Below are 139,991 nucleotides of genomic sequence, written 5' to 3' on the forward strand. Positions count from 1 at the left end.
GAGCTGGCATTCATAGAGTATTCGAATATGTAGTACATTGTACAGTATCCGAACACTGATGAGAAACTGTTGGAAAGAAAAAAACAATGGGGCAAAATGTAACCTTAAAATAAACCTTATCGAGGTTGCACAAATTCTGCCTTCACAGCACATCCATTGATGGTTCGATGGCTTTCATTCCAAATCTTAGTAAATTGGTCATCCTGTGACGTAACTGATAGATGCGTATGGATAAAGATGTTCTATAATGGTTCAGAAATTAGACATTCTAATAAACAAGTTATTTTTTGAATGACACAAGACAAAATTTTAGCAAATGTTGGCTACATGGGTGTCATTTTGGATTATTTGTTGTTCGTCTTGATGAACTAACCTTTGTGATGAACTTTTTCCTCCATTCCGTTTTACTAAAAGTGCCTTCAAAACCTTATGAAAGACAACATTGGACATTACAATTTGATGTTTCTATGTTTTTATTAACAAAATTTATGTGAAGGAATCAAACTGTGACAATTTGCGTGGTTTTATCGAATGGAGTGCGAGAAATTAATTTCTGTTGCTTTAGGCATTTTGGCTCATCTTACCCTAACCCTTTGGTTTGGTGCGGCACCCCTTTTGCGCGAGTTGTTGGTGCATGCGAACCAGGAACAGCTTCATCTTGGTTAGTGCCTCTATCTTCCTGTTATCTGCCATGTGTGTGCCGTTATCTGTTACAGCGCACTCTCCGGAGGCTTGCTAATTGCCGGAGTGTGGTGAATGATTTTTAATTAAAATGCTCACTGCCGCGTTGGTCGTAAGTTTGGTTTTGGCTCTGGTGTTGAACGAAAACCCGAAGCACGCTCGACCGTTTTCGCCGGGCCGTTTGGCGTGTTTAGGAAAGGCACGCTAAACAACACGCTCTCCGGTCTGTTGTCACACGACGACGACGGTGAACCCCGGACCCGGCGAACAATTGTATGAATGCGTCGCGTTTTTGTTTTATATATATGGCGATAATCATCATCATGATGGCGATGTCAGGGACCGTCTCGGAGGCGACTCTCGGCACCGGAGGCGGTCAGAGGGTTGACGGGGGCTAATAAAACCGCGAATCCAAAATAGATTTCGACGGAAATGGCGGATGGCGGCGGTTCCGGCGTCACCGGCGGTGGGAACAGTGGCGCACACAATAACCGCAGCCGCCGGTGTCGCCCAAACCGGTTCGGAATGAAGTGTCAAGGGGCGGGGGATGTTGCGGGACGTGTGCTCAAGACGATTTTCTAGGGTGTCATAAGAACGGCGTAAGTCATCGCCTTACGCAGTCCGTCAAGCGAACATAAAACTATTCTCACTTGTGTTTTCGTTGCGCTTCGATGTGTGTATGTGTGTAAGAGGATTTTTCTTCTCGCCCAAAATTACCTTGCACTTAGTTTTTCCTAGGAGGCGTCAGGAATATTTATTGTACCATGTCTTGGATTTGTTCGAACACAACCTCGGACTGTCATCGTCAGTCAGTTTTTTAAAAACATTTGGAAAACAAAAAAAAAAACAAACCAGGTGACAGCTCTTTGTTGCCCTTTTACACATTTTTTTTTGTTGTAATTTCTTAGAGAGGGGGCGGTGGGACTGATTTTAGAACGATCGTCTCATGCAGTCACCGTCTGGGGCTTGGAGTTCCATTTCCCAGTCAGCCGGTTTTCCGAAGGTGAACCGTTTTGGTGGTTGTTGCAGCTTGTTGTAACACGAGCCCCGCGCAGGATCGATCGTGTTCAGGGCGAACAAACGAGGTTTGAAACAAGCGGAGCTCTCAAATCGCGTCCATTAGGCATTGGCACAATTCCCCGATTTGTGTATGCATGTGTTTGTGGGTAGTTGTGGGAAACATTGGAGTGCAACATCTCGGAGATCGCGGTTGGAAAATGCGTCCCTTTCCCCCTCGGTTGATGCTGACGCCTCCCCCGAACAATAAACACCATCGTACGCTCTTCATGTCAAGCATTCCGATCACGGTTGGAGCGGAGGAAAATTCTTTCCCAGCGCCGAACGAATCGTTTTTCCATTCGTTCCGGCGTCGGTGTAAATGGTAGAATCGAGTAGCAGAAGAAGAATCGCGGGTTCGGTTTTTGGGGAGGGGAGGGGAAGGAAGGAAAGCGAAAAAGCGAAAAACATCCGGGGCGCCGGAAAAGTCGGTGACGGTGGACGACGGTGGAAACCCGATTGTGCCTGTGTGTTTGTGTGTGGGACCGTGGGGGTGTGTGTGGTTTATGTGGCAGGTTTTTCTTTTCGCGGGCGAGGGTGAAAATCGATTTTTCCTTTCCCTTTTCGCAGCCGGTTTCGCCGTGAACCGTTTTCGGGTGGTTTTCCCTCGAACCCAACCCCCTCCCCGTTGCGTGTGTGTGTCTGTGCGTGCGTGTTTCCTCTCCCCCTCCCCTTCCTGTTGTTTGTTTTCGTAACTTTTCCACCGTCGATTTGCGTGCAGCGGCGTGTTGTTACCACTCCCAGAGGAGCGTCGTGTATTTCCTTTTTGTCCATCAAAATAAAAAGTATAACCAACAAGAGCCTTTTTTTTACGGACTGCCAAATGTGTGTGGCGTCTGTGTTTGGAATAATCGTGTCCAGGAACACGGGGTAGGTACGGGGCGAACAGACACAGCTCGAAAAAGGTCCTTTCGACGGAGACGGAGAGAAAGTGCGCACAACAAAACCACGAAGTGAGCACTAGAAAAGAGAGAGTGGAAAATGGCGAGCGAGAGAAAGAAATAAACCGGGGGGAAAAAAAGTGTGTTGTAGTGGCCGAAAAGGAACAGTTTTACCTTGTGCCCTTGAACAGGCATCGAACAGGAATCACCACCGCCACTGGGGCCTGTGTGTGTGTGTGTGTGTGTGTGCGTGTGTTTGGATGGAAATGGATGGAAAAACTGAACTTCCCCTTCCCTAATTTTCTCCCTGTCACCGTGTCATCGTCGTCATCGCTCCCGCGTTCCGCGAGGACAAATTGTGATGCGCAATAAACACTCTGCCTTTTGCGGGAGCGTGTTTGTGTGTGTGTGTGTGTGTGTGTGTGGTCGCGCTCCTAAAGGTATGCAACGCACGGTTTCCCGGCGCGCGCTAATGTGATTAGAATTAATTACTTCGATCGGTTGTGCTGTGTGACGCCAGCAGGGCACCACCAAGGTTATACGACTCTAATACAGCTAATGATGTGGTTTTCCACCTCTCTTTTCCTTCCCTATTCGCAGACAACTCCGGCCAACACTGGAGGGGCTTCCCGTGGCGTCGTGTGGAGGAAGTGCGTATTCCAAACGTCACTCTCGGTGGACGTTGTCCGTCAAAGGAAGGCTCGGCAAAACCGGCGTGTGCCCACAACGCCTGTCAAACTCGGCTGCGTGAGGCCGCACTAAACACCACATTTCGTTTCGAATATATTTTCAGGCATTTCCCGTTCAGCGTCTCGAAAGTTAGCTCCAGCAAAGTGTTGATGATGTCGAGAATGTGTGCGAGATTGCTGTTAAAACCCCGGTTCGGGGGAAGGGAATAGGAAGTAGAAAAGTACAAAGGGGTGGTGCCGCGACGTTGTTGCGGATAGTTTTTTAGCGAGGTGAGGAAACGCGAGTGGCCACTTCCGGGAAGGAAGAAGGGACCCATCACCACCACCCTGCACGTGCACGACGTAAACACAAACCGTGTGTCAACCGTGTTGTTGACGTGCCGTACGATCAGGTGCAGTGTTGTCGCCTTTGTTTACATCGCATCGTAGGCTGCCTCTCGACCGAACAAACACGAAACAAAACAAAAACGGAAGGAAATTTTAGGTCAACCACACACACACACACCCACCCACACTAACTCATAGTCGACGTGCGTGTGTGTGTGTGGAGTGGAGTGGAGTAGTGTTTTTGGCGCGCGCGCGCGCGCACACCCGTGTTGTGCATCCTTTTCCCCCACCCACCCCCGTCCTTCCTGATTGCTCGTGTGTATCGCGTACGGAAACTCGCAGTTAAACCCAATCTAAACAATTTGCGCGTTTACGTTCTCAGGCGGTCGCAAGGCAAGGAAAGCAGAAAACAACAACATCAACATTGATGATGTGTCGTTACGTTTAGCTCGTCTGTTTGGTGCATCTACAGTTGTGGTTTTTGGTAGGGGAGGAAAGACGGGCGGGGGGGCCGAGTGTCTCTGAGCTCGAAAGCTCCGAGCCCCCGTGGGAGGTGTGTGTGTGTGTGTGTGTGAGAACGCAGCCTGCTAAATACTCACCGAACGTTCGATAAACGACGTCGTCGTCGCTTGAAGAATACACCCCCCCTCCCTCCCCGGTTGCCACCGTTCCACCCTCGTGCCGCTTCCGCTTCCGGACGGTGTGTTTTTCGGCTGCTCGGCGGGAGCAGGAACGCCCGAGCGCAGTTGCAGCTGCAACCGAGCGCGCGCGCTCGCGCTCACTGCACTCTGCCATCATGCTCTCCTACATGCTGCCAGTCGAGGAAAAGCCGCCATCCGCAACGGCTGCTGCAGCGCGGAATCTCAGCCTCAATCTGACCACAACAACAACCACCGGCAGCGGCGGCGCTGGTGCTGGTGGTGTCGGCACTGGTACTCAGCCCAAGTCGTCCTCGGCGGAGGGTGGTACCCCGGCGGTAGGCTCCACATCCGGAGCGGGTGGAGGAGGAGGAGGAGTGTCGGGTAACGCGCCCGTGGTAACGAGGTCGATAATCAAGCCAACTATCAAACACAACGCCAGCCATCGGTATCAGCTGATTTCGGGGACCGGCGAGGTCGGCGGCCCGTCCAGGAAGCAGCATCAGCCGTCGCATCAGGTGTTGTTGCTGGCGGGCTCAGCTGACAGCCGCAGCCGCAGGAAGCCGGAGGCGGCCGTGGAGGGCCTGTGGGATGAGAGCACGAACCTGTTGGTCGGCGATCCTGGCGAGGCTGAAGACGACGACGAAGACGACGACGACGACGATGACGACGACGGCGGCGGGGGCGGCAGTGCGGTCGATGGAGTCGTCAACCAGCGCCGGAGTCGCAACGTGGTGAAAAGTGATAAAAACTTCAACAATCTCATCCTAGTGAATAACGGTAACGTCGCCAAGGGGGGCAGTGCGGGTGCGGCGAACGGCGGACCATGTCGTAAGACGCACGGCATCTGTAACCATGCCACCTCGGTGAAGCTCGCGAGCGTTCTCAAGCATACGAACAGTGGTAGTGGTTCTCGAACTGCCGGTGTTGCTAGTAACGGCACCAGCGCCAGCACCAGCAGCAGTAGCAGCAACGGCTGTGGCAGGAACGGTGGCCACACGGGTGCCACCGGTGGCTTCTACAATGGCTACATCGCGCTGAGCGGCGAGAACGACGACGAGCAGCACCGGCTGCTGGTGAGTGCGAACAATCTGCGAAACAGCGGCAGCGGCGGCACCCTCGACCAGCAGAAGCAGCAGCCGTGGGGCCGCAACGGTAAGCAACCGGCGACCATCGGTGACTACGACGTCGACGACCTGGTGCTTGGTGCCGAGCCCGGCACCGCCACCGAGCTGCTGGCGAGCCACTCCACCAACAGCAGCAGCAGCAGCAGCAGCAACAGCAACAGCAGCACCAGCAGAGCGATGAACAGTCTGAACGGTAACCTGACATCCACCGGACGGGGTGACAGTGCCGAAGTGATGGACCTTAGTGAAAGTGCCCGAGTGTCCGGTGGGGACGCATCCATCGGCAGTGACTCGGATTCGGTAACGGGTGGTGGTGGTGGTGGTGGAGGGGGCACTGAGCCAGGTGCGGCAGGTGCGAACACCGGTGGCAAGAAGGTGAAGCTGAACAAACTCGGCGGCAACAAGAACGTCACACTGAAAAGGTAGGTTTAGCCAATGTTCACCTCAAACAATCTCCTCGGAAGTAAGCGCAGCGCTCCGTTACCTACTATAATTGGGTCATTTTGAGTGGGATTCATCATTCTGAGTAACTCTTTGTATAGATTTGAATGACCCCGATTCTTTACATCGGAGATTCATGAACCTTGGAAGGTTCCTGAAGACTCCTGCATCCTGGAGATTTAGGGTTCTTGGACGAATCATCAAGATTTCCTAAAGCTTAGCGATTCATGAATGTCTAGACATTTGAAGCCTCGAACGATTCATGTGGAACCAACTCTCTAATGATTCTCGTCGAAAGATTCACATGACAGAAATGCTTCTAGTCCCAGATTGACCCACGATTGGGTAATCGGGTGGGTCTCAGGAGACTTAGGAGAGAGAGAGAGAGAGATGTCGACGTTAGCCGCAATGCTGGCAGTAGTCCAAATCACATGCCTCTCAACAGACCGAGATGATACTTCCCGACTTGCATACAGCTAGATGGTGCAGCCTTCACCGATCCAAGGATACTCGTTACTGTTTACTGCCCCTTAGTCTCTTTCCCTGCATGGCTGATTAGGATCTCATGGTGTACTCCTTATCTTGATGTCGCATCGGTGGTTCGCCAGCCAGGACGAACTTCTTTTTTTTTTCTCGGACGAAGGCGTGGACCGACCGAGATGCTCAAGGATTCAAGGTCGGCGCTGACTCACGACGATGCCACAAGCTGCATCGTGCGCGCTGCTGCATCGCTCGTGTCGTGTGGCGCACACACCAAACACACACACACACACACACGCGAAGGGTGCGATGCAATCAGCATCTCTTCAGTCTCCCTCCTTGCCCTCGTGGATGCGCGCGTCGCGGCGTCAGGACGCGACACTATTCGGTAGTAAAATTTCAAGGACACGACACACACTCACACACCGTAGTGCAGTTGCCATTTTGTGTGCAATTTAAAAGATATACTTTTTTCTCACTCTAGTGTGCAAATGGGGGGAGGGTGAAGAGAAGGGGGGCGTGGTTGGGTGTATAATAAACAAATGGCGTGGAATTGGCAGCGAGCTGACGCGATTTACGACGGAGGCGATAGTTAGTGATGTCAGGCAATAGAAAATTAAATCGGGCGGTGTGATCAAGGCTTGCGAGATTGCACTGGTGTAGGTGGTATAAGGTCAACGTCAAAGCCGGAACGTCATTTAGACGTTCTAGAAGCGAACGGGAGCGATTCCATCACCTCGCCCTATTGCCAGTCGCATTTGCAATGTGCGCCACGGAGAACGTTCTGTGTACTTAGTTTCCCATTTCAAAGTTCACCGCCTGGGAAGGGAAAATCAACAGGATGTTTTCTTAACGAACACTTCCAGGCTCCGCTTTGGTGTCGCCTTACTCGGTTTGATTTACTGGAACAGTGCGGTGGTTCACAGCCCTCGGACGCACGGTCTTCCGGAGGTTTCCACCGCGCGCGCGGGATCAAAGATTTATCGAGTACCTTTAAAGGCAACCTCACCGGGGCACATAAATCAACCCCCAGGCGTTTGTTTACTTTTGCTGTTTAATGTTTTTCCTTCGCCCCGCAGGGTGGTGTTTGTGACGTTACGGCGGAGGGGGGAACACATTTATTACATAACCGGCGCGCCTCTCGCGGCCCCCTTTTCCGTAGAGGTAAGCCACCACCCAGGTACCGGTACGGCATGTGCGCAAATTTTAGAAAACAATATCATCCGACGGCAGGGGATAGGAGTCGGGAGTCGATAGCGAGCGGAAACGATAGATGCCTTTACCATCGAGCCGATGATGCTCTAATTGGCTCTAATTTTCCGACTTGTTTTTCCATTAAGGTGCGCTTATGCAAGCCCACGTTGTATATCTGTCAGTGACGGGTGACAAGCCCGTTAGAGCACGGTGACACAACGTGCACCGCGGATGCTTCGAACGAGTCCCGTTTAGCGTCGACCATAATCATCAATACCACCGTCCACACAGCGGATTTGTTTCTAGAGTTGAGAGGGGTGGCTTATCGGTTTTACTACTTCTTTCTGAACTGTCAATCTACCGTATGCGTGATAATGTTAGCACCATTTAGCAATAACCAAGTAGTTTGTTTTCTGTTCTGAAGCGAAGTATTTGTCAATGTGTTTAAGCAAGTAAGCCTTCGATTGAGTTGCCATTTGTGGCCATTATCGTCCACTGCAGTTCCTCAACGTGTATCTTAGATCCAAATGTTCTCTACAAAAATTGATCAATGTTTTACGGAGACTTGTCATACTTGGTTGACGTTTAGAGTACGCCTTGGCCTGGTATTCAGGATGGACTCACATCTTTCGACTAGTACATAAGATGTTCCTGCAACCAGCTTAGTGCGATGGTGCAAACATTATCACGCATACGGTATACAGCTAGTGCTGTTGTCTCTAAGGCACCAAGTTTTGAAATAGCTCATCAGCTTCTGTCTCTAGCGCACCCGAGTTTGTCTCTAACTCCTCAGCTTTTGTCCCTTGCGATAAAAACCAAAATAAAAAGAACAATTAAGGTTTTCCTTGATAATGACAACTATAAAAATTAATTACCATCGACTGTTACCATCGACTTTTCACTGGTTTTCCGAGTATAATTTTTGATTACGCATTTCGAAATCCGCACAGAAGAGGTGAATTTGGAGATATAAACTTATTTTCATAGCTGCTAAACGTCAGTTGGTTTTGTTTGTTTACAAATCGCTGCAGTATATTTATAATTTTTTGATCAGTACCACACTTTTCATTTGTTAACAATTTTGTCTCATTTGGAACGCAGCTTCCTAAAATCATGTGTAGTACAAACAATAATGTTCATATTTACATTCATTCCAAACAATCACATTTTTGGATAGGGACAAAATTGCAATCAAGAGACAAACCCACATGCACACGAGCCAAAAGCGGATGAGTTAGGGACAAACTCAGATGCGTGATTTCATCCACTGGTGGGTTAGAGGCAAAGATAGGTGGCAACAACTTTGCGTGGAGTTAAATTGGAACTAAATTACACATTTTTGTGTTGCATCTATTGCCTCCACAGCCTTTCGATATTGATTTCCAGCAAACTCGTCCCGGTACACAGTTCTAAGTTTAGCGTGAAAGCGAAGCTAGAATGAAGCGTTGCCAAACGCGCACGGAATGCTACTGCATCAGTTCGGTAAACATTTTCGTTTCGCCTTATAACAAATAAACAAATCGAGCTTTTGTAATGTTTGCACGCCCCGCTTGCAGTCTGCTCGGTGGAGCTTCTCCCGTACACCGGTGCGTGTGTTTACGGTGTGTTTTGGATTGAGAAAACCGGGCTCTAAAAAAAAAAACAGACGGATCATTACCGTTGGAAAACACGTTGCTGCTGCTGCTGCGCGAGCTCCGATTGCAATATAACGGTCTCGAGTTCTCGCCATGGTACAAAGCGGACCGACCCGAAGGTCGCCGGAACGATGCGACCGGCGCTGCTGGAGCCATGTTGCTTCACATGGCCGACCTGGCTGCCACCTCGCTTTCTCTCTGTTGCTTTAGTTTAATTTTTTTTTGTAGTAAACTTCAACACCCTCTCTCACACTCAATGGATGAGGATTGGTTTTTTGTTTTGTTTTGAGAATTTGGCAAATGTCTCATCTGAAGGTCTACTTATGGTAGATACTCTCACAGAAACTTGTGCAATAAACCATCCGGCTGACATTGCAAGCGTTAAGTATTGTGTGTCACATATGAGTTGCTGAGCTTACGGTGACATGCATATAAAACCATATCTTTTATACGACAGAACACAACAGCATCGTTACAAGGTCTCCACATTCGAGCACAAACATTCGAGGAGTAACGCTAGTCAAAGTAGCTCAGTTTCAACGAAACATAAATTAGCTCGATTACGTGTTTAATGCACCCTAAGTAGATTTGATTCCTGTCTATTTGAAATCCACAGAGAAAACAAGCTACAAAAGATAACGACAAAGTATGTGTTTGACATGCGGAAGGTATATATTGCCCCAACATCAGCTACCTGTCACTGTACATTTTGTTTTGCTTTGCTAGTAGTTCATTTACGTCATCTAGCAGGTAGTAAGATAGTGAAATTATCGATGAAAATGATGTTAAACAACTAACCAACATGTCTGAACAGGAAAAATGAGAAGTGAAACGAAATAAGTGATAGTTTGCGATGAATATTTGAGGTTATCATGAGATAACGACACGATCTGTCAGCTTTCACGACGCTTATCCCACGTAGTTTTGTATCCGCCTAAACTCTCGTTCTAATTGTACTAGAAGACGAATGGAATCTACCACTTCAACGGAATAAAAGACAGTCATTACAATATGTCTATGCGTATTTCATGCATTGTTTGGCAATGGCAAATTCTAGCTGGGCATTTTTCGCATTTCTCATTTGTTGGCTACTGTTTGTATGTGAGTTTGACGTGTCACGTCGAGAAAGCTGACAGACGTGTCGTAACCTCATGATAACCTCAATTATTTGTTCTGTTTACGTTCCAGTTACGGCTACTACACCCATCTTTAGTCGAATTCGCGCTTTCTATTGAATGTTCGCACTCGAGAACGGTGTAATAGACAGATTTGACATCAGTCCCGATGATGCACCGCTGCTGGAAGGTAGCATGATGATGGTAAGGACATTGTACGGCGCTTACCATGAAGCTATTGACCTTCTGCTTGCAATGTCTTCGCCCATTTGCGATCGCTGCCGAGGCGCATCATCGCGTCAATGAAAATCGTTGCCAAGCGTCACGGAAACCTGCGCACCATGGCTGAGGGGAAATAATTTCCACACCGGCGTAGCGGAACGGGGGCAGGGCTCGGAAGGGATGGAAAACATACATTGCTTTCGCCAAGTGAGTGGAACGTTTTTCCGCTCCACTCGCGCCCCAAAACACACACACCTTCTATGACCCTCCAGCTCGATGCACTCGCTTTTTCTTCCTAGACTCGAGCCGTACTCCTGGTACAATGTCCTACCGCCTCAAGGGATAGGCAGGGATAGGCAGCAAGACTTTGAGGGGGAATTGTTTCTCGGGCCGGAGACGACTTTGTGAAAGGCTTCGGTGCAATCTCCTCCGCCGCTCGCTGGAGGTATCACGGTGATGAATCTATTTTTCCCTTGTGCAAATTATAGCAACCTTTCCCGCCTGATCCCAGCAGAAGTAGTAGTACCTCCTTGGACGGGAAGGGCGCGCTCAACAGCCGGCAATCATCTCCTCAGCAGCGGCGCCGGAAGAAAGCCTCCTCGGCCGACTGGGACTGGTTTTTCTGGTGCCGGAGAGAGGTGCGCAAACACTCGCACACACGATCCAGCTGCAGTGACAGAGAGGAGGCCGCGGTGCCGGGCGGTGAACGCTGATGGACGTCGTCTATCTCGATTTAATTGTGGATAGTACGTGCACGTTGTGTCTGCCCAGTTCCTCTGCTGGAAACCATCCCGCGTGCGACTTTCGCCTATTGGCATGACTCGGGCAAACCATTGAACTACTCTTAGCGGCTGATGTTTGTCACAGCTGTGCATCAGCATCCGGAGTGCATCCCAGGCCGGGTCATAGGCAGCTACTGCGTCGCGCTCGCCGGCAATCTCATCATCGTCATCAATAATGGGTATAATGGGAGCCCCCTCGCCTGCCTTGGTGCAGTTGCGACCGATTAGTTTCAATTACCATTCTCTTAACTCGCTGAAACCGTCGCCACCGTCCGTCGATCGTGTTACGTTGCGGGGTTGTGCTCCATTTCTAGCCCGTTGGGAGAAACCGATGCCAATCGAAAGCCACGGTGTCAGCGTGCCGTGCGGCACAGGCTGGCTACCGGGGATGAATGGTATTAAACCGTTCAGAGGTCGCCAGGGCTTACAACTCCCACGCTAGCGGCCGATGCGCTAACTGCTGGAACTCAATGATCCGGTGCGAAATTGTGTTACGCCCTCGTGGTCTCTAAACGGATCGAACTAGAGACTTTACATCCATTGCCGCTAATGTACACCTCTAACCCACCCTTGTTGAAGATATGACGCATCAAATTTGATACAAGAATCGACTGTCACAAAAGCATCCAGTTTTGTCTCTAAGTAAGAGGAGGATAGATAGATAGGTAGGAGGATATCTCTAAGTAAGACAGAGGATATACAACAAAAGTTCAGTACTGGATCAACAATCAATAAATTAGCCGCCAAAATGTCACCTGAAGTCAAGTGACGTTTAAAATATGTTTATATCCCCGATTTCACCGCCACTCGGCGTGAATCAAAAGCAGATGAATATGAGGCAAAAGTAGATGCGTTAGAGCCAACCATGTCAAAATGATATGCCTGGGTGACAAATGTTGATGCACCTTTTGAGAAATAGGTACGCTAGAGACGAAAACATCAGCTATCGAGACAAAATTTACCCGTACAACGGCTGTTGGTGGTCACGACCATTGGTCACGCTGATTGCAGCTAAGTCTTCGGTGATCTGCATCTTGACTCTTTATCCAAACTATTTGTGTTTGGGGTTTGTGAAATCGTCCCAATCATTTGTTGTGCGATCGTGTTCGCCTAACCATCTTGAAGTTTCCGCTCACCGATTTAATCGATGATCGATTATCCGTTTGAGCTTGAGCTTGTGCCTTTCGGTACATCGGAATATGGTGTGTGTGTATGTGTGCTCGAAGGCGATCAAATTTCGCTCTTGAGCCGGGTAAACGTGCTCCTGCACTCGCGCTTCGCGTTAGCTCAGTGAAAGAAAGATGGACGTGCCGCTTCTCGTGAACGTACATGTTTCAAACGGGGAAAAACGGCAGATTGTGAAAGACCAGCAACGAGCAGGGAAAGAATAAATGGGAAAATGCAGGAAGAAAGAAAAACATTGTGAGATCGAACACTTTATGCAGCATGGATTGTACTGTCTAATTTTCTTCTCGCTCCACACCCCCCCCCCCCCCGCCACCCTGCCTTTGCGCTTTCTTCACGAGCCATCCAGTGGTCCGCCGGTCCCGGCCACCGTTTATAAACCTCGTTGGAGCGGAGGTAGTCGAAACGAATCGATTTGTTGGTTTTTTGGTGGCTGTTCCGTTCCGCCGGCGCGCGCGGGGGAGTCATTGTCGTCGCCGGCGAGAGAAAGTTCTCCGCGCGCCGAGGAAAACGGGGTTGTTAATGGTCACGGTGGTAGGCACACGATTGGGGACCCGTCTCCCGCCGGTTTCGAAGCATCGTGGGATAATTTACCCCAAACGGACTAAAAAGGGGTTATGGTACGCTCATTATAGTGAAAGACGCAGTCTAGGAGTTGACCGACTTTCTGGTACGGCAGCTCGAGGAGCCATTGCATGGTGCTAGTAGACAAACGGTGCCAAAGCAATCAAAACATTGAGTCAATCTGGTATAACGCTCTGACTCCAGTATGGACTGAGCACTGTACAAGGTGGAGTGCGCCAAAATGGTCTGATGTGTCCTGGAAGCTATACTTGCTAGCTAGAATTCTGGAATTCTGTATCCTAATTCTAGAGTTGGGTAATTCGGATTCAGATTCAATGCTAGGAACCAATACCTAGTACCAGTAGAAAAACTGTACTTAATCTGATATACACTGTTTTCAGGGCCAATTCGTCGGCATCAAGCTGCTCTTTGTTGGTAGTAGGCAGTGAATTGCACGCGCAAGGTTTTTGTTTGGCATCGTTAGGAACCAGTTTGGGCTTATTAAGTTTAATTTTGCCATTATCGGTAGCAACATTGACGCGACGAGAAAATGTCGCGTTGTTGTCGCGCCAATGTTGCTACCGACAATGGCAAAGTTAAACTTAACAAACCCAAAGTGCTCCCTAACGAAACCAAACAAAAACCGTGCGCGTGGAATTGACTGCATACTACCAACAAAGAGCAGCTTGATGCCGACGAATTGGCCCTGAAAACAGTGTAACGCTCCGAGTTCAGGTTGGTCTGAGTATTGTACTGCCTGTATTGTGCTCATCCCATTCTGAGCCGTCTGATTAAACTACGGATTATGATAGGGCAAGCTTCCTATGATTCGGAAACGTAGGTTGGATGTCTTGTAGTGTAGATCCATAGAGGGATCAAATGGGGATAACTATAGAACTATTGAACAATGCTAGTATTAAATATCTGCTCTTTGGATCTAGATGTTTGGAGTACTATCCTGTTATCTCTAATAACAGTGAATAAAGCACTGTGAGCATCCACCGGCACTTCAGAGTTAACTTGCACCTCATAATTTCCTACTTTCGCTACTTGGCATACTGGCACACATCACACACACGTGATGTAGGTACCCGACGCATTAACCATCATGCTCGGTGCGCAAACGGTTTGAAATTCGATGCGGCGTCTTCGCACCGGGTCAGATATAGCTCGTTCATTACACTATTTTCAGGGCCAATTCGTCGGCATCAAGCTGCTCTTTGTTGGTAGTAGGCAGTGAATTGCACGCGCAAGGTTTTTGTTTGGCATCGTTAGGAACCAGTTTGGGCTTATTAAGTTTAACTTTGCCATTATCGGTAGCAACATTGGCGCGACGATAAAATGTCGCGTTGTTGTCGCGCCAATGTTGTTACCGATAATGGCAAAGTTTAACTTAACAAACCCAAAGTGCTTTCTAACGAAACCAAACAAAAACCGTGCACGTGCAATTGACTGCCTACTACCAACAAAGAGCAGCTTGATGCCGACGAATTGGCCCTGAAAACAGTGTAATTCCGTACGTGGATGCAACGTGTCTCGATCGCGTCGCTGCGGAAGCTGCTGATGGGGATCGATGATGGACCGATCCGATCGCCATTTATGCATTTGTGTGTGTGTGTGTTTTTTTTATACGTGTGTCGAACCTTTTTAAAATAGAAAACAAAAATATCCGCTTCCACAATCGAGGCGAGGGAGGCTGCCAGCTGTGTTGTTGTTCATATTTCGCATAGAAGATTGCACTTTGGTGGGAGAGAAAAGTTTGGGTAGCGCTTTAACCACCCCCCTGACACCCTTTCCTTTCTCTTCATGCCTCCAACGGCCTCCCCGGATGACCCGGTTGAACTGCATTTGAACTGCTTCTCATACTTCTTGCAACGACGCACCCGACGCTGCGATGGTATGGGCAAGCTTTGGGGAATCGAATTCGGATAAAGATAAATTTAGAATAAACCTGCCAAACCGGACCTGACCGGGGGTTGCAACGAAGCATCGAGCCGCTGTCTCTTTCCTGCCGTATGTGCGTCAGCAAAATTCGAACGGCTTCAATGTTTTGCGGCGCAGTTTGCAATTTTCTTGGCGGCGTTGAGGGGACGCCTTGCGATGGAAAGGGGGCGTAAGGCAGGCGGAGCTGGGTGGAAAATCGGGAAATCAATGGCTGTGCGTTTGGGTAATATATTTTTTATATTATTTCCCTTTACCGGAGCAATCAAATTTCTGTCCCGAATTTGTGGCAAATTTTGAAAGTCAGAAACGTCGCGCGAGATATGATACCCCGAATGGTGACAGGTGCGCGTGCGGAGGTTTACATACTAGTGATGGGAATAATAACTAGAGACTTGAATCATATTGAGCAATTACCAAGTTGACTCGAATCTTTTAGTTACTCCTTTAAGATTTGAAACGTGCAAAATAAGTTATAGCCTCAAAGATTTGTATTCTATACAGAGATTCAAATCATAAAAGAGTTAACTAGTAAATAAAAGAGTCACTATTCACACAATTCCAGTAGTAGAGTAGGTACTCGAATCCCAAAGAGTGAGCAAAACAGTTACTAGTCGCCACACAAATTCTAATCTGTAACAAGGAATCGAACCCGAACGGGGATTCGAATCTCAAACAGGAAGGCCGAATAAGTGAATTTGGATTTGGGATTTTGCCAAAAACACCATTAACACATTTTCCCTCCTTTTCTTATTCTTGTATTTACTCTTGAGGACTTCAAATTCCTGTTTGAGATTCGGACCCCTGATTAAGGATTGAGATTCATTTTCTTGTACGGATTCAAATCTTATGTTGGGTTTCAAATATCTGTGACTACTAGTGGCTCTTTTAATTACTCATTTACTCTTTTGGGGTTCGAATCGTTGTTAGACAGTCAATCAATAAAAAAGAGGAGTTAGAAAAGCTGTCCGTGAGGATTCAAATCTGCCAAATCAAATCTACATACACTAACATGAAAACCTTTACCTTCTCTACTCTTTCTGCAGAGTGTCGTTCGGTTCGTCCAAGGGTTCGATGGTGGAAACACTAGTGTTCGAGACACCGACCCCGCTGCCGGAGCATGCCGAGCGGGAGTTCTTCCAATCGCCGGCCGTACTAGCCGGCGCCGGACATACGACCCTGTACAGTGCCGGTGGCGGCAGCAGTGGCTCAAGTGCCGCACCCCACCATCACTATCCAACAGCGCATGCGTATCATCATCCCCATCACCATCAATATCATGTGGTCCAGCAGCAGCAGCAGCATCAGCAGCACCTTCCCGGCGGTTATCACCCGCTGGACGGCGGTACAGGCATAGGACATCACGATGACAGTGGCATCGAGCTCCAGGAAGAGTAAGTAGGAACTCCTGGCACCTAATAATGTGCTCATTGGCGTAAGCAAGTATAAGAACTTGTGAAATAAGACATCATTTATTGAAGTCTCAACAGAGATTCACCAAGATTTTGAGTTATACCAGAAATAACCACTAGGATAGCATTACATAGAGTGATTCTTTATCAATCGACCTTTATAAACGTTCGGAGATATAGGCGTAGATTCCAGGTGTAAAAACTCATCATTAAACGATCGACGGAGTTTGTGTTGAACATATCCATGAGGTATAACGCTGTAGAGTTTTGAAACGGACGTTGGGTGTATTACACAATATTCGAGCTTATGAGCGCCTTCATGAACTCTTTCGAATATCTCAGTCCGGCAGGACAGGTCTTATGGAGAGATTCACACGCTCTTCGGACATTTGGCCCACGGAGTCCGGTTCTGGGCTGACTTCGGGGCCTTTGCATTGTTTTCCCATGCGTATGAAGTTTCAGCATCGTGCATTTAATACTTTGCGCTGTTAGGAATCCTGAGCCGGCCGAGCTTTGGGCTGGTAATAAATAACATGACGAGCGACGACAGCAGCGCTAGCGCATAGACTCGGGGTACTTGAATGGGTTGGTATGTGTCTGTGTGTGTGTTTTTTTTGTTATGCTCCGCGGTTCACTGATCTTGTGGCAGCTTCCCATACGAGAAAATCGCCCGCCACCCTCCTCCTCCCCCTTTCCTGCTTCCCCGGTGCTTCTTTTACCGGATGAGAAGAATTGCGAACAACAATTGCTGCACTCCTCGCTGCTGACATAACTCCGGCCTATTGGACCGGAACTGTGTAATTATGTTGCCTCCAACGAAGCGGGAGCACCGGCAACCGGTGGAGCGGCTGGCGGAGGGGCAGAGAAAGAGAGAAGGAAAGGCAGGGAGATGATTTGCTCTATGTGTGTGGTCGGCTGAGATTCGTTACTGTAGCCGTAACAAATATGTCTCGTTGAAACCTCCCAGCCCAAGACGATACGAATCTCTGTGCCAAACGATGTAGATCAAGTGAAACGTCAAAAATAATATAATTAGCTCGAACAACCAATTCTCCCTTTTTGTCATGCGGTTGTCTTGCTGGACGGATCTGATATCCGACCTCGCCTGGGTGGGTTTCAAAATTACACGGACGCTTCCAGCGAGCTTATCTTAAAATGAATATCTCACAAACATCGATAACGCTATTAGGTTACGGATCAGCGATCATGTGGGCGGCGATGGGCGAAAACAAAAGTCCTAAAGTGGATGAATGGATCGTTTGTGGCTTCGTGCCGCCGGTCGTTTAATTAAGTAATTGATATTTTATTTCAGCCCTTAATCTTTATTTACACAACTTCGGGAAATAGGACGTCTCGCAGAACACTATCGGTCTTTCATTCTAATTCTAACATCAACATCTCTCACACACTGGATCCATTTTCACTCCCGTGGGTTACAAACAGTGAGGAGGGCAGAGAGTTTTCCTTCTCACGGTTTGGAAAAAGTTAGCAGAGTTTACAATCTCTCTTGCATTGATACAAATATTTTTACTTGGAGCGAATGGAATGCGAATTTACCTTGTTTTGATTTGGTTCTGATCTCATAAAAGTATTTTTTTTCTTCTTTTCTTGAGATGGTATTTGATAAAACCTTAAATTACAGTGTTTTTGCTTTATGCGAAAACGAATAAGGTATATGTGAAAAAGGATCCCAGAGCTAGATAGAGATAGATACAGTGAGAGTGTACGATAGAGACGTCAGATGGGAAAGAGAAGGTGTGCATATTTTTGAAAGACATCGCTCACTGGCGCATGCGCATCCGAGTGTTAATCCTTTCCAGTGAGTCACTTGTGCCTCGTGAGTGATGCCGAAAGAGATAACAAATATGCCTTAAAACGCTTAACGTAAGCATAGGGGAAGAAGATAGAAAGTGATTGCAACGAAAAATAAGAGTAAGGAAATTGTGATGTAGTTAATTAAAAAATATTTGTTACCATATTCAATCGATAAAGTTTGGAATTAAACTGCGCTTCTTTGTGAAAAGTTGTTAACGTCCTCAATCGTTTTATATATCATAAATAATGTAACACTGTCTTCCATAATTGTGGTCAAATTAAAGGGTCGAAGAGGGGGGGAACGCTAACGGTACGAATGACATAATCAGTGGTACGTACAGTGCCTGCGTTGCCCATGGAAACTGTTACTGGGGCAGTAAACAAAGCGCAGTTATAAACACATTGATACGATCAAAGGGATCTCAAACTTCCAGTGGCCCCACACTTGACCGGCAGCGTGCGGCCAGATCCTGCCACTGGAACTCAGCTGGCAATTTTGCGTCGTATACTGTGTTTGTCTTTTGCGCACTTCTAGGGTCTCTTTCACATCTCTTGTATGCTGTGAGACTGACAGCATCGAAAGTGTGGAGCTGATGTGTCACTTGAACATTTGTAGCTGTCAGATTTTGTGGCATGCAGCTCGTTGGAAGTCTTTCTGGGCAAACCCTGTAACTTTTTTGTGTACGCAGTAGTTTGTACAACTACTCCACAATAATTGGATAATTCATTGGTTTCTTACAGTAATAAAGCATTTCAGATTCAACATAATTTCGACATTGGATGTACCATGTTATTTTTTAAATAATTTAAAGAGGATGAGAGGGTGTCTTATTACTTTTGGATAACAGGGATCTCATTGGAAGTGCAGGAGAGTGCCTACACTATAATAGAGAGAGAAAGATAGAGTGACAGAAAAAGTAATGGCAAGCAAATGAGAGTGAAACAGACTCTTATTGAAGATGAGGTAAACATTGACTACTGGATCGAGTTAATGCGGAGCTGAAAGAGAGGGTTAATAGAGATAAAATGAGAACGCGATATTCCAATAGAGAGCGGGACAGCCAGATTGAGGAAAAGAAGGACTGGAAAGCAGATTGTTCCGCAAGAAGCTGTGTGTATTGAAAGTAACAATATTTTTACGCGAGATCTGCGGACGGGACGCAGAACGCATCTGCAACAGTCCGGCCTGCTCTAGGGCTGTGTGCATGTATTTCGCGGAAGAAAGGGTGTGTGTGTGTGTGTGATTAAGAGCAGGACCCACTGAATGGTGCTGGTTTGCTGGCTTGCTTCCTCAATTGGCTTCGTGAACCCTGGTTTGTTGGTTGGAAGGGTCTAGCAGCTGGATGTGCTGAGCTGCTTTAGCTGGCCCCGCTTGGTCGTTCACGGCACCGAAAGCACTGCCAAGCCGAACAGAACATCGTGGCGACGTGCATGTTGCGCACTTACTTGCCTGTTGTGTGTCTTCTGGTGCGAACGCGAACGCGAACCGCTGTGAAACGTTAAAATCGGTACGTACGAATTAAAAAAGGCTCGTCGTGAGCTCTGTGGCCTGCTCGAGGAAAAGAAGGTGATTTTGCTTTCCAGTGGTGCTGCTGAATAGAACTCTCCTTCCCCAGAGGCAGAGTCACGCCAGTGGTGGCGAATCGGCCAATGTTGCGGCAACGAACGCAAAGTAACGGTGCCCGCGCGGCCGGAACGGGACGGGAAGTATCAAACCGATTGTTTGTCATCGTCCCGTTCCCGCTCGCTTGTGCGGGATGTAGTTTAGGGTGGTTCTTCCATCCATCGTTCATTTCGCTAGTTGCCAAACCCGCGGCTTTCGGCAATTTTGTTTTCCATTTTCCGTATTTCCCACTAATTGGCCAGAAGGAATATTGTCCCGTTTGCTCACCTCGCCCATTCCTTCCCATGCTGTGCGACCATCAAGCCCTTTTTTGATAGAGTACGTGTGTGTGTGTGTGAATACATGTGTTTGTGAGAATGTGTTTCTATGTGGTGCATAAGGGCAGCACAGATAGATGAAGAGAGCAGGACAGGAAGAGCGAGAAACAAGGCATGGAAAAAGAGATGGCACCGGGTTTTGTATAGCTACCCAACGTTGATTTGGTGAAATGAAACAAAATAAATAAAAAATGTGCGCGATCGAAGGCAAAGTTTTAAAAATGCAAAAGCGAAAAACTGTACCAAGCTAACCAAATAGCCACGAGCGTCGGTATTTCACCATCCACACGCCGGGTAGAAATTCGCCCGGCGAAACAATGCCAATACAAACCAATTTCAACCATCTTCAATCAGCCTCTCAGCGGTTCCAGCTTTTCTGAAGCGGCCACTTTTCTAACACCTTCTAGGGACGGCAAGCGCGCGGGTTAACGGTGCAGTCGGGCGTAAGGCTGCGCCTGTGTGAGTCTCGAAAAGGTTTACACAGCCTACCTTTTTGCCGCCTTGCCCATTCCCTTCCGCCGAGTCAAAACGACAGGCCGCGACAGACACTCCAAAATAGGCGAAACATTTCGTTATCGGCCCGCCATGCAAGAGGCGAAAATAAATCGTACAAACAAAGTATATCACGTAGGGGTGAAGAGGCGATTCAACAGTAAAGCAACACCAAAACAGCGTGTACCATCGATTGCCCTTCCGGAAGGGGCAGGGACACCTACACACGCAGGCGACAGGCTCATACGGGAAGCTTCCCGCGATTTAAGTGTTTTCGAAGCGGTGACACATAGTTGCGTGCAGGGATGCCGAACCCTGTCAAACAGTGTAGGGGGTACTCAGACCGCTTGCCGACTCGCACCTGTGTGGCCCCAACTTCGTAACGTGAATGCGTTACTTGTTCGGAGATTCGAACTAACCCCGGCGTATCGGGTATGTCACTTTGGACTCCGAATTTTAAAGCCTAACGCAGCTAACTATTCTCCGGGGTCTTACTCTGCATACGTAACCAGGCGATTAAAAGACCTGATCCTAGCTACTAGAGCTATGAAGCTGGGTTGCCAACTACCCGGCACTTGTAATGATGAACACATCCCACGGCTGGACTGTTGCTGTTGGTTTAGATAAAGCGATTAAAATCCACTCTATCCGACAGTGTATGCTTGCCCCGTGTTTGCGGGTGTCCGATTGTAAAAACCATGCAGTCAACGAGATCCTCAGCTTCAAGGTCAAACAATGCAAAACCAATTTGCGAAAAACGGGCGAACTGCAACGAACACTACCCCGTGTGCGGTGGTCCTACGCACACAGTCGAACCAGCATCGCAGGCATCCTGATGGCGTGCAGTTTTATCCAACGGTCAACATATTGTCCGCTCTTTTCCTAACCCACTGCCTTGCGTCACTATAGGCACACGTACACACACACACACACGTCCGTGCGGAGTTTGCTCTCTATTATTTAATATTTTCGTCAACACTGTGGGAGCACCGGAGGCTGCAGGCTTTTCTTTTGTATTTCCCGAATGCTGAAACTCAAACAGTGCCAATTAAATGAACATATAGGGCTTAGACCAGGGGTCGGCATACATTTCCTAAAAAGGGCCAGATGATAGAGAACCCGAAAGCGTGGACCGGATACTTTAAACGATAATTTAACGTTTTGAAAGTAGTATTAAACTCCTTTGAATGTAGTATCAACTTTCTAAAAGTTACATCAAAATGTGGAATATAAAATAAAATTACCAATTTTATCATTCATCTTTTTTTAAACATTTTCGCTGAATTTTGGACTTTTTCAACTTGGTTTGGTTTGTTGTACTTTTAGTTAATTTCTTTAATTGGACTTCAAATTAATCCTCGACTCAAATTATATTACAATATCTTGGTTTCCTGGCATACTCTTAGTACTTGAAATAACGCAGCAAGGTTGCAAGGTTTTATTTCGTAATGAGATCAAACATTGAATTTTAGATGCAAATGAAACAAGACTAGGAATAAAAAGTATACTAGGAGTCACCTGGTATTGAACACCTCCTTGGCGAGCTGACGTTGCCGACCCCTGGTTTAGACCTTCCGCTCAATCGGTAGCTATCCTGCTCAGCCAGCACTCCCCAGCTTAAAATCACAATCTAATCGATAGTGTTGATATGGGTTTATTTAAAAATAAACTTGAAATGATTTAAGGTTTTTTTTCACAGAGACAGGAATTTCTGGAGAGTAACCCTTCCATGAGAGTGGTTGCAATCTTATCGGCGAGGATAAAAAAGCATTTAGAACTCAACGATATATCAACGCACATAACCCAACGGGGTTTGGTTAATTCCGTCCCAATTAACCATAATTGTCCAGTTGCGATAATCTACTGGGACGCACGATGAGCCACCCATCTGGCGTGCGTCGCCGCTATCTGGGCGGCATCTGGTGTTATATTGCGGCAACTAATTTGAAGGCAGCTTCAAAAGAGCGCCCTGATGCGATGATGAGGCAATACATTTTTACTGCCAGCCAACACTTCGCCCCATCCCCGCTCCGCCCCGCCCCGCGAAAAGAAAATAGATCTGTCGAAACAAATGCAAAGGAAAATAAACGCGGCAAGCACGGACGCACTCGGGAAAACAGAATCGGCTTGAGGTGGCGCCCTATGTTCTAGCAGTGTCTGCACTTAACCATTGAATGCCGGGATGCGCGCTAGAGGCAGCCCTGGATGGAAAATGATATCGTAGAAAAAAAATCCTCCATCACTTTCTCGCTTCCCCGGCCCCCTCCCCCCCCCCACCCCCTCCAGGCCACGGGAAAGGAAAGGGCTGTCGATCGGGAGCAAAGGCAGTAATCGCGATCAACCTAGACCACCGCGTCCAAGCCTGGAGATGAGAGTCTCATACGGGCAGGGAATCGCGGCTACTCGACTGTCGAAAATGGCCGGGTGAAGGTGAAAGGGGAAGGTGAGGGGCGAGCGTAAGGGTAAAGGTAGTAATGGGGAAAAGCCGAAGGAATGAGATTAAACTATTTTTAAACCTGCTTCCAAACGCTTAGAGACCCAGGCGATCCCGCGATCGAAGCGAGCGCGCACACGATGATGTTAACAGAATGCACAAACTCTGTTCATCTTAGCACCTCCGCCCTCCCTCCCTCCTGCCTTCGTCCCAGCGGGCCATACCAGCTTCTCTCCCTCTCCCCGTTTGCCCTCCGAATGGCCGTAAAATGAGAAAAAGGCACGTGCGTCTAATGAATTCCCAAGCTGCTTGTGTGTTTATACATCCATATGCACAAGCATATGGAAATGGCGCATTTTGTTTGTCCACTGCGCAATATATTCTGGATATCTTGCTGGTTTCCTCATACTCATTCCTTTTTTTTCTGTGGATCCCCCTTCTAACGGGTTCTATTTTCTTTATCCTTTTGCTTGTTATCTCATCTGAGTTGATCCTCGCAGTAAATGCTAAATCTTGTGCAATACACCGGTTCGGGGGGGGATGCTGTTCTTAGGCAGAAAACATTTGTCTTGCAAACGTTGGCCTGTTTCTTTGGAGCGACGCAAGACAGATAGCGCCCGCAAACTAACCGAGCATTTTAATTGCCGCATAATAATGGCTGTTTTAAATCCCAGATTAGGTTAACAATTGACCCGGCCGGGATTGGTGTATAGCAGGCGTCATTTTTTGTTTGGCGTCGCTGGTGCGTAATCTTCACACCGCCGAATCGCGTTGGATCAAGCATTGCCAGATGCATGCGCGATAATGACCGTCGACTCGTGAAAGGTTTGCCGGTTGGGCCACGACGAAACCAAAATAAAACACACCCCAGAGAGTGGCGCTCCGCTTGTTGTCCGCAAGTGGAATGGGGCGGGGAGGGGAGGATGGCTTTTAGGATAAAATTCAATATGCTAATGAAGTTATTATTCGTCCATTCGCGCGCGATTCGGTTTAGCCGAAACACAAATCAGCAACAAAAAACAGATGGTCGTGTGATGGGTGGCGAAAAAAAAAAGAAGGAAAACATTTTATGACATCAACTTTTACGGTCCTTCCCAACCACCGGACTCTTCTCCGCCGGAGCGCATAAACCAAAGCCTCTCCGGTGTGTGCCACGGTGTGCCGGCGCATCGAAGCGTATTTTTTCGTTGGGGAATTTTGTGTGCCTTTTTTCCAAAAAGTCGAAAAGTGACGTTTACGCTTATAAAAAGTCCCCCCCCCCCCCCCTCACCCCACGGCCGGCCCAATACTGGTTACCATAACCAAAGCGCCGAAACCGAACCGATCCGATCCAGTGGGTGAGTGAAATTTGTAGTTCAAGATCGGGTCGAAGACCGAAGCGTTTCGGCTCTCTAGACGGGTTTGCTCTAAGAAGTTCCAATTCCCCGGCTAGGCAACGGAGAGGCACGAGATTATTTCGCGTCTCTTGGTTGTTGTTGTTTTACCGTTGAAAATATGTTCGGCGGCATCAGGGACGGTCCGAATCGAGAATCGGTTGTTTCCAGCGTCAGCTACCACGACCACGACTCGCCAATGATAAGCAACGCAAGCCTCATCCGTAAACAAGCCAACCGAATTGACAAACGAGCCGAGCCGGCTATACTACAGTTTTGCGGCGCAGATCCGCATGCCCGATAGTCCGAATCGTGTCCGTGATCCGCTTGGGAAGTGCCACCGCTACTCGATTCAAATGGTAATCGAACCAACGAGCTCCGTCCGGCACCGTACAAGAAACAAACCCCCGCTGCCGCTCCATGTTTTTGACGGATGTCGCTTGCTTCGTGACGCTGGATTGTAAACGATTTTAATTCGCCTGTTTATTTTGTATTGATTCGTCCCGTTATCGGGCGACATTCCGGTGTGTTCTATACGGTGCCTTCACCGCTTGTTAGAGCTTGTTGTCACTCGAGGCGCATCTTTATAGCCCGAACGAGCTATGAAACTCGAGGCCACCGACAGAATTGTGCATGGAATAAGGGAGGATACGGCGGGGGGATTTGCGTTTTAATGTCTCGCACTGGCCAGATTTGGCCACGGGGCCACGGGCAGCCGAGCGACAACCCGATCCGGAAGCAGCCATGATTATTTGACGTCTGCTGTAGTACATCACGCCGATCGGATGTATACGCCGATTGTTGACATTGCGTAATGGTCTGATAGAACAAAAGTCGCACGGGAAAGGGTAGGTGTTGCGCCGAGGTTTGTGGAGGGTTGGGTTTAGCTAGGACTGTTGATAATTTTTAAGGTGCCTCTTTTGACGTCAGCTTCGTGCGGCAAGGGGGGGAATGTATCTCCCCTCTCTGTCCGGAAGAATGTAATCAAGGGAAGGTTAAATGGGGTGCGGTGGTCGAGTAAGCGGGTCGGGTGTGCGTGTTTATTGGAGTGTTCAGCGCGTTCGATGAGATCATCGTCGGAAACGATAAAAAATAACAGTTTCGGCGATCAACCGCCCAGTTGAATACCTGTTTTTAGCTGTTTTTTGTTAAAGCCTCTGTTACCTATCCTCTGATAAGTATTGTGTTATTGTAGAACATCAAAGTCCTATCCACTTTTCTTGTTTATAACCCCGTTAAATTATATTTTGGCTTCAGAACGATTGACATTTGATGTTACGATAATGTTTTTGAAACGGCAGTTTGAAAGTCGGTTGTATTTACTGTTTCTTTTAATACCTTGCTAGCTCGTGGTAAACAAATTGTAAGAACTGTAAAAGTTGTTGCTGTACAAAACAACATCACCTACTAGGCGTGCCACCAATTATAAAACCTCATAAATCCTTATCAGTACAACATTCTTGCAATCGATAAATTGCGCATACAGACGGCACACTTGAAGGTTTAATTCGGCCGCATTCACTTTCGAGCAGTTAAGGCGAGTGAATCGTGTCGTTTTGAAGCTCGGTTTTTGCACCGCTATATGACCCTGCACCCACGAGGATGACCGAAACAAAACCTGCACTCAACAGATGATGACCGAATCGATACACGGACAGCAGCCGGTTGTCGAGAAAGGACACTGTGTGTTGGCTGTGCTCGAGCGGGGCCGAATACTGTGTCAGTTTAGGCACCACGATATGCAGGAATGTTTTTTTGTTGTTGTAGCAAAAAAAAAACGCAAACAAATAAATTGACAAAATTGCCTCACCCGTGTTGAGAAACGCAGTGACATGTAGATGGTGGTGGTGGCGGTGGTGGTGGTTACTAAACTCGCTGGTGTTCAGCTTGCGTACCCCGTTGACGGCGGTTCGGTGCGGATGACATCATCGTACCACTGTTTTTGCAAACCGCAAAAGTCTAACACAACCTGGATGCATGCATCCACGGTTATTATGGCAGCGCACGAACAGATTTCATGAGCTTCTCTTTGTATTTAATTTTACTATCGTCGTAACAATCCGCCAGCCCATCGAGAGTGCATTTGAACACAAGTGATTCGCACAGGTGGGTGTACTACTGGTCATTGCTGTCAACGAACGGCATGAATGACTGTTGAAGTTTAATTAACCTTCGACACTGGCGAACGTCATTAACCCCCGCGTTGGTTTGCACCTTTCCACCGAAAGGGAAAGAAGTGACGAATAACTGCGGGGCTAACCATGGCACACCGAACGCAACAACCTTTGCACACCCGATAGTTATGGTTTTAAAATTGTAACATCCACCATGTGGAGCTAGCAAACAAACAAGTCAATGGCGCCCTCCGCCATTGCGGCGACAAACAATCTAGTGTGCGTGTCCAGTGACAATTTTGTGTAGCCCACTTAGTAAATATGACGCCAACCATGCCTCCACCACAACCCGCTCGAGCTCACGCCCAGATTGTGTTAGTGGGTCAAGCGGGCCAACGCTTAGGGGGGCAGCCCGTTGCAAAACAGTGAATCGATGGTGAACTTTCACTCCGGCGAACAGGTCCTTCGTGATGGGATAAAAAGGAAGACGCTAGACAGAGAGCAGCATATACTATATACTGAAAACGAGAGCAGGCCAGACAGAGAGAGCGCGAGTGCATAGAGTGTGAGGAAAGGGATCGATAGAATGGAGCTCTATATAGGAAAGGAGGATGGAAAGGAAACCCAGCTCTGGTGCGGTTTCGAACCACAGAGTATGGGGTTTTGGATGGCGAATCATTATATTGGACGATGACGTAATTTACCCTGACCTTAACACTAGCTAGCGATTGATTGCGAGTGAGCTCGGATGTTCCCTGCTTCTTCCAATTCGTGTTTCGTACGTGTCCTTCCTCTGTCTTTTGTTTATTCATCTTGTTTCCTTTCTGTTTTCTTTAAAGCACCATCCTTCGATGGCGTTCCCTGAGAACGGGACAATGTTTGCCTGTGTACTTAACAGCAGTTAAAAGTTATTTACACCCCCCCTCCCCGCGCGTATATGTAGAGTTGTAACAGTAACGGTAGTACAAACATATGCGTGTGGCGTGATGTAGGTTAAATTGACTTAACGCCCGTTTTGGTCATCATAATCTCTTCCAGCCGCTGGGGACTTCGGAAATGTTCCCATGTGTCAATGTAAAGGGTTGGCGAACGCAACAGTGACGCCATCGAATTCCATGTAGTTGATCTCATTGGCCTCTCCAATGTGTACCAGACTCGAGTCCCCGACCGTTCCCTATCATTCCCTGGCTAGCTCTGGTTGCTTCCGCTGATGCGCTACCAAATTCAAACCTTCACTTCACTCGCGCGGTCCGTGTTTGAAGTGGACGGCATCGATTTTTAGTACCGAGTGCCAGGTTTAGCCCCAACGAATATTAACTCCCTGACCTCTCAAAGAGGGGAGGCTGAGGAAGCAGCTCTTGGGAAATTATTTTGCAAGAAGCAAATCATATACCAGTGAGTCCTTGCAGTCGGCATCGGGAGGAATCGGGAGGGATTAACTGGGTTGAAATTTGTTTTTGCTTGAGCGCTAGAGCTGGAACCCCAAGCGAGGGGGAACTGTCGGGTATTCGCAATCCGGTACCGGTCCCGGGCAGGCAACGGGACGGTTATACGGCTGATTGCATCATCTCCCGGTCATCGGCGTTGTTGCGCTCTCTCTCGCGGACCGCGACTTTGTATTACCATACACAGCAACACGAAACCCTCCAAACAGGCTGCGGCGTCGATGTTGGGCAGTAACGAAGTTGTACTGAAATAGTATGGTGCTGCACTAACGTTCGGGTGGAGCTTGCTAGACGATTTCGCGCATCGTTACGGTTGGTGGCTTTCGGGTGCGTTTCGTATATGTTTTTGTGTGTTACCAGCTAGTTGGCCATAGTTCTTTACAACAATTAACGTCAATAAGCTTGAGCCATGGAATGTAAAATTCAGCCGATTTGAACTTAGTCGTATAGTGACTATAGTACTATAGTAGTTCAGTGGATTAGCGACAGTTTGATTTGATGCTTATCGTTGCGGCTAAAGCTTGGGGTACCCTGTTGTAATGTTGACATTTCAAGGTACACCGGATCCCCGCCTCCCTGTCTGGTCCGTGATCCGTAGATGTAGAGATAGGCACAATGTGTTGCTGGAGTACCTCGTCCACGGCTACCGTGTGCTATGGATTATGTTGAAGTGGATCTATAAGAGGGAAAACGAAAGAAGTAGTACTACAAGGTGAACGCGTCCATGGGGACGTAGGTATAGTAACCGACGGCAATGTAGTCGCCATTTAGGCGCCATATCAACATGCACGCCGCATTACCAGAGGGCCATTCGGGCACTAGGGTGGTGCGGTTACGTTCTACACAGCGGCACGCAGGTGGTGTTCAGTGGATAGTAACGCGAAAAGATGGACCTTATCGAATCCGCCAGCGGACGTTGAATTCGCGGCTTCCTTTAACGATGGTAGTTTAGTCAATAAATTAAAACTCGGCCCGCCATTTCTATGCACATTTAATGGAGCTATAAACACATCCACAAGCGCGTACACACACACACATATATTTGGAACCCTCTTAGTAGTGCTTTTATTTTTCCCTCTCGTTCTCTCTCTATTTCTTTTTCGTTCGCCCGCCGTTGTCCATCCCTCCCGCTCGCCGCCGCCGCCGAACTTTGTGAACATTGTAAACCGCAGAGTAGAGCGCTCGAAAGTGCGTGTAACGTTCTTCCAGAGCAGCAAACCACAGTCGATCAGTCCGCCGGAGTCGCTGCACCTGTACGGGGCGCAAAATTTGATCCAGTTCGGCGGCACGGGCCTAGGCGGTGGCTATGATAACAATAATTCCCCGCTAGACAGCTACATCACCTCCGCAGCACTCAACCAGCAGTACGACGCGCTGCCCGGCCATCAACAGCAGCTCCAGCAGTACGAGGACTTTCATCCGGACCATCGGGATCCAGCGATGGCTGCCGTCTACGGAGCGACCGCCGTACCCCCGGCAGGCTACAACCGGCAAATGAGGTGAGTGTAAAGCGTAGTCTCCCGTCAGCTCGTAAATGTCCCCCCGGTATCCCTTCCACCCTGTCCCATGCAATAAGCGTAGCCTCTAGATAAGGGCTAAAGAAAAATAGTGAACTCTGATACACACGGTTACACCGAACTGTTTACGTACGCTACTGCATTGGCAAAAGCGACGCTGCTGGGACGTTGTAGACGCAAGCGTTCAAAGAAAAACAGATGCCTTAAGGAGTATACTGTTACCCGTTGATATGCGCGGGGGTTGCAGAGAAAACCCCACCCCGGTATTTGAAGTGCAAAGTCTACTCAAAGTTCTCAAAGGAATGTGAATAGGTGGATGTGTGTCGAAGAAGGTGGGGCAGCTGAGGTGGTGACGCTTGGCAAACAAGAGTGTAAAGAAATATGAACTTCTTGTTGACCTGGGTCACGTCGGGGCGTTTTTATTCCGGCTTGTCTGGCCTCCTCATCTCAGCATCAATGGATATTCATCTGCCTAACAAAACATGACTGAACATAGAATGAGGCAATTTTATGCAGTCTTTTCAGACTTTAAGTAGCATAAGAAGGTCGAGAACCTTTTAACATCTATTGGCATAGTTCAACGACTTCTTAGGAATTTATTTTGTATTTTTCGGACTATCATTCATTACTATCTAAGTCTGCTGTCGCGCGAGGAGTTTAATCGGGATGCCCTTGTCGGGACGTAACACCAGGTCCGTCTTCAGCCGTACCTCATGCATCGTGTCTCCGGGTAGTATTTGGTAGTGGGAAATCATTCGCACAATCGTTACCTTCATCTCCATCAACGCATACCGCTGGCCAATGCAGTTCCGCGAGCCAATGCTGAACGGAATGTAGTCGTACGGTCCCCGGCGCTGGGTGCTCTGCTCCGAGAATCGCTCCGGATCAAATCGCTCCGGCTCCGGATAGACGTCCGGGTTGCGATGAATCACATAGATAGGAATGGTAATATCTGTGCCGGCCGGAACCGTGATTCCATTGATCTCAACATCGTCGACCAGCCGACGACCGATGAACGAAACAGGTGGAAGCAGTCTCAGCGATTCCTTCACGACCATATCCAGGTAGGGGAAGTTCTGGAGTGTGCTATAAGTTAGTGGGACCGTACGGTGGTCCGCGCCTAGGATGTCCACTATTTCCTGGTAGAGCTTCTCTTGAATGTCGGGATGCTTGGCCAGTTGATAGAAGGTAAAGGCGATACCGGACGTGGTGGTGTCGTGACCCTCGAACATGAAGGTGTCGACCTCCTCGCGAATATCCAAATCACTAAGAGATTCACCATCGACGGTAACGTTCAGCAGCAGGTCTAGAAACGTATCCCTCCGTTTCGAGTAGAGATTACTCTCCTCATCGTCATCGGCTGCAGTGTTGTCACTGTCGCTGTTCATTTTGGCACTCATCAACTGCTGTCTACGACGCTGTATGACGGAATCGGTGAACGCATGGAGCCTTCTTATCAGCTTCCTCTGCTCCCAAGCATTCGGCATCAAGTACCAGTAGACGCGGGGAAACGAGGCGAGTACGTGGAATATACGCAACAGGATCAACTCGCTCATGCGCTTCACGTCGCGCACGTACTGATTGGTAGGATCGTTTTGCGCATTGATGTCCACACCCATGGATGTAATGCAGATGCTATCGAGAGCATACAGCGAGATCGGCTCGTAGATGTCAAACTCCTGGCCGCTTCCTGCATGCGGACGCAGCTTCTCGATCAGTATGCCAGCCTCCCGGTTAAACACACTGGCAAAGCCCTCGAGGATCTTGAAGTGGAACGTCGGTGTGATGATCTTGCGCCGATGGAACCACTTCTCACCCTTCGATATAAGCAGTCCCTGGCCGAGCCACAGCTCGATGAACTCGTACACGGTGGACTTCTGCGTCTGCTTCGCCATCACCACCTTCTCCACGTTCTCCGGGCTGCTTACGGTAATCATGTGATCGTTCAGCAGGCCCCAGTTGAAAAAGTCCTTTCCGTAGCGCTCGTGGAAGAGCACCATCGTCTCGAAGATTCCTGGTATGTCGTGCGCCGGGTACTCCAGCACATTGCCAACCAACCAGTGTGGCTTTGGACCGCCGATATGTGTAGCAATTCGTTTCAGCTGCTGGCGCTTGCGATAGACCAAGAGCAGGCCGTAGCCAATCAGGACGATCAGCAGCAGTACACTAGCCATCACGTAGCTCTGGTCTCGCGTGTGTGTCTCACCAAACCCAAACACCTACTGCATCGACTGTAGAAGCGCTTCTGACCAATAATATGCCGACGATGTAGAATGGCAAGCTTGTTCGGGACCTCTCTGGAAATAATTTTGTAGAGCAGAGCAAATACGAAACAGATTAACTGTGAAGAGTGGCTATAAAACTTTCCGGGCTTATCTCTCGCTCTCGCGAATGTGACTGCCGAGTACTTCGTCGCGTTTCGAGCGTTATTTCCTGCACGCTTGTGGCCAGATGTAATGACTGCTGTCGATGAACCGGCGTGAATGTTCTTCGCATTCCATCATCCTGGGAAAGTACTCCCCTTTTTTCATTTCTATTCAAGTGCATCAGGCACGTGGTGGTAGATAGATTGCCGATATGCTATAGGCAATACCACTCTATGAGAGGCATACGAAAATACGATTCAATGTAGAGCTAAGATATGAACATTGAGTGCTATAAAACGATGAATCAGATGACAATCAAGCCTCTGTACAGCATCATAACCTTGCGTTATCGGTAATGTTTATTCACACATACTCACCTTTGTGCAGGCCTGCTGCTGCCACACGGTTATCATCTAAGTCGGGAGTAAGCTACACTCTCACACGCTGTGTTGGATTGTAATTGTTAATAACAGATTCGATTACGAAAAAGATTCGAGGCCTTCACTTGGAACTAGTACGACTGCGTTTATTTGGGATTACTGCCTTTGCACGATCTTAATCGGTATACCCTTGTCGGGACGTAGGACCAGGTCCGTCTTCAGGCGTACCTGTGGCATTGCCTTGCCCGGCAGAATGCGGTAGTGTGCGAGCATTCGCACGATGGTGATTTTCATCTCCATCAGCGCATACCGCTGGCCGATGCAGTTCCGCGAGCCGATGCTGAACGGAATGTAGTCGTACGGTCCCCGGCGCTGTGTGTTCTCCTCCGAGAATCGCTCCGGATCGAATCGCTCCGGCTCGGGATAGACGTCCGGGTTGCGGTGGATCACATAGATGGGGATGTTGATGTCCGTGCCGGCCGGTACCGTGATTCCATTCATCTCCAGGTCTTCGACCAGCCGCCGTCCAATGTTGGACACGGGTGGAAGAAGTCTCAGCGATTCCTTGACGACCATATCCAGGTAGGGGAAGTTCTGGAGCGTGCTGTAGGTTAGTTCGGTGGTTCGGTGGTCCGCACCTAGGACGTCCACTATCTCCTGGTAGAGTTTCTCTTGGATGTCGAGGTGCTTGGCCAGCTGGTAGAACGTAAAAGCGATACCGGACGTGGTGGTGTCGTGACCTTCGAACATGAAGGTGTCGACCTCCTCGCGGATGTCCGCATCGGACAGGGGGCGCCCATCGACGGTCACGTTCAACAGGAGATCGAGGAACGTGTGGCGCTGCTTCGCGTTCATACTATCGTCGTCCGCTGGAACATCGCCCTGGGACTGCGGTTGTTGCTGCTGCTTCGCCAACAGCTGCTGCCGCCGGCTGTGGATGACGGAGTCGGTAAACTCGTGCAGCCGCTGAATAAGCTTCCTCTGCTCCCAAGCGTTCGGCATCAGCGTCCAAAAGGTGCGCGGGAATGAACCGAGGATGTGGAAGATGCGCAACAGGATCAGCTCGCTCATGCGCTTCACGTCACGCACGTACTGATTGGAGGGATTGTGTTGAGCGTTGATAGAGACTCCCATCGATGTTTCGCAAATGCTGTCGAGCGCGTACAGCGAGATCGGCTCGTAGATATCGAACTCCTTACCGCTGGTGGCGTACGGTCGCAGCGTGTCCACCAGCACATCTACCTCCCGGTTGAACACGCTGGCGAAACCCTCGAGGATCTTGAAGTGGAACGTCGGCGTGATGATCTTGCGCCGGTGGAACCACTTCTCGCCGCTGGAGATCAGCAGACCGCGTCCCAGCCAGGGCTCGATGAACTCATAGATCATCGACTTCTGCGTCTGCTTCGCCATCACCACCTTCTCCACGTTCTCCGGGCTGCTGACGATGACCATATGGTCATTCAGTAGGCCCCAGTTGAACAGGTCCTGGCCGTACTGCTGGTGCAGCCTTACCATCGTCTCGAAGATTCCCGGTATGTCGTTGACCGGAAACTGGGGCAGATGGCCCAGCAGCCAGTGCGGCTTCGGACCGCCGAATCGGGCCGCTATCTGCAACAGGCGCTGGCGCTGCCGATAGTGCTGTAGGACGCCCCACAGCACCACCGTCACCAGAAAGATAACCACAAGCATGGCCTACCGTAATTACGCGCGTGTGCACCGGAACCGAACGAACTTTCAACACTGCGGTGTGGATAGCCAGGGTTCACTTCTGGCGGGTCTGTCGCCAGCGGCCACCCAAATATAGGCGACCCGTTGCGGAATGATAACGTTTTAATCTTGACCGTTATCGCGCCGTAACCACCACACCTGCGCGGACATAATGCCCTTATCCAGATAACAAACCGCGATCTAAATCTGCGCCAGCGGACTCATTTCGGTTCGGAACCACACGCCCAAATGACTAGACGTTCTTGAAGGTCCGTGCCTCTACAGGTAGTTTGGGGAGTCGACAACCATGCAGCCGTACTATACTTATTCTAATTTGCGTCACGCTGAGGAAAGTGTCAAGTTTCGTCCTGTTTAACCCTAAATTAACTTGATTTCACGGAAGTTAGTATTCTTCTGCGCTAGCCGTCTTCTCATAGGCCTTTGGTATCTACCACCAACTGGACCTAGATGCATTCAGCTGGCAAGTTTCGTCAGCATATTTCACTCGCGTACAATCAAAAGCGAAAGTCATCATCAGTCATCCTGCCAGCCTGGGTTCAAAGGGTGTACGAATTACGACTCAGACGTTGCGGTCTATATGTGTGTGTGCTACACCTAGTACAAAGGTGCATGTCATTCTAGGCTGATCTCGGAATGAGTTGAGAATTTCCAGCTGACTACGAAGCTAACCTTATTTGAGTCTCAAGTCATCCATTCCACGCAGTGCTGCAGAAGTCCAGGGTTTAGTTTACTTAAGCTTCACTTTGGTGATGATGAGTAATGCCCACAACATTATCGAGATGCAGGGGTAGGTCTCATCTAAGGAGTTCGGCGAGACCTGAACCTCAATGCAGGCCATCGAGTCTTGGGAGCGGGCTTTAATTGATGTTTAAATGATGATCAACCCCGAATCATGTTAACGATCGATGGGTGTGTGTGTGTTTTAATAGTGGTTTAAACCATCCCACATCAGAACATCCCGTGCAGAGCGCAAGTAACTCCCGAGTTCGGGGTGTGGCGATAAAAGATAAACGTTTGAAAATGATCTGATCGTTTGCACGTTCGACACGTTCCGCCGTCCGTTTGTCTCTCCCCCACCCTCCCCCCAAGGCTTCCCTTCGTGCGTCCAATCGTCAGAATGGCCCAATAAAGTATCAACAATGTTTGCTTGGAAAAATGTAGAACGGTGGACGATTACACGGTTCGTTCTGTTGCATTGTTGCTAGTTTAACGGACGCGAATGGTGGTGGTGGTGGTGGTGGTGACGTGAAGCATCAAATGCCAACGTTCGATTGCATAAGAGCTCCAACCGCTCTAACCTAACCTCCTTCCCCTCGCTGCCAAGAGCTGAGTTCGAGCAATAACTTTAAAAGCGATCGTTTTAATGCCCCAAAAGGGTGGGGAAAGTGGAAAACACGTGGAAAACGCCGCGATGAAAACGGTCTCTAGGAGCACCAAGAAGAAGAAAAGCATACATGCACAAAAGAAATTAGAAATCGGGGTCACATACTGACGTGTGCCACAATGTGGCTTTGTATTGTTTTAAGTTTTTTTTCCGAACCCTCCCCTTGGACAGCGACATTCATTTACTCTGGTCCTCCGGCCCGGCGTCTGGCCCTTCTCCAGGTTCCTCTCTCTCTCTTTTGGACAGTTTTCCGTATAATACACACATAAAAACACCGATCGGTTAGCGAAAGTTGGGGCAATATATGCTTCTCTTTCCAAGGAACGACACTCCATTTTCCCACAATTAACGCTTTTGACTTCTTGTATGTTTAGAACAAAGAGTACTACATTGTAAACAGCAGATTGTAGTAGTTTGCCCCAAACCGGTTCATGGTGCTCCACTTTCCCCTACTGCCAGGACGTCGCTGGAGCTGGAAAAGCTACTGAAGAGTGAAACGAGTGAGAATAGGGAAGAAAGAGAGAAAGAAAAGATTAGAGTAAAAAAGAGAGAGAAAGAGAAAAAGAAAATTATAGAGAATATAAAAGGGAGAGAGAGAGAGACAGCTAGTGATTGGGATGATTTAATTTTCTCACCAGGACGCTGTTCCTTTACTCAGCATTTCACTCGACACCCTCTAGGTAGTTTCTTGAAGGTTAGTGTTGTGATTATTACTGCGCCCTGAGAGCGAGAAAGCGAGCGAGGGAAAGTGTTTGAGAGAGTAAAAAGGGTGGTTCAAATTCATGCCCCTGCTGTTATGAGGGAAAGAGAAAGGAATTAAGGAAATCAGTTCTTCACTCTGCCCGCTTTACTTCGACTTTGTTTTTCATATCTCATTCACACACACACACACACACACTCTCCTCGTATCCTTCCTTCATTTTTTCCCGAAAGGGAGAATTGGTAATATGCGACGCGATTTTTGTGGAATTTTGTTTTCCCACTCATTCTCGTTGTAGGGAGTGCGCGCGCACTGCATGCGCGTGTGTTTGTGAGTGTTTAGATTCCTGTTGCCAATGGGGAATTCCCCCCCCCCCCCCCCGCCCCCACCCCCACGTTCTGCTTTTCCCAGAAGCGGGCAGCAGAAAAGCTAACATACTGTTGAGTTGAGAAGTTTTCCCGACCGGCAGCGAGAAAGCGAGCGAGAGAGACGGCAGTTAACCAAACGGAAAATAACGCCTAGATATGGTGCTTGGAAAATGTGTGAAAGGGAAAGCTGAACCCGTTGGGGGAAAACCGCGCGCATGAGCGAACAACGTGCGAGCGGGGCATCGGTGTTGTGTGCGGAGAAGAATAGATGTTTTTTTTGTCTTCTGTTCTGTGCTAGTAGGTCGACTACTACCAACTCTGCCTCTCTTTCTGTTTCTTCTTCTCCCTCACTCTCTCTCCTACAAACACACACACGCGCACACAATTACTCCGTGTTGCGCGAGAGGGCAAACGAATCGCGCCAGTTTTTCGCACTATTAGTCGCGCTCCGTACGGCGAACGCATGACGGTTATATAGTGTAGCAGTAGGTAGCACCTGCATACGATCCCTTAGTAGCGCCAGTCACCACTGTGTTCGGCCCGGTTTGCCAAGCAAGCATTTTTCCCCTGTTTTATTTTCCGACCCGCGAAGGAAGAGTATTCCAAGCTTCGTCTTCGGATTCGGGTTACTATCGTTTGTGTGTTTGAGTGTGTGTGTGTGTGTGTGCCGTAAAGGACACTCCAGTGTTACTGGCAAACTATCAACCGCCCTACCCTAAACATAACTTTTCGCTGATTCGAGCGTGTAAAGTAAATTAACGAAACTGGAAGGACGAGTTTCTCGTCCTCTTGTGTCAAAGTGTGAATAAGTGAAGACGAACAAAAAAATAAATAAATAACACACCCATCCGCATACACTTCTTCTACCGCACATACGGACATACGAGGCGGGGGGAACAGTGACACAAACACAGGTTGAAGGAAAAACAAAAAGGGAAACAAAACAAAGCGCAAGCGGAAAATGTCACCCTCAAATGTGACAGGTTATACCGGACTTGCGTGGGAGACATGTGGAATGTGGAGGGGAGGGTTGGTTTCGAAATGCCCACAAGGAAGGGAAAAGTGCTTGCAACAAAACACACCAACAGTACACACACACGCAAATACCGAGAACGTTAAAAAAAAAACCGGAAAAGTGCAGCGCGATTGCGAGCAGGGAAAATTAGTGCGCGCCAGTTTTGCGCCGCAAGGAACCACTGTCTGGCAAGGAGCAAGAAGGTGTGTTGGTGTGTGTGTGTGTGTGTGAGGAGGCTTTCTAAGTAACAACACACACGCACACACACGCACACACACGCACACACACGCGAGGAACCCAACCCAGATAAAATGTGTGCTCAAAAGACACAAATCAGTGTTGTAGAAAAACGGTGGAGGAAAAGAAAAAGCTAAAAACAAAACAACACCGAACCGTCCCCAAAGGTCACGGGTGTGTGTGTGTACGGGTGTATGTGTGTGGGTGTTGGTAGGGTGGTGCAAATACGTTCGCAACAACGCGACTCGGCAGTCGCGACATTTTTTACGCTTCGAATGTGCAATAAGTTGTCGGAAAGAGTAGAAAAAATATTTATTCCTCAACGCGCCCCTCACCACGCCCCTTCGCCCACCAAGTGGTCATCCCTTTGAACTTCAATCAGCTCAATAAATTCCATCGCAAAGCACTCACACAAACACACACACACCCAGTGGATGATGTTATTCGAATAATCTCAAACAACCACTGCTAAAAGAATTAAAAAAATAGAAGAATGGGGGAAAAATGTACCGACAATAGCTAGCCGCAATCAACCTTTTTCAACCCCCTCCTGCACCTCCAACACACCCGTCGCCCGTTGTTCGGGTTAACGGGTCGGAAGTGGAGCTATCAACAAATTCAATGCAAACGAATATCGGCGGGAAATGAACCGAACCCCGGAGGTGTGGATCATTTTCTGACCTGATGATGACCATGATGACGGACGATGGTGCTGGCTGACGTGTCCCACCTCTGATGGGTGTAAAGCCCATACACACTCACACCCTAACACACATGTCATACAATGGCACAATGGTCGAAGGCCGTTCCAGAAGCGAGGAAAAGCGTTCTAATTTCCTTCCCTAGGATCGCTGTGTCACCGCTGTCTGATTCCTACTCTTACGCTCCTTTCCCCCCCTGCACCCCACTGGCCTCATGCACCCCACCGGTGTCAAATGCAAGTGATCTTTCCGTGCTAGATGAATGTGCGAAACTCAGACGACTCACTTCTTCCCCATTTCCGAATGCCATTTTCCTGTTCTTTTATTCACTCCCCTCCCTTCTTCCCCAATCCACTTTGCCTTGCCATTCTGGGAATGTCAAATTCCGTTACTCATTTTCATCTCTTGAGCGATGCTAGACCGGTGTGTTTACACACGCACACACCCGAACGAGGCAACCATGCGGTTTTTCTAACCCGCCTGGTGTATGCAAGTCACTCGTTTCTAAGTTGACACTTAGCAAGGAAATGTGATAGTGGGGAAAATTTTATTCATAAGGAAACACCGACCATTCGTTAACCATAAACGACGCACTCCGATGCTCGTGTCCGTCGTGTGCGTTCCCTTTTCTTTTTTTGTTTGCTTTTTTTTGCCGTCGTGGTTTGCGTTTTTGCGTTTGCCCCTGCCTTCTGACCTACTGGCGAGAAAAGAGGGTGCGTGTGCTAAAAATATGACGGAAAAATTGTGCGTCTACTGCGTTCACTTTCCACCCTCCTTCCTACTCCGTTCGCTGACTGGGGGTCGCCCCATTAGGAGACGGAGCCCGATTTAACATTACGTTTCGCTACACGCTCGACTGCGTGCGTGTGTGTGTGATTTTGGATCGCAGGAACGACCTGCATGGAGGCGCCTGGTTGGTGGTGGCAGATGGAGGCGCCTGGTCGTTCGTGCGAAAAAGTAGTTGACCACAGTTTGATAGGGTGTTTGTACCCTGTACCCTGTTTGTACGTGTATTAACACAATCATATATTAACACAGTTTTCGGGTGCGTGGAAAAGCGGTGAAAATGAATCACACTTCCCGAACCGGGTGGCCATTGCATTGAAAGCGCTAATCAACAAGTGAAAAACGAACGCGTGTGACAGTGGACAGTATTTGTTCCTTTCCGAGTGCGAGTGCGTGAGTGTGTGTGTGTGAAGGTGGGTGGATCGTTCCGTTTTCCCCGAAGAAAGGACACGATCCGGGCGGAGGGAGAAGAATGGTAAACTCGACGGCGACGACCCCGTCGCAGTCGCACGGTGGCGCCCTCTACTACGTGGTGGAGGTACCGCGAGAGGAGTACCTGAAGGAATGCGCCGCCCAGGCGAGTGCGATCGCGAGTGCCGGCGGCTACCCGAACCCTTCCTATCAGGCGCAGTATGCGGCCCACCACCAGCAATTCCAGCATGTGCCGAACACCACCATCCTAGCGCGGCTGAACAGGTTCGATCGTGGCGGCAAAACCCATGTTTTGTCTCTAAGGCAACTGGCTTTATCTATGGCGCATCCATTTTTGCCGCGTGGCCGTCTTGAATTTCAAATTGCGTCCTTATCTAAAAATTGTTGTCTATTTAATCAAGTTGTTTTTCACATCAAAACTATTGTTTGCATTAAGATTTGTTTAATGAGTAGCTCTACAAAAAGAAAATTAAACAACAATATAATCCGAATAAAAATTTAGAACGATCTAAAACATTAAAAATATAAGGCTTTCGAAATATATTTATAAACGTATTCAAAAAAGTTAAGTGATGTTGAGCGGCTATGAAAATACGTTTATATGCCCAAGTAAAGTAATATCCAAACAAAAATATAGTCAGAAAATACCTAGTAATAGACACAATTTAGTGGCGAAGCATAAATTAGCGATAATACTTGATGCAATATTTCTACAATGTTGCCTTAAGGTGGCGTTATGCACTTCGACGCATGCGATTTTTTCAATCGTTTTCTATAGTATCTGACAGTAGAAATGCGATTTCATCACACGATCTATATAATATCTTATTTCTCACCCAAAATTATATAAACATGTGAACAGAGCAGAACTATGTTTATTAGTAATATTCTATCTTATTTGTTAAGTTCAAAGTGAACGCATTCGATTCCTAACGTAAAATGCAATGCCATCAAATGACTAAACAGATAAAATACGAAAAGCAAATTAAACGCTGTTCCTTGCTAGATATACTCTCTTGAAACGTATTACATATTTTCCACTTGGTTTTTATTTTAATTGTAATTTTATAATCTTCTAAAATTGGGTGTGAATTAAAAGTTCATCAAGAGATAGGAATAAAAAGCAAACATTCTTTGTTAAATTTCTAAATAGCTATACTTTCCGAAAAACCGCTGGAACCGAACCTTTGCACACACAGTTACAATGAATTTAGTATTTTTTAGTTTTCCGGAAAACCTTTCTGCGACCTCTCACACTCCACCCTTTCACAAACTCCCAAGAACATCGCTCTATCCTTGAAAACCAACACTAACGGTATACTTTGTGCTCTCTCGCCTTCTCTGTTTATGTTCTCCGTACTATGCAGCACTGAATCCGGCTGGGATAATCCCTTCAGACCCGGTGGAGACCTCTCCCGGGAAGCGGATGAAATAGTCAATCTGATCAAAGGTACGTCCCGAGCGGTCCGAGAGGTCGACGGGTATTGGACTAACGTCAACTAAATCTCTCTCTTTTCCTCTCTCTCGCCAATGGCAGGTGGCAAACCAATCACACCGACCGGTGACCAAAGTTTAGTGAACGGTAGCACTCCCAAGGACAGTCACAGCACCGATGACCCGGGCGCTACGGTAGTAGATGGCGCTGCGACAAAACTCGAGGTAGCTAGAGGCTCGACTCCGAACCAAAATGCCGGTGCCTAATCGCTTCACCCCCTGTGTTTTTTTCCAGTCCTCGCAACTGCAGGCGGCCCAACAGAACGGTACGAAATCGCCCCACAAAACGGCGAGTGGCGGCGCGACGGAATCGACGGTGGTGGCCAAGAACGGCACCAACACCACCGCCGCCGCCGGAGCCCCCGGCACCGACGGCAGTGCGGCGGCAAACAATACCAGCAGCACGACACCCATCAGCAACCAGGTGATACCGGGCCCGCAGTCCGCCTCGCACGTGGTCATCGACGAGAAGAAGAAAAAGAAATGCACCTGTTGCGTTATACAGTAAACGTACCCCCAACACCAACCCCCCCGAAGCCACACTCACCGCAACAGAGACACAGGCACACCCCACACACACAGAAACACACACTTCAGCCTAAGCGGAGAGGATATGATGAGATGAAAAGGATCACGGTTGGAATGCGAGCCAAAGTGTACGGCGCATTGAGCGCTTGAGAGCTCATCGGTGCAAAAAGGAAACCGCTTCCGCTTCTTTCGCTACAACCCAAACACACACACACACACACACACAAACACAAGAAACATGGACCCAACCAACGGGAGAAAGGGATAACATAGCCCACTAAAACCCAGCTACACACACGTGTGTTCACATTCGAACGGCTGCTATTTAATTGTTAGGCAGAGGGTGCCCGAACGGCGGAAGAGGAACGGTGGGCTTATCGGGACGAAAAGGGAAGCATAGGGATAGGTTTGCGCGGGCAAGAACGGTAGCTTAGGGTGCGTGTGTCCTTATCTCCGGCTCGGCACGTACGTGCAACGACGAACGGCACAGCGAAGAAGGAATCGCAGGAGTTTGTTATTTGTTTCGAAAGTCAAACCACAACATCGTCAAGGCTTTTTCCTCCTACTCTCTCACTCTATCCCTCTTTTTCTCACTGTTCCTCGCACTGTCTTCGCATATGTCTTTAGAACTTAAATACTAGACATACTTAAATGTTTTCTTCCTGTATCTTCCTTATTTTCTATGGCATTAGGAAAAAGAGGAGGTTCTAAACTTTAAATGATTGCATAATATTTTACCATTTATTGACACATTTCTTTTGGTTTTTATCACTATAGAGAAAAGCTATACTTAGCATGCATCTGTATAATGTTACTTTTAAAAGGAAGCTTTCTTTTTATCGTTTACTTTGTAACCAAACAAATATGTGTTTTAAGTGGGGACGCGCGCTGCAGGTGGAGGTTAGCGGTAAATCAGGCACTCTTTCTCAGAAAGCATCGGCGTCTCCATCGTCTGCTCGTTCGTTACTAGCTGTCGACTATTCGAATGTTAAACGTTTGTGGATGTACGTGCAACCATAAGCCAGTACACATACCATACGCTAAATTAAGTGTTCGAAAAAACGGATAAAAAGGATATTAGCTTACTTATATAAGAGGCGAAAAGCAGAACGAGACCAAGAGCGAGAAAGAGAGAGAGGGAGAAAGAAGGAGAGACATATTAGCGGAGATGGCGAGTGCTTTGGTGGTTCAATCCTTTTGTGTTTAGTCGGTTTTCCTTGCGATCAGTTAGCCTTGCAAGCGAATTTTTAAAAAAATCCAGCGTGCTAAAACTGCACACACAAAGAGAAAAAAAAGCACACACAAACATATAACACATATAGAGTCAGTCACAAAACTCCCACGAACAGAACAGAGCTAACTAGTGACATATAATCTATGCATAACATGTACCGTTAGTGATTTAGCGTTAAGCGACCGACGGACGAAGGCAAATCTACGCGCGAAAAGAACAAGAAAATAAAGCAAGGAATAACAAACAAACTGCAGAGAGCTAACTAACTAAACGGGCGCCTCTCCTCACCAACGAGCACTAGATGCATGGCGAACCAAATCAAAGTGTGACTAAAGGAAAAGTTTACATCGCGTGTAAAGCATCGATTCCATCCTGCATATGCAATACTGCAGCACAGGATAAAACAATCGATGGAGGGAAAAAGGAAACGAACCTAAACGTTGCGATGTGCTAACGTTTTTCGGATTCTCGTCGGAATTGAGAACTTTGACACTCAACACACAGAACAGAAACGCTTTAGCTCGCTTCATGATAGTATACGTGTACTGCAGTTATTCAGTTTCCCTCTACCCGGTATTTGTAAGCCTTGTACGCTAGTTGTACGTTGTATGCTAATGCCGAATGTACCTTTCCTCCTCGATAGAGCGTAACAAGCAGGGAGCTGAAAGCTGAATGTTATCTGTACCGATATCCTTCTCCCCGTGGTGCTGTGCAGAAACAGAAACACTACTATACACTGGACAGGGGCACATTTAAAAGGCGTGGAGAATGGTTTGCTTGGTTAGGATCCTTTTTCTTGCAGCCGCAGATGGGCCTTCAGAAAGAATGATATCGCAAAATACTCGCAGCGAATGCGCACCCTTTCGAGGGGCTTTCACCGACATACAACTCACAACTCTAACGGACTAGTTTGAAAGTAAGTGCCCAGCGTACGGAGGAGAAACAAACAATCAAGAAACTGTAGATAATATTAATTTATTTGGTTTCGTGTTGAATTTCAAATAACACGTACGCCGGAACCGCAAAAATCACCCCTTCTTTGTGTTACTACGAAAGAACAGATTGTACAAGGTGCAAGGAGCAATCACACACAACACATACACACACACATACACGCTTTACAGCACTCTGAACTGTCATCACAACTAGTTGCGGCTGGCAAACCGGTTTCCTTCGTTCGATTCTGTCGACTCTGCGTCCCCATCTGTTGCTGTTGCCACCAATCTGAGTCCCGCGGGAATGACCATTTTTATTAAATTGAAGCAAAGCGAAAAACTAGTAACGATTAACCGGCGAAACCGTGTCGTTCACTGAACTAGACCGTGTGAGGGGAGGTGAGAAATTGGAAAACAATGGGAGGTTATACTAGAGCAGCGAGATGAGAAGTGTTTAGCGCGTAGTTGTAATAAACGTAAATACTAAAAGAAAGCTGTAGAACAAATGCCGGTAAGAAGCAAAAAGGGTGACGAAGGTCGGAAAAGGGAGATGAGTACGGTATATGAAAGTACAGTACAATATGTAAGTAAAACCTATTTTCAACCAAGCGGAACAAATCGCAACAGAGATACGGAATCGGGCGATGTAGATGATGATGATATTAGTATCGGGCAGAACGGCTAAGTGCAAAGTTGCGGAAACCAACGGAAAGGCAGATTGTTGGTTGTGAGGCGGGCGTCTGCCTACAACACTCTCACCCCCGGGCGGGCATTTGTTTCCAAACATATATTTTACTCTCTGTTTGAGCGATTCATAAAGTGCGGTAAGGGAGGTGTGGTGAATGAGAGAGAGAGAGAGAGAGAGAGAGCGAGCGAGCGAGCGAGCGAAAGAGAAGAATGGAAAACAGAACATACTACAAAAAGAAAATAACAAAAAAATGAACGAGAAAACCAGAACCTATTTATTATATTGTAACGAAATCTAAAAAAAAGGATAATAAATAAGAAAAAACAGTAGTTTGAACGCTACCGCAAAAAAAATAAACAAACAAAAACCATTGCATTGGTGTCGTGCTAGAAGAGCTGCATATGTGGGTGTGGGTGGATAGAAACGGTAGCTGATAGCATAAACTGCATGCAAGCAGGAAGTCGAAGCCGGAAGCACCTGCTGATGAGTTTCCAAAGCGGACTCACTAAATCGCCGCTTGTATTCAAACCCAAACTCCGGATGCCGGCTGGCGGCTTACACTTTTCCCTGGAATTGTGCGTCCTGCCAAAGCCATTGTGCATGTGAAATCCAATACGCTGCTTTCGGAGCAAAATGTCGAAACCTGCTGGACGTTTGGAAGCTGGCTATGTGTTGAGCTGGAAGAGACTTTCAACGGAGGAAGGGGGGCTAAAAGGCACTGCTTCCTTCCGGTATTGAAAAGGAAGGGGAAGGAAGGAAGTTCAGCGGTGGCCCCCGGTACTCTGACGGATGGTGCATTCGCATAAATATATAAATTTATATTTTTTCTAATACCTGGCCAGAACAACGCAGTCCTTTATCGGTGTCAAGCGAAACCAATTGACACACGTACGGGGAGAGATATAGAGAGAGGGGGAGAGTGGGAGAGATGGAGATGAAGAAAGAGAGATAGAAACAGACAACTAAACGGTGAAACGCAATCGAACAGATCAGATGAGAAGATGATGTTAACTATTTGATGGTAAAACAAAACAAACAAAAAAAAGAAGAAACAAATAAAACACTATAAACGGTATTTAAATAAAATAAAACGTGCGCAACTCTGCAACAAAAACTTACCTGCAGCTACTGGTGTTGTCGTTTGGTTGCAATTACAGCAAACTAGATGCAAATTACAGCAACATCTCATCCTCAAAACTTGGGACGGAATTTTACAAAAGGGAAAGGCCTCTCTCATTCTCGAATTTTCATTCTGTTGCTTCAGCTTAAGAGGCTAAGGAGTTTTATCCGCCAGGTATAATGTCTTTTCGTTGCTACTAAACGAGTTGTTTGCTTTGCAATTTGTTATTACCTTTACCTTTAGGTTTTTTCATTGCTACTAAACGAGTTGTTCGCTTTGCAATTTGTTATTAGCTTTAGCTTTAATCGAACACTGAAGAAAACTGTTCGACTGTGAGGTTTATCATAGAGTTTATTAATTCTATCAGTAGCAGTTCTTCAGCATGGCGGATCATTTAGTATAAACTTTTAAAGTTTGTTTTAGACTACAGATAGAGCCTATTATTGATGCTGCATATGTGTCGGTGCAGGGTGTCGCGAAATTTTATTTTTGAAGTCTTAATTCAATTTTATATTTTAATGAACTGTAAAGCTAGTTCGTGCAGAATTTTGTTGTATTTTCAGTGTGCAAGTTATCAAGGGCCGAATCAGAGTTTATTGATTGACTTTTAATGTTGCCCTGTAAACTTTCTGAAAAATGATTTATTGTGATCCACTTTTAGTTTTCCTTTTCCACAGTAATGAGGATAAGATTTCAGCCCAGTAAAAGTGACTTAAGTCGATCGGGAATTTCATCTTAATTTTCTTTTCATAGAGCTTGGTAGATTTTATGCTGGTTCTATTTGTTTTGACATTCCAGGCTGGAAGCCATACTGGACATCAGGAATCTGTTGACTATGATTTATCCGCTCCACAAAGAGACGACCTTGAGAGGGACGCCGCTCGTGGGAAAACATATTTTCACCAAACGACGAAAAGCGGTTTTCCGTGTTATCGGATACCGTGCCGTACCGTCGCGTCTCGGAAGATGACAACCGGTTTTTTTTTAGTGGCGCGTGCGTGGCTCTCATGCTCGGCACGCATAATCAAAACAAATGGTTGACATTTTAGGCATCACTTTCGGGTGGGACATGAGCTTGATTTACGTTAATGGTACGCGTCTGCTCGTGTCCGGCTGCTAATTGTTGCTAGACGGGGTGACACAGCTCCTTACTTCAGGCCCATCATACTATCAATCCATCAGCGCCGGACGCTTTTAGGCTTCCTTTGAACTGCTTATCTACAAATCATCCCGCGTTCAATTTCCTCGTCCTGGCCGCCTTCCATGGCAAAGGGCGCCTACTTGCCGCCGAAGCGAAGAAATATATCAACCTCCGGGGCCCCGTTTGCCAACGATAACAGCTAACAGCGTCGCCCGCTGCAGACATATCAGCTGAATCACATTGAACCGTGAAGGTGGCGCAGCAAAAATCGCCGCGCCTCGAAATGCCAAGGCCACCGAAAAACCAATCACCAAACTAACGCTCCTCTTCCTCGGTGTGGCCGCTTTCACACGTATGAGATCGCCACACACATCGCCACATCGCCGATCGCGCCGAACGAAGCTGCTGCAGCTGCGACTTTGATTGACGTACTGCACAGCGGTGTGTCGGTGCTTATGGTGTTGCTCCTCCACAAAGATGACACCTCGATCGAACGCTGATTTGATTTCATTTAAATATCGATCCCCGGCGTGCACCCGTGCCGAGCACTAGCGGGACCGTCGCTGCACGAGGACCTCATTACCAATAGTTTTTAATCATGGTTAGAAATTTCCGAAAGGGGGAAACCTAAGGGTAAAGTCACAAGGAACACAAAAGTGGGAAGGCAGAATCTGACTGGTGTAAATATACCTGCATGTTTTCTGTTCCTTAACCCCTTCAGAGTCCTGTCAAATTGAGTTGATTCCATCCGCTTGCCCGAGCCTAGCCCGAGCATAACTGTGAAGGGGTTGAATTTTAAAAGCAATACGTCCACATTTTACAGAAAAAAACAGGATAAAACAAATTAAGTATGAAATCATGTAGCATTCCATTACCATGTTTTAGGGTTGACAATTCCTGCATTTTTGTTTCGAAGTCGAAAACATACAAATGTTCATAGGGGTTCAAGGGGATAATAGGCACCGGCTTACGTGAGCTAAAATTGGTTCACTTTTGGAACTGTCCCAACTAAATTCCTTCTTATAACAGATCGGTATCCGTAACTCACAAATGTTTTTTTTCCAACATTTTATTGTGCAATTTATAGTGAGAAATTCGGTGATAAATGTATTTAAGGGAGCAGATGTTTGAAATGATAATTTGATGTTTCATTGTTAATTTCCTTGTTGTGTTGGTTGAGTAGTTTTGAATGTACCGTGATGGTTGGTTAGGTGCGTCCACGGTGCGGCTAGTGTCAAACCGTAAAAGTTCTTCATCGAGACATCAAATCAATCTATCGATCCGTGACATTTAACTGGACTTATTTCTAATCTCTTCCCCCGCGCTCCAGTCCAGCCGGTGGCGTTTCAAAACTTCGGCCGCGCAGGTCAAGTTTCACGGTACAGGTCGCGTCGGTATCAGGGGCATCCCGGAGGCCAACAACCAGCCCACCGGCCCACACGACCGGGACATGAAGGCCCACCCATCCCTCCCGTCCTCGTACGCGCATCCGTATGTGTCCTTCTTTTTAAATCTAATTTTTAAAATGGAAACCCCGATTGAATCGACTGTCGTCAATCTTCGAGCGACGGGTAATAATCGTAACAAATAGCTCGCAGCGCCGCAACAGCGTCGGTAGTCGCTGGAAGCAGACGGCGGTGCTTATTTAGGAATCGGTGTCATCGAGTGGATGAGTTATGGAATGTGGAAATTTTGGACGATCATCGCGCAGATGATCGCTGCTTAGCATAGCTGCCATGGTCCGGACGTGCCGCTGACGACAACACCGGCGACTGCGGATAGAGAATCCGCTTTCCGAACCGACATATGGTGCAATGTGCTCAACCAGTGGAATGTTGGAGTCGGAAGTGCGACGATCACCATGGCCCGCTCGTCAATAGGAGGAAGCGCTTCGCTGCACGTCACTCTACCAGCAGACGACAGCTGACAACTCTCTCAAACCAGCGTGCACCAGCGTGTGGCAGGTTCATGGTCCGAGTTGGCCCAGCTCCCCAGCACCTGTCAAACGCGTTCGACATGCCCATTGTTTCGATGACTGTGGCGCTCGCTGCATGCGGCCCCGAGAGCACCCCAACCTTCGGGGCTGTTGGCCTCCTGCAGGTCACCTGACGACCGTGAAGATGAGCCGGCTGGTTGCGTGGCACGAACCCACACGGCAAGTGCAACACACTCGAGCAGCTATCGGAAAGGAACGGATCAGGCTCACGGCCGGCGCGAATGCGGTGACATTCAGTGTCCCGTTGATGTCTAGCTTAACCCCAGGTGCCCTTATCAAACGTATCTGTCGCCATGTCCATACCGAGGATCCTAGTATCCTGTCCAGCAAGAGCGGACATTGAGTTCCGTCGCACTCGTGTTTTGGTTTCTTCCACTGTATAAATGGTTTTAGAGAGTGGTTTAAATACTCCTACCCGGTGTAGAAATACTTAACCATTCCACTCGACAGAGCCAAGCCATATAGAAATGAATTGGCGTGATCTTCATAACATCTGCTAACTGATAATACAAGTCTAAACTAGGTTCAAACTATATTTAGCAGCTTTCCACGATGCCAGAATAGAGAATCTACCTGCCAGTCTATGTCAGAATAGCCACTACTTGGTAGAGTCTTGGACTTTGTCTGCATCGCTTATCACGCTCTGTGATATCTGACCACACAAAGGCAGACTTTTATCGCTGCGCTTCAGAATACTATTAAGTTGTTTGCGTTCGACTGGCTGTCACCAAAACTAGATGGCCGCCATCGCGATCCAAGCAAAATCCTTTCTTCAACAGGCATTTCCGGAATGGCGGCGCGTGCACCGCTGGTCAGTCACGACTGAGTTTGAACTCGCCGACCTGTCGCGACTTATCGGGCCGTACATATCGCCATGGTGGAGTTTTATTGGACCTCCTGTGCGCAGACGACTTGCGAGTAGATGCTCCAGCCTCTTTTCCGGTTTTTGCTCATTTTATTTTCGTTCGTCGTGAACGTTGATTTCCAGATTGTCTCATGGCTATCAAAAGACGCGCGCCCACCAAACGCGGAAAGGGTCATCAAATTTATCCGAATGTGTTCGGGCTTCTTTTTACTATCCGAATTCATTCGCGGTCTGAAACTTCCACCATTTCTTTCCAGATTTATGCCTTTCTATGTTTTGTTTTCTATTTCAATTTTCTTTCTTTTATCCTGATGTTTTCAAACTCTATTTTATCTTCTCCCTGTTAGAAGGATTAGGCATAATGGCGAACTGTGGCCAATTCATTTCGAATGAATTTCACACCATTCAATACAGGTGCTTAGCTCTAATTGGCATCATAAGCGAGTCCAATAATCGGCCGAAGATGAATAGGACGATAATACTATTTCAATACGCAGCACGCAAACCAGGCGCACATCAATACGTTCAATCTCGCACGGTGTGAAGCGGAATAGCGAATGAAAATGATAAGTGACTAATCACTCGCGCGGCTTAAGGGGTGGAAGGATTGATGAATATTTAAGCGAAAATACCAATTTGCATTCGGCGCTGCTCTCGGCGCTGTTCTAAGCTTGGCCCGTTATGCAAATCTTTTATGGGCCTGCGTTCGTTGGGAAATTTGATCCTTTGAACCGGATCACTTAGGACTCGGCATTGGGCAACTGCTGTGTGTGAGTCGATAAGAGGTCGTGCGTGTGAGGGGGGTGTGATCAGTAGGCGGGGGGAGGGGAAGTATACTCACGCAAGAGGAAAGGAAAGAAAAATACTAATCGTGAATACAGTTCATTAGCTGAATGTTGTTATTTTGTTCGATTATGCTTAGCCTTTGGCTTGATAGTCGATATTAGCGAGGTTTTAGACCATCGCCAGCCATTAGTTTTAAGAGCCGAGCTCCAGCGCTGTTGCTTCACCCGGAGTGGGTGAAAACGAGCTGATGAACCTGTTGGAAATGAGAGACATAAATTTTCGAAGTTGCATAAAATGTATAAGTAAGGTTGCACCGAAAGTCCACTCAGTCGCCGACCAGGTGGAAGAACGTTTTCGGTAACGCTGATGCGGTATAAAATCCACATCCCAAAAGCCAGAAGATATCGGAGAAGAATACTCGGGATGAGCATGGCTGGTAATAAATTATTCTGACCGCTGCCCAGACTGGTTTGTGGCCGGTTTCGCGAAAAAATCCCACACAGCTTCGGTGAACAACGGGGTATTGCTGGCAGAAAAAAACGCTACTTAATAAGAGCGAATAGCTTGATTATCGCACAGTCGTTTTATCTTATTCTGTTCGTTCTGATTTATCTCGCAGGCACTGTTTGCAAACATTTATTGGTATTATGGAACAATTATACCGATGAGCGTCGAGTGGTACTAAAAGCTTATATCAATTCGACTATAAACCAACGATCGACAGCTATCTTTTATGGTCACTGCCTGCAAATCAATCCCCGATTCACTGTGATCCGGATGAACCTATGCAGATGAGAAAGTCCTCTCTACAAGCGGTCACGCATGGGAAGACTCCGCTGAATATTAAACAACGAGTTCTACCGACCTTTGATGACGAATGTAAACCCTCTTCAAATTCATTAGATGAAGAAGGTTGACGACACGGGTACCATGCTCACATCTGCGCAAGACATCTGGTGACCGATAACATCCCTGCATTGGCAAGGAGTCCCCAGAATCGTGGAAAAGTTATCTCAACCGTAATCAGAAGCAGAAAGGCGACGTCGCCGACCCGCGCGGGCGTCTCCAGCGTATCGCTTTTCCCACACAAAAATCTGCTGCGGGTTTGGGAACGGATCGCGAGCAAAAGTCAAAGAACCTTCTCACGAGATGATGAGAAAAAGCAAAGAAAAACAGAAATCAAGAATGAACGACGACAAAAAAAAAGGGAAAAGAACGTCACCCGCAAAGTGAGTCAACAAGAACAGAACAAGCCCATGTCAGGTGTTCAAGCACAGTCGAAAACTGGGACCGGTTTCCATCTTTGCTTTGATCTTTTTTTGTTTTTGCAATTCGTCGTTTTATTTTGTTTGGCTTTCAGTCACTCGAGGTTTTTGTATAAATACATCTATATTCATAAGGTTCACTTTCGACGGGAGCGATGCTCCGCTCTACTCCAGTTCGCCTATTGCACTTGTACGCCCATAGTCCTCGGCGTGAGTCGTGGTCACATCCCGAATCCGTATTTATCCGCGTGTATCTCTGTCCATCTGACATTTTCGGCGAACTGCTTCGGCCCGCGGCTTCGGGCTCCCGAATATGATCCGGCCGAACGAGAATCCATTGTTGGAACAGCAAACATAGGCACACGGTAAGGTAAATAACGTTAATCTCGCGCGGCTCGGTTCGGGATGCTGCGTCCAGAAGCTCGTGAAGCTACCGCGACTTTTTGGCTTACGTGGTGTCGTACGCAAATCATGTAGATTGAGTCGGATCGATTTCGCAAAGCTGTCTATGCATACTATTTTATTGTTCAATGTAATGTGTTATGTCATCAGAAGTTCATAATGTTCCAGATTCGAGGCTCGACGCAGAAACACTGCCATGTGGTGGATTCAGAACTCGGTAACATCCTGAGAATGTGTGTCTCCATCATTTATCTAAGAGTGCACTCTGAACCCTGCTTTTCTTTACATCAGTCAACTCTGACTTCAATACTTTCGCTTCTCTGCTTTGTTTGGCAGCCACAAGAACGGGTCTATTTCTTCATTTCCCAAAAGTAACCGCTAAACCGAACACAACATTTGGAGAACTCTTAGTTGCGGCTTGTTTGTATCACAAACGCGAGTGACTTACCACATATTTCTTAGGACTTTTAGTAATCAGAAACTGGCGGTGGTGTTAATAGACAGACTACACTGATGCCTTGTTTGGAGCACGTACCATGCTTGGAGGGAACCCGTACCGTTTTGGAGTCTACTTTACAAGGTCACATATTAATAGATTAAGAATTGGGTGTCTTCTCCAGCTTCGCAACGGAAGTGCCTCCCTTCGTTAATTTATCCAGCTAGCCAGCTTCAAAATCTGTCGCATATACTGAGACCCTTTAGGGACCGCTTGACCGAAGGTGCATCTCCCGCTGGTGAGGTCAAATCTCTCGATTTGAATTTAGTTCGGGCAAGGGATGTGCCGAAGCCCATGTAAAGCCGGTGAGCAGCGCACCAGATGGCATATTGGGGCCCGAAATTAGCGGAACTCTGCTCAGAACAAGTGTTTGCGCGCGCGTGAACCCGCCCCGGCATCCGTTCGAATACAGCCGGCGACACTATGGGCTCGATAAAGTCTCAAAGTCTGGCGACATGACCACTCAAAGGGTAGGTAAAAACCCTACAAATGTTTCACTCTTTTGACAAAACGCGGGGAGGTTAAATTTCAATTCACAAGTGATTACAATTTTGATAAAATAATATGTTGCGATTCGTACCGTTCCCCTTCGCATTACGACTGAATGTTATCTACTTAGTTGGCCTAACAACGCCTCAAACGCAGATACGCACCTAGTTTATCCCATTTTATGTTCTGACATATTTTTAGTTTTGTTTTTAAATCGAAGGGCCTTGTTCTCTTTCTTTATCCTCAAAATCTTTTGTGCACCAGAGTTTGCTCACCGTTACAAAAAAAAACAAAAACGTTAAAAAACCTGTTGCGGTGTGACTGTTCTTGGATGTTGTTGATACCTTTATTCTGTACGCTTTTGTATCTACTTTATGTATTTACAAAAATACACAAAAAATCATCTCTTTAAATTCTTTTAAACAGCTCAAGTATCATCGCACAAGGACGAATCTACATACATTTGTTTGTACAATTGTACGAAAATTTAAGCAGTATTATTAAACATTTAAAAATAATAATGCTACGTTTCTTTCCAACTTTTGAAGTCCGCAGCCCCATAGTGTGCTGGTTGCGGGCCCGATGACGACACAAACGCCGCCGAATCGGTGACTTTTGTGTGGTGAGACTCTAGATCTCTGTAGCCTCTCTCTTTCGCTTCGCTGCTGCGTCCCCACAATTTAGCGTTTTCGGGGCGCGCCACGCGGTTGATTCCGGTATAAAGTGCTTATCCGTCCGCGCGGTCTGGTTTAGTTTGTTGCCGAAACCGATCCTTTCCACATCGACGGTTTTGCGCGTGTGTGCAGGAGCGTGTGTTTTGGACGTTTGGTGTGCTGCGGTCTTGTTGGTGGTGCCTTCCTGTGTCGATCCTGCGCCTGGATCTGTGTCGATTTGCTTTGTCCCTAGTGCCTGGTATAGGGAGTTCCGATTTTCCAAATAAAAAAACTCGCAGAGTGAACTCAGTTACAGCCAAACGCAGCAATGAAGCATGTAAGTGAAGGATCCTTGGAGTACGCCTCTGCTGGCATCGGTTTCACACAATCAACAACCAACCTGCTGCGTCCTGGCAAAGCAAGATTTCCGATTTAGACGAACTGAATAGGAACTGTAACGGTTAACGGAGGTGATTGACGAATTTATGGAGCATCGGAATATTTCGTCAAAATTATACCTCCAAGAGTGTTGCAACTACCGGAACCGTGATCAGCTCCCAGATATGCGGAAGTTGGTTCAATACATCGTCTCCGGTGTCGATTTCGAGGGACCAAAAGTGTCACCAGGGTCTAGAATAGCAAACCCCAACGCGACCGTTAATATTCAGATTCCGATCGGTCGCGTTCTGAAGCTCTGAAACCTGTTCCACCCTTAATGAGTCGAGTAAGTGGCCTCTCCAAAGGCGCACCCAATGAACACGTGTTTGTATAAAAATCCGCGCAAACAGTTCCCGAATGCGGCTTCGGGGAGGAACTATTGCCTTGGCGTGAGTTCCCAAACCGTGACGCTTTAGACCGCCCTTGCTCTAGAACTTCCAGGCAAGTGCCTCAGAGGATGCCCAACCTCTCGGAGGGGGGGGGGGGGGACACTGATTGCAGCTCCTTTGTGTCCTTGGGTGATTAGAGTCGATCAATTAGTTTCCCATCGTGCCCCAACAACGCGTGGGACTGACGCAAAAATCGGAAAAATGCGATACACAACCCTCAGATAAACCGGATCACGCCTTGGGTACAGCGCCGATGAAGGAGGGTTGTGTGGGCACGGGTGGGCAGAGAATTATTATAATAATCATAAAAACCGATCGTCCACTTAAACGAGCTTGGACGGTCCGGCACATCATTAAAATACGAGCCGCCTGTTTTTGGGGTTCGTTGGTAAATAAAAATTAGCATAATGAGGAACTAAAAGTAACAGAGGACGCCCGAGTCGGGTTGTCGCCAGCCGTGCAGATGCGCCCAGCTCGTGTTCTGAGCCGTACCCAACCGGTGCTGTATGGAGTTCGCCACGACTCAAGACCCACCGCGCGCTCGGAGGGCTCGGACCCAGACTGTTGATTAAGATGTCGCCCAGCCTGTATCAAACTCGTCGGCCGTGTTATCAGAGCAGAATCTTCCGCCAGCTTCACTTCCTGGTGATTGGACGCGCGGCGATAGGAATCATTTGTTTTGCAAATGGATGCTATTCCACCTGCGCGAAGCAATGATTGATTGAGAACCGGTAAAACTGCGGAGATGAGCTTCCACCGGGCGATACTTGTTCTCAAATTTGTAAGAATAACTAAACCTACCCGATTAACTCCTCCAAACAGATGAAGTGAGCGATAAGGATTGAGACTCAACTAACGAGTTGAGGGAAGGATTGGTTTAGGAGGTTAGGTTTGCGTGGCTCTAAGGAGGTGTACAAGGATCGTAGAGTGTGTGCAGCAGTGCCTCCCAGGAGCAACACTTCATTTGACATTGGCTTATCTGCATTCAGTATCGGCTCGTAACCACCTTCCCTTTTCGCTTTGCCTACCTACCGTCTAGCTACTCGCCGGCTTTGGCGCTATGTGCGTGGTACTGGTAGCTCTGGACGCGGCCCGCATCAAGATTCCGGCCAAGAGTAGAAACGATGACCTATTCTCGGAGGATGAGTTCACGTTCCCGGTGGAGGACAAGAAGGATCCGACCAACTTTACCGGCAACGTCATGCGGGCGTCGATCGTGATGGCTGAGGTGCGCAACCAGGGCAAGGGCAAGTTCAAATACGCGTAAGTACAGCAACCGTGGTCTCACATCTGGTCGCATATGTTCATCCTCCCTTTGTTTTTTTGATAGCGTGGAAACGGAGAACGGGATTGAAATCGAGCAGATCGGTAAGCTGAAGAACGACTCCAAGACGTTCGTCGTGATGGGATCGTACACCTACACTGGAGCCAACGGTAAACGTTACCGCGTCAGATACACTGCCGACGAGTTCGGCTACCATCCGATCACCGAGCTGGATCTGGACATTCCCGAGTAAGTCTGGGCCATCCCGTCGGTATCAGCAGCGGTATGCTCCTATGCTCTATGTTTTGCAGCCTAAACCAAACGCAACGAACGTTGCCACCGATCAAGTTCACTACGACGCCCCGAACGACCACCACGAGGCGGACGACGACCACTACCACCACCACCACCACCGAGGAACCGACCACGGAATTCCAGGGCTACCACTACGAGCGGCCGGACAATGGCTACCTGCCGCCGAACAACGACTACCTGCCACCGCAGGAACCGGAGGTCGACTACCTGCCGCCGCGGGAAGATCCGGTGAAGGCGGGCAATCGCAGGCGCTACCAGGAACCGGTCGATCAGTTCCAGCCTCCACGGGTGGACCTGCGTCTCGGTTAGCTCTGACTAGCGTGCGTGTAGAGGTACTGTCCAGAAAGCCCAAACCGTTTTAACGAATAAATTAAAATAAAAAAAACCAACTCCCGAAAGTACAAACCCCGCTCGATGTGCGGGATTCAGTAAAAGTATGGCCGAGTAAGTGTTTCAACAATTTCCGATGATTTCCGAATTAATGGATTACTGTTCCGCCACGAATTAGAGGTGGCCTAACCACAATATTTACTAAAATACTTAATTTTACTACACTGGCTTTCGTGGCTGTGAACAAAAATATTGGTAAATTAGATCGCTTTCGATAATCTTTCGATAAAAACTTGCTTGAAATTTGCTTAAACAACTTCAGAAATTGATGAAATGTTATAGCCTGCCAAAACTCTTATGATAAAACATTGAAAATCAATTGCAAAAATTGTCTGCTTGCTATAAGACCAGTAATGGACTTTTGTAACATAAACTTTCACATGTAAAGTTGAAAATAATTTGTTTTGCTACTTAATCTAACGAAATCTGAGGAAGAACGAAAATTAATTTACAACTTCAAATGACCTTCGTGCATGACGCATGCTGCTGTTATATTATTTTTATTCTCGAGCTGGCCTTTATATTATTTGAGCTGGCTATCAGAGTTCATATTGATATGCTAAACAGGCGTTTGCTATCAGTAATTAATACATTTTGAAAATTTATGTTCCAACCACTAGTTTATGCATAGCAGCACACAAACCATTCAATAGTTGAAGAGAAAAGATTAAATTCTTCAATTGGAAAGGCCTAAGTTTGGTCGCAATTCTTTGAGGATATTAAGTCAAATCAACAAAAATCAACTAAAACAATATAGCCGTTTTAAAACCATGAGCCCATCATTGTAAATCGAAGTACAGCCCGGTATTATTTCATACTTTTACAGAAATAGTTAACATATTTTTTTATCGTCATCTAATGATTACTTGGAAACAAGGCCAATATTAAACAAAAGATTTATAGATATCAGATGCGCTACAAGAGCATATGGAAAACAAATCAACTGTAGAAGAATTTACATAATTTTGGTCAAAAAAGTTGTTGTACAAAAGCATTCTTCGAAGAGCGAACGGTATCGAATCTATGGAAAATAATGGAAGGAAAAATAATGAAAGGATGGGGTTGTAATTTACCGATTGCTGCAAAAATTTTGTTCATATTATAACAACAAAAGGAACAAAAGAAGGGGCGAGGATAATATGACCCTTCATTTCGGATACCTGCGGCGATGACCAACGGAAACACGGTACAAGTGAAAACGAAACAACTGGACGTGTCTGGGAAACATTCAATACAGCATCTTTAATCACAGGTTTTTTTTAAATCTTTTTCAACCGAATACTACGCCATACGCGAGTAATAACTTTGATCGTTCAACTACAATTGTGCGTATTAAGTTGTTGTTGTTGTTGCTCTTTGTTACCTACTCCCTACTTTGCGAAATTGAAGTACAAACACCAGGGAACGATAATATTCTTTATATACTTTCATTTATTTAGTTCTTTTGCTTGTTTTTCAATTTGCTTTTTTTTTTAAATATTTTAATATTCATCATCCACCCAACACGTGCTCGCCAACATCCTGTAAGTTACATCCTTACATTGCGTCCACTCGCCTCCTTTCTCCTTCACCATCTCCTTATCACCCTTGCATCTCTTTTGCCAAACGGATTCTTTTTGCTATATTTGTTTTCTATTTCATAACATTTCCATATCCTCACATGTTCCATCCTTACGTTTCCATTCCAATCGCCCTCGGCGTGTCCCTCTCTCTCTCTCTGCTCGACCTGCCTGTGCGTGTGTACGTTCGTTATTTCCACGTGTTGTCTTCCATGGCTTGCTTTCCAAATCAAAAGGAAAAGGACCTACTCAGAAACGGGTGCCGGCTAGAGTTGTATCTTAGACTAACTTAACGATACGGTTAATAATAGTAATGGTGTGCGGTGGCGTGTTGGTGGTGATTGATTATGGTTATCATATCCACGTGTCGTGTCGTGTGTAAAGTTCACGCGTTCAGCGAGGGTAGCAAACGCCCGAACCCGGAATTGCGACCGCTTGCCGAGTGCGTTTGCGCCCTTTTCGCACGCCTGAGAGTTCCCATTGCCATCCAGATTTCCATGTCTTTTTGTTTTTCGTTTTTTTCTTTTTCCGTTTCCAATTTCCGTACGCACCGTTGGCTTCGGTGCATCGAGCTCGTTCCCTGTCTCGCCAACGAAAAGAACAGAAGAGCGTCGTAACCTATTCGTGCCCTGTATGTCCTGGTGAGTAGTTCTCTGAGAGGATGATTAACCGTTGATTGTAAATTAAAATCGTTGCAATCGATAAGGATTACGCATTACGCGTTCGACGTAATAAATGCGACATTGTATTGCTACGAACCCCTACGTGCACTTTGAGGGCGATATTAAGAAGCACGCTAGCACATTCTCACATACACATGGCTCGGAGAAAGTCTTACGGATATACTATACTTCGTCGTACCTTATGCATTAACCGTGTAAAGCTATTACGACGATTGAGTTGAAAGCTTGATAGTTTCGTTTCGTTTCGTTTCGTTCTGTTCTTCATATCAATCGTATGGTCGTTGGATGCAATATGGCCAAGTGGAGCAAGACGCACCAAGCTGAATCTTGCAAAGCTGGTGAAACTATGAGAAAGATATTAGTTCATCGAACATGTCACAACTTTTGCGTTCACTTGCATTTCCTCTACTCCTCCCTATGTAAGATAAGTTGTTCGTGCTGATTCATCTGAAAGATCGATCAAACTTTGCTCCACTGGTTCATATTACTTCTTGCAGCACAATGTGTAAGGATGAGCGAATCATTACTTGATATTCCGTACATAAACTCATACAAAATAAAAGTAAAAAGGGAAAGGGTAGTTTTGCATGTTTGTGAGAGTGCCTGCTTGTGTGAAGCTGGGGCAGAGAGCGGTTAATGTTGTACGAATATGCACGTTTTGGCGCACCGTTCGACCATCTTTTGCGGGTCCGTACTACGTGTTGGTTGGTCACTGCCGGATAGTGTACACCGTACACTTTTAGTGTACACCGCACAACGCACAACCAAATCGACCGGAACGAGGATTGAGGAGCATCGGTGTTTTGCTTCCGGGCATTTTGACGCAACTAAATGTCTACAGCATTCGGAACGATGCAGGATGCTTGTGATTTACGGGGTACTTCCATTTGCTAACTTATCTCGAAACTATATCCAGCCATTAGCGCTCGGCAACGAGTGTGTTCTATTGAAATGATAAAATACTCCTAGGGCAATAAATATCACCGTGCCACGCGATACACGATCGACGCTAATGTTTTGCATTGGAGCATTCTAGAGTAGAGCAAGCAGAGCTTGAGAGTTACCAGGGTTGTGTGCCGATATTTGTATAAGCTAATACGTAAGCGTGACGTCTTGCCGAACTGAAGACACTCGGTCGGGTACGACGTACAACGGAATGAACACGATAAACTGAGGTTTCTGAGAGGGAGGACATACCGAACAGTTCGGTGCTGAAGGTATCTAGGAGTTCGACAGTTCCTTTCTAATCAGTTCTGTATTTTTTTCAAGCGGTTTCGCTTCTTTGCTTTCGTCACTTTCTTTCGTAAATGTGTCTTTACCATCGCCCCTGTCTCTCTTGTCTTTTACTCAACCGTTTCCCACCGTTCGTACCTCCTCGTATGATTTACCTTGCACGCGCTACACATGCTGTCAATGATTCATATGTTTTCTCCGTTCGTCGTGTTTGCGCTGCTTGACGGTTGTGCGTTAATATAGTGTTTTTTTCTGTTCATTTTATGTTTGCTTGCGGTTTGTGATTAGTTTCTATCTATATCTTCTTTTTCGCAAATGAGTGGCTGCGCTATCACACACAGAGTCATACATCATACATACACCCAGTCATGCACACACACATGCACACACACACACACGTACCCAATCAGTCACACACGTGCATATCTCGTATGTGGTTCGGTGTAGATCGACGTCGGTAGTGCGTCACAGCGGCTTACATGCGCGAACCCTTCTGCTGCAGTACCTTGGCGCGGTCGTTCGACTCCACCTCGCGCCCGATCAGCGTGTTGGCGCACTCCTTCGATACCACGCACAGAAACTCGGCGTTCTCCTCCGTGCCGTAGTTGTACTGGGTGCCGATGTTGATCAGCTGCTCGAACCGCCAGCCGTCCGACATGGTCGACACCATCTGCGTCAGCTCGTTCTCCTGGCACTGCAGCACCCGGTACACGCGCTTCTTGTCCGTCGCCGGGCGCTGCTCGCGTTGCTCTATGCTGTCCTTCAGCAGCTTGATCAGAGACGTCACGTTGTAGAACTCGGCCTCCTCCAGTACGCCCTCCTCCGAGAGTCCATCGTCCAGCACGAGCTTACCGTGGCGCAGATAGTTGAGGACCGGCGCAAAGTAACGCGGATCGCGGTCGATCAAGTATGCGCCGGTTTCGTCCTACGGGAGAGAATGCATAAATTGAGATTCATGGAATAAATAGACGGCCCGACTGGCGAAGAGCTGGCCATACCCGATCTGAGATGAGATCGCTGTCCTCCTGGATGAGCCGAGAAAGGAAAGAGTTCGTATCGCGGGAAAGCGTGGTCTTGGTCGTGAGGAAGCAGGTGCCACCCACGTTCAGCTTGACCCACGCGTCCTTCCCTTGCTCCGGGTGGCGCCGCGGGTTCAGGTTCACCGTTGCCATCGTTGTGGATCACTTCGTCTAGAGCGGTTGTTTGCAGCGTACGATTGTTGAACCACGGCGTGCTGATGGAAGCAATATTGACTCACTACTGCACAACGAACGATACGACGTGTCTAGTGCCAGCAAAATGCGTTTTGACTGGTTGTGCGGCCTGTTGTGACTCTTACTGCACAACGATAACAACGCTGGCGCGATAGTGCTTGCTACTGAACCGAGCAGGCAGTAAGCAGAACGATAGCGATAGCGTTCCACTCCTTCACGGCGTGTCGCTGGACAACAGAGAACGCAGAACGACTACTACACGTAATCCTCCTTTCGCACAACGCTTTTCATTGATGCTTTCGCCCGCGATCCTGGTGCCAGATCCGTTCGTCCAGCAGGGTGGGCAAACGTGGGCCTTCGGTAGGTTCCTTCTCCGGGGAACGTACTGCGTACGCCAATTAGCATGGGTAAACGCGCATACCCACCGTCATGCATACCCTGCCTCAACGACACGATGGAATTGTTATTTTTCTACACGCACAGAACCACGAGAAACACGACACTGCCAAACACTAGCGTTCTAGTTACAGCGAAGCGAAACGGCGAGCAAACCAATTCGGTACACAATCGATGCAACTTATCATCGATCCTGTATCCTGTGTGTTTTCCTCGACAACCCAAGGACCGCGTTCGATTTTCCCGTTCTTTCCGCGAGCACTCCCCAAGCCACTGGGTATTGTACGAGTACGAAGAATACAAATAGTGTTCGACCACCTGCACATGCACATGTCAAGATTATTTTCGTTGATGTTACACCAAGGTTACTGAAACGAAGCAGTACCTCCTGCTTGACGGTTCTAGTGTTGAGTAATAGGTTTCGGGATTGAGTCCCAAGTCCGATCTCACGTCTGAGATCCGGAATGGGATTGTGAACTGGGATTGAGATTTTGATTGGTATTGAAGGTACACGACAGTTGGGCGGTTAAGCCTATTAGAAAATTGGCCCAAGAGGCACTGGGGCCCACCACCTCGACAGCGTGAGTTCGAGTCCTACCCGAAACCACACCACCCTCTGTACGAGAGGGCTGATAATTCACGTAGACAAAGGGAACAAGTCTTGTAGGCATATCATGGGTAACGCTTTACGATCCATGCAGATTTGAGTTTGATTTGGTGGGTCGATCCCAAGCCGGATCCGGATTGGCTGGAGCGAGTCCCAAATGAACGCTTATTTCTCTTCATTACCCGAAAGCAATCCTTTTTCTCAATCTTTTGCGCACAATTTAACATGATTATCGAACACATAAACAATGGAGGGAATTATTAGCGGAGTCGTAGAAAAAAATGACCCAAAATTTGCCCAACAGTTGACTGGCTCTGTTATATAGTAACCTTGGTTCACTATAGTGCGTATACGCTGTCAAAGTCATACGGCGCTACAGCTGCATACCCTGCAGCAGTTGAGGGCAATTATTCGGCCATAACAATACGGGCCCGAAAGAAGTAAAAGCTTTCTTGGGCTTGCAAACTGTGATTACAATTGGTACAAATCGGTAGTGAAACATTCTTTCCTGGGGCTGAAGCACATGCTGGAAAAGACGACGCAGAGTGGCGCTCAACCAGCCGTCGTAAACGCAGTAGCCGAACCAGGAAGCAACATTTTTTCGCCTTTCAAAATCTCAGGTCGTACAAAAACAACCACGGACGTACCGTAGAAAACGGACCTGGGGACCTGCACGGACCGTTTGACATTTGGCCACCTTCGCACCGAGCGCTGTGTGTGCTTCGCAAGGAACAAAAATAGTACAATCACTCGCACTTCGCGTGAGGACTGAGAAGAATCGAGTACGACGCAGTGCGCTCAGGGAGCAGGATACGGCTTCGCTGCCACAGTTGAGTCATTCTGGTGGTGCTGTGTGATTCTGGCGTTTTGCACCCCGAGACGCAACAGAAACGAATCGAGCGCATCGGGGCTGGGTGCGTTCGGGGGAAGCTTTTTAGAGCAGTTATAATTTGCAGTCCGTGCGGTGAGTCAGTGATATCCTTCGCCAGTGCGTTCATTGGGCCGTTTTCAAAGTGTTATCCTTTCGCATCCCTACATCACCCGCCTTACGTGTGTGCACACATATGCGCCGTTAGGAGTCGCATCCCTAGAGCACTTGTGTGCACGTGCGTTTGCCTGTGTCTGCGCTTCGCGTGTATGGACTGTTGCACACTCTGTTCAACAACAAATCAAGCGGGCAGCATCGAAACGCATATCGAGTGGCCGTCCCGGATCATCCCGGTCGTCGGAAGGAGGGTCGAATTGTAGCGTTCGAGCTTACCACAACATCGCTGGTAAGGCTCAGCCTTGCACGAGGTCACAATAAAGCCTACCATCGCGCGGGAACCGCCGGAGAAGACGGATAGGGAAAGTTTCTCGTGCTCCTCGATATCAACGACGTCCTCCTGTTTCTCCTCGGAGCCATCGTGCCCATCGGTGCCTCCACGTCCGGCCATCCACACATCGCAGCTATCAACCTCATCAACATTATCAACCACCAGCCGGTTCAGCGACTATCAGTCCGCTGCCGTGGATGTAGCCGTGCCGTATCAGGCGCCAGACCAGCACCGGACCGCAGGAGACGGCCGTATCAGCATCGCGAGCAACGCGGTTTCACCAATCTGCGGCGAGGCTAAAGGGCAGCAAGTCGAAGCGCGAGCGGCAGCCACGCAAAGCCACACAACGATTGACGACGGTGGCGGTGGCTGCTGGGGCGGCGGCGGAGGCGGAGGAGGAGGCGGCAGCGGCGGCGGTAGTGGTGGAGACGGTGAAGGTGAAGGCGAAGGTTGCAGTCGCATCATCATCGGTGGTGCAACGACCGCGAGCTGCGAGCAAACCGTTATCGACGTGGGTGATAGCAGCCAAGAACCATCTGCTACTCCCACGCTTCCGGTTGCCGTGTCGCGCAAGGTCAGACGCAGCCGTAGCAAACGCACACCGGACACGGATTCGCCGGGTGACGCTAGCGCACGGTCGGCGGAGCGCACGGTAAGCGCGGCTACGAACCAGTCAACAGCTGCTGCCGGTGATCCCGGACCGGAGCTCGAGAGCACGGGCACGCCGGCGGACACTGCCCAGCGTGTAGCGGAGTTGCCAACACACGGTTCTACACTGAAGGGGAGCGAGGAAGGCGAAACGGTGCCACCATCGTCGGCCTCCTCCTCCTCTTCTTCCGCTTCGTCGAACATCGGCGAAGACGGAACGGAGCTTGCTGGAGCTAAGGGGGTGGCGACAACGAACGCCGACAACGACGAACACGACGCTGACACCAGCGACGGCCTAACCAGTGAGGCCAAGGACAAAGTCAACCGACCGGACACCGGGAGTGCCTCTGCGGACGATAAAACGCCCTGCGGCGAGGAATCGGTCACCGAGCGGTCACATCAGCGAGCCGAGCAAACGAACGACGGGGAGGAGCGCGAGGGCACGCAACGGGACGATACACCGCCAGTGCCGGAAAACACCGACACAATGCCCGTACGCGTGGACATCGTTCCCCCGCCACCAAACAACTCCAAACAGCTCGGCGTCACCAAGTCGCTGCTCTACAATGGCTCCAAGTTTCGTGGCTTCCAAAAGTCCAAGGGCAACGCGTACGAGGTGGAGGTTGTCCTACAGGTAACCGCTAGGGAATATTACGTATTTCAGAATATATTAAACTTTTCCCCCCACCCCATCTCTTTTGGCCCTCCCACTGCAGCACGTCGACGAAGTCAACTCGTACCTCTGCGGATACCTGAAGATAACCGGCCTGACATTCGAGTTTCCGACCCTCACCACCTTCTTCGATGGGGAAATCATCTCGAAAAAGTATCCCTTTCTGACGCGCAAATGGGACGCGGACGAGGATGTAGATAGGAAGCATTTTGTAAGTTTCTCCACCCCCGCACCCTAGACGGTTTTCTACAGTTCTTGCACTTCACTCGCATTACGTACTCACCCTTCTGTTCTGGGTGTTGACCTTTAATTTTGATTGTGCAACGTTTCACGGACGGACGGATGCTGCCCTTTACGGAAACTTCGGAACACTTACCTTATCGCTCTCTTTTGTTTTTTTTTTTGTTTGGATTCCTTTTGGATTTCCAGGGAAAGTTTGCTGCCTTCAGCGAGTACCAGAAAACGTTCAACTCGGACGATTTCGACTATGACGCGTTAGCGAAGAGTGATTTTGTGTTTATGCGCTGGAAGGAACACTTTTTGGTGAGCATATTGTTTCGTTTCGTACGGCTTCTAGGTCACCGCCAACTGTTGTGTGAACTTATTTTTTTTAAATTTTACTCCATGCCCTTTTCATCAGGTACCTGATCATAAGATAAAAGACATCAATGGAGCGTCGTTCGCAGGGTTCTACTACATCTGCTTCCAGAAGTCGCAGGCCGTTATGGAAGGATACTACTACCATCGATCGTCGGAATGGTATGGCTCGCGCGTTGCGCTTTTAGTGCGGTTACCCATTTTTTCAATCCGTGTTTCTCTTTTCCCCCGAACATCAGGTACCAATCTTTAACGCTGCAACACGTGGCCGAGTCGTGTATTCAGATTTACGAATTTAGATAATTTCAACACGGCAGAATCTAAGCAACCTTAGTCCCGGCTTCACTCCCAGCCTCCGAGCGTCGCCGCGTCTCGCGTCCCAAGCGGATGTTCACTATCAGCACCAGATGCGGTTCTTTAGCAAAACCTCGTTAAGGCTGGGAATGTTGTTTACTTAAATGGATAATTTTGCCCCACTCACTGGAACCACGTTCCATTTTTTTCTTTCTCTCTCTCCTTCTTATTTGACCACTAACGAACTTCTTAACGACGAGCACAACGAATCGAGCCCAGTGCCCGACAATATTCAACATCTTCTTCTAACCTCTCTCTGATGCTTCAACTGACACACAAACAGTTGAAATGCCCCACAACTGACCTTCAAAGTGTGAACACTTTTGATTATTATTATTATTAATTATTTTACTTATTTTTGTTGAACTTTTGAAATAGCGTTAGGCTCCACCGGAATTTGGGCCGCAGAGATTCAATCTAACATTTATTTACGGGGAATAGTACTGTACGTGCGGTGGATAGTAGTGAATTTTTTTTTTTTATAAAGTACCCTAAAGCAAAAACACGTTCTAGTTTCGGTTTTGTTTTACAAACGAAAACATTTTTTCTGAAAAATGAAACTGATCTCCGATTACTGAACCATCTCTCTCCGCTTGCCTCTTGCCAGCAAATCGAGTTGCGTCGGTTAAGCTTAACAACAGGGCGTTCACAAACAGCTGCATTGGTTTTTTGGGTTGCTGCACCAAATAGTAGAAAAGGCAAAAAATGCCAAGGAAGGTTTCTTCGGTTTCGCTTTGATGATGGACGCTGGCAGTTCACGAACGGTGTTGATGCTCTTGTGAGGAATCGTCGAGTGTTATGTCGATTGCGAAGGATGCGATCAATTGTAGGATTTGGATCAGGGTCGTGTGCTGCTGGTCGGGATCGAGCAAGCTAGTTCTTAACATTTGTCGAAAGCGGCAATAAGTCTTAGAAAATTTCTTACACGGTTTGATTTATTGCCACACAAATCACAAAGCTGAACTGTTGCCAACCTTGCCCAACATATGTGTTTAGTTTCGACTGAGATTTAAGCTTTCCTTTCCCTTAAGAGGCGGCTGGACACCTGTGGCCTTGGTAACCTTGAGCCAGACGACCGGACAAACCCCCCCGGATCTTTCTCGACGCTAGTAAAAGATAAGGAACGCTGCCATCGACGCTAACGACGGGAGGTGGGCGTGCATGAGTAGAACGACTATTTTTAAATCAGTAATTTTGTGCCCCGTATTGTTGAAAGAAATGGTCAACACTCATAAATCTGATTTTTGCACTCTTCACTTTGTGCATCGCAGATGCAAATGATACGTTCGGGTAAAGAGAAAGAATTGTGTATCTTGCAGGCACAATAGAACGGAGCGAATGCAGGCAAACGGAACTGATGAGATGTAGCAAAGAAGGAAGCTATAGAGTATGGGGGATGCAAGCGGGCGAGGGGGAAACACCCCTACATAGAGGCAAACAAAATAATATTGAAGGAAGCTAAAACTGGCGATAAACCAACAAATTGTGCACAATCGCTCGATTTGTGTGCCGGACGCTGATATTGTGCGGGTACACTTGGGGATAGGGAACATATATTATCGTAAAAATTCAACAAAAAACAACACAAAAAAAACAAAAAGAAAGAAAATAAACCTCTAAATACACCCTATAGTCTAATAGAGTTAAAGGGATAGTAAGATTATGGAATAAATTCTAAAAAACAAACGAAACTCAAACCCCTGTTTGCTGCAGTTTGGTTCGTTTGACTCACACTTTCACCCAGCGATTGATGACATTCTGCACTAGATTGCGAAATGTAGTAATTAAACCCATAGTACGATGCACATTTGGAGGGTAAAATTAAAGACCCTAATAGTTATGTATCAAATATATATATATCTTTATTTAAAGCATTTTGGAAGATTTTCGTCGAACGGTCTTTTACAGTTATAGTATGTTAACAGTTTTATTATGCATTTTGCCAAGAAACATTATGTATGCCTACCTTTACTTTTGGTATAAAATTTTGTCATATCAATTTAAAAAATATTAAGTATAAAATTAACCCTTTCACAGCTTCAACATTGGCAGAAAATGAAACAAAACTTTCCATTATAAAATACTATGTAGTTTAAGGCCTATATTGCGTAGGAAGAAGTTAAACTTTAAAAAAGAAATATTAAAATATGTTTTCAAATTGGTCATTATAATCCACAGCACGGACTTCGATGGAATCGTGCTATCAATGTTCATATATATATTTCGCCAAAGGTTCGGTTCTTTTGACGTGATATGCATGAAAATAGACAGCTCGATTCAATCGAAGTCGGTACTGAGGCAGTATATCACTTTAAAAAAATATGTGTGTGAGGTCTCGGACATAATTGTGAAAGGGTTAAAATCTTAACACTATATTCCAGTCCGCATTTCGCTTGACCGTTGACGCCAGTCATAACGGGTTTTCCGTGATGATGAATGGAGAATGATCTTCGTCTTGCCACGCCAGCTCCGATCATTAGCATTGCTTAGATACTCTTTGTCATGTTACTTAAAAACATTAGCGATTTTCATCGCGCACCTTCGGGATAACCTTAGTTTCAAAGCGATATCGTTGTATCTTGTACGATGTTGCGATAGCTAGAATGATCGTGATGTTGCTTATATACTGTTTGTCATATTACTTTAAAACATTAGCGATTTTCTTCCATCTTCGCTTACACACGTGGCGCTGCGCCATCGAGATAAGCTTAGTTTCAAGGCGATATTGCTGTGGCTTGTACGATGTTCAGATAACTCGGATGATCGTGACGTTATATAGCCAACTAGTAGATTATATTAATTAAAAACATTGGCGATTTTCTTCCTTCTTCGCTTATACACGCAGAAGTGCGTCTTCTGGATAACTTTAGTTTTAAGGCGATATTGCTGTGGGTTGTATGATGGCAAGCTAGCTCGTTGCTCATTTTACTCTAAAACATTAGCGATTTCCTACTTTCATCGCTTACACACGCAGAGGCACGTCCTCTGGATAACCTTAGTTTCAAGGAAATGTTGCTATAACTTGTACGATGTTACGATAGCTCGGATGATCTAGATGTTGTTTAAATACTCTTTGTCATATCACTTTAAAACACCAGCGATTTTCTTCCTTCTTCGCTTATACTTGCAGAGGCGCGTCTTCTGGATAACCTTTGTTTCATGGCGATTTTGTTGTAGCTTGTACGATGATGTTGCGCTGGCTCGGATGATCATGACGTCATTTCTTCAACGATTGCGTCGTGGTTGTTTAGACAGCTCGTTGCTCATTTTACTTAAAAACGCTAGCGATTTTCTTCCTTCTTCGCTTACACTTGCAGATGCGCGTCTTGTGGATAACCTTAGTTTCATGGCGATTTTGTTGTACCTTGTACGATGTTGCGATAGGTCGGATGATCATGACGCCATTTCTTCGCCAATTGCGTCGTAGAGCTAGAAAAAGAAGTTTGGAAATTGTCCTACTTCTTCTTCCGGGACGAGCCCGCTTGTGGCTCCTTCGTAGGTGATGCCATGGCTTCCTTCTTCGCAAGCTCATCATGGCGCATCGACTCCGCCTGGTAGAATGCCCGTTTCTCCGATTTCGTCATCAGTCGTGCCTTCTGGATAATCTTGTTCTCACGGCAATATTTCTGCGGGTCGTACGGTTTCTCGTCCATGTCGTCCCAGTTTTCCTCGCCCCAGGCGGCGGCCACTTCCTCAGGAGTGTAGTGCTCTTCAACGACTGGCTGAACCGGTGGTGGTTTGGAAGCTTCTCCAGCGGTTACGTACCGGGAACTTTCCACCAAAATGCGGTCCTTGCATTCGCGGAGGTGCTCTTGGTATTCCTCCGGCTTGATATGGTGTGTGTAGTTGAAAAGACATTTTTGCAGCTTTATGTGCGGATGCTGCTTTTCACACTTGATCAAGTGCACTTGCATTCTTTCCGGGCGGATCAAATGCGATCGTTCGTACGGACACTGGAGAAGCTCTCCATACAAAGGAACCCTGATCGACATTGCTAGACACACAATAATTGGAATGCTCCTGGATGATTTTGGACACTGGTGTATAATCACGGCCAAGCCTTAAAAAGAGTTTGTATTAGCGAACGAACGCGTTTTGCTGAAGCGAGTTACCAACTGAAGCGATAAACTCCACTGATCGAACGTTTTTGCGTGCTCCCGGTGAACGATCGTTTGTGTACAACGGAGTTCACCTGTTGTTTCGATTGCATCATGCTGTCAAACTCTTTTCGAAATTGGCAAATCGGAGAACGTTGGCCGTTCTCTAAAGCGCGTTCACATCTGGTGGATTCAATTATTTTTTTAGTTACATGTCAATCAACAACTCTTTAAGATTATTCTTTGAATTTTCGTTCGACTTTCATGTGCTGAAAATAAATTTATTCTTTGAACGGTTTCGCGGTTTTGTTTACAACTTCAAAGGTCATTTTGACATTCATCCGCCCGGCGTGAGCCACAGTGCGGAGCATGCAGATGTGGACGCGTTTTCAAACCGCTTTCATCTGTCAAAGAATTTTTAAAATGTCCGCTTTGTATTCTACTCTGAAAGTTGAACGCTTCAAAAACAGCTCCTGAAAATCGGTGCTAATAAAACCATTGAACCATTGTCAGTCCAAGCCAATTTATAAATTTCAAATAAACTCACCAAAGCCACAATGCCAAAAGCTGGCAACAATTAAAACGAAATATGTGCCTTCGGGTGTGCCAATGGCGTGACGGTAGTGCGAGGAAACCCTTCTGGCTTTACGTACGGCTAACCACTGATCTCTAATATTCTGTTTTTGAGCCACAGTAACTCTCTTTAGAGAGACGGCTAGTTTCACTACGGAATAGTATTTAAGAAAATAAAAATTGTGCCTTCAGTGAAAACTGTTTATTGAACAAATACATAAAAGAAACATTAAATAAAACAGTAACTCCATTCTTTATTATAACAACAGGTGTATTCCCCTTCTAGTCGTAAAGAAAGCTGTTAAAATCAACAATTAATCAACATTTTCTTTTATTCAGCTTAAATTAGCAGGAGACAGCAATTCAACAACGCGAAGCTGAATGTATTATTGATTTATTTATTTAGAAATAGTTTTTTTTCGTTTATTAATTGTTACTAAGCTATGTGTTGGCAAGAAAAAAGGAAATGTACACCGTATCATACACAAACATCTTCTAACGAGCAGCCTTGACCGATAAAGGCAAACTTCGTGAAAACTAAAACAACATAGCTGCAACTGGTTTCGGAGTAATGTGACGCTTGAATCTGATTAAAATATTGTTTGTTTAAAACCTCCTTAGAACTGTGCTTATTTTTAAAACAAATAAGTGATCGTAAATCCGTTCCCGGGCACTCCTGCACCATCAGACTGCGGAGCGGTACACACACACACTTCCGGTGGGCAGGCGTGCCGGACACTTCCGTGTGCCCGCTTAGCTTAGCTGGACTTGATGAGTGGCGACGTGTCGTGCTTACGGCAGGTGATCGGGCTCGGCTGCAGCAGGCCGCCGGTGGCGAGCGGATGCGTGACGCGCATCGGTACGACAACCGTCTCCCCCATTCCGGTCGACGCCGTATTCAATGTAGCGCTCAGCTGTTGCTGCTGCTGCTGCTGCTCGAGATAGGTGAGACATTCGCGGAAAGCGAGCAGGAATTCGTCCGCGTTCGTCATGCTGAACACCATTGGCGGCTTCAGCTTGACCACGTTGTCGTCCGGCCCGTCGCTGCTCACCAGCGTCCGGTGCACAGTCTTCATGCGCTCGACGACGGCTTTAGCGGCACGGGTGGCCGGCAGCCGGCGTGCCCGGTCCACCACCAGCTCGATGCCGACGAAAAGGCCCGTACCGCGGACATCACCCACGAGCTCGTACTCGTACTTGAGGGCGCGGGCCTGCTCCAGCAGGTACCGCCCGACGCGCAGCGCATTCTCCTGCAGGCCCTCCTCGTCGATCACGCGCATGACCGCGTTGGCGATGGCACACGACACCGGGTTGCCCCCGTACTGCCAAATAAAGAAAAACACGTCAACGTCAACGTCAACCTTCGCACCACGATTATCTTACCGTGTTGAAGTAGCAAACGCCAGTGGAGGCGAAACTCTCGGCTATTTCCGGGGTCGTCACGACCGCCCCGACCGGATGCCCGTTGCCCATCGGCTTGGCCACGGTAACGATGTCCGGGATGACGCCGTGCGGCTCGAACGCCCAGTAGTGCGTGCCGATGCGCCCAAACCCGACCTGCACCTCATCAGCGATCGTTACACCACCCGCCTTCCGCACCGCGCTGTCGGATGGAGTAGGAAAACAAATTGGTAATGAAAACTGAGGTCAGCAAACGAGCGTTTCCGGACACCACTTACTCGTACACGCGCCGGAAGTAGTCCGGCGGTGGGATGATCTGGCCGCCGCAGCTCTGCAAACTCTCGGCAATGAAGGCGGCCACGCCGGTGGGGCTGCGGTCGAGGATGCGCTGCACCTCCTGCGCGTACAGCTGCCCCAGGTCGGTGCCGTCGGGATAGTCGCAGTCCCGGTACTTGCCCCGGTACACGTCCGGGCACGGTGCCTACGGAGGGAAGAGACAAAGCACAGCGGTTCCTCACCACCTGCGACTTTCCTACACCACGCTTGCGTTGCTACCTACCACGTGGACAAAGTCGGGCTTCGGATCACCGCCCGGTTGGTTGAATTTGTACGGCGAGATGTCCATCACGGCCGATACGTGCCCGTGGTAGGCGCTAAAAAAAAAAAGGGGAAAAGGCTCAAATTAGACCCGGTTTGCACGGCAATCGGCCCCGGTTGACCCGGGTGACTTACTGATCCAGGGTGATGACCTCGTGGCGTCCGGTGTGCTGGCGCGCGAGCCGCAGCGCCAGATCGTTCGCCTCTGAGCCCGAGTTGACGAAGTAGCACACGGACAGGTTGCCGGGCATCTTGTTGGCCAGCGTCTGGGCGCACTTGACCAGCTCATCGTGCAGGAACCGATTGTTGGTGGACAGCGTTGCCAGCTGGCGGGCGCCCGCCTCGACCACCTTCGGATGGCAGTGGCCAACTGTTGGAGATAAAAACAAAGACTTTTGATCCATTTATCTACTTGGTTGGTGTTAGTTCACTATTGTTCAGTCGCTTTCTTAATTTAATTAATTTATTGCAAAGTTTGCTCGTTCTCATGCATTCTTTGATGAAAAAAGCATGAAATGATTGATGTTCCGACACGTTTCGAGAATTATTTACTACCCGTGAATTTTGACCATAGAGTAAAAGTAAATGAAATCCAGAACCAGAAAAGAAAAAAGAGAACCACCTGACTGAAGCAAAAGGCTGAATCTCTCTGATTCTTTGGCCATTCCTAGTTCCTATTTATTAAAATTAAAACAACTGAACTTGTTTTAATGTAGTTTTAATAAATTAAGCAAACGTTTGACGATGTTTCCAAGATAACGGATAAGGCAAGGTTATTATTAACAAACTCTAAAAACAAAAATTAAACCAATAGGTAAGAAGTCGTATCCCAATATCCCCAACCATACTATATTTAACTGGACTTAAAGAAACTGGACAGTAGTTTTATTTTTAATCAACATAATCAAGCAGAAAATTGTACATTTTAAATAAAATGTGGTATTATAGCAATGGGAAGCAGTATAGCTTCCGTTTGTCTCGCTAAGGGAGTAGGCACTTCAGCAGCATCACTGCTGGTCCACGAACCACGAACTCGTATCATTCGTAATCTAATCTACCCTCACGGCCGACCCAAAACCCTCCATGCTTGCAGACAACCGACAATTGTACGATTGCGAAATACTTGCTGGATTACATGACAGACTATTGCCCGAAGTCGGAAATTACGACACGGAAATTGAAAGCATACATCAAATGCGTCAACCCTTGATACGCGTGATGGTAATTAATTGTAACAAACTCGCCAAATATACTAAAAAGTAACAGTTTACTGCTTTTGAAGCTTGCTACAATATATTTAAAATATTGTGGGGTCCTTTAACTCCCATAGAACGCCATATCGTGGCTGAAAACCAGCGAGAAGGATTTGCACAAAGTCGCTGTTCAGACTTCTGGCGTATGGAGAAGTGTGTAGTGTGCAGTGCCTTCCGGAATTAAGCAACTTTATCAGAAAACATCATAAAGAGTACGATTCAGTGGTTTGGACATACCTGGCCACAGTAAATCATGCGCAAAGAGCATCGGAGGAGTTGAGCCGGTCAAATATAACTGAAATACCCCACACTGCTAACCCTCCTTATGCATTTCAACTACAACCAATCGAAAACACGTTTACAACAGTTAAAGGTAGGACCTATTCCAACATTTTAAAGTCCAAATGGAGCAGCATTTGGTCATGAATGCCTCACAACAACTGAAAAACATCCTTATGCGACTGGTTTTGTCGGCTAGGGCTAAAGTTTCGGCCAAGGACCGTAAGGCCAGCTTACTGGCGATCGGAATATTTTTTGAAAGTACTTAAAAGATGTAACTATAAAATGAAATTTACTAAATTAAATTAGCTTGGATAACTTTTTCCTTATCACCGATGAACATTTGTCATTTTTTTAAATGCAAACGTTATTTGGATACTGGTGTTAACAAATATTATTTCAATTACTTTCTTTGTACCAGATTTGTTTGCATTCTCCAACGTTGGAAATGAAGCAAAACAGTTGCTTACGCTTCAAAGTTCACATTCGCAAAAGTTTTAGTCCATGAAAAGGATGTTGTTTGGTTTGGAGAAGTGTTTCCAACCCTTGCAGCCATGTTTAACTGCGCTGGCCGCAAACAATCGTCTCGGAAACTGCCCGGCTCGGGAAGGAGGTTATCGGTACGTAACTATCGGTAAGCACGTGCTTACCCAGCCGGCAACTATCGGCCGGGAGCACACTGTTTGTTTATTTTTCCTATCAGACATCTGGGGCAGCGGTAAGAAGGGCCGATTTGGGTTTCGGAGGTGCGATAGCCTTTGCTAGGGCGGCCAAGCGATAAGCAGCCGAGACGGCGGCCACAGGGCACCCCGGTTGTGGTCGGTTTGACGTCAACGGCAACGGGAATGGGCCACGGAAAATATGCACTCTCATCGCCGTAGCCGATGCGGCGATATGTTTGCGCCGGCCATGGAGCATCGATTCACCGGTTTCCAGCGCTTCAGGGAGGGTCCCGTCCTTCGATCGGTCACGCGAGCCTTAGCGGGCCGCCCGATGCGCAGCACGTGAACCGCTCGTGTGCCCCCTTTGGCTCTTAGTGCTCGACTTACCATGCGCGACGTTGTTGATGCAATCGAGGTAGCGCGTCCCCTGCTCGTCGTACATGTACTGGCCCTGGCCGCGCACTATCTTCAGCGGGTCGGTGCGGTAGAACAGCTGGCACGATTTGCTGCCGGAGGGGTGGGAGAGAGAGAGAGAGAGAAGGATGCGGAAGGAAAATCAGTAAACCATCGGTGTAGCCGGAGGTACCCCCCACCCCGCTACCGCTGCACGTGCGCACGCGCGGGATGGATGGACACCCGCCTTTACCCCATCAATGACATCCACTTGACCGACTTGAGCCGAGCGCCGGGCGCAGCCAGCGCTTCCCCTGGCAACGAGCCAACCTCCCTCCCCCGGTACGAAGCTACAAAGACCACCCCCGTCTTTTATTGCAACCCTCCCGGTTGCCCCCAAACCACCCAAAAATCGGTCGCTTTATCGCGCGACGGGAAAGTGGTTTGTTTTTCCCTTTTGGCTTTGGCGCTTGACCCCAGGAGCAGGATTAGCGATTGTTTGTGCCGCCGGCCCCATTTGCCAACACACAGTGTGCAAGTCGGCGGCGCAAAACAATCGCGATAGATGTTTTTAAATGCAATTCTGATTGCATCGCTGAGGGGAACCATCGGTAGATTTCTTTTTACACTTTGACTCTCCCAAATTATCACCCAGTGGTTGTTTGATTGTTAATTGGCACACTCGCATACATACATTGTCGACAATCTGACGTTGAAACTCTACCATGCAAATAGTGGTCATTTTGTTCTCAACCCAACTTTCGATTTCAATCTCCTAAAACAGCTGAATATTTTTTCAACACAAAAACTTTTCCTAAAATCCAAAGCACTTTTGATGCACATCTCAACAATATGAAATAATGGTTTAAAGGTGGCTTAATAAATTTGCTTACATGTAGGTTTTACACGAAGAATTTTCACTTTTTTTTTTAAATTGGTAAAAAATAAAAGTTGAAAAGAATTTCGAGCCGATCTTTTGGACTCATAGGAAGCTTGTGGAATGATGGAGAGAGGTATCGAAAAACCAAAAAAAAAGCCCAAAGGTACCGCAATCTTTTCAAATGACGATGCTATAAAATTAGTTAAACCGTTTAAAAGCTTTCGGGAAATTTGTGCAGTTTAAAATAGGAACTGAGGGGTTCGCTTAAACTTGGTTCCAAAATACTCCTACAAACTATCACAAATAGTATGATGCAACGTTTAAATAAGTCTTCTTCTTTTTCTTTGGTGTAATGACTGTCGTTGGCCATGTATACCTATTGGGGGTTTACTAGACTATTCCCTTTTACCGCACGTCCCAAAGTTGATGAGCTTGGAAAATTCATTTGTTGGTCGGCGTTGGCCACCCGGGGGCCCACCGTGAGGCGGCACGACATGCTGATGGCGCGTGCCCCGCCGGAACCTGTATCCCTGACTCACGGACGCTTCACCAGTGCACCCACACTCCCCCCCTACCAACCCCTCACACCATCCCAGGTCGACGGCGAGGCGTGTGGACGGTGAGCAAGCAAAATGAATGCAAAACAATTTAATCTACACCTATCATCATCGTCAACGCGAGCGTCAGCTTCCCTGGGGGCGATGGCAGTGTAATGCGCGCGTAATTTATAGGGCAGAATAATGGCACCGTGCACCCGGTTCGCCACCGGCAATAAAAACAGCCTTGCACCCGCAGCCCGCCATGCGCCGCTTATCGTAGTGTCCCACGTGGTACGGCGCATGGAGCACAGCGAGCAAGTGGCCGCAATGAGCAGGAATAAATAAATGTGTACATAATTCAGGGAGAGCAGCACAGCGCACGGTACGGTAAAAGGAGGAAATTTGTACCACACCTCATCAGCTCCCTTGATGTATATATGGCGGTCACCTCGCTTCCTACGGCTGGCAGCAAGCGTGGCGGGGTTTAAAAATAGGTTCCTACCCGGTCGCGCGCGCGCACTCCCGCGGCTTCGATCTCGCCGTCGTCCCTTTTGGCGGCTGGGCAACATGTTTCTACATGGTTGGTAGGGCGCTAGGGGATGCCGATCCACGGGTGAGGGGAAGGGGTTTCGGAATCGACCACCTTCTGTCCCCCGCTTGTTGTGGCGCGGGGGCCGCGACGTCGTGTTTTGGTTCAGCTAAAGAATGCCGCCGACCGTGGCTTTGACCGTGATTTGCCAACCTGCAAACGATTGGGCTTGCGGCCAACATACGCCTCTCCGAGGCATGGCGAACGAAGGCGAAGTCCCTTTTCGGACGCGTGGTAGAACACTAACAGCCGGCCTTGTAAGCCACCGCAGACCGAAGCTGGATATTTCCGGATCCATCCAGAGGCAACCCGCAAAACCTGCCCGTGGACACCAGCCCGCCACCACGGACATTTTTCTTGCTTGGGCAAATGACCATGTTAGTGCTTCTGGCTCGCGCACTACTGTACACCTGTTCACATATGTTCAAATGGGGCAAAATTGATAACGCAAATAGCATCATTTTCATAATTTCATCTAGACGTCTGGTTCTTTGTGTGCCGGTCATTCACCGCTTGCTATTTGCTTGTAACTGAAAATAAAACACAAGCAAAGGTAAAATGTATTCCAACTCAAGGGCCACAAAACTACACGCCAACTTAGGGCATGAAATTCTCGTCTGTTCCCCCCCAAGTTCCGATCTGGTACATCACTGTGCTTGACCTTTCTTGAAGGTGTGTCTGCAAGGCATCGATTGCTCGCGCCGGCGAAAACAGTTTCCGTGCACAAACAAACAAACGAATCCTGTGACCTTCCGGTTCGGAAAGGATACCTACGGCTACAAGGGGGTTTATCGGCTGTGAGTATTTTTGAACGACATGGTGTTTGCTAACTAAATACGGTACAACCTGTTTGCCCAACGTTATGTACGAGTACTACAATTCGGCCAGGACATTGCTCGGAAGCATCATCCGCTGTCGTGGCAAGCCAAAATTAAAGTGGATACAGGAGAGATCCTTCACCTTTGCTCGGCGCTTACCCGATGTGTTTGTTGCGCAATTTGATTGTGTCGGATTTCGGCATCTCTTCGCGGGCCTCCATGGTTGCCTAGCTGCTGTTATTGTTATTCAGGATGCAGGACACGTACACACACACACACACGCACACGAGGACGACACGGCGCGGGAAGACTAGAGACGCACACGACAGTGGGGGTTTGCAGGGTTTTGGCCCTTTCGACAGACAGAGTAGTGAGTAGACGCACGGCGACGGACTCCCTACGGCGGGGGAGGGAAGGGGGAGCGCGTGACGGGGCAGCGAATGCGAGAGCGACAGCCTCCCGACAACCCAGCGTCGGTTGATAACGTCAAACTGAGGAACCGTCGATACGCCACGCCGCTATTTGTACTCGCCAATTTCTAGTACGTAAGGCTCGCGCTCGGTCACAATTCCGTGCACTCTCTCACTCTCTCTCTTTCTCTCTGTGTCCCTCTCTTACTCGCTCAAGCCTGTGTGGACACTTTCGAAAGGAACGTTTTTGTCGACCGCGGATCCGTCGACGCCGTCGTCGCCGTGGCCTAGAGCAGGGGTCGGCAAAGTACGGCCCGTCAGCTGATTTTATCCGGCCCGTAAAAAAAACTAAAATCATCTCATTTCCGGTTGAATATGTTCACGATATCACACACTTATTTTTGCTGAAAATGTACTTTTATGTCTTTACTCTGCATCCAGAATAAAAACAATTGAGGAATACAGTCTTCGATGCTATTAGAAAACAGATGTGCTTAAAAATATTGTAAACGTCTTGTATCTATGTTGTTTTATTTACAGGAAGTATGCCGGGAGAGTAACCCTGCTGGAACAAAATAATTTGAGTAGATCATTCTTACGTTTAAGTTGTTTCAAAATTGATACTCCATTCAAAAGGAGTTCAACATCGCATTCAAAACATAATTTAAGATATTTTTGTGGACTCTTTTTCATCGTTCACTTTCAGGAACCGTGTGCCGACCCCTGCCATCGAGCCGGACAACAGTCTATTGCAGTGTCCGCACGAGAGAAGGAGGAAGGGCGGGACCAAAACGAGAGTGGCGGCGAGTGGATTATATTTGCCCGGTTATCACTTGGCGTTTTTTTTAACTGTGTTGTGTTGTCAATAGCAATAGCACAGCACCCACCCCGCCCCGCAGCAGCCACTGTCATGCCCTTTTCCGCCGTCATAGGAAAACAACGTCCCCCTCCCTTGCCAACCCCTCCGCCACGGTTAGCTTACCATAGTTCGTGGCTGTCCCGCTGCACTGTGGGAACACCAGCGGCCATACGTGCTCGAGCTGTCCAGGCGTTGGTAGTTTATGCAAATCATTGTGCAGAATTTATGTGTGTGCTTCGAGATTTAGTTTTCCAACGCGAGCTACTCCATCAACAACTGGAAATTAGAACGGCACACGCCCGCACACGACAAGGGAAAACAAGTTTTGTCCCACTTTCCGAGCTACTCCCGCTGCCATGGTAACGGCGACCCAATGGTTGGCAACCACGGTTTCCTTCGGTTTAAAAATATTAAAATTATGACCCCGGATTGTGTTAGAAGCCCGCCCGTGCACAATGTACTCGCGATGGCAAAAACAATCCCACAACAATTACCAGTTGGGGTGTGCGAAGCCACGTGGAATCTATTTCGGAACGCCCCAAAATGCCCGAAACGTCAGTGTTTTGTGTTTTCAAAGCTGTTTGCTTTTTGTTCGTGCACATCTGTCTAGCACCCGAGTCCCTGGGACTGATAATATTCTCTTCGAAAGGGCATCTCTTGGCGGTCGGTGCGCGATAAGTGCGCCACACGGAGTGCCCGGTTTGGATCAATAAAAGTAAAATGCTGTAACAAAGAGGCACAAAAACGAGGACGTCTAGCCCAATCTCACCAAAAACCCAAATATCTCTGGAGATAAGCAAACTGTCAGACGGTTCACAGGGCTGACCCTCGCCAGCCCCAAATGGAAAGGCTCGTCGCTGGTTACCGTCACAACGTCGCTAGCCAGCAGCGAACAATTACACTATCTTCTCGGGCAGGGTTCGTTGGCATTCCCTGCATCCACTATCAAGCGGTCAAGCGGCCATCTGGCGAGGATCTGCAAGAGTCGCCGGGCAAGACGCAGGAACAAGATTGTGTTGTCTTCGATCGATTTTGGACGGTCCGATCGCTCTGAACCTTGGGTCAGCTGCGTCACACAGCACTGTACTTCTTCCTCTTCAGAGTCGGTCCTCTCGTACAGAGGAAGGTCCAGCCTCGGTCAGGATTCGAACCCACGCCGACAAGCTGGTGCGCCGTGCACGCAGCGCTGTACTATCGCTCGCCATTCCCCGGAAGAATGGCGCAGTGTCGGTGCAGAATCGGACCTATAATCATTCAATTTTCTAATCTACAACACGAACACAGTGTAGCGCATAAAATGGGACGCCCCCAATTATCAATTATTTGCAATGCAATACTCTCATAGCTGCGCAGGCAACCTTATGCAGGCGCAATAGCAACATGGAGATTGCTGAAACACATCCTAAGTAAGGAGATGCTCAATTCTACTACTTTTTTTGGGGTATAAGTATATAATCAGACTTCTCGCCTCTCTGAAGTTGAAGATTCGTTGCCAGATAAGATGTACAGCAGTTGGATGCAAAACATAAATTATTCATAGTCCTATAAAAAAAGGTACCCCACCATTTTCACAGCTCGATTCTCTAACTCTCATTTAAAGACCATCAATATTAAAACCATAACGAAATGTTTAAACTTAACATGAAGTTAGTTAGTTATCGGACTTCTCAGACTTGTATAATTCATCAAAAAAGTTTCCGGTGCATTTTACCTCACCAAGGCTACTATTTCATGCTACAATAGCTTCGCCATATGAGATCTCGAATCATCTTAAAATTAAACGTGTCGTGTGAGAAAATTAAAGTCATGGAGGTGGAAATCTGGAGTCTCTTATATTACGCACTGCTCACTTAATGCCAGATAAGGTTGAACAATGGAACCAAACACAGCTGAGCTGAGGACTATTATCCGGTGAGCTCGGTGCATGCAGGAAGTATGTCCAGCACCCTCGCCCACGCAAATATTTTCGTGCCCCGGTTCAGAGCTGCACATTACGACCCACGGCGCTTCAACAACAACCTGTTTATCCCAATTGGATTCCAGTTTCTTAAAGCACTCTCACTAAATCACGACGGAAGTATTACCTACCTTCGTTGTCAGCTGATGCGCCAGCATCGTTAGTGGATCCTTTCGTTGGCTGGCGATTGGAACAGCGTCGGTACAGTTTGGTCTCCCGTTTGGATCAGATCCAGTCCCTTACAGCTCCCAAAACAGTGCCTGAAAAAAACGAGACGACACAACTAAAGCGATGTTGAAATCAAGGACATGGTTACGCGGAATGTGCATTCGATTTCCTATTCGATAATTTTTATTTCTTCATTTGCTTTACTAATAGTGTTGTTCACGTAAGACACGTCTCAAATCCACCTTTCTGCGGCGGTAAATATTCTGTATTGCGCAACGTTTTACCTGAAGCAACGTTCCTATGTCTGGGCGGGGTAATAAACAGTGGGAAAATTAGTTTAATTAAATAAATAATGATCCGGGGAGAGCAACACACGGGAGGTATCTTTGTCACAACTTTCTTCTGTGTTGGTTTGACTAATTAGAATAAACCCTGTTAAAGATAAAATTTGTAGAAAACCATATCCATCTGCTTTCTGCCGACACGACACACACGAATTTCGATACGACTATCATTCTTTACTTCTTTCACTCGTTGTGCGCATTAAAATACTCACGTTTGTTTTTTGTAACCTTCTACCAAAAGGAAAGAGAGCTCGCCACGTTTATTGATACTCTGATGATCGGGTCGTTCAAAAATTGCACAACTCAACGCCACCTTCACCTCTGTCTGGTGCTCTTCTCGTCGTACACCCGGTGTGGACCGGTGGAAAGAATTGCAAGATTCGCCGAGAAAAAGAAAGTGCCTGCCCTCTAAAAGGCGATAACGCTGCGCGCAAAACCGGCGAAATGGCCACTTCAGGCTGTCGAATCTGAAAACCAGCCGGCTTTTCTTCTGTGCGCGCGCGGGGTGCTCTCCGGGCTCGTGGTTTCGTGTCTATTTTGTTTTTGTTTTTGTGTTTTTCTTCTTTTATTTAAATATCGCGCGGAAATAATGATAATGAACTGCTCTTTCTTTCCTTTCGCCCACGTTCACTCGCGACATGATGCATCATATTCTTGCTTCTGCTTTTGCGGTTGTTTTCGTGTTTAAATCTTATTTCTTCTCTGTGTTTTATGTTTTGTTCGTTTCGCATTCCTGTTAAAAAGACACTTTTATTTTATGTTCTCTTATTTCTATCTTAACCTCAAACGCTTACTACTTTCACCACCTCGCCATTCCCTTTTTTTCCACTCCCCGTTTATTTCTGCTCACGATCGGAACGATCATTTCCCCTTTTTTGAATACTTCAATGCATCTCTGCAAGACTAAATGTAATATATTTCCACCCGCCAAGGAAGGATGATGGCTCCTTCGACTTTCTTCAAATGATACCCCCTCCCTCCCGCTTCCCCCCACTTCTTCCGCCGCTACTCCACTTATATTCTGCCCGGTTAGCCTAGTTCTACGATCGCTAAGAAAATACAGAGCTTCTTATTTTAGGATATTAAATTAATGCTTTACTTGTTACTGTACTACTATATTACTTTCCGATGAATTCTCTCGGTGTGTGTTCACTGTGGCTTGCAGTGCCTGTGTTCGAGAAAGATCCTGCCGTCTTGCTACGTCATGCCAAGGTGGTGCCATTACAACACTCTAACCACCCCTCTACCATTAGCTCGTCGGCGCGTGCGTGTCGTACCCTTCTTCGTTCTTGCTTTCATGTTAATCAAAATGAGATCTATACAAGGATCGAGTGTTACTGCCGCACGGCGGACGCGTTCGGCCCACCAACAAAATAGTACTACTAGATTTCCCCTGGCCAGGATTCGCTTCGCGCGAACGTTATTGAACAGACGAGAGCGAGAGAACACGGAACAGAAACGCGTTAAAATACCTTTCCCACTGGAAAGGCTTCTATGCTATTGTTGAGTTTCGGAGGTTATTTAGCTTCGCTCGTGTTTCATCTTTTTTCCTGCACCGGCTAGTGCGACACATCTATTGCTACATTGCTCGTCGGTATGTTTTTGTTCGTGTATGTGTGTGTATGTGTGCGCGTGTTGTGTGTTGTGTATCTGTTTGCATGTGGACGTAGAGTTTCCCATAAATTTCTCCCAACCCCGTCAGGGAGAGTTAACGATAATCTATGTGGTATCATCGAGAGCTTTCTTCTTTTCCATACATATGTATATATATATATATTTATAATCGTCTTTATCAGCTTGATTTGATTTCTTTTTAACGATAACGGGCCTGTCTTTTCGCTCTGATAACGATTTAATCAATCGTGTAAGCAAGGACGACACCCAAATGTACACAACAGCGCACTTGGTTGCTCGTCGCCGTGTGAGAAGGATAACTGTGTTTCCGTTCGATCAGCCGATCGAAAGTTGAAAGGACAAAACGAACACAACAGAGAGTCGAAAAATATATTGAAAAACAGTCTGCGGCTAGTAAAATCGGACGCTCGTAAAATCAGACGGTCTGCGGTCTTTTCGCAAGGCTACCAAATATTGACCTTTAATGAATACAGTTCTTTTCAATAACTCTTCCACTATACTATGTAAGTAAATTGAAAACGAATTTGTCCGATTTTACTTGCCTGTCCGCTTTTCGGGTCTGTGCGCACATTTTTGGCCGTATCTCAGTAAAACAAACGATTTTGATTCCGTCCTCCACTTACTTACATGGTGGAAGAGTTATTGTAAAGAAATCTATACGTTGAAGGTCAATATATGGTTCCGGGAATGCTGTGGGCTTGCGAAAAGACAGCAAACCGTTTCATTTTACGAGCGTCCGATTTTACTTGCTGCAGACTGTACATGCTTTATACATACACCTAGTCACCTAGAGCGTCGAGCACCTCAACCATCCCCTGTACGAGAGGACTGACTATCCACGTACGCAAAGGGAAAAAGTCTGGTAGGCCCGTAAACGGGCTGACATGACCAGAAGACGATCGTTGCGTCAACAACAAGAAGAAGACATACACCTAGTCACCAGAGCCATGTCATGATGATGATCCAACACGGACCGAATGTTCAAAACGCAAACGCTAACCTGTGCATAGGAGCTAAAAAGAAAAACCTAAGCGAATTGTGTCTATTAAGCTCATCGAAAGTTGTGTGTATCAACTAAACAAAACGGAATCAAATATATCTTCTTATAAAATTGGGTGGCGCGTGTTTGTAATTTCTTACGCCTTCTTTTTGTTTTATATACAATATCCAGCATCGGAGCGTTACGAGTTTGGCATATGAGAAATCGATTTAGGCCACGGGAGAAAAATTAACTAAAAATATAATACACCCGTTACCGATGCGGAGCGTCAACACCACGGAATGGACGACGATACTCATTGGTAACTGGCGTAAAAGAACACATTGGATCGAGCTGGGAACCATGGTACGCAGGATGGCATGGTGTATAGCATGGAGGCGCCAATAAAGACCATGCCGTGTGTACGCAATGGAAATCCGCCAGCTTCGCTAGCCACGAAGGAGGTGCAAATGTCGGTCATGGTAGGGAAAAGCAATGTCTGTCAAGCAGTAGCTCCCAAGCGGATGCCGGATGTGTGTTTAGCAGCGAATAATTTCTGCTCCCCCTCACTTGGCACCAGGTCGACCGATGGTGGACGGTACCGAGGCGGCAGCGGCGGCAGCCGCCCCATACCCGGCTGCCATCGCCGCCGCAGCCGCCGCAATCGGATTGGGATGATGCTGCGGCTCCTGCAGCTGCACACAGTTGACGGTCATGTTGGAGAAGTCGACAACGATCGGGGTCGAGATGACGTGATGGTTGACGTTCAGGTTGATGCTCTGCTGCTGCTGGTGGGCGGCGGAAGCGGATGCGTTAACCGCGACCGTTGCAACCGGTGCCGCCGCTACCGGCTGTTGTTGCTGCTGCTGATGCTGCTGATGCTGATGCGAGGCAGCTGGCGGAGCGTGTTGTCCTTGATGCGCCAGGTGATGATGGTATTGCGACTGTTGCGGTGGTTGCTGCGACGGCGGTGGCGCCTGTGGAGGATGCTGTTGCTGTTGCTGGTGCTGCTGCTGGTGCTGCTGCAGCAGATGATGATGGTGGTGTTGATGATGATGCTGATGCTGATGCTGGTGTAGATGCTGGTGCTGATGCTGGTGCTGGTGGTGCTGCTGCTGCAGCTGATGGAACTGATAAATCTGTTGTTGCTGGTGCTGATGCGACTGTGGTTGCTGTTGCGCTAGTTGTGGATGCGGTTGGCACGGTTGTTGCTGCTGATGCTGCTTATGATGGTGCATATGAGGAAGATGCTGTTGCGGTGGCTGCTGCTGCGGGTGTTGCTGTCCCGGGTGGTGCAGAGCGGACAGCATCGAAGCTAATGGAGCCGCCGCCGGCGCTTGTAAGGCTGGCGGACCAACACTAGCCGGATTGGCAGCAAGCGGCAGCTGATGGTGGTGCTGACGCTGCTGGAGATACTGCTGCTGGTGTTGCTGATGATGCTGCTGCTGCTGCTGCTGTTGCTGTTGCTGCTGGCGGTGCTGCTGTTGAAGCTGACCGGCAGTCATGCCAAACCCATTTCCACCCATCGGTACGATGGAAGAATGCTGCTGATGCTGCGGCGGTGGTTGCTGCTGCTGCTGCGTCTGATGCGGATGTGCATGATGGTGCAGATGGAGGTGATGGTTGGCGGATAGTGGTGTCGGCCCTGGTGGTAGACTAGGCGGCGGAGAGGTTAGCTGAGCAAGCGCCTGCGACGCTGCGGCAACCGCCGGCGATGGATGGTAGTGCTGTTGCGCTAGCATTGCGACGGTGGTTGCTGCCGCAGCTGCTGCCGCTGCCGCCGCCGCTGTCGCTGTCTTCTGCTGCTGCGGCTGCTGATGGCTACTGACTACGGGCTGATGAGGCTGATACGGTTGCGATTGCTTCTGTTGCTGCGTTTGCTTTTGCTGTGTTTTTTGCTGCAGCTTTGACGGATGCTGATGCACCTGCTGCTGTTGCTGCTGTTGCTGCTGCTGCTTCTGCTGCTTTGCTAGCGTCGGTTGCTTGTGCTGCGCCTGCTGTTGGTGCAGTTTCGACGAACGCTCGAGATGTGACTGTTGCTTTTCGCCAACCACCGGCTCCGGTGGCTGTGACGGTTTAACTGAGTTTGGATCATCCTGAGACTGATGCGATTGGTCGGACGAAAGCTGTTTTTGCAGGCGTGCTTGCTGCTGCTGCTGTATATGATGATGAGGTTGACTATATCCACCTTCGTGGATTTTGCCCACGACGTTGTTGGCTGGCATCGACACGGTTCGCTGCGACGGATTGCTCGGCGGCTGATGGTACATGCCAGCTGCACCGTCTGCCTTGGCACCGGTTAAAGTCGAACGGGTCTGTAGCCCCACAGGAACGCTACTGCCACCAGCATTAGACGTCAGTGGTTGCTGCTGCTGCTGCTGCTGTTGTGCGTGAGGAATCGACTTGCGTACCGAAGACGTACTGGCAATGGAAACTTCCCTTCCAACGACGTGCTGCATGGCAGCTGGTTTCGTACCACCACCCGAAGGTGCCATTTTCCCGTGAACAGTGGACTGGGACGCGGCCGTTGGAGAAACGTTCATCTTCATCGGCCTTGGCGTAACGCTAGCCGGTGGCTGTTGATGGCCGCTGGATGCCGCTTGCTTTGGTGTGGCAGAGGATGGAACAGTCATTTGCTTCAACACACCATCGATGGGTGCTGAAGAGGAGCAGCTGTTGCTTGCGGTGGCTGAACTAGTGCTGGTGGTGATGGTGGAGGCACCACTGCTGGAGGCTGTTGTATTGCTCAAGCTTGTGGAGCTTATCTGCCCGCTCGTACCGCTAGCGGCAACAGCATGTTCATGCTTCGACGGCTGCTGCTGCTCTTCCAGTAGCAACATTGTGGCGGACGAGGGAGCGCAGGGAGACCCGGCAGGCGCGGACAGGGTCTGCGCGCCAAACTCTACCGCATAGGGGCTGGGATGACCGTGATTACTACCGCCACTCAACTTTGCGCTATTACTGATGGTGCTAGTGTTGTTGCCACCTGCGGCGGAGCATTCGTTACTGGTGCCTGTGTTGTTGTTGGTGACCGCCGACGCAGCCGCCGCAGCCAGCATCATGTTCAGCTCCGAACCAATCGCATCTAGTCTTTGTCATTTGGAATTGAGAGCAGCGTTTATTTGTGACCATAGCTCCTTCTTGCACGATTTCGAGCTGGTGTCATTGGAAAGAGGGTGGTAAAGTAATTAATAATCGCATCAATCGCACCAATTGCCTCAACTGATCCCTACTCCAGCACGATTCCTCTTATCATATTGCAATGGTTTACCTACTGCCAACTCGCGCTGGCCTATTCCAAGCTATTATCAGCTGCACACTCTATTAAACGCGTTTAATAAACAATATACTAAAACTGAATCGAGTAACAAACAAAAAACCCGTGCTTTTGCTAACAATTATTTCTGACCTTAATCCAAACAACATCCCACTGATGATAAGGTGGTGGAATTTGTTGGATGGATGTTTGTAAAGTGAATAAATTATGTACAACAAGCATTGCCACTTTAAGTATATGATTCAAACAGTTAAAGTTGTTCACATTGCATACGATTGGAATGTCAGCTTAGCTTCGTCACCCTACTTTGTTTCTACAAGCACTGATTTGTATTAAAAATAAAAATATATAAATTGTGCAAGCAAAGTTGTTAATTGTACCGTTTGATTGACTGCAGCCAGTCCTTAAACTGTGCGTTTCCTTCCGGTGTGATCTGGAACGCGTTCCGCGCCGAAAGGATGGTGCTGGTGAAGTCCTCGTAGTCCGGCACGGTGAGGTGGTACAGCTTCTGATGAATGCATTGGAAATACCTGCGAAGGGCAAGGAAAGCGGATGAGTATAATGGTTTCGCCTGGAGGTGGTGGTGGACACTTACATGCTCTGGCACTTGTTCATGAGTGGCGTAAGCGCGGAGCGGAGATGCTGCATCACCAGGGCCGGGTTGTTGCGGGCCAGATAGTGGGCGGACTCGATGGCAACCTCGTGCAGCACGAATGGGCTGACGATCGAGTTGACGACGCAGATGCAGAACTGGTGCAGGTACTGCGTGCCCAGCTTCTTCGAGATGCGTAGCAGCCACTTGACGTCCTCGCCGTACGGCGGGTTGCGTGCGTACTTTGCCTGCGGTCGGTCGTCGTGGACGCGGCGCGCTAGTGTCTCGAGTGCCAGCATGCCGGCGTTGTACGTGGCCAGCAGATAGCGTAGCTGCGTCGGGCTGAACTGATGCGGATGGCGGGGCCTCCCTACGGGGCCACCGCTACCACCGCCGCTCGAGCTAGCCGATGAAGAGCCCACCGACGAGGGAGGCAGTCCACCACCGGCACCGCCGGGTAGGCCGCCACCTGCCGCCCCGGGTCCGTACGCGCCATATGGTGGTCCGGCGGGACACGACGACTGCGGGCGCATACTGTTGGCGCCGGGCATCGGGCCACCGGGTTGCGATGGTGAGGCTCCCGGAGGAGGAGCTCCGGGTCCGCCCACCCCCGGAACGACCTGCTGCTGCTGTTGAGCGGCTGAGTGAGCGGCTGCGGCTGCTGCGGCCGCTGCCGCCGCCACGGCTGCTGGCAGTTGCGCCATCTGGGGTGGCATCTGGGGGCCACCGACGGGCACGGATTGCTGCTGCTGTTGCTGCTGTTGTTGCTGCTGTTGCTGCTGCATGGCGACGGCGACCGCTGCCTGTGGGTTGCCGTAGTACTGCTGCAAGTTGGCCGGCATCGGACCGGCGCTCGTAGGTGGACCGCCGGGTGGTTGCACGGGAACGCCCTGGAATTGCGGTGGCGTACCGTAGCCCGGCGGGGGTGCTGGAACCCCGTGCGGTTGCATCGACTGGTAGGCCACGGCTGCCGCGGCGGCTGCGGCCGCTGCTGCGGCCTGTGGGTTCAGCGGGCCGGTCGGCTGTGCGTAGCCACTGGCACCCGGTTGGTGCGGTTGCTGCTGCTGTGGCGGTGGCGGTGGCGGAGGATACTGATACTGCGGCGGCGACGTCATGTACGCCATGGCCACTTGGTTGGCCGAGTACGGCATGTTATGCTGGTGGTGGTAGATGGGACCCTGGAATCCGTAGCCACCGTACGAGAGGCCAAGGGAGGCGAGCGCCGGATGTTGGTACGTTTGCTGCGGTCCACCGGCCACTCCGACCGGTGCCGTGCCGGGTAAACCGGCCGTGCCAGGGGGTTGTGCCGCGGGGCCACCCACATTGGCCGGACCGCCGAGCATACCGCCGGCGCCGGAACCGTCCGCACCGCCCGAGTCCATCAGCGACATGAGGTTCACGTTGAAGTAGTCGTGCTGCTCCTCGGGTTCCATCTCACCGCCGGGCGTGTTGCGCAGGTACAGCTCGTACCAGTAGCGCGACACCTGGAACAGCACCTCCGGATAGACGCCACCGCCCTTGGCCGCGTTCTCCACCGTGATGCAGGCGCGCTCGAGCATCCGGTCGCTCTGCTCCTTGCACTGCAGTATCGCGCGCTGGATCTCGTTCGGGTTGAGGGCGGCGGCGTGCGGCAACACCGACAGCGCCAGCTCGGCCGCCGGGTTCACCATGTTGCTGTCCCAGCCGCGGGACGACGCCCGGTCGGCCATGCCGGCCGCTTCCGGCGGCGTCAGGTGGCCCTCCCACGTGTCGATGAGGAAGGAGATGGCGGGCGCACCGATGTCCATCGCCTGCCCGATAATCCACGACACGTGCGACGAGTAGGTGCGCGACAGCCAGTTCGGGCTGACGCAGTTGTGCAGCCCGAGCGCGTACAACCCCAGCTGGAAGGCGCACATATGCAGGCCCCGGTGCGGACCCTGGTGGTTGGTGTTGGTCGACGCCTGCGTGAACAGCGACGTCGACGAGGTGCCGCCCGCCTTCGTGAGCACATTTTTCGCGAGCTCGAACATGAAGTGGGCGCTCGCCTCCGACGGCTGGTTGGGGATGGACGGGTACGCCCGCTTGCCCTTGTAGCGCGAGTCCTTCGAGCGTGTCGACGTCACCGACGACGTGGTAGTGGTGGTGGTCGTAGTGGTCGTTGTGCTTGTACCATTGCCTGTCGTGGTAGGGGCGCTCGTTGCCGCCGCGCTTGTCGTTGCTGTCGAAGCCGGTGTCGCAGCTGCTGCAGCCGCCGGTGTGGGTGGCGTCCCTCCGCTGGCCGAGTTACCGCTGCCTACCGCCGGCCCTCCGAGATTCAGGGCACCGATGGCCATCTCGATTTCGGCGCTGGTGCTGCTCTGCGGCCGACTACCGCTGGCGAGACAAAACTCCGCCCCTTGCACGAGATGCGGTGCTGCAGCGCTGGCGGCGGCGGCAGCGGCAGCGGCTGCGGCCGGTAGGTCCGCAGGGCTACTTCCACTGCGCGCGCCACCATTCCCACCCGCGAACGCCTGCAGATGCTGCTGTTGGTGATGATGATGACCACCAGCGCCGCCGCCGCCATTGCCGGCAGCCTCGTACTCGTCCATCCGCAGCTGCGACGTTTGGCTGCGCGTCGGCGGATTGTTCGAGTAGTAGGACGGCAGCAGCGGGGTCTTGATCAGCACGTGAATCTCGCGGTCGAGCAGCTTCTCCATGATGCGGCAAATCTTGCGCGGTTCGTCCTTGTAGTAGGAGAGCAGCGTGAGCGCGAGATCGCCCCGCTGGCGTCGGGTACCCTCGCACAGCAGCGGATGCTCAGCCTCGGACACGTTCGCTTTCAGGCCGAGCGCGGCGACGGCCGCCTCGAACCCGAGGTTTTCGTCCGTCGGGTAGCAGCACGAGTTGCTCATGACGCGCATCCGATTCTCACGCCCAATCACCGACGGCATGACGAGCGCATCGAAGATGAAGCTCGCCAGCATGATCGGCAGCAGGGCTTCGCCGCGCGACTTCAGCATACCGTCGCGCAGCTGCTCCGCCCGCTCGCGGATAATCTTCAGCTCGGGCTGACCGAGCGGGATGCGCTTGAGCAGCGCGAGCAGATCCGACTCCTGGTTCGCCAGCTTCACCTCGAGCGGCTTGGTGCTGGCGGGCGGGCGGGACAGCTCCAGCCCGAACAGGCACACGCGGAACGCGAGATGATAGTGCTCGGAGTTCTCCGCCAGCACCGTGCAGAGGAAGGCGCACTTGGACAGCGTGGCGGACGCGAGCACGCTCAGCTGGTGCGAGATCGGGTTGATGTTGTGCTTTTTGCCCTTCTTCTTGGGCGGCGGTGGCAGATCGATCATGAGGTTCGGTGGGTTGGCCAGCATCTCCTCCGCCAGCCGGACGCCCAGTGTGCACGCCTCCCGCCCGTGCCCGTGCGCGTGCAGCCCTTCGGCGCGGGCAAACAGAATATCCCACGCGTCCTCCGATGGTTTGATGTTGGAGAACACCTGCTGCTGCTTCGCATCGGACGATTGCTGCTGTTTGATTGATTTCGAATGCGCGCCGGCCGCACCGCCTCCCGGCTGTGGTGGCTTCTCAGCTGTAACGTCGGACGTCCCGCTGGTGCTGGCGGCGCACGGTTCCCCACTGGCGACACCCTCAGCCGGCGCACCATCCTTCGGTTGCCCTTTGGCACTGCTGTTCGGCTTTCCGTTGCCCCCGCTGCCGGTGGCCATGGTGGTGCTGGTCGTCCCGTCCACCGCCGATTGCTCGACCATGTTCAGCACCTCGTACAGCTTGATGTTGCCCGAGATTTCGTAGTTGTTCATGTCGTTCAGGATGCTGTTTTCGTTGCTCGACTCGCTGCTCGACAGCGAACCGGTGCTCTCGACCGCCACCGCCACCGCCGCCGCCGCCGCCACCACTGCCGCTTCCTCCTTCTTCTTTTGCAACAGATCGGCCGTGTTGGCCGAGCTGGACGACAGCGAGGTGGACGACGACGACGAGCTGGAGGATGAATTGCTTACGCTCAGCATCAGTGCGGTCGCGGACTCGGTGGCCGCAACCGCAGCAGCAGTCCCATCACCACCACCACCACCACTACTACTGTTAGCGTTACTATTACTGTTGGTGGAGGATTTTTCCTCGCCCGCTGGCGGCAGGTCGTCCTCGTTTTCGCAGAAACCTTCGCTACTGACGCTGGACCGGTTGCCTCCGCCGCTTGGCACATCACCGCTCCCGCCCGCCATCGCTGGCTGTTGATTGTTGGCGGCGTTGCTAACGCCCGCCAGATCTTCCGGGTCATTCGAGACGCTTGTGTTCGATGCCGGTGCCGCAGCAGCACCTTGATTCATCAACCGGTCCGGTACGCTGTCGCTGCTACTGTTGTTGCTGGTGCTCGAACCGGTCGAGCCGTACGGTCGGTCGCGGATGCCCCGCCGGCTGGCACCGGTGGTCGCTCCGGGCGCCAAGTTGATGCCGCGGCTACTACTGGGCGTTTCGGTCGTACCGACGGACGTCACCCGGCCACCCGCGGCCAACTCCGAAACCGGTGCGGCGACGCTCATGGCACTCGGTTTTGTCAGCCCGTTTAGTCCACCGCGCGTTACACCGGGCGCGACGACGGACGATGACGCACCTCGGCTGACCCCAATCGGACCGATCACGCTTCGGTAGCGGTCGGTGGCACTGCTGCCCAAAGTATGCTGTTGCTGCTGCTGCTGCTGCTGGTGATGGTGGCTGTGGTGATGGTGATAGTGATCACCATGGTAACTGTGGTGATGATGGTGGTGGTGATGGTGCGGCGTGAGCTGAAACTGCTTCACGTTGCTCTGCAGCACGGCCTGGCTCGAGTTGACCTGGCCCGGGCCGCTCGAGTCGCCGCGCGTCTCGCTGTTCTGCTTGAAGCAGGTGAACGGGCAGTGGTACATCGGGTTGGTGTCCTGTGTGTGCGTGACGCCCTCGATCGGGTAGTCCTCCCAGTCGAGGTAGCACGCCTCGATGGCCGGCTTGAAGCCGGCGAACAGCTCCGCATCGTTGCGCAGGTTCTGCTGCTGCTTGCTGCTGTGCGACGAGGACGCCACCAGGTTCTTCGCCACCCGGTCCAGTATCTTCAGGTGCCAGGTGGTGAACTGCGCGTGCAGCATGTCCCGCTCGTCCGGCGCCAGGCCCGGGTTGAGGGCGGCCAACCGCCACAGCACGACGATCTCGTCGCACAGCGAGGCGCACGCGTGCTGCGTCGCGTTCGAGTTGCTGTGCGTGTTGCCATGCTTACCGCCGCCGCCGCCCCCGCCGCCCCCACCGTGCCCGTTCGAGCCAACCAGCAGGGCGAGCTTGATGTTGAACCACCACACCAGTATCTGATCGCACGCCATCACCTCCTCGGTGAGGATCTCGAGTAGGCGGACCGCGTTCCGGTCGCACCGGCGGTACATCTCGCGCACAATCGACAGCAGGTTCCACATGCCCTCCGGCTCCCGACCCCGCAGCGGCCGCAGCAGCGAGCTCCACTCGGCGGCAGCCGGCGGTGCCGAGTTGGTCAGATAGTTTACGTCACTGAACACCATCGGTGTCGGCAGGCAGAACTTGATCAGGATCTTCTTGATGTTGTCGTGCAGCGTCTTCTCGTCCAGGTACCAGTTCGTCTGGTCGTTGACGGAGGCACCGGCGGTCGGATCGGGCGCCCCGAACACCGTGTTGATCGTCGTCGGCTGCGAGCTCAGCAGCTCGTCGAGCAGGCGCTGCGCGAGCGGCAGTATCGACTGCGACTGCTCCGCTATCAGATATTGAGCAAACTTCTGCAGCTGTTCGCGGTGCAACCGCGACAGCGACTCCGACACCGGCGCCCGGAGGCTCACTTTGGTAGGCTGCGGAAGGAAGGAAGGAAGGATAGCAAAAGCGGGTCAGATGGCTTGCCAAGGGGTCAAATCATCACCGTTCGCGCACGACTTACACAATGGATCCGGTAGAGACAGACGGCGACGACGTGCGAGCACCAGTAGGCGGTCGGCTGGCAGGTGCAGTTGCACGACGATATCCGCCGCCGGTCGAACGTGACCGCGACGTTGAACTGGTTGCGCGGCTGCGTCACGACGACGGTCGCCGACAGGTGGAAGCCGATCTGCAGCGGGTCCTTGACGGCCCGGCTCTTGAACAGCTGCTCGCCGCGATGAAACTCGTCGGCGGAGCTGTTCGCTAGGCACGAGTACAGCCGGATGTCCTCCTCGTTGTCCGGGAAGCTCCAGAAGGCGATCCGCAGCTGCATCTGCTCGGGCACGGGCGGGTACAGGTTCTCGCACAGCTCGAACGGAATGTACGAGGCGACGCAGCGCGCGGCCAGCTCCGTTAGCGACGTCGGTTCTGCAATGGACCACATAGCGCCAACCAATTAGTATAGCGTTAAGGACGTTCCGTCACGACGCGCACAGATCTTCCTCACGACTTTGTGTATCTCGAAAAGACAAGTGTGAACCACCCACACACATTGTGCCAAATTGCACGGGCGTGTGAGAAACTCATTATGTAAGGCATTACAGCCGATGCCTCCAGACTTTAAGGCATCTCTTAGCTCTTCAACATTTGTCTTTAAGTCATCTAACGCATGGCTTTGACACGCAATCATCTACTTTCATCTTTAGTCGCAAATAGACAATAAATCAGAGTATTGTGGTTGTCCTAGATAAAAAAAATTCTAACTACAATAAACACAAACAAATCAATGCTTCCAAACTTTACGAGTAAACTTATTGCACATTTAACAATTACGTTATGGTTGTTAGGGATGTAAACGTTATGTTTGTTTCCATTCGTTGGCGTACTTACTTTTCCAATTTTGGACATTTACCAAGTTAATAGTTTTGCATAACTTTCTTTTATTATAGAATTTTCCGTATGATTCTAGAGTTTTTTTTATTACCAACAATAATGTTCATCTTTACATACATGTCAAATACTATTTTTTACATACGGCTCATCAGACAGAATCTGACAAGTCAGAGACAAACTCGGACGCGTTCATGCCCCCTTTCAATCATGGATGGGGTAGGCAACAACAACTGCCAACAACAACATAGTTTCCTCGTTTTCGCCGACTTCATTATTCCGGCCAACCGGAACTAGGTTCTTGGATGCCTCGGAGGCATCATGCGTTTGATTGATACATTGATTGGTTGGTCATTGGTTGATCGTTGGTTACAGCTGTGAAGTTGATTCCTAAAAGGTTGGTTCCTAAAAACAAGATCGCAATTTCTCTCCGGTTCACGAGGAAGATATGAACCTACTCTTTTTCTAGCCCGTATCCAAATGAGTTATATCCGTATCCAAATGAGTGCAAAACCCCAATGCCTCATGAAGATATCGGGGGAGTAATAGACAGATATTGGGAGCAAAACAGACTAGGACTGGGACTTGGATCAACAACACACCCTTACCTCCGTCAGCCGTGCGGCGGCTAAAGCTGCCCCCGAACGAGTTCGTCATGCCGGCCGTCGGTTTCTTCCAGCCCCGCCAGTTGTTGCACACACTCTCCGGCTCCGAGCTCCAGCTGCACAGTGAGTCCTCCTCGAAGCGGTCCGAGTCCTCGAAGCTGAACCGATCGCACTCCTCCGCGTTCGGGTTGTTGTTGCTGTTGTTACCGTTGTTGTTCTGCTGCTGCTGCTGTTGGTTGCTCTGGTTCGCGCCATTGTTGGCGTTATTCGCCGCATTTCCAGCGCCGCCACCACTACCACCACCAGCCGGTCCATTATCTCGTCCACCGGAGGGTTCGATGCGGTTCCATTCGCCGATACCGCCGTCCGGCTCGTTGTTATTGCTGTGATTGTGCTGATGATGGTGGTGGTGCTGCTGGTTCTGCTCCTGCTGCTGGTGATGGTTGTTGGAGGAGGACGAGCCGGACGGGGGGTTCGGCCCACCAGCCGACCCACTGTTAGCCGGTGCAACCATTCCGTATTTCTGTTTCTTGCAGTCCTCCCCGTTAGTTTTGCAGCATCACCTTGCGGGCGAGTTCTCCACTTGCCACTTGCGACCGTGCTGCTGCTCCTGCTGGAAGTTCCAGCACTTCGGATCAATTGGTGAGATCTACCTGAACGATATAAGCAAGCTGTGCGACTCTGCCGGAGGTCAGATCGGTCCAAGTCGACTCCTAATCACACAGGATCACTTTCACACACTAGGTCTTTGTTATAGGTTGTCTTTTGTTACTTCACATACACTCTCTTGCTTCAGTCTCTTGCTCTCTCTCTCTCTCTTTTTGTTATCTGCTCTCCCAACACACTGCACACACTTCACTAGCATTCGCAAAATCGTCCTTTTCGTTGGGCGTCCTTCCCTGGCCCGGGGAGGAGTAGGCCTTAAACACCACTAACCGAATGACGCCGAGTGCTTCCTTCCCCGGAATCGAGGGCTCCAGCTGCTCCTGGGAGTCGTTCACAACCACCAATCACAACCAGCAGCTAGCGATGAAGTGAGACGGTTCTGCCCGCTGACTCCAATCTGTTCCTTCCGGTGGAGTTGGACGAGCGCCACACACCGAGGGCGGGAGAGCTGGGTTTACAGTAGCTTTCTGCTGGCCAGAGCTGCCTGCCTGCCTGCCTGCTTGCGGATGGGTGGGAGGGTGTACTGTCGCATGTGCACATCCACAAACACGCTGGAATGCTGCAAAGAAATGGGGAAAACACAAGACACAGGGAACGGAGTTAGAACCATGATGATGGGAGTGGAAAACGATTCCATAAATCTGTTTATAATAGCACCGAGTATTGCTGGAGCATAGGCACTCCGCTCCATCTCTCTCGGATTCCAAACCGGGAGCCCCGAGTCGATTGGCGCCAGAGTGTGGCCCAACTTCCGGCGCGACTAATATTCAGGGAAGCTGCAGCTGCGGGTAGTTTTCCTACCCATCGGAGAACAATCGCGCACACACTGTTGATGGTCTAAAAATTCGCTTGCCACGCAGATCCGGGACCAAGAATAAACCTCTAAACAACGCACGCACTGTTCAAGTATCGGCGTAAAGGCATCATTCGTTTTGTGGTTGGATTTCATGGCAAACTTAATTGCTGTTTCTCCTGCATCGTGTCACGCTCCGTGCGTGGTAAAATATTTCGCTAGAGCATAGGCACAGCACACAGCACAGCCAGTGATTTCGATCTTGCTGACGAGTGTTCTCCAGTATCGATGGATGTTGACATCAGTTTTGTATACAAAACGGGATAATCGGACAATCCGCTGCCATTGTAACCCAACCCGTCGTGTTTTTTGGACTGGTTCTTCCGTGCTCGCCATACACATTCACTAGAAATCAGAGCTAGCCATGATGGTGCGAACGCATCTTGGGAAAAGTTGCTTCTAGAACATTCGAACGCAACTTCCAGTGTCCCATTTGTGTACTCGATACTATCGAACCTTCTTCTCAAGCGTGTGTGTGTGTATGTGTGTTGTGCATTCAGGGATATATTTGCCCGGAGTAATGATATGTGTTGTGTTTAGAAATAGTTTAAGGTTGCGCTGTGTTGCCAACCTTCAAGTAACCTGCAACTGCCGGGCTTGGCAGGTAAACCTGGACGAACTCCCACATGCATTCATCAAGAACCACATTTTGTCCTTTTTTCAACAAACACACACACACACACAGACGCTGCTTCCTACTAGATTACTGCACGCAATGGCCAACCTCCTGCGAGGGAGAAAGATCTGCTCACACTTGCTATGTTCGGGTGTCCCATGGGATGTGTCCCAAACGAAGCTCGAGTGTTTCGAGAGTGAGAGAGAATCCCATCAGATGATCGCAGAGACGTACACAGAGCAAAACTGGTAACCTAAAATAGTTGATACAAAGCAACACACCACAGACAAAAAAGAACAATCAAAAGGATGATGCAGATGATGAAAAGCCGTTTCTGCTCGGGAATGGCGCTCGGATCCAGAACACCAGATCCAGATCACGCACTCGGCAAGAAAGTTTGACAACATTGATTGGATGGATGCTTCGGCCCGAAGGGTCTGGCTCGTCCTTTCCGACATCAACAACAAACACATCCATACGCATCGAGAAGGACGCCTGAGAGTATGTGTGTGTATGTGCTAGGGGAAAGTGAACAAGAGAAATGGGCCTAATAATTTTCGATGGTAAAAACTGATACCAATGCGTACAACGAATAAGAAAACTTTACCCAAAAGGTCGTAGTACCTGACATATTTTACCCAACATTTTCAATGACAGCTCAAAAATGTACCGAAAAATAAAACAAATCTGAGGTGGGTGCTTCGACCGTCTCCTCTTTCTTTCTCACCTTCATACGGATTTTCGCTTTGTGTGGTGCAGTTTCGAAGGAGAGCATTCTTTGTAACAAAACACCAGGTTGTTTTCCAGTGTGGAAAACGTCAAAGAAAAGCGTTCCGCTTCCCGAATCTGTATCTGTGACCTTTGCTTGCACCCATTCGTCCTTCATAGGCCAACTTTGCAGAACTTCTCTTAACCCTTAAAGCCCTCCTGGTAGGTAAAGGTGAGGAAATGTGCTGCGGTGTTGGAGTATTGGTGTATGATAGTTCTAACCAGTATAAACAAAACCTATAACGACAAGAAAAGGACTGGATAGTATTTTATATTTCTTATTGAACGGCAAAAACTGATTGTCCAATGTTATTAGCTAGTTCTGAGTTTGCTAACATATGTTCTACTTTGATGTTGAGCATCAGCGAAATGTTGTGCGCAAGTTGCAACTTACATTGAAATACCAAATCAAAATAAACATGCTAAATACTGAGGTTTGGCCGGAGAAGCATCGTCGTTAAGACAGTTGTGGTTGGGTTTTATGATACATTTAGTTTATTTTTCTCCCTCATGCGTCAGATCTCAAATCAAATTTTTCTCTTCTTGTGCAACGGCACGCACGCATCTTGCTGACGAGAAGTTCCACGGATGTTGACATCATTTTTGTATACAAACCGAGAAAATCAAACAATCCACTGCCATTGAAGTCGGACACCCGGTTTCAAAAGTGTTAGCAACATATTCCCTGGAACTCAAAGTTTGCCTTGATGCTGCGCACGACTTAGGACAATCGAACAACATTAATCCAATTGTGTAATCTACAGTTTGGAAGGGTTCCTTAAGTAGTAATTATATTTTTGGCATCAGCGATAGTTCCTACGAAAACTGTAGCGTGTATTCAAACGACGAATAAGTTAACGAAATGTTAACAACATAAACATTTTGAAAAGCATTGCCGACACGCCACTTTTTAGGAACCGTTAAGGGTTAAGTAAAACAAAATCCTTAATTTCTAACACACTCGCAAAACTACTAGCTCTCTTTCTCGTTTCATTTTCCTGCTCTCTCGCTCTCTTAGTTTTCCTATCAATTTACGGGTCATGCGTACTTCTTGAGTGAGAGCATACAGATGATTATTTTCTGGAGGGATGCCGAAAAGGACATTCCATATACCCTCTACTGCTGGTGTTTCCTTTAAGAAAAGGCGGCGGTGAAAACCTTTCTCTGGCTCGGAAACCCCCGCACTCGGGGAGCGCCAAAAGGCTGTTTCTGTAAGTAAACGTTCGGAAAATCCAGTGAAAGAAAAGTCGAATGGGAGAGAAGGAGAGAGAGAGAGAGAGAGAGCGATAGAACAAATCTAAATATAGGCAGAGAACAATCCACAACACAAAACCCTCCCAACACAACAAAGGCAGAGAACGACAACAACTTTTCGACTGGCGATTTTGGTTGGTCGCGATGTGTTTTCGAAATGGGGAAATGCTTTCACCCTTGCATCGACTCTCGTCCCCACAATGGGAGAAAGGAGGTTAAGGGGTGGGGGAAAGGGCTTCTGTGACAAAGCAGAGCTCGTAAGCTGAGGTTTTGTTAAGAGATAACTAACGAACTTCAAACCGAGGAGTCGGCGTGCTCCTGTGTCGCCTATTCTGGGTTTGTATTGGCCAAGTTTCTGAAAAATCTGGAAGGAAGCAACCACATTCACGATGGGCTGCTACATCTTAGAACTATTGCTTCAACTAACCTTATGTGAAGGACGTCTCGAACGTTCAAAGACTTTTTTCAGCAGGAAGATGTACACATGGTTCTTTGCAGCATCTACCCTCACTTCCTCTGTTTAGGAGTTGCCTCGACAGTTTTAGTCATTCAAGGGACGCGGAAAGTAGACTTACACTCTCTACACGTCAAAGGTCAACAAACTCAGTTGTTGCATTCTATTTGAATCTTTTACAAACCATGCAGGACTTATAAAAAGACAATCAACCAAGGTAAGGTAAGGTAAGTTGTAATGTCTGAGAGTATATTAAGGGTTTGTTTTACAAATTGATAATAATTCATCGATAATAATAAATTGATGAAATTTAGTTTGAAATCCTTCTCTAACGTTCGTATGAACTTGGTGGTCGAATATCTAATAAGAAGTGAAAAGGGAAATGTTTATTTTGGCATGCGTTCAATTGTTTCCTTCCGCACACATTGTTTTCAAAACAAAGGATACAACTTTCAGATGAATCTCTCCAACTTGCTCGCAGGAAGTGTTGTAAAGTTAAATAACAATTCTGTTGGGTTCGTTTTCGATGTTAGGTGAAGATATTGTTGTCCCCATTCGACACCTGCTGTTCATGTCATTCAACCATCGTCAATAAACTGTCATTAGCATCGCCATCGTTATATCCGAAGAAACAGCTGCTGGTGGAGTAAACCTTGCCCGGGGGCAAACCGCATCTACTAGATGATGCGTGTATTCAGTTCGATGGAAATGGTGGGAAAAATTGTTGGCGCCGAAAACACCGCTGTCCACGCTGCACGCGTAGCTCCCCATCACCTTTGGCACATTGGTTTGGTCAAGCTGCTTATTTTTCCCGTTTTCCAATGATGCACAGAGAGGAAGTAATGAATGTCATGGCAGTGTGCACCTCCTTCTTCGATAAACGCCCGCCAGTGGAATATCAGCAGAGAGTCATCTGCAGTGTCTGCACAGCATCATTTCGGGCAACGGCTGCTGCGGTTCGTTTTTAGCTGGGTTTTTTTTATCTCGCGGTGTGTTGCTGTTGCACCGAACAACAAAGTACACCGCAAGACAAACACACCCCGGACGCCACTCTTCCTCCTGTGCCTGCTCCTTCGCGAAAGGCAAAAGACGGCCTGCAGTTATCAACGGATGGACCGAAAACAAAAATGGCCATCTGCTTGGGACAGGGAGTGCAAATGGAAGGTTCATGCTCCTTCGTGTTGCCAAACGTAGAAGGGTGTCTGTGCGTGAAAGCGCAAGGATCGGGGGCAAACTGCCGAGTGTGAGGACAAGGATGTTTTTTTCAGTGTGTGTGTATGTCTGTGTCTATCCATGAGACAAAGACGGAAATCCTGGGTAACAAATTTAACAACAGTGAGACATTTGGACAACATAATCCAAACGGTTTCTGCATCTGATGGTTTTGCTGCTACTTTAGCACAACGCGATGCGTACGCAGAGATGCGTGTGCGTGTTTTGTCTGCTGTCGAATGGAAACAAGTAGCAGATACTGACAAACCGGACTTGGGTGGCAGCAGACAATGAACTCCTTTCTGTGCCACACCAAGCCCAACGAGCCACAAAGAGGCTGCTCCTCTGCCGAGGTGTCCGATCGGTTTTCTTGCGGCAATCGCACGCATACATCCGCCGCGTTTGATTGGGCCATGTAAGCCGTCCCGTGTAATGGGCTGCTGCTTTGTAACAACTCTTTCGTCTTGTCTCGCACAAAATGAGCTCATCACCATCTGCGACGCTGTTATCGGGTGTGAGGCTGCCGTTTCGCGGAATGGCTTCCATGCGAGAGTTCAGCGAGGAGTCAGCGAGGTTCGGGACGATGTTCGCGAGGATATTCGTTTGCATCGTCCAGAACATTTGCGGTGGCGACAGAGGGAGGGTAATGTATACCTTACGGGAAAGGATTTACACAACCCATATCGACTGGGAAAGGACAAATAGAAGAGAAAACAAACACACACACACACACACACACACGCAACCCGTTGACGCAATTTGACAGCACGCATTGTTAAACACGGCAGAGGTAGAGGCTTTCGTAGAAGTATAAATAGTCCAAAGAAGCTGCACCCGCATACATACATGCATGCACACAACAAAACGCGCTTACATGTAAACACACATACACACACACACACACACACTCACGTGGGCGCACGCACACGCACACAGCATGCAGTTGCACGTGCATCGCGGTCAAAGGCTGACCCTTTGGTTTGCTGTATTTACTTCTAGCACCACCGTTGCTGCTTTTTTCCAGCCCTCCCACCACCCTTTATCCGAAAAGTTTGAGCTTGGTTTTTCTTGCTCTTCCCATGATGAAGCATGACAAAGCCAGAGGAGCGAGCGATTTTCCACGCGTCCCACCGCATCCTACCGGTGGCCAACCGCGAAAGGAAAGCTGCAGAATCGATCGGAATCGGAAACACAAACACACACATTCATCCCTTCCGACACAAGGAACCGCTGGTGCTGCTGCTGCTATTGCCTGCGAGCAGGAAGAAAAACGGAGGGTTCGTGAAATTCTGGGGATGATGATTTTTCACCCTACTTACGGAGAACTTTCTTTGGCACATCGAGAAACAACGACGTTCCGTGCATTTGATGCAATGCTTGGTGAATGGACGAGTAAGAGACACCCCAAATGGTGGCAAATGGGTACTCTGTTTGGCGACAATCATTTATTCAGTGTTTTGTGCGACGATTCGACAGGTATGTTTTTCTCAACGGTACAAAGGCAAACGAAGGGATAAAAAGAACATCGTTGCCCCCAAAAGACAGTCCCAGGGCTAAAAGTGGAAAGGGTCACAAACGGAAAAGCCCGTATCGAGAGATATCTTTGATTCGCCTTCGGCTAGATGCAACAACCACTTCACTTACCTTTGTGCTGGCCACCCCCACCCCCCTTCCGCTCCGCTTCACTTTGGTTGAAAGATGACCGACGGTGGCTTCGATGACGGTTTCAATCAGATACTCTTTCTCCCCGCTACTGCCTCCCCTGCTGCTGCTTTGCCGTTTGATTGGACGCACCTCTGTGGCTGCAGCTAGCTGCACGGTTGCTGTTTTCGTTCAACTGTTTCAGCTAAAACACTTCACCATTTGCACCGTGGGTTCTATGCCATTCGCGACACGGGTGATACGACACGTTACGAAAACTGGCGATTTTAGCTTTGTCACATCTCGAATTGCCCCGCGCCTCGAACCGACTGATGGATTTCCTGCAGCGCTCGACTCGATGACCGCGGTTGAACTGCTGCCTTCTTGTACTGCGGGCAGGGAAGTCGGATACAGCATGGCGAGTTCAAACCAGATTCACTGGCTGCTCGTTTCCGGAGGGGAAAACAAAATGGAAGGATTTACGAGCGTAGAAGAAGCGATTTCGACCATTGAATCAATCAACTACATAAAGTACTAGCAACAGATGGAAAAGAGCAAAACTGTTCTGTTCCTTTACCCTATTTGATGAGTATGTTTAAGCATATAAATAACGAACGAAAAACTCAACGGTGCGTTATAAACGCTAATCGCAGTTGACAGGACGTCTGCTAAGCTTAGATACAGCCCTACATGCTGTCAATCCGAAAAGCAGGTAGAAGGAGGAAAAAGGATATGAATTAAGAACCGGTTATAATTCAGCATTAATTTCTACAATTACTTTTCAATACATACACTTTAATTTAAACACGCTACGATCGAAGATGACCTAATCATCAATGATATTTTCGAAACATCTAGAACATTTCATGTTCGAAAACGTGCAATATTTCAAAAGCTTCGTCTGATCTGTTTGGGGAGCTTTCATCTGATCAGCTGCCATGTGCGTTATGTATATTATTTTACATTTCTCATCGGATTAAAATGAATAAATCTAGAAATATTAATTAAAATTTGCGGAGCAACAGTTTCCAGCCCAAGATATTTTAGTTTCGGCGATCAGAGTCAACCTATGGTAGTTGGGTGTGTTGATATATCTCAACACGGTGGAGCTTTTGCGTTGGCGCATATGACATCGGTGACGTTTGCCCTCGTTCGCAACAGTTTGTTTTGGAGGGGAGCCACAATTCGGGAGTGCCAAGCATCGTTACTTCACACCTGTGGTTAAATATGATGCTGTGCAGTGTACGACGAACCGGCTACCGACGTGCAGCAGAGCAATACAGCCACCGATCGTGACCAGCTGGCAGTAGCAAAAATTCCAAAACCCCGCGAAAATGATTTGCTGGCCGTGCATTTCTGTTCCGTAGTGTGCTCCCGCGCGTCTGCAAAATTGGTGTCCCCCCAAGATCGCGTTCTCAACCTTTCAACGCATAGAGGGCATAGGGCCTGCCAGTGCTGCTAACCGCTTCTAATGTGATAGATAGGGCATTCCACGTTGTTTTATTTTTATTCGCTTTGTTTAACCTTACTACTCACTATTCTACCCCATGCGTGCTCCCCTTTCGCCCTATGCAAGATCGTTGATTTTGATAACACTGGTTTCTGAACGTCGTTCTCGGTAGGTTGCAACTTAGCGTACGTGTTTGCACTTTCATGGTTGAATACAAACATGTTTAATATTTTAGTCTAGCGGGAAATTTTGGCTGGTCGCTCCAGTTAGCCTGTTGAGTCGGAACAGCGGTGGAGGGTGCTGCTACCAAGTAATCAAAAACCAGCTGGTCCCTCGGCCACCAACAGCGAGCGGTTACTAAATATTTTATTTTGTGTCGTTTTAGCAATCCAAATCGTCTGTTTTTCGTTACCATGATGAACGGCTCGCCGGCACCGACCTGCCTAGCCCATTTTATTCTGGCTGGCGTGACCGGTTGGTCTCTCAAGCATCTACCCGAGCACCGTTCCGATGGGATCCCGTTTGTGTTCAGCCTGCTGGTATTCCTCCTAGCATACGCGTTGCTCGGGCTCGTCCGCTTCAGTCATCCGCAGCCGAGTCTGGCGATGCGCAAACTCTACGAGCGGTTCGCCCTGCTCGCACGCGTCTGTCCACTCCCGTTCCTCAACGCACAGCTGTTCATCGAGCATCACCGGCCGGATCGGTTCTGTCCGGATTCCCTGGTCCCAATCTGCCACAAAAGCAACCTCGGGTATGCCTTTCTGCTGTCGGCACTGGTAGCCTTCGTGGCCGGATGTATCTACAGTGACCTCAGCCAGCGGCACCTGGCTGACCGTGTCGCGACCGTTGTGCTGCTGCTGAACCTCTCCGCTCTTGGGCTCGTTTCGTGCGACACCGAGAATTACTGGGGCATTGGGCTGGCCGTGTCGTTCGGCACGAAACATTTCGCGCTGCCCTGGCTGGCGGACCGGTTCTGCATACCGTTCGTGGACCTCTACACGTACGGGCTGATATTTTACGAAATCTTCACCATCAACGTTGTGATCGAGGCCCAGTTTGCCGCCGCTGAGACTGTTGTAAGATAAGAACGAACGAAGAGCGTGACATGGCAGGCGCACAAGTGAAGGCAAGAGTATAGGGAGGATATTCTTACATCACACTAAACAGACATACTAATATTTACACGTTTATAGTTACATTAGGACATTTGGTATAATTTTAAATCCAGCTAGAGTCGCACAACGAACTACGCACCGGATATTTGCTAAGGTAGTGTTTATTATTATATACATTAGAAGTGAGGCAAAGAGTACCGATAAGTCTGGGTTATTTTATATGAACTATTTTTGGACGGTTAGTACCGAAAGTGACCTACGCCTGCGTTCGTACGTACCACAGATTCAGGTTGCGTGTTTCCATGGTATTGAGCACATTCAAAGTCAAGACTGGATATAGCAGAGTATGACAACAACCGTTAGATCTACAAAACGGTGTTTTCACCGCGTTGGAGTTTACCGATAACGCCGATGAGAGGTTTCCCTTCAACATGAAGCTCTACTTTTAGCCTTTTATACAACGTTAGTAGGAAAACTTCGTCCGAAGAAAGGTAGAACCGTGACAGTGCTAACAGGGTTTAATGGGGGATGTGTTTTAAATATTTTGTTAACTGCAAATAACTAGAGCTAGGAAAAAGAAGGCTGTTCGAGGTGTTGAATAATGAACGTTCCATGAGTGGCAAGGTTTCAAGATGCTTCCAAACCAGTGCAAATAGTTTCACGTTATAACGTACTACGAGTCACACGGCAGGAGAAACATCTGCTATTATTAGGCACTGTGCTATTTCTTGATTTTGTGTTCACCAGACCGTATGTACGTTTTGTTGTTGTTAGTTTTCTGCAGTTTGCTTTATTTCACAAGTCAAGCGCTAAACGGTACAAATATGTGTGCAATATACCTTTGATGTTTTCCCCCTAGAGCGACTTTTGTTGGTCTTCATCTCTCTCTCTCTCTCTGTCCAGGCTGCGGCAAAGCGAAACAAAAAGTAGGTTAGTCGATAAACAGAAATTAATGTAATGTTTGACACGTTTAGGTGGATAGTATTACAGCAATCTGCAGAAGCGAGAAGAAACAGTGTGATGGTAAAACAAAAGTTAACGTTACTTACCATGTGGGCCGAAAGCAATAAGGCAATCTATGTTAGTAACACTCACAGCCACAACCAGCGAGATGAGGGATTCTTTTTGTTTTTAAATCCACGAATCGGGTCGACTATACTGTATCGATGAAAAGACATCACATGGTAAAATTTAAGTGGCGATCGTTGAGAGGATATTGTTAAACAGCGGTTGAACATATTCCCCGTTTATTGCGAGATGGCGCTAAATGTATACAATTCAATTCCGCTGTTGATAGATGTAAGGAATATATTTTATATGAATGTTTTATAGGAAACCTAATACATTAACAAACATTGCAATTTTGCTGCCTATTGTTTTATTTTCATAAAGCGTACGAAAAATAAGATTTTAATTTATTCAGTGGGGCCATTGCGCCATTGAAGTTTCCCGCCAGAAGCTTACAGCTGCGAGCTTTTACACAAAGCTTTGTATTTCAGCTTTCACATAGAAGCTTTTATTTCCAGTAATTTGTAATTTGAAAAAGCAGTTGTACAATAATAGTTTAACAAAAATATTGCCTATGAAATTGGTTGCCGCAGGTTTCTATTTGCCGGAATTATTCCCGAAGATGAAAACAGAAACCGTATAAAACTATCAAATGGGAATCATACAACACGTGGCCCACGTGGCGAAAGAAAAGCCATGCCTTTTCGAAACCAATCAGTGTGTGCGTTGGTCGGTTGTTCAGTTACCAAAGGCCTTACGCCACATGAAACTGGCCGGATGTGGTTTCTGTAGATGCTGGTGGGCATCATTCTCGTCTAACCTGCGCCGTAGGGTGAGGGGCTTCTAGGCTGAGTACTAAGCTTGCAAACTACTGACACAACTGCGCTGGTGCTGCCTTTTGGCCTACGACCCGCCGGTTCGGCCACCGAGAAGTAGTAGTGCCGTCAAACAGCGGCAGTCAACCAACCGCCAACGCAATTGCCACGATTGCTAAATTTAAAAGCCAGCCCACCGCACATAAACCGGCGTAGGCTGAGTGCGCGTGTGTGTGATCGGTGCCTAATGCAGTACTGCTAATGACAGCGAATGTCAAAACTAACCACTAGGTGGGAATAAATTTGTGGTTGCTTGCCAAGCATTCGCAATCGTTTGATTGCCCTGACGCTGAGACGTGAAGGTGGGGGGAGGGGGGGTTTTGGGAGGGGCGAGTGGAAAACGCAAACCGGCCCAGGCCCTCGTGGCAGCTCTTCGGCACATTCACGAGTGCGCGACCAAATAAGTGGCCGTCGGCACCGGTCGAATGTTAAAAACGGCAAACGTTGCCAAATGAAACAGAAAACATCTCGGAGCTCGGGTTTCTTCTAATGCCGTATATGATAACCCTTTTTCAGTGAAGATGAATTTGTAGTTAGCAGCCTATGCCAATTACACACCAGTACTAGTAAGGTATGAAACAAAACACTCCTTTCTCGCACTCCATTTCTATAAAAATAAAACAATCCAATTTTCATTTTGATTTAGTTTGAAACCACATCAATTATTTAAACTATATAAGGTCTTGTAGGTCCTTCCTTTCTGTACGTCATTGACAATGGGAGGAAAAGGTTGCCAAAATGTTGAGAATGCACCCCGCTATAAACATAGAGAATATCGATTAAAAACAAGCACAAAGAAGGTACTCAGTATCCTTAACTAATATTATTTTTCACAGAAGAAAGAAGTGTAACAAACATGTGGCGCTTTGTTTTATTGAACATATAGTAACATGTAAAGATACTGAATACAGCTCGAGCACAATATCTCATTTAAGCCCTTGTAATTCATTAAATGGTGATATCAAAATCATTAAGGCTCGATCTCGTTTTTCTATTAAATACCATAAAAATCACGTAGGATTTAAAACGTTAGTGATGATACTCCGTTACTTTACTTGTGTGTAAATGATGTCATTCAGCTAAAACAATGCAGAGTACTTCACACTCACCCTATCAAGGTTGCTTAGAACAAACGTAGGTATTGCGCATTGACCCCTGTTAATACATGAGGGAAGGATGTGCATTAAATGCTGGAATTAGAGACTGAATGAATGAGGTTCATCCAGCGGTGGCGGCCATCGCTGCAGTTTCAGTGCGACCGGACATTCATTAGCCATGGATCGATGGGATGCTGGAGGAGTGGATCTACTGCCACGCGACGGCTCGTCGGGGCAATACAGCGATGTTAATGATGGTCACCAACACCAGCCGGCGGCGTGCTCGGGCCCTACGATTTGTTTCATGGTGTCCGGCTGCCAGTTCCTGACGTATTTATTCCGATTCTGCAATCGAACGCGCCCGAGGGGCCCGTTTGCCCAGCGTTGCTTATCTCCTTATCAACAAGGATGCGTCGCCTGGCGTCTGGCGGATTGGATACGGACGGGCAGGGGAGGGGTGAGCTGACGAACCGTTATTGAATTTATCCTTTGGACAAAACCCCCGTCGCCGGCGTTCGTTCGAGTCGCACCGAAATTGAATTTAAAGTCGTAATGAATTTAAATCAATTTGACTTCCACGGTGAGTAAACAACTGCGGGGGGTACCGAGGTACGCGCCGTGACGCCAGGGAATGCCAGACAAAGAGCTCCGGATGGGATGCTGGGTTTGAGTTTTCGGTCGGCCGGGGGTTCCTTTTTTATATTTGCTCGGGTTATCAAGATCCGGCCAGGTAGGGCGTTCCAAAACGCTATCCTAAGTCACCGGTTGACCTCCGGGTTGCTGAGGGTTGCGTTGATGGCACAGGCTGCAAGCTAACTAGCTTCCGCCCCACACCCTGCCGAACACAAAAGACACCACGGTCGGCGGTAAACCGAAACATGCTGGATCTCGTGGGGGAGATGTGAGCATTCAACATGACTCGGTAAACATTCAATCCTCCCCCCCGGCCGAGCAGGATATCGTGAGATACCTGAATGCGCAGCCATTCCCTACCGTGTTTCTTATACCGTGTAATTTTGTGCCGTATGTCCTTACCGTCGGTGGACTGAGATGCCTGAGGTGCAACGGGGTGTATTGGGCTCATTAGGAGCGACTGCAGATTTCGAACAAGCTTCCGATACTGGATGATCTGAAGATAACTTGAACTTGAACTAGGAACATCCGATGTACTTACTTGCAAGAGGTAACGAACTCCTTCAAGTTTTTAAATCGTCCAGATTGTCTATGCCTTTACCTCTGAGGAAATTGAGGCCATTTTTCGACGGCTTAACGAAATCCTATAAAACAAGTAATCAAACACTCGCGACCACGTCATTTTCCCTAAAGTTCCATTTTCCTTTTTGTACGGAATTTCGCGAAAGCCGTCGTTAACGGAGAATGTCCGCAATTACCTCGGAGGTTAAGGTTGTGGACGCTTCAGAGCCTCAGAGTGGCGTTGCCGTCGGTATTTCGCCGTCGGTATTTCGGAATCACCTCAAATGATCATAGATATGTTCGTAGTTGAAAACAGACGAACCTGCCCGATTGCGTCAATCCTCAAGGCGATATAGGGAAATAGCGGGTAAACCTGATGCACCTAACCACCGGCCTTGGCTGGAAGCGTTCTTCTTGCGCCATTTAGAATCACACCCGAATCCCCGCCGTGTGACACTTGCTATCTACTCTGCAGCCGAAGCTGGACATAAACTTACCGGCTTGGTTTTATATTTCTGGGGCGTCGCAAATCCCGTTTGCGGGAGCTCCCAACCAAGGCGACAGTGTGCGGTACAGTTGGCATTAGTACTTCCTAGTTGGTGTATCGGTTCTTTTTTGTTGTCCAGTTCTCGTTTGCGTAAAATTCAGCCGGTCGTTGAATGCAACCGGAACGGATTCGTACGACCAAAGACCTCCGCCGGCCATAGGTTACGTTGAGAGATTGATAGAGAGAGAGAGAGAGAGCATCAGAGCAGGGGAAGCTGAACACACTGCTGCTGCTGTGAAATACATTTTTGATGAGATCTAAAAAGGTTTTGGAGTTATCGTCCCACCTTCCCCATCCCCTCAGCCGTTGAGGGTAAACCCTAATCTTTGCCATCGTCTGCAGGAGTTGGAGTCGGCCACCGGTTCGCTTCAAAGTGGCAACGCTAGGTCCACTTCGAGTGGTCGGCTCCAGTTCACCTCTGCTGGAACTTTCGACGTTGCACTCCAGTGCGCACGTCGGTGGGGGGTGGGGATTTTTGAGGCGTGGACCTCGCTCCATTATCCGGGGCAGAAGATTTGTCCATAAATTCTGGGGACATCTAGATTAGCTGTGTGGCGTAGCGAACCGGAATGCTGGGGATAATTGGAGCAGCAGCGGCTAGCATCGAAAACCATCCAAGTCCGGAAGCAGGAAACCCTCCGGAGCTGGTCGTGGCAAGCACACAAGCACACACAAAAAAAAAAGACGAAAACAAAAACAAAAAGAACAAACACCCCGAACCTGGAAACACCGGCCACACCGAGGTTGTGGCGCAATAATTTATTTTGTCTACCGTGTGCGAGAGTTTCGGGGCGCCAGGCATTGTGCCTTGCACCGGTCTCCTCCAGGCGCAGTGCAATTTGACGGCTGATAGCATTCGTTTAAAAATTAACAGCCCGCTACGAGCTTGTACGCCACTTTTTGCAGCACTTAAGTGGTGTTGTAGTGGATTTAAAGACATCCATTCGGCGGAAGATTTGCCGTTCATCCGATTCCTTTGCTAGGTTCGCAATCCATCAGTCGACGGAATGCGGTTCAAGGGGAATCAATCTGACACTCCAGAGTCCATTACGGACTCAAAATCCAAACGAAAAATGTGCACAATCAACATCGATACCTTCCAGTCCAGTTAAAAAAGAAAACATCCACACCGAGCGTACCACACGTACAATATACCTATATGTATAGCCGAATGGCATCTATAGACGATCCCGAAAACGTCGGTTTTCGCCATCCTCGAATCCATTTCATGGTTCACCGCGCAAACAACTGCTAAAAATGTCCTGGTCCCGGTCGGTACCGCTTCACGTTCGCCAAATCCGCTCGCACACGGTACTCCGGGAGGTAGGCGCGCGCCCGGAGAAAAAGGGGTTCGCACACACACAGGTTGGCTGCGGTCCATGCAGTGGAAAATCTGGTGCCCGATTTATGGAGCCTGTCGAATTAGGGCCAATTGTTACCGCTGCATGAAATTGTGGCCCACAAATCTTGCCGAAGCTAGGAACGCTTGCTCCCTGGAGGCGCGGCGGGTTGGGATGTCGATGTGTCCGATCGATAGAGCTCTGGTGCTGCGAGGACTGAGGCGGCATTCGGAGTGGAATTTCGTGGGTTTGGGTGTAACATTTCCCGGCGGTCGGCTGTTCCTTTGCCAGATGTGGAAATCTGCACAGTGCTCTTAACAGGATATGTGAGCTTATCAGTTTTCTTTGCCGTAAAGAATTGAGCACCTCATAGGGCAGGGCTTTCTAATGGTCTTAGTCTCATTCCTTTAGTCTTTTTTTAACATTGTTCATTGAAAGATGTTTTAACTTGACATTTCGCCACCATATTTAGTTCAATCTAGAATAACTGCCACATACTTCTAAAACCGTCGGTGTTCACGTTAAACTCTCCCAGAAGGTGATGTCACTCAGCGCCCGCCCGAAATAACCGGTGCTTGGTGGAGGACGTACACCGCATCGATCCCTGCTAAAACCCTGGATAACCCTTCCGGATAACGGATTTGGATGGGGATGAAAAAGAAGAAAAGAACCGAATAAAAGGGGTAAAGATAGCGATCCTGCTGACGGCACCTCGCAATGGGCACCATTGAGGTGAACCCGGAACGAAAACAAAACTTTCCATGCCTAACGTGGCGACAATGTGCGCGGGCTAGCGGCGAAGATAGCTGATAGCCACGTATGTGCAAACCCGGCTAAAGCAAGCGGAAAATTGCAAGGATTGAGCGGGCTCCCAGGGTTTCCGGGCGCACCGTGCAGCGTCGTCGTCTTCTTGTTAGTTATTGGCAGAACTGATCGATAAATTGGAACGAATTTTATTGCGTTCCTAGCGGTATCGCATCCCGTACGTAACGAACCGATGGTGGAATGATTGCTTCATTGGCAATCCTCAACTCCAAGGCGTTCCGCCGTGGCGGGTTTCCTTTGGAGAAGTCACCCGATCGCGCGAAATCCCTTCTTCCCAGGGTTGGCTGCGCTGGTTTAGCTTCCGATACGCGTTATATCGGGCTCGAAACACTTTCTGGTGTACCGCTAAAGGCCTCAAATTCGAAGCAATTGCCTGAAAGGCATCACTGCCATCTTCCGTTTGCAAAAAACTGAACCTAATTTTTTGGGTTAGATTTCTCCCAATGCTTTAAAAACGCGCGAGGGATAGTTTATGGGTAAACGAATGGAGTGACGTCTTAATCGTCGTTGTACATCACTGCTCCTCCAATTTGCAGAGTACATGTCGTCCACAGACATTTGTTTTTAAGTTGAAATAATTGAATTTCGCCCAATTCTACGTTAACATATCATAAGTAGGATGAGAAAAGTGAGAAAATTCGTAAAAATTACCAAAGAAGATGGATAAATGTTAGAAAATAGTTGAAAACTGGAAGAATTAATAAAAGAATACCGTACCGAATACCGTAATTTGTAGTACATAATGCATGAACGTGATCACTGGAAGTAGGCACTTCGTACGTAGGCACCTCGAGATGCCTAGTCAATTTTAATTGTCTTCTAAACTATAGAGAGATGATTCGAACAGTTTATTGGTAGTATATATTTATTGTTTATAACATTCCGTTCATTTAGATTTTATTTGATTAAACAAATGGCAAAAAATGAAACAAATATAGAGACAATTTAGTGTACATTACAAAAGAAAATAATATCAATCAGTTTAGCAGTGAAGCTGGATAATTTTTCATGCATTCGAATTCTTCCCAAATTTTTAATGTGATAGGTTTATATGAAAAGAACGAATTCATTACTAAAAGGGCAACTCACTCACTGTGTATGGACTACATTAAAAAAATCAGAGATTTGGAAGAGTTTGGAGTCTGCACTTGTCGTTTTGGCTATGTTATACCTTTGTACCAAGAGTTTTCCACTCTTCGAATGATGTGTTTTATTAGTTAATGACTCAAAACTACGCGCAAATGGCGAATAAAAGTCTAGTTTAGGTCTTATTCGATGTGTTTTATGACGTTCTACAAAATTCATTTATTCCTGTGGTAATAAACAACGTACATCTTTTGTGAGTAACTGTTCTTTTTAACTTAGGTTTAGTTGAAAGCAGGATTCTTGTCAATTAGTTCGTAAAACGCAGAGTAGGTTCTTCTTCGTTCGATTAAGCCTCTACTTTTGACTCGACCATCGGTATTTGGAATAAAGGACTCAAACTACAGCAAACAGTTTCCCGGATGTTTGAGAAACACTACTTGCGTGCCTTGGGCCCGGTATACCCGATGTAGCAGACGCTGATTAATGGATGCCTCAGCTGTGATAAATATTCTTTCGCCCGAATTTCTCGAGCAGCTTTGCCGACGAACGGGTTGTTTGAATAAAACTTGGAAAACTTCCCCTTCACCCTGGGTAGGGAGGGCCTTCTCTATGTGTGTGTGTGTGTGTGTGTGTTTGTGATGAAAGGTTGAAGAACAGAACGCGCCACTTTCCACCGTTGTTAGCCTGCCATAAAAGTCCCAAAGAGTTGTCTTCAGTGAGCGATTAATTGTTTCAATTTGCTTGGCACATCCAAGGCTCCAAGTGGGTGGGAGGACGGTGGGAAACTCTTTCAGCCCAAACATTTCCACCCCCCCCTCCCCCTCCAGCATACGACGGCGGCATTCGGTGGTTTTCGGGGAGTTCGGTTCGCGAACTTTGTGTGCACTGCTAACGATGTGTGTAGATCGTTGATTGGATTTTCCCTTCTCGGGAGAAAAGGCGGGCTTTCCAGCTAATTTTTCATCGCCACCGAAAAGCCTCTCGAGCGAGACCGAGCAAACACATCCACGTATGTGTGTGTGTTTGTTGGTGTGTCTGGGAGTTTTGATTGCACGCAGACGAATTGATTGAGATTAACGAACGTCGCGTCGTCGAAGGAGCCCAAGTTTTTCGAGCGCTTTTCCACCTCAACGCGGGGTGGTACCTCTTAATTCTTGCCGTCTTTTCCAACCGTGCGCTAATCATTTCTCCAGCGCGTGCTTGTTCGTTTCGTTTTTGCGTAGATAATTCCCCCCACTTCCCCTCCCCCGTCGCTGGAATGGGGAATCACTTCACGGGGAGGAAACACCCATGCAGCCCAAAAGCCAAACAAAACATCATCAATAATGGAGGCATGACAGGCCCGTGCCGGATGGTGCCCGTGGATGTTGATGAAATGAAATAATATCCTCGCCGGGTTTTTTTTCCATACCCTTGCCGATTTTCCACGCGTGAGCCCGCGGGAAACAATAGAAACAATTAAAAATGGCCCCAAACACAATTGACGAGCCGAACTAGTGGAGCGGAAATAAAGTTCAACCCTTGGGAAGGCATTTTAAAGTCAAATTAACAAAACAACAATATAATATAGCCAAGAAAATAAACCATTCCTTTACAATCTGTCACGTTATCAAAAGTTATCAGGTCTTCGTTGAATGTTTGAAGGAAACAATTGATAATTTGTTTGTTTTTCTATCGCGAAACATAATTTTTGCACTTCAAGGGTTAGCAAAAAGGATACACACGTACCAACCCGTACCCGATACAGTGGACCCAAAGGGGGAAAAAATGAAAGACAAAAACAGGTCAACCTCACCATCGCTATTTGTGGTTGGCAATTGTTCGCTGGTTGTGCGTTTTTTAATTTTAATTGTGGGTGTGAGTGCGTGTGTCTGTTTTTTTTTCCTTTCTCTACTTTCTGTTGTTTATGTTGTTGTCCTTTTTGTTTGTAGTTGTTGCTATTGTTGTTTTGTAGTAGTTTGGTGCAAAAGGTTAAACCAGGCAGGCCAGACCGGGAAGACCGCACCGCGTTGGTTTACACTTTTGATCACCCAAAAGCCCACAAATAACAACGAAAATAAAACGAAAAAAAAACGGAAAAACGAAACACCGTCATAAAAAGGAAAAAGGAAAAAAAACCTCGTGAAAATTGGGAAACCAGAATTGGTTGGGAGTGGGAAATTGCGTCGGGAAAAATGGTCGTGCGCGCGCGTGTGTGGGCAGCAAAAATAGATAGAGAGCGAAAAAGGGAAAGAGAGAGTGTGTGAGGGAGAAGAAGCGAGAAAGTTGAAAGTGTGTCCCATCCCACCGCACAGTGGGTGTAGGCGTACACACGTACGTTGGCCAGGGTGGAGGGGGGAGAAACAAACGGGCCCCTGCCTATTGGCCGAACGGGAGAAACAAGCGATGGTGGCAAGCCATTTGGGTGTCGGTTTTTCCCGGTGATTTCCCTTTCTCCGAGGTAGCATTTTCTTAACCGGTTTCCTCGAACACGGAAAAGGGGCATTTTTCCGATGGCGCGATTAACGTGCTTGGCATTATTCTTTTCGGGAAATAAAAAAAAAAACAACAACACCGAAGTGGCCCCTAACACTAACTAATCCGGGCATTATCAACCCCGGGCCAAGGTAGGTCTGTTTACACAGTGGGAAAGGAGAAAAAAAACAAACTCCCATTTTCCGGGGTTCACTGGCTACCGGTTTGGGTTTTGTTTCTTCCGAGTCGCTCCCGGGGGAGGCATCATCCAATTTTGGGCCGGGCGTAGAACAAAACCCCGAAAAAGAAACAGATACCAGACCATATTTTCCCGACTTTCCCCCGAACCCAACTGACCAGCCCGCTTTAATGATGATGGCACAAAACCTGGACGGTATGGGAATGGAGAAAAAAAAACATACGATGTGACAATCGAAGGTGAAAAAAAGAAACAGGAGAGCGGGGGGTGGAACGAGAAGTGATTATTGATCCTGACGAGCAGCATGGAAATTTCCGTAAATGTGCATAAAAAAGTGCCCGGCGCCATAATGATGATGACGATGGGCGTTCAAATGGTTCATCTTGTTTTGTTTGCGTAAGTTTTCCGCCGCCAGTTTCGGAAAAAAGGTGTATGTGGCTGCCTTCGGTATGTTTGCGTAAGGTAAGGTGAGGCAATATGCACTCCTTAAAAGAAATATATTCATTTTTCTGTAGTTAATTCAATCCACCACGCTTTATAACATATTTTCGATGGCTCGTTTCTTAGTAAAAATATCAAAACAATATTAAACCATTGGATTTTTAATCATACATTTCAGTAGAATGTATCGAAAATTAACAACCCGGTGAATATTAGTTTCGGAAGAAGATGTTTTAGTTATTTTCGTATTATTTTCGGAGTTGTTCAACTTCTTATTAAAGTACTTGATGCATACTGGCTGAATTGAACCTTCTTATTTTAACAGTTTGTTATGATTTCAAATCAAATTCCTTTTATCTTCGTCAAATATTCAATTTCTTCATGTATTTTTAGACTCATATTTCTGCTTAAAACATGTGCATTTTAACCCACTTTCCCCTTTATGAGAGTTTATTGAGTGTTCAACCGTAGGAAAGTGCCATTTGGCATGTTTTGCATAGACTGTAATAGATTGTATCGTAACGATTGCATTGATTACACGATATTTTCGAGTATCCATCCCAAGGGAAATTGTCTCACAAGTCGTGAAAGACAATTGTGCATGTTAACAACGTCTTTTTTCTAGTTTCAAATCAAACACACTCAAGTTATTCGATGCCATCTTCTCCATTAAGCCTGTGTATAGATGTAGCTTTCCATCAGCGGTGTAGCTTGAAAAAGAAAGAAATGATTTGACGACTCCAAAAACCAACAAACATTTCCATCTATTTCGGATTCCATTTTGCAAGTTTTTATTCACAAGTTTTTTTTTTGCAAGTTGCATATTCGCTCAAAGGAATGTGTACATTTTCCTATGCAATTTAATTGTTTTTTCTTTCATATAAACTCTAGATTTGATCTAAAATTAGCGGTGAAGTCTGTGAAGGTGAAGGTCAGTTCTTTTAAAGCTGCACCGTAGTGTTTGTAATTGCAAAGATTTTCCTGCAATAAGAAAGGCGTATTACTCTAAATGCGTTCACCATAAACACCGTCTCTCGGGACATCAAATAATCCATTTCGATTGCTCGGTTTATGGCTTCTTCTTCGGTGGTGGAAGCTTGTAAACGACGATAAACTTGTTCATCGCATCGGCGAGTATTTGTGTGTGATTGTTGGGTGCAAAAAGAATAGAACAAAATAACAATAAAAAAGGGTTTGTGTTGCGAAAGTGCAACGCTGCAGCTCGCATTCATACATCACCGGCAGCAAATCCGCTGCAACCATCAAATCCGGAGCGGAAGAAATTGAGTGATCACACGGAACCAGAAAAAAAACGGAATCCCGGAACCCGCGGGAACGAGTGAACGAAGGAAAACGAAGAAGAGGAGGGGAAAAAACACAACAAACGACACATCGACAAGCCCGAAGGAAACCCCTTTTCCTTGGGCCGAACCGTTTCGCTCCGATTCGATGTGGTTCCGGCAGGGAAGCAGATAAAAACGTCTCACCGGCGCTTTGCAGCCGAGTTTCCACTCGACGGCTGCGGCAGGCATTCCGGGAAACCACGGAAAAACACACCGAATTTACATGCCTCCACGGTTCGAGCCGTGGAAGATTCGCGGACACGATTGTATGCACAAGTCATTACCGAGCGGGCTAACACTTTCCTTTTTCGCCCTTTGGCCCCGGTTGTGCATGCATGTGTGTTTTATGTCAATTTCCTTTCGTCCTTTTTTTCTGCTCCGAGCGTCACGGAAAAGATTTATCGGGATGCAAAAAAAAAACGAATAACGAAACAAATTAAATGCACCCAACACGACTCGGCTCGGTGAAAGGGAAAAGCGAAAAACTCGCCGGCAGAAAAACGCAAATCATTCGGTAAACGACACCGAACTACCGGCTGGGGAAAGCGGAATTATGTGTTTGCCTAAAATATTATCCGCGAAAAACCCGAAATGCTGACGGGATCGTCTGCGTACACGCACTGTTCGGGCAAATAGGATACATAAATACACACACACCGGGAATGCAAATCGGCTGGAAGGGAAAACTGCCGAAACACACCGGAACAAACCGGCAAAGGGTTTCGTTCTAATCGATTTCCAACCCATTCGCATATTTGTTGAATGCGTTTTCTATTGACATAATGCTCGATGGGTCGTCCAAAACTATCACTCCCGACCGTATTAATCGTTCAAGGCAAACCTATTCGCTTGTAAATTGTCAGTGTTTCCGAATAAATAAACATTACCTTTTAATAAAATATCGGTTCGCGAGTTTTCCCCTCTCCAAGATTTCCAGGGAAGTATAAGATGAGAAAATATCAATCGTGCAAATTAAAACAACATGTTTGTCCATCCACTGTTTGGCAAACCAAATTGTTTTCTCTAAATTGCACTTTTATTGCTATACATGTTTGTTAGTCACATTAAAAATTATCTGTATAATTAACAATTGTACTTACAACTCAAAAAGCATAGCATCTTAGAGATAGTAAAATAAAAAAAGTGAAAGTAAACAAAAGACAAATGGATGGCCGAAACACAGAGAAGAACATGAAGAAGAAGAAAAAAAAGAAGAAGAAGAACACAAAAATACTTCTCATTGCTTGGAAACAGAAAAAGCAGTTGAATTATTTCTCATCTTGCATTCATAGAAACCACTTAATTTTCAATATGTTTCTTTATATTCGTAGCATGTTTTTCGAATATTTTTCAATAAAACTGACAGAACAGTTGATTTCTGTGTCGTCTTCGAAACACGCAACGCAGCATCCGTGTCAGAGTTAACAGAAAAGAAATCGTAACTAATTCACGAAACGGAGGAAAGAACATAAGGGTAAGAAAGAAAGAAAAATGCATACTCACACGATGAAAGGGAAAATAAAAAACAAAAAAACACATCTCCCGAGTCCCTAATGACAGCGAAAGGGTTGTTAACATCTCTATAAACGTTGCACACACGTGCAGCGCACGACGTTGAATTGTTTCGTTCCGATGTTCCGCCGTCAAAGGTCGGTCCGTCGCCCCACGGGAGGAGGGGGGAAGCGGGATGGAAAAAGACGATGAAAAGTGATGATATGTATAGGGTACATGCATGTATGTGTGCGCGAAAAATTGCAACCGTGCGATCGGTTTTCGCCCAGCAAAAGTATGGAAACGTCAATGGAAGGTGATAACAAGCGGAGGTAGACGCAATAACAAAAAGCAACAAACAAAAAAAAAAAGGAAAAGCGCTAGGAAACTGCGTGTGGCCTAGCCCGAGCAGGGAAAAGGAATGGAAGAATAAAAGATAAAATGGAAATAAGAAGAAGAAAGAAAAATCCCCGGGAAAACAACAACATCGAGTGAATGTGTGACATAGCGGAAGAGACAAAAGCTAAATGCCAAACAATCCGTCACACATAACACGGATCGCCGACAGCGTCGAACATGCAAACGAGATGCTGTCGGTGGGATGGTGTCCGCGGAAGGGTGGAAAATTTGTGCCGGAAGGAGCGGAAAACAGGGGACAATAGAAAGTGACAAGGGAGGGAGGCTTAATTTTTGTTAAATGATAAAAAAAAAACGCGACGCAAAGACCCGAAAGGACACCAGCTCGGGAGGCCGATTTCCCGCAACCGATTTTCCGGGCCCGAGGACGTCGGGCGTCGATGACACGTCGCTTTCGATGTCACTTTGGTCGATCAAAAACGTCCTTTATCCGGTCGTTATCCGGCCAGGCCCGACTGTGAGGGTTTTTTTCCCAACCGGGGTGGGGGGTTTTCCACCCATGGTTGCTCGTTTGTTTTTTTGCGTTCACTCACCGTCAACCCCTCGCTCATCTTCGCTCGCTACTTCGGCCATTTATTTGCATCCGTCTGCGTATACCATGCCAAATTTCGTTTGTTTAATGACGACGACGACGACGACGACGGCGGGCTGTCCTGCAGACGATCATCATTATCGTCAGCTGCCGAAGGGCGCTGCATGTAAACAAAAAAAAAAAAAAAATAAAGGGAAAAAGGATTTAGCCTCCGTCTAGGTGCGTTTTGATTTGGTTTCTCTTCAACAGTTTCCCACTTCTCGGTGGTTTGGGACGATGTTCTACAACCATAATAAATTTTTACACTTTTGCAGTGTTTCGCAACCTCTCATGTTTGGCTTTTTTTCTAACTGTGTAATACAACCATTGAACTTTTACTCGAATACATATATTATTGTCATTGTCAGCGTTGCCACTTTTGTCCCTTAGGCATCTCTTTCGGATAAAGTGCATCGAATTTTGGCTCTGACGCATCTATTTTTGTATCTAATTGTGGTTATTCGAGAAAATAAAGCTCAAAGATGAATAAATATCAATAAATTAATGCTTTCAAACCAAGCAGTGTCAATTACCATGTATTTTTGAAGCAATTTTCTGCGCACTGTTTTGCTTTGTTTTTATACGTGTTTCGAAATTTCGTGTGTTTTCGCATATTTGATATGTGCCGAACATTTTGTTAATTATTATGTATAATTGTCGCATAGATTTGAATGTTTGTGCTTTAATATGTGTGTACGTAATGTCTATTTAAAAGTACAAAGTCACAGAATAAGCAGCAAACAATACTAAAAGGAATGATTAGAAATTACTGTCGGTTTTATCGCTATCTAACCATTTTCGATACATTAGGCCGATCGGGCTAGCCGTAGGTAGAGTGAAATGTTGCAAAGGACCACCACCAGCATGTGCACAAACATTCACAACTACACACGAATGACCGGGAGAGTATCAACACGGATCAGTAAATCACTAACTGCGTTTGAATCTTGTTAGGAAGGAAAACTGCATCAATCCGTTCACGCGAAGGCGGGATGTTATTTGGATACATGATGCAAAATAACGCCCTCACAACCCCCCCCCCCCCCCCCCTCCCCACCCCGCTCGCTTCATCCCGTTTGCTTTTTACTGCAGGTGAGAGATATTGTGAAAGCGGTTTTACTTTGGTTCAAAACTATAAAGAGCTAGAAAGGGGGTGGAAAGCGGGGGGATGGGAGGATAGGGTCAAGTTGGGAGGTTAGGTTAGTGTGTTACCGTCCATCTCCTGCTGGCGGGGCCGAAGGGGTAAAATCCGAGGATGCGCAAGGGGGTTGCATTTCTTTTTTCTTTTCGGCTCGGTTCGATTTTCACGACTCGCACCAGTGCACACAATCGTCCGGTGGTGGTTAGAATGTTTGTGTGTGTGTGTGTGTGTGCTGTTCGCTTGCCAAGCGCTCCCAACGGACCCCCTTTTCCCTCCCTTCTCCCCTCCTATAGTTCCCTTTTTCATCCGCCCTCAATTGCATTCACTCACAATTTGCTGCACAATTTTTGCTAACATCATTCAGTTACACTAGACAAACCAATGAACATACTATAACCGATCTAGGCAAATCGTGCAATGTTCAGGTTGTTCATTACGCTTTGTTGGATTTTTAATTCAAATATTTATCAATTTGTTTCTACAAACAAAACCCTTTAATTACATTTTAAGTACTTTGATGCGCGTTAAAATATAAAAACAATTGAATGCCAAACTTTTGAAGGTTTTTAATTGAAGAAATCTATCAATTATGACAAATCAATACTCTACCATTTCTTCGACTTCAAAAAGAAAAATGCACAACAAGCAACACAAAATATCAAAGAGCACTCATTACTTCAAATTGTGGAACAAAATCGGCAACAGTGCGTTGCCAGAATGCATTCTTTTAGTCAGTGCTTTTGCAGAAAAGTTACATTTTTTGTGTATCTATAATTTTAAGTGGACCGTTTCAATTTGACCGTGAAATTTTCCTATTTGTGAGTTATAAATGCAGAGTTGGCATAACTTTTAGTTGCTTCAGTTTGAGCAATATCAAGGTGAGTAATTTAGGAGATCTTGAGTGTTCAGCTTATTATTTTTATTTACACGATATATTCCCGGATGAGGATGTTTTAGTTTTCGTCTCCATGAAACAACACTTCTTTTCAGTATTCTTTAAAAACTAGATGTCTAGATAACTGATAACTGTCTGCTTCATTTAAATATTGAATATCATGTTATTTATTTTTGTTAGCTTAGATTATCAAAGTAGTATTGCAATGTTATAAGATATACATGTAAAACTCCCTGATTTAAATTTTGATTCTGTTTCTCTTTAAATATTTTTCTTTCGAATACAGTTAGCATTTTACCCCACTTGGTGCACCTTACCCCACGAGAGAGTGTCAAAGCGACGCGTCGGCCGCGTTAGTGTAATTCTCCGGTGCGGTGCAGTGCAGGACGCTTGTGTATCCGATACACAAAATGCACGCATCCCGTCCCACGCCCCCGTTTCTCCTTAGCACTCCCAGACCATGGACTAACATCAGTCAGTGCGTGGACGGCGTTGTGTGTGTGTGTGTGTGCGGATTTATTTCCTGTCATGTTGCTTTTAGGTTTTATTCAATTTTTTAAAACCGGCACCGGGGAGAGATGTTTGCGTGCGCTGACCAGCGATGCACTATTGGTGCATTTTAGGTGCGGTACAACCTCTCCTCCCCCCCCCCCTCCCCTTCCTTCACCTCCACCCGCACTGGCTGCGTTCCAGCGGAGCGTCCATCCCCCCTTCGTATTTGGCGCGTTTTCGTTGCGATTAGCAAGCAATTAAAAATAAGGCTGGTTAGCAAGCGTGCCAGAGGGTGGAGGGAGGGGGTGGGGGTCAAACCGGCCCCGTTGGAGGTGGGCCACGATTGTGGTATCGATGGCGTACGGGCCAGGGCGGCGTAGCGTGCCACTAGTCGGTGTGGTTTCTTTTTTCCGCGCTGCAGCAGCAGCAGCTTTTCCGTACGCCGGAAAAGCGTGCGCTTTGCTGTGGCTGCACGCAAAGCCACAAAAAGGCTCTCTAGCTCGATGGCTCCTGGGCGCTGGCTGCCTCTAAGCAGGCCTAAGAGGAGAGGGGGGAGGGTGTTCACCCTCGGGTAGCAGTGGAAAAGCTCTGATGGATTATACGGTGCGGGACCGGCTCGCGACCGACACAAACCCCCCGCAGCCCATCCTCCGGGAAAATGACCCCGGAGCTTTATGCGAATAAATTTTCGGAAAAGCGGCAGCGCATTTCACACATGTGTTGATTTTTCCTTCCCGCTTAGCTGACGGTGTTTTCCTTTTTTGCACATTTTTGTTTTGCTAATACTCTAAACCACCAACGCAACGGGTTCTATAAAAGCGTTACACCACCGTTCCCGCCCCCACCCCCACAGTCCGAGCGTACCGAGACCATCAATATCTCGTGGCATCGGCTTTTGACAGAGATTGAAGTGGTGCACGCTCTATAAACCGGCCGGGCGCCCGGACCGACACATTGCATCCATCCTGCGGAAAACCTCCGGTGCTCCGGTGCGGTTTTGTTGATTTTTTCCATCCCACTCACCCTTTTTCGGGACTTAGGCTAATTTTGTTATCAAATAAATTGACGCTCTCGACGCTGACCGGGGGACCTAAAAACACGACGCACCGTCGTCGTCATCAAAGAGATTCGGGACGGATGATTAGAATCTAATTAGATATTGACATATAGAACTCAACATAGGGATGACCTTTGTGAAATCGAAATAAAATGTATATGATGTATGGAATAATAATAGTGTTCCAGGTGTCAGCAAGCCTTGTACTTGCCAATTAGTATATACTGAAGCTCATCAACTTCAGTAGAGTCAAGCTAATTATATATTCCCATATTGGGATGAAATCTAAATAAAGTTTATAGGATATTTACGATAATAATAGTATTCAGGGTAACAACATGAGTAGTACTTGACAATTAGTATATACTTGAGCTGAACAACTATTAAGAAGTCGACGTTCCAGTAGAGCCAAGCTAATTATTCTAGATATTAACAAAATGAACTCAACATATGGATGTAATCTAAATAAAATCTATAGGATATATAAGATAATAATAGTACTCAGGGTAATAACATTCCTAGTACTTGACAAATAGTGTATACTTGACCTAATCAACTATTAAAAAGTCGACTTTCCAGTAGAGGCCTCGTCTGCCAAGCGGACTTTAAAAACTATATCTCTAGGAATGAGTCTGAAACCAGTTTTGACATACTTTGTTTCTTTATCCAGTTGCTTAACGCGAAGTGTTTGGAAAGTGAGGTTATCTCCAAAATCCCAAGTGTGGAGCTATTCTGAGCGAATTTAATCCATGGTAAGAGCGCATCCTGGAGCTGCTTGGGAAGATGGCAGGCAGCATCGGCCCAGACTGGGACACATTTTATTTCTCCGGTGGGAAAAAACATCTGTCCAAAGCTGGTCATCCACCGACCGCAAAACGAATCGCAAATGTGGTCGCTGGTACTCTGGTTCATCGAGTGGAACTTCCTCTGGAGGTCTCCGCAAACATGAATTAGTACCATCTGCCAAGACACGGCTCTCGGAACCGTCTTGTGACGCGGAGGCTGTTGATATATGCTTGTACTTCAATAGCTACGTTATTATCGACACTAGGACGCCAGCGGTTTGGTTCTTATTGGCCTTCACAGTAGTTGGACGATTTAGTCCAACTGTTTGACCGCGTCTGGTGGTGGTGCGGCCTGTGGTTTCCGGTGTGTTTCTGGAACGCCATCCAACAACACCCTTTTTCCAGCTGTTTTTCCGTCCATCCATTCATGTCACTAAACATTATCCCATACTACACCAGATCTGCCCGACTGTACACTGCGTTCAGTTGCAATAAGACCAGCTGTATTTGAATCTTACGATTTACATTAATTTAAAGGTATTTCATCAATGAATTTTAGAATCACACTTTGTATAACGTTAATTTCATAAATAACAGCTGCTCACTTTCTTTAGCAAAAATAGGTAAAAGGTTTGTTCAATTTGTTTAAAGGTAGAGAGAACTAGATATACCCCAAAAATTAGGACCTAATCCAGCACTTGCCGATCGAGGAGATCCATGCTTTATGTTTTCATCGATTGACTGCTTTCTTTATTGGTATTTCATTAGCTTATTGTTTTTTTCAGCTCCGTTTATACTATTTCGTCGAAGATCCAAAGCTTTTAATCTCTGCATCTAGAGTCCTGAAAAGTAAGGTGGTCTTATACCATCTGGAGGGAGTGTATATAGTGCACCTTCTTCTCCTCCGTCCCCACGGGCGCAAGTTAAGTTATCTTGGCGAAGACAAACGAATCACTTTTATTATAATTCTGTGGTCGCTGTTTGTTCACCCGAGTCGCCATCCAGCGTCCGACGGGATCGATTCATTTCTGCGGTTTCGGACGGGCTGTTCGCTTCCATTTTCAGGTTTTCGTTTCATCCGCGACCCCAAAGGTACGGTACCAGGGCAATGATTTAATGTTATTTTCAACTGTTCCTTTTATTTTTTGGAAAGTAAAGCGAGTGGTTCTTTCGCGGGGAAGGAAGACGGGGCGAGTAGTTTGACTCCAGCTGACACTCGCCCGGGGGAAGATCCACCTTTGTCGAACATTGTTATTTTACTGTCTATTTATGGCACTACGTACCTGGAGAAGGTGTTAACCCGTTGCGCAGACGGGGTTTTGCCGAGAAGGGAGAGAATTATTAACTTTGTGTGGAACGCAACCGCAAACACGACGTAGAGGATGTGTGTCCACGTGAAAACCCTAAGGAGTAGGCTGGTTTGGGGCTCCGACACACAGTGAACTCTGAGACGTTGTCGAGGCCACACAAAGTAGTAAGTTTATGTGTTCAAAGTAGCTGAAGATGAGACAAATTTGCTGCAAAAGATAAGACATAACAAGCAATCAATAGATGGAGAGTGGAAGGATTAAACTTCGTGGAAGGATTAAAAATCAAAATGACAAGAAAATAAAGAAAAACAATGACGACGAAGCACTATGAATCTTAAATTGATTATTTAACAACGATAAAAGAGAAGAATATTGTGACAACACGTTTGAATTGTTGTAAATAGCAGCGATAAAAGCAGTTCTTTTATCTTTTAGGAATGTATAACCAACATAACTTTTTCCGAGTTAGAGTTAGAGAGTTAGATAGAGTTTTTTCTCTATTTAATCTAATCTAAGAAACTAATAGAACAGCATAGAAAATAAAAAAGAATAGAATAGAATAAAACACATTTGTCAAGCAATAAAAGAACAAAATGTTCTAGTGCAGGTATACAAATGTGATGTTATACACGCTAAAATATAGTTAAGGAGAATATTTCTCCAACCCTTCGAAAAGTTCGGCACTTTTCTCGAAGTCGTTTTCGTTTCCCCCTTGAATATCCTCTACGGGTTCTTGTCGTTCCTTTTTTTTTGTGTATCGATATTGATGTTTCTTTTACCATTTTATTCCTAAGCACCAGCGTGGTTGTGTTCCTAGTTTTTTCATTCCCGTTTTCCAATTTTAACATTCCAAACAACCAACCACGCTGGTAGCGGGCGGGTTTTTTTCCCCGGGACGACACGAACTGTCCCCGCATAAATTGCACGTCCGGGAAAGATGGAGAGACGTAAGTAAGAGGAACCATCTGTGCAGACACCTCTCCTCATCCCGACCGACACAGGGGGGACGTGTAGGTGGGTGGAAAAATGGAAACCGTTTTCCACTGCACGCAGCCTCTGGAGAGCGTACTCGCTCGCGCCGTCGGAAAAACTCCCTCTCCCCCCCCCGCCAACCGCAACACAGGAGAGATTGTAAGACGTAGCGGAAGGAGAATCGAAGGCAGATAGCGAACGTATGTGTGTGTGTGGAAGAGAGAGAGAGGGAGAGAATGCTAAAGTGAGTGAGCTCGATGTTCGTTCAGCGAGCCAAAAGAATGGGCGGTCTGAAAATGGGATTTTCATGTAGCGATGTGGCCCCGGGAAAAGGCCATCGCTGAAGTGGGCCGCATTTTCCTCAGCACACCTTTTCCCACTTCCCACCTTTCAGCACGGCACGGCCTCCGGGGAGGAGGGAAAACGCGACTGCTAACCCGAAATAGCCCAAGATGTGGCGGGCGTGTTAGTGTGTGTTGTGGGAGGGCGTGGGTGGGAAGACAATTTTCTTGATTTTTCCACCCCTCCCCCCCCTTCCTGCGCGACACAGGCCGCACCGAAAACCCCAAAACCCCAAACCCCTTTAACCCTACGCAATGGCAGACCGCACCCCAAACCGAAGCCCAGACCGAAACCAAACGAACCGACCGAGCACGAATCCGCCCGTCCGTGGCGACGCAGGTGTCACACCTCCGATGGGCTAGCCGCGAGATGGTTACCTCGGTCTGGGTTTTCCACACGCCCCCCCCGCGCTCACCTCGGGCGAACCGACCATCAGCGTTTTTCGCCCTTTGCCTCTTATTTTCCCGATTCCGGACGTGATGCCCGACCCGAGCACTTCCGGCCAAGCGAGCGATCTCTTGCGGTGCGACAAATGCGACCAACGCGCGAGAACGTCCATCCGAAGCGTGATCGAAAACGGGCTTGTCGGAGGTTCCCCGCACAACATGGGAAATACCTGGAAATCCTAAAAGAGAAGTTGCTCCTTTTCAGCTCACGGCTTGGATTTGGCTGGATTTGCATTTAACATCACACGTACCCTCTGGAAGGGTTTCCAAATTGATACAACCCGATTTTAACACTCAAAAAGTAGAGATTTTTACTACTTCAGCAACTCTTTTTCCCCTAAAGTTGTCTAGATGTAGAGCTGAAAAGCAAAATCACTAAAGTATGTGAGCTACAATACAATGTATAGGACCAAGACTAGCTGATTATATATTCACAGTTACTTCTAAATAGAAGTCGGCAACGAGGGTTTCGTCAAAACATGTCAGTTTTAAAGAAATCATTAACCATTACACAGTCTTTATTTGTTTCTTGCGAAAATGTAACTTATTTTTATGCCAGCATTAGGTTGTTTTATTTCCAACATACATCATTATCTTACAATTGTGGATATTACTTTTTACGATAGTTACGATCCAAATACATTGCATTGTTTGTTTACTAGTTATGTTTGATTTACCATTTGCGTTTCGTTCGTTTTAGTAGCCAGTTTTGATGGAGAGTGTTATTGGAATTACAAAAACCCTCGATGAAGAAGTAATAAAATCATTAAGTCTAACTAACTTACAAAGAACTAAACTAAAACTGTAAAAGATGGTTTACTAAACCTAAATACTTTTTTATTTAAGAAGCAATACAGAGTGTTGAAATGAAATTCGCATTCAACACCAGACCTTTTGCGGTTTTTGTGGTCGATGTAGTTTTTAAACGTCAATCGGTTTTCTCAGCATAGTCCCAGGTATTTTATTGCTCCCTGGAATGTCACTATTTATTTAGGCTTCAAGCTTCCAGTCGAGATTTCTAATAATTGGTTATTGATTTCCTGAAATGGAGAATATGTTTAATTAAAAAGAAGAAAATAAAACACTCGCTTGCCGTCAGTGTGAATATTTTATGAAATATTTGCGTTGTGTAAATTTATGTGCTGATTATCGATAAATAAGTTTATAGTGTTGTTTAAGGTTCGTGTAAAAGATAGATAGATAGATTGTAAAAATTCGTGCAAATTTGAATCGAAGGCTTTTCTTACTTAGTTCATAGTTTTGTTTGTTAAACTGTGCCTTAGTAATAATGTTGGATCCTGCTCTTGTTAGGTTCATTGTGTAATAACAATTATTAATTTACGTTTGAAAAATGTTTATCTTAAAAGCTTCCCAATTATACGTTTTAAAACACTCCAGAAGCCTTCTGTTTTATGTTCTATCGTCCCAAAGAGGACTCGGTAGATTTTAAACAATTTGTAGCAGAGAAGTAGTCGACAGTTGCCACGGCCGTCGGAGGCTTCAGCACGCCCGTTACGCTGTCGGCAGCACTTCAAACGCGGCGTCATTCATTGCATCGGCGACACGGAAAAATCACATCATAAATCGTTCGGGCGGGAGGGAAAGGAGAAAGAAAGCAAAACTAAAACCACCCGACCGTCGGCGGATTAGCGCAAGCGAGCGCTGCAGCGCGCCGCGTGCAGAAATTATGGCTAAATCCGGGTCGGCGGCGAAAGAGACATCACACCGCGCGTCCTGCTGGAAGCCGAAATTGATCGCCCAATAAATTACGGCACACCAGCGTACGAGGTGTGTGTGCTTGTTGTCGTGCAGCTGTGTGTGTGTGTGTGGTTTGCATGGAAGTCATCCGTCAGGACTACCAGAACTTAGGCGGTGGTGGCTCCCGTCTTGCGAGCATTCCGGGATTTACGAGCTTCTGGGAGCAAAAGCAGCAAAAAAATTCCATAAGTGATGAAGCCCCGACACTCGTAAAAATCAGATAGCGTCAGTCTTAAATGAATACTTTTTGGCCTTATGCCTTTGTCCATGTTCACCGCTGTCTGATCAATAGCCGAGGAGGAGCTCCCGGTTCGTCCTGAGATTACGGATACAAATTCACTCGCAGTGCTAAAAAAGCAGGTGAAACGACGACACAACGTTATTTATCGCCAAGAGACCTTTCCCGGGTGGGACTCGACCTCTACCATTTTGAGACACAATCTAAACCGCTTACAATGTTGTGGCTAGACTGTCGGTGGTTTGACGTGAAGCTGCCGAGTCAGATTGAATTCAGGTATTGGCATGTTTCGCAACATACGTTGAATAACCAATTCTTACGTGTAGCTCCAGAATGTACCTACAATTATTGAGAAGCTCGAAACTATCCCGCTGATAGCAAGAATTTAGTTTATATTCTTTGTAAACATTGACGACTTTTCTTTTTCCCACTGTTTCTTGGCGAAACCAGCTTAAATGTACCCAAACTACTTATCAGAAAGCTGATGTGAGTTGTGAATAAGAAGAGAACCAAACAAACGGAACAGCTGGGATTCGGGACTGTGTAAGCTTAGCCATAAGTATCAGCGTTCCGTACATGTAATCAACGTTTCTGGTGCGGTTTTGATATCGCCTAGCCCGGGTTGGAGTGGCGTATTCTTTCTGATTTGTGGCGTTCCAATGAAAAAAAAAAAAATGTCAGAAATAGGCGGCGTGCAATATCGAAACTAGCATCAGACGATATAATCAGCTTAGTACGGCTGGGAATGGTACGGTCGTCCAGCCGCAACCAGATATCTGGCCCCGATACTGTGGTTCGCATGCGTCCCTCGCGTGAGAAAGTATCGTCCAGAATTAGAAACCCAGGAAAACCCTTTCCCGTACGCCGAACCCTTTCACCCTTTCTTAACCCCTGGAGGACTAAAAACACGGCTACTGATTTATCGAAGGCACGGCACGTGACACGATCGCCTAATCAATCGCGGCATTGGCTCTCGTGGAGTGTGGCGTTGCTAACGGTGCCCAAGGTGGCGTCTTTGGTCCAACATCTTCGTACCGGCAGATTCCTCGCCAGCTAGCGAGCTAGTTTTGCGGCTTTCTCGCGCCACCGACGTGATGCGGTGACAGTTTTGGCCTAGACCCAGCATTCCATACTCCCGGCGGCGACCGGGTTAGCTACCGACCTCAAGATTGGCGAGGAATATAATCCGAGCGGTATAGCCCCTTCTTTCAGCTCATTTGCACACGCTGAGGGAAACTAAACCGTGGCGAAAATCAACATTGTCGACTGCACAGCACTGGGAGTATTTACGAGAGTGTTTTCGTGTGACCTAATAATTGACTATGTCGTTTATACACAATACAATTTTTGCTTTGACACCGTAGACCCTGGAAACATACCTTAGGACTCAGAGGTTCCTATACAAAGACCCCTCCAGACCTAACAAACCAAATCGGAGGAATGCAATGGATGTTCAATCGCGACGGAAAATGCTGAAAACGAGCTAGCGCACCAAAGTAAAACAAAACCGAGCGTAAGGGAATGGGAAAAAAGCGTTACATGTCACTTTAATTAACCTGATTGGTAGCATATAGGCAGCGCACAGTAGGTGGACAATGGCGGTCGACGTTGACGTTCGGACGTCGTTTGCTCGGACGGAAGCAAGGAAAGGGTGACACGGTGGCGGGATTTGCCCAAAGGATGAATGCGTGTGCTAAAATCCCCAGCCAGATGTGGTGAGGTGGTGATGGTGATGGTTGAGGTGCAGTTTCTAGTTTCCCTGTTTGCGAACCGGTTCGGCCCGGGGCTGAACCTGATACTGTGAAACCATGCAGCGCGTTCGGCTCGGTGATAACTATAACAATTTTAAATTAATTTTCTACCTGGGTGGCACGGCATGTCAATTAATTCACTTGGCTGGAGCTGGAAGTCGGACCGTGCCATGCACAACTGGGATGGGAGGGGGGGGGGGGGGGGGCGCCCTGACAACCGAGAGCATCGTAGTCGCAAACCGGCAAGGGCATTACTGTTTTTCCAGCTTGTCCCAGCGTCCAGACGCCACAAGTTTCTGTGCGCTGCTATGGATTCCCGTTTGCCCGCTCCGCAACCACTACTAGACCTCCAACGGGTATCAGAGGTGCAGGAGTTAAAGCGGGAGGACCTAACATAACCTTTTTTTCGCCCGCCATTGCACTGAAATTTGAACCGTTTTCTTCAGCCGAGGATACACGGTGGAGTTGTGCAGAATCTAAATAAAAAAAAAGTCGACGTAATCAAATGGAAAGGAAACAAAAAACCCAGATCGCGCAAAGGCTGCCTGTGACACACTTCGCAGGACATCGGGTCCAGAAGGTACCGTTTGATGATGCGAAGCGAACGGGGTCTCCGCCGGAGTTTTCCCGCAGAGTCGTGGCACTCTAAGCACGCCGGGTCCCAGGTATACATGTCTGGCGTATGTAGAAAATGGATCTTCCCCAACCCACCTCCCCACACAACACAGGATAGGATTAATCGGCGAGCGAAAGGGATCCAGGAGTCGCACCGTAGTAGCCGGTGGGAGCTAACGATAGGGAACACTCGATACGCTAACCGATACCGTTGCGTGTCGCCTTTGTGATCCTTGCAATTTTTTTTTTTATTCTGTTAGTTGTTGTTTTTTTCCTGCCCCAATCTCTAGCGATACGACCTGACAGCGATATCGGTGATACGGATACGGTATATCCGGGAGTCGCCTTGGACAAGCTCCCACTGGAGACTCTGAGCTGGTTTACTGGTATAAATGTCACCGTGAAAGAGCGGGATGTGGGACCTGGAATTAAGCCTCAACCAATAGTGGAATCACTCGCTTGCGTTGAATCTCTTCGCCTCTACCATACGGGAGTGTAACGAAGGATTGGCGTGATAAGGTTCGGTAGCAGCAACGGAATGCAGGGATGAATTTCCCAACATCACAACAGAATCGACGGAGAATAGGATATAAGGATGATTTCGGCAGCCTCTAGAGTTACCCAAAAAAAGGGAGGCGGAAAAGCGTATTCAGCGGTGCCCCTTTCACGTTCGGTATAGATTACGAGCTCAGACGATCTCTCAGAAAGGGACAGGACGGTATAAAACTTTGTGGGTGAAGGACAAAAAAAAATGAGCAAATGTCAAACGATCCTAAATCTGATACTTCAAACCCGAATTCCTCGGGATTTGAGGAACTTTCCACTCCTCTCGTCGGGCTGCTTTCGGCTGCCTCTCGGACTGACCGAATACGATTTGATATTTGGCTTTTCACCTGTTCCTCCCTCCCCCGCGGTATCGATTTTCCCGCGCGTCATCGAGGAATGTGTGTGGCTGTGTTTCGGTAAGTGCATTAAACTTTTGTTTATCATCTCAACTCACTTGATTGGTCGGGTGTTTTGTTTGGTTACGTTACCCGTTCAATCGATCGGTGATACTTTGATAGCGGCGATTGGCTCCTCCTCAGACACCCACGGGCAACGGTGTACCTGGCGCGGAGGGCTTACATATGAAGCGATATCGATGTCTGCGCTCCCTGCGGGGTGACATCCGATCTGCGCGGTTTCCGAGAGCTGTTGGCTCAAGTTTTCGTCCGCCCCAAATAACGACGCAAGTGTCGAACGCTTTGACGCATTCGCTCCAGCTACTCTGCAGTACAGGTGTAGGGATATTCGGGTGGAATTCGGGCGCAGTTAAAATGTACACAAAGCCCTCGCTTGTCTGGTGAGGCAGACTTCGTCTTGCCGAGTGTTCGATGGTACGCTCTGCAAAATGTCAAAGGATAAATTGTCGCAAAACAACCCGGAAGCCCACCGAGATGGGCGACGCTGAAGGTGAAAGTTACTGAATTGCGTTGCGTTCGCGACAACTCGGGACAATCCGGGATCCGATTCGGGGGCCTCAACCCTTTGCACCTCCGCACTGCACTGGGCTCGAGGGACGTGTGCCAATTGCTGGCGCCTTCGGCTACACCGCCACGGCTCACTGAATGCTTACAGTCGCGTTTCACCTCATCGAGCAGCGACGGCAATTGCAGGGATGGCAGTGACAATTCAAGCGACAACGCCAACGAGATGCGGTGTTCGCCCGGTGGATGCACATTTAAATAACAATGTTTGCAGGCAATCGCTATTCCGGGGGCCCGCGTGCGGTGTATCCAGGTGCAACTTCTCGGTTCACTGCTGTTTAGGTGCCTCATTACCGTGTTGTACATTGTCTTGCAGCACAGTGGTCGGCAAGCGGGTTGAGGTTAGACATTCGAGTAGCACCCATACCCCCTCCGATGGCACTCAAAGGGCAAGAGACGCACCTCCTGAGGGGCGTAGCTGAAAACACCATTCTGCGGCAGACCGTCCGTCAGCCGCTACCCTGGCCAACCGGTTGCCGAACACTGAACGCTGGAAAACCAGCGACGCGCAACCGGAACGGTACGGTTTCGACGAAAAGTTTTCGCGGACCATTTTTCTCAAACCCCACGTTCGAGGGGGGCTATGTTGTATGTAAGCTGTCAAGAAGCGATGCAAATAATTGCTTTTATGTTTCGTAATGATTAACAAACATTTACACAGCAATAGCACAATTACGCACCGTCCGACTATGCTCGAACGCGTTTGCAATAGACAGCCGGAATCGGGGGAACCAGCAGTCTCCAACACTTTGTTACCGTGTGCAGATGTCGCAATGTTTAGTGGAAGCTGAAGTTGCACCGAGGTTTGGCTGTTTGCAGGGCTCGGGGACACTTGCATCCGGCAGGATGAGAACTTTGCAATATGAATCTGCTACTTGGTTGTATCTACAGAATGGAATTCAATCATTTGAACGCATTTGATTCGCAATTCGTTCCACAACAGGTGGAAAAGGATGAACTTTGCCCTGAATGGCGATAAGCAGTCAAACGAAATGAATATAAAAAAAACTAAAAACACCATATTGTGCCAAACTTTGGGTAGCAATACGGTTCCTGTGTGCAGGAACGCTAACCAGTTCATCAGTTGTTTTTTTTTCGCTTCTCTTCTATGGTCCACCACCGCCGTGACGGGTCCTGTCAAAGCTGGCTGTTATCAAAACAAATGGCGGGTTGATAACGCCAACCGTGTGGCACACTCGGTTCGGTTTCGGTTAATTCTAGCCCGAGCGACCAGGACGAGTGAAAGTAGCGTAGTATATCGTATTGTGTGTGTGTGTGTGTGTGTGTGTGTGTGTGATGGATGTGGTTTTTGTTTTGGTTTTATTCCGTCCGCTCCTTCCACACACTCGCTGCTGATTGCAGTCCTTTATGCTCTTATTAAGACCTCTTCTTGCCGCAACCGTGCCCCGGTCCGAACCGTCGGAAAGCGTCAAGCGTCGACCTTCTCGAGGATTATTTTTCATTCGCGCAAATACCTTCCGTAATTCACCCGCGCACCACTCCGCCACGCAGCCAACGGCACGTACCTGTATTTGGATCCTTTCATACCGTCTCTTCGTCATTTTCCCTTTTTTGCCCTTCCTTCGCTTATTGTTCCACTCCTCCGTTTCTCCGCTTTGCTTCGCCTTACCCTTCGATGTTAGTTGCTTTGATTGGTTGGACGTTAAATTGGCACATATTATGATTTGTTAATTTCCGGTGTTATTTTCTCCTTTCCCCCTCACCTTGCCTGCCTGCCAGCCTGCACCCGCGTGCCCATCATCTGTGCGGCTCTGCAGAAGTCATTCGAGCAATTTTCATTGCTGTTGTGTGTCCTTCGGTGTGGTTGTCGATATATATATATATACATTTTTTTCTGCGTTCCTTTTTGGCCGGTGTTGTGATTGTTGATGGTTGGGTATTGATGCTTACCTTCGCCTGCACACACCCGCCACACAGCTTCCACTGGTCCCCGGGGGAAGCAAGAGAGCCCCTCAGAAAGGGCTCCTGCGGAAGCAATGGCTCGAGCTGATTGTTCGCCGCTTCGTTTGCGTTCCCTCCTTTCATCATGATCCCACTCATTGCCGGCTGTCGCCCTCTGTCTCTCTTGCTGTACAATATTATTCCCTTAGTTCATTCGTGTTCGATGGGACGAAATCTGGACCAAGTGCAGCGAACTATCGCGCTGACAGTTCGATGTTGACTTTCGACCGATCGGACCCGAAGCTGGAGATGCTGGTTGGGCCCTTGGGTAGCTGTCAATGAGGCGACGGCGTCGGTGTACCGGCACTGCCAATTTCCGGCTAAATCCAATCACGTACGCACGCGATAGTGCGCAGGTGAGCGGAGCCAGGATCAAAGCGTAGCTTTCGGTTGCTGCCGGGGATGATTGAATTGCTATTGACTGCTCCGTGACTTCCCTTTTCGCTTGCGCTACTTCCTCTTTCTGCATGGTTCGTCAATTTCGACAACAGTAACCTCCGTTACCGGATTTGCGTTTTCGTATTTTCATTTTGCTTCTGCCTCTGTTCTGCTTTCAGTTCCGAAACTCAAAATAAGCAAACCTTTGATTTGTTTTCCAACAAGAATATTGGGATACAATACTCTATTGGAAATTCTTTTCCCCATCACAGGATGTTTGCATAATGCTGTACACATGGGTTTCCCTTTGTTTAATTACATTAATTTTCTGTTGATTCATGGGATCATTATCGAATAATTTAATTATGGTTCTTTTTACAATTTTCCCTCCCGTCCTTCCGCTTCCCTGCTCGCGCGCGCTCGCTCCATCCTCTGTAGGCAGCTTAAAGGCTCAGCCGGAACCGGGATACGATGACGTGGCCGCAAGGCATCGTTTTATCATCGAGCGGTGTAAAATCTGATTGAAATTGAAAATCTCACACATGCACACACACACACACACACACACACACACACACACGCAATCAGACTATAGTAAACTAGTGTAAACTTCCATTTTTTGGTGAAGCCCGCGGCGGACGCAGGAGTAACCAGCGTTAAATTGATATTCATTCGAATCGGATTATAGAACCGAGCGAACCTTGGGGGGGGGGGGGGGGGGGGGGGTTTAAAAAGGCGGCCGACCGAAAAGCTCACCTCGTCGGGTTCGAATTGCGAGCAAACACACGGTTCCGGCATCAACATGGATGGTCCAGGGCACACCAAAAAAAAAAGGGGTAAATGGACACGGAAACCGGGTGAAACATCGAGACGAAACATAGTAGAGCAAAACAAAAAAAAAAGGGTCGACAGCATAATGAGAAGGACGAGGTGGCCCTGCGAAAAATAGTGTAAAACAGTTCTGTTGCACAAGAGGCGAGAGAAGAAATCGCGCAAACATTTTTGAATGAAATGTTCCGTCGAAAAAGGGACGGCGAAGCGGGTTTAGATTACCGAAGGGTAAGAAACAAAAAGAACACACACATAAAAGCGGACGGTTTGGAAAGCGGACGGAGCGAAGAGCGTTCGGGGAAGTAATAAAATATGTTTTTGAGATTAATCCAAATAGTCTTTAATTCGGAAAGTAAACACATGCCTCGAAAATCGAAGCCCGTTGGAGGGATGTCCTAGGGGCACCGAGCGGTTCATTCACTCGTCGTAAAAGGATTTCGCGTTGCTTCGTGTGTGTGTAACAGTTTTTCAAGATCCTCCCGGTGAGTGGTGCACGATCCCAAGGACGATTGTTCCGTCACTGTGCAATTGTCGAAGGCCGATAACGCCATCGGCTTTCGGTAATGTGCGAACGGAGTATAGAGTTGCATACTGTTTAAAGCCAAAGTGGGGAAAGTGTTCATTTGGGAAGCGAAATCCGGTGACGGTGTTGCTTGGGCCGAGCGCGAGCCGGGAATAGACTCGTTAAACGGTAAAGCCCCGTAGACGTTTCCCCTAGTGTGTGCAACCCTTTTCTTTACCGTCCGGCCAGCTCGGAAGCCCCGGGTTTCGGCCGGGTTGGGCGCACACCCTCCCTCCCTCCCAGCCCCGGCGTTGCCTTTGTGAAGGTTCACTGCGCTAAGTAGACAGGCTTTGCTCCTTTGACTGCCACCTTTGGTGCGATTAATTTTACATTCGCTTTAATTTATCCGTGTCAATGTTTTAAGCCGTGTCCGCCGATGCATGCGAGCGGCAACTTACCTTGTTTGCACATCCAGACGGGGCCCATACGGGGGCCGCGTCTCGATTAATCGGGTGTTTAAGAAAGGCAAACAGAAATCCTCGACATCAATCTCACAGCATCTCACACATGCATCTTCAGCCACACGAGGGATCAGGCATTCGTTTACATTTTTGCCCGGCTTTCAATTACTTGATTTGCCCTTTCTTATCCACGATGTTACATCCTTATCAGTTTCTGTCTCTATTAACCTCGGATAACCAGTCCTCACTCACTTAGCTTACGAATTCAGAAGTTATAGTGCTCCAAACCAAAGGAATCTCAAAATATTGTACTAAATTGGTGGGTCATGAAATAGTTCATCTCATAAAAAAGTCACAAAAACTAGTATAAGGTAGGGTGAGGCAAAATGTACTCCCAAGGCGAAAAACATCAATTTCCCGTTCTATTCTAGATATTCCTCAACATTCGCTCTGTTACAAAAAATATAATCTTTTCATATAATATATCTATCTATTTTCATCTTTTTAAGGATCTATTATACACTGTTTTAGAACCCACCTAAACATCTACCACTGGCCTCTAAGTATCAGCCAACCGTAAGTAATCATTTGACGCTCAACTTAATTCGTGAGACCGTACTAAATATATGCCATTTGTCACCTCCAACTTTCTAAGTTTATACAAGCAGGGTTGAGTACGTGTTGATCATTTCGTTAGTGAGAAGTTTTCTTACTTAGGGTTTAGATCGATTAGGTACATACGTTTCTTCATACGTTTTAAAATTCCATGAATCAGCTAAAAATTTGTCGGTGCATTACGCCCTGTGCTGCTTACCCTACTTTACCCTTCTTCATACGATGTTCTGACCAATATAACAATACTCTCCAAGCGATATTGTTCTGCAGTACATTTCAATCAGAAGATTGACTCTCGCCCAGCGTGGATTAACCAGCTTCGGCACTCACCTTTGCATGGCGTTAGTCGGAAGTTCTCGCCGTAATGATGGGCTTTCGTAGCTCGCTAAAGCTAATTTTCCTTAAAAGGGCCGAGGCGGGCTGACGTGCAGCAATCCGTGGCTAACCAGTGACTCGCATGTACAATCCACAACAACAAAGAGCGATCAGAGGGAATGGAACTTGACCCCGGAGTCATGAAGTTCGTAAAGTGCGGTAGGAGTAGAAGAACACAGGTAAGGGTCCTGCCCTTACCTGTCCGCTGCGGGCCACTGATGAACTTGTACCAACTGCGCATGACACGCAATGGCTCCGGGGTTTAAGATGTGATTGTTAAAAACTACCGAAAACCACCACGAACATAACTTCGCGCAGAGAGATAGAGAGAAATAGAGAGATGAAGAGAGAGAGAGAGGGGGTGGAGTGACAGTGGTGCTGGCTACAAGAGAACAATATCGCACGGCGGAAGCTGCCACCTCATCAGCATTATTCGCACAAATTGGAGCCAGATGCTGCCCATTCACTCTTGTGCCCCTTTTTGCGCAAGGTTGTTTATTTTTCTTCCGTCCATCGTCTTACGCTGCCAAACCTTACTGCTCCCCCCGCAAACCCTGGAACACCTCCTGCTGAACCTGAACGTTCTTCATTTTTTCGCACAACTAATGGCGCTAAACGGTCAGTTCCGTTTCGTGCCACCATTGTCCGGAGGGAAAATTCTGCGCAATCTGGGGGGGGGGGGGGGGGGGGGAGGTTTTTTCCTCGGTGCATTTTGTTCTAATGAACCGCACCGGTGCGCCACCTTTTCGGCCGACAGCTGGTGTTGGTGGTTTTTGGGTCGGAAAATTGACCATTTACGTGCGTGAAGTCCCAACACCCGGTATGCGGGAACTTCGCCGGAGGGGGAGGGCGCAAGGAAATGGTGAGCGGCGGATGGGGGTCGATGGAGAATAGGTGGTGGTTGCAACGGGAGGAAGTTTAACCTAAGTTTAAGGTCAACAACAAGGTTTCGCGTGTTCTACATCGGGCGAAAACAGTGATTCTCGCATTATCGTAGGCCTAACCTAACCGGAGCGTCCAAGACGTACGTTCTTGGGCGTCGTCGACATCCGGCCGGTTGTGGTTGTGCGTTCACTTCTCTTCGCTTCCAGAAAATACATACGGTGAACAGATTTGAAACGCAATGATTGCCAGTTAGAAGTTTTGGGTAGAAAGGAACGACCCGCAGCAAACATAGGC

At 47.9% G+C, this 139,991-nt stretch overlaps 10 protein-coding genes across 10 annotated transcripts; 4 read left to right on the forward strand and 6 right to left on the reverse strand.

Moving 5' to 3' along the window:
• The first annotated feature begins 4,430 nt into the window (after positions 1-4,430).
• Positions 4,431-41,599, forward strand: LOC131291204 (uncharacterized). Its single transcript, XM_058320396.1, has 8 exons — positions 4,431-4,926; positions 5,044-5,721; positions 5,752-5,821; positions 16,004-16,351; positions 29,156-29,482; positions 40,965-41,047; positions 41,135-41,256; positions 41,327-41,599. Exons 1-8 carry the CDS (start codon positions 4,431-4,433, stop codon positions 41,597-41,599), a joined length of 2,397 nt encoding a protein of 798 aa, XP_058176379.1.
• Positions 32,403-33,935, reverse strand: LOC131290543 (cytochrome P450 4d2-like). The gene has a single exon (XM_058319698.1). It carries the CDS (start codon positions 33,933-33,935, stop codon positions 32,403-32,405), a length of 1,533 nt encoding a protein of 510 aa, XP_058175681.1.
• Positions 41,600-54,017: 12,418 nt separating the features above from the next.
• On the forward strand, positions 54,018-56,404 carry LOC131291360 (uncharacterized). Its single transcript, XM_058320561.1, has 4 exons — positions 54,018-54,026; positions 55,556-55,779; positions 55,847-56,029; positions 56,092-56,404. Exons 1-4 carry the CDS (start codon positions 54,018-54,020, stop codon positions 56,402-56,404), a joined length of 729 nt encoding a protein of 242 aa, XP_058176544.1.
• A 3,746-nt stretch (positions 56,405-60,150) lies between these two features.
• LOC131290876 (BTB/POZ domain-containing protein KCTD5) lies at positions 60,151-61,238 on the reverse strand. The gene is made up of 2 exons (XM_058320061.1): positions 60,959-61,238; positions 60,151-60,885 (listed from the first exon to the last, which is right to left on the reverse strand). The coding sequence occupies exons 1-2, from the start codon at positions 61,130-61,132 to the stop codon at positions 60,436-60,438; spliced, it is 624 nt and encodes a 207-aa protein (XP_058176044.1). The 5' UTR covers positions 61,133-61,238; the 3' UTR covers positions 60,151-60,435.
• Positions 61,239-63,929: 2,691 nt separating this feature from the next.
• On the forward strand, positions 63,930-65,742 carry LOC131290806 (glucose-induced degradation protein 4 homolog). The gene is made up of 5 exons (XM_058319984.1): positions 63,930-64,775; positions 64,858-65,025; positions 65,244-65,357; positions 65,455-65,573; positions 65,651-65,742. Exons 1-5 carry the CDS (start codon positions 64,629-64,631, stop codon positions 65,712-65,714), a joined length of 612 nt encoding a protein of 203 aa, XP_058175967.1. The 5' UTR covers positions 63,930-64,628; the 3' UTR covers positions 65,715-65,742.
• Positions 65,743-69,220: 3,478 nt separating this feature from the next.
• Positions 69,221-69,679, reverse strand: LOC131291205 (gametocyte-specific factor 1 homolog). The gene has a single exon (XM_058320397.1). It carries the CDS (start codon positions 69,677-69,679, stop codon positions 69,221-69,223), a length of 459 nt encoding a protein of 152 aa, XP_058176380.1.
• Positions 69,680-70,716: 1,037 nt separating this feature from the next.
• On the reverse strand, positions 70,717-82,249 carry LOC131290541 (alanine--glyoxylate aminotransferase 2-like). The gene is made up of 8 exons (XM_058319695.1): positions 82,210-82,249; positions 78,006-78,051; positions 75,015-75,133; positions 72,569-72,803; positions 72,396-72,489; positions 72,115-72,317; positions 71,819-72,038; positions 70,717-71,757 (listed from the first exon to the last, which is right to left on the reverse strand). The coding sequence occupies exons 1-8, from the start codon at positions 82,232-82,234 to the stop codon at positions 71,194-71,196; spliced, it is 1,506 nt and encodes a 501-aa protein (XP_058175678.1). The 5' UTR covers positions 82,235-82,249; the 3' UTR covers positions 70,717-71,193.
• A 2,265-nt stretch (positions 82,250-84,514) lies between these two features.
• Positions 84,515-87,260, reverse strand: LOC131291206 (transcription factor SPT20 homolog). Its single transcript, XM_058320398.1, has one exon. It carries the CDS (start codon positions 87,258-87,260, stop codon positions 84,765-84,767), a length of 2,496 nt encoding a protein of 831 aa, XP_058176381.1. The 3' UTR covers positions 84,515-84,764.
• Positions 87,261-87,293: 33 nt separating this feature from the next.
• On the reverse strand, positions 87,294-96,049 carry LOC131290888 (zinc finger SWIM domain-containing protein 8 homolog). The gene is made up of 6 exons (XM_058320074.1): positions 95,447-96,049; positions 93,970-94,376; positions 92,531-93,883; positions 88,071-92,272; positions 87,856-88,005; positions 87,294-87,354 (listed from the first exon to the last, which is right to left on the reverse strand). Exons 1-6 carry the CDS (start codon positions 95,955-95,957, stop codon positions 87,294-87,296), a joined length of 6,684 nt encoding a protein of 2,227 aa, XP_058176057.1. The 5' UTR covers positions 95,958-96,049.
• An 8,537-nt stretch (positions 96,050-104,586) lies between these two features.
• Positions 104,587-105,553, forward strand: LOC131290906 (uncharacterized). Its single transcript, XM_058320093.1, has 2 exons — positions 104,587-104,667; positions 104,743-105,553. The coding sequence occupies exon 2, from the start codon at positions 104,771-104,773 to the stop codon at positions 105,440-105,442; it is 672 nt and encodes a 223-aa protein (XP_058176076.1). The 5' UTR covers positions 104,587-104,667; positions 104,743-104,770; the 3' UTR covers positions 105,443-105,553.
• The last annotated feature ends 34,438 nt before the right edge of the window (positions 105,554-139,991 follow it).

This window comes from Anopheles ziemanni, chromosome X (assembly GCF_943734765.1).
Source record: "Anopheles ziemanni chromosome X, idAnoZiCoDA_A2_x.2, whole genome shotgun sequence".
In the NCBI taxonomy this organism is placed as follows: Eukaryota; Metazoa; Arthropoda; class Insecta; order Diptera; family Culicidae; genus Anopheles; species Anopheles ziemanni.

Excerpts from the sequence above, each read along its gene's own strand:
- LOC131290876 (XM_058320061.1), bottom strand. The coding sequence starts at position 61,132 with ATGGCAACGGTGAACCTGAACCCGCGGCGCCACCCGGAGCAAGGGAAG. Across the intron at positions 60,886-60,958 it reads GCGATCTCATCTCAGATCGG|GACGAAACCGGCGCATACTT; the intron begins GTATGGCCAGCT and ends TCTCTCCCGTAG.
- LOC131290541 (XM_058319695.1), bottom strand. The coding sequence starts at position 82,234 with ATGATGCATCATGTCGCGAGTGAAC. Across the intron at positions 75,134-78,005 it reads TTGCGCAACAAACACATCGG|CAAATCGTGCCAGCTGTTCT; the intron begins GTAAGCGCCGAG and ends CCCCTCCGGCAG. Across the intron at positions 71,758-71,818 it reads GCGTTTGCTACTTCAACACG|TACGGGGGCAACCCGGTGTC; the intron begins GTAAGATAATCG and ends TTTATTTGGCAG.
- LOC131291360 (XM_058320561.1), top strand. Across the intron at positions 55,780-55,846 it reads AAGGGCAAGTTCAAATACGC|CGTGGAAACGGAGAACGGGA; the intron begins GTAAGTACAGCA and ends TTTTTTTGATAG. Across the intron at positions 56,030-56,091 it reads CTGGATCTGGACATTCCCGA|CCTAAACCAAACGCAACGAA; the intron begins GTAAGTCTGGGC and ends TATGTTTTGCAG.
- LOC131291204 (XM_058320396.1), top strand. The coding sequence starts at position 4,431 with ATGCTCTCCTACATGCTGCCAGTCGAGGAAAAGCCGCCATCCGCAACG. Across the intron at positions 5,722-5,751 it reads AACGGGTGGTGGTGGTGGTG|GTGCGAACACCGGTGGCAAG; the intron begins GTGGAGGGGGCA and ends CAGGTGCGGCAG. Across the intron at positions 41,257-41,326 it reads GCGCTGCGACAAAACTCGAG|TCCTCGCAACTGCAGGCGGC; the intron begins GTAGCTAGAGGC and ends GTTTTTTTCCAG.
- LOC131291205 (XM_058320397.1), bottom strand. The coding sequence starts at position 69,679 with ATGCAAGTGCACTTGATCAAGTGTGAAAAGCAGCATCCGCACATAAAG.
- LOC131290888 (XM_058320074.1), bottom strand. The coding sequence starts at position 95,957 with ATGGTTGCACCGGCTAACAGTGGGTCGGCTGGTGGGCCGAACCCCCCG. Across the intron at positions 94,377-95,446 it reads CCGCCGCACGGCTGACGGAG|AACCGACGTCGCTAACGGAG; the intron begins GTAAGGGTGTGT and ends GGTCCATTGCAG. Across the intron at positions 88,006-88,070 it reads ATGAACAAGTGCCAGAGCAT|GTATTTCCAATGCATTCATC; the intron begins GTAAGTGTCCAC and ends TGCCCTTCGCAG.
- LOC131290906 (XM_058320093.1), top strand. The coding sequence starts at position 104,771 with ATGATGAACGGCTCGCCGGCACCGACCTGCCTAGCCCATTTTATTCTG.
- LOC131290543 (XM_058319698.1), bottom strand. The coding sequence starts at position 33,935 with ATGCTTGTGGTTATCTTTCTGGTGACGGTGGTGCTGTGGGGCGTCCTA.
- LOC131290806 (XM_058319984.1), top strand. The coding sequence starts at position 64,629 with ATGCCCGTACGCGTGGACATCGTTCCCCCGCCACCAAACAACTCCAAA. Across the intron at positions 64,776-64,857 it reads AGGTGGAGGTTGTCCTACAG|CACGTCGACGAAGTCAACTC; the intron begins GTAACCGCTAGG and ends CTCCCACTGCAG. Across the intron at positions 65,358-65,454 it reads GCTGGAAGGAACACTTTTTG|GTACCTGATCATAAGATAAA; the intron begins GTGAGCATATTG and ends CCTTTTCATCAG.
- LOC131291206 (XM_058320398.1), bottom strand. The coding sequence starts at position 87,260 with ATGATGCTGGCTGCGGCGGCTGCGTCGGCGGTCACCAACAACAACACA.